The 106,302-nt window shown below is 41.3% G+C and overlaps 2 protein-coding genes, 1 long non-coding RNA gene and 3 pseudogenes across 4 annotated transcripts; 3 read left to right on the forward strand and 3 right to left on the reverse strand.

The window, feature by feature from the left end:
- The first annotated feature begins 661 nt into the window (after nucleotides 1-661).
- LOC118601763 lies at nucleotides 662-7,819 on the forward strand. Its single transcript, XR_004950582.1, has 3 exons — nucleotides 662-827; nucleotides 1,278-1,367; nucleotides 2,588-7,819. It is a non-coding gene; the product is annotated as an uncharacterized LOC118601763 (long non-coding RNA).
- Nucleotides 4,440-77,213, reverse strand: PRKAR2A (protein kinase cAMP-dependent type II regulatory subunit alpha). Its single transcript, XM_016149877.2, has 11 exons — nucleotides 76,680-77,213; nucleotides 47,516-47,551; nucleotides 38,881-38,933; nucleotides 36,581-36,664; nucleotides 30,506-30,612; nucleotides 26,954-27,107; nucleotides 20,839-20,940; nucleotides 20,640-20,714; nucleotides 10,866-10,931; nucleotides 8,750-8,891; nucleotides 4,440-8,279 (listed from the first exon to the last, which is right to left on the reverse strand). The coding sequence occupies exons 1-11, from the start codon at nucleotides 76,930-76,932 to the stop codon at nucleotides 8,146-8,148; spliced, it is 1,206 nt and encodes a 401-aa protein (XP_016005363.1). The 5' UTR covers nucleotides 76,933-77,213; the 3' UTR covers nucleotides 4,440-8,145.
- LOC118601919 lies at nucleotides 14,290-14,408 on the forward strand (annotated as a pseudogene).
- On the forward strand, nucleotides 43,942-44,060 carry LOC118602474 (annotated as a pseudogene).
- LOC118602024 lies at nucleotides 57,788-57,906 on the reverse strand (annotated as a pseudogene).
- Nucleotides 77,214-82,620: 5,407 nt separating the features above from the next.
- Nucleotides 82,621-102,002, reverse strand: SLC25A20 (solute carrier family 25 member 20). 2 transcript variants are annotated; one of them, XM_016149878.2, is made up of 9 exons: nucleotides 101,814-102,002; nucleotides 99,494-99,586; nucleotides 96,193-96,320; nucleotides 93,505-93,595; nucleotides 85,688-85,805; nucleotides 84,941-85,013; nucleotides 84,476-84,585; nucleotides 83,883-84,007; nucleotides 82,621-83,448 (listed from the first exon to the last, which is right to left on the reverse strand). In XM_016149878.2, the coding sequence occupies exons 1-9, from the start codon at nucleotides 101,916-101,918 to the stop codon at nucleotides 83,386-83,388; spliced, it is 906 nt and encodes a 301-aa protein (XP_016005364.1). In that variant the 5' UTR covers nucleotides 101,919-102,002; the 3' UTR covers nucleotides 82,621-83,385. The 2 variants fall into 2 exon arrangements, with proteins under 2 accessions (XP_016005364.1, XP_016005365.1); XM_016149879.2 differs by lacking the exon at nucleotides 101,814-102,002 and adding an exon at nucleotides 101,189-101,716.
- Nucleotides 102,003-106,302: the final 4,300 nt, after the last annotated feature.

Raw genomic sequence — 106,302 nt, forward strand, 5'->3', positions numbered from 1 at the left:
CAATAAAGGAGCTCCAGGATGACGTGGGGCCAGAGGTGGTGCTTGGCGCTTCCAACTCATCACTTGTTTTTGCCCTAAAAACAAGGCAAGGCCATTGCTGAGCGGGGCATGGGCCCAAGAGTGCCAGGCAGCAAGCCCTGGCCAGGGACCACAGAGGAAGGTTGGCAGGGAGGTCCTGAGCAGAGAGCTGGCCTCAGGGATATAAGTAAGTAGGTCACAGGCAGGAATGCCAGGGCAGAAAAAGTCGGACAAGGTGGAGGAAGGGGCAAAAATTGGACCAAGAGGTCAAAACGGCCCTTCTGCGCTGGAGATCACGGTGGCTGGGGTGTGGACAGCTGCTGCCCCGCTGCTGTGCTTCGTCCCTCCCACGCGGCCCTGGCCAGGCGGGGGCTGGGAGCGCATGGGTACAGTCGTCTGGGAACTGGCTCCTCTCTGCGTCCCTGTCCGTCTGTGCCTTAAACCATGGAGCTGAGCTGGCCTTTCTGGTTTAACCCCTCAGCGCCCCCTCAGGGGTGGGACACAGTTGGAGGTGCATTCCGCTCAGGGAACATGATGTTCCCACCCGGGCAAGGGCGTCTCCTTATGCCCCCCAGCAACTCCCGCCCTCTGCACCCACAGTCCTGGGATGCCGGCCACGCAAGGAGGGGCTGACTGCAAGTACTTCCTACGATTTTTTTTTTTTTTCCAGGACAAAAGACAGGAAAATTTACTAGCAGGATCCTGCAGGGCCAGGCGGGAGAGGCTAGCAGCACATCCTGGACACGCACACCGAGTCCCTGCGCGGGCGGGCAGTGAAGAACCCGGGGGTGCTCCAGGAACCCCCCAAGGTGCCGGAAAGCCCTTCTGTCCTCAGCAGTCCCCACTCTGCTCAGTGCACCTTTGCCTGCATGTTGTAAACTTGGCCTCCAGCGAGGCTAACCCTTGGGTTGTAAAACTAGCTTTACCCATTTATCAGGGATGAGGATAACCCAGCCCTGGTTTTCAGTTGTGAGGCCAGCTCTTTCGGGGAGTGGGGGCTGCTTTTGCTGTGAGCTAGCCATCCCGGCTTAAAGTGACCAGAAGGGGAGAGAGCACACAGCCACTGGACCCTCGACACCTATTGTATGTAGTTGGGTCTTGCTTGGCTCAGCCCAGGCAGGTGAGGGGCTAGGATTGAATCATGCTGGGATAATGCCTGTGGGCAAAGCCAAGGGCACAGGGTGCTGGGGGTGGTGGTGGTGGTGGTGGTGGTGTGTGTGCGCACGCGCCTTCCTATAAACCTGCTTCCTTCTTTACAGAGGCAGCCCTGGAAGAGGGCAAGCTCATCCTCGTCTGCCTAACCTTAGGCAAGGGGAGCACAGCCACTGGGAATGGTCTTAAACTCTGAGGTAGGGCAGACGTGGGTATTTTTGTATATTCATCCACAATGCCAGCCCTGAGTTCAGGGCCTGGAAGTCACGTGCTCTCCAGCCCCCCAACTCCATCCTGGTTGGGGAAGCGCTCTGGCTCCCAGAGCTGTTGGGGCAGCATCTGCTAGGTAGATACAACCCCTTCTCTGGTGTCCAGGCCGCTGAACCTGTGTGTGCCCTTGTACCTCACCTTGCACATGTGGCTGGTTGCACAGCTCTGGAATAGGACACCAGAGTCCAAGGTAGCTCAAGCTGTTCTGACATGCCCGGGACTGATACACATCTGCCCCAAAGGCCTCTTCCCTCCCACCCTGCCTGCCTAAGATTCAGCTTTAGGCCCCCTGCTCCTCCAGCTTCCTGGGATGGGCTTAGGACAGGCACGGAGTGTGCACTGCAGGTGACCCTTCATGCCCAGGCCTTTCCTTTCCAAAATGAAAATATCTGGTTTAACTAGGCTTGGATGTTACGTTGGAAAAGTGCTGGATTGCTCATCTGGTGGGTCTGGACTTTGGCTCTGTTTACAAAAAAAATAACATAAACCAACAACAAAAAAAACACCCAAAACTGCACACTCCTGCTTCCTCATTCTCGGTGCTGGAGGACCTGGCCAGAAAGGAGATTGTTGGATTCTGGCTTCCAGCAGAATACACAGGGACTTTTGACCCTTGGCTCAGCGCGATTCTGCAGAAGAGGAAGGAGTGGGGCCTGGCCAAGAAGGCCGCAGAGATTTTGGCTGGTTCTGTTTTGACGCCCATTCTTGTACCTGTTAGGATGGACTTATTGGGGAAGTCAGATCCTGCTGGCTTTCCTCGTGTCTGGGGAGCTCCCAATCCCCCTCTGGTTTCATACTCTAGCCTGGCCAACCTCCTTTAGCTCTGTAGTCTCCACATGGGCTGGGGACTCCCTTACTCCATGTAATTCAAGACCAACCAGATAACTGGTTTTATAGAATAGAAATGACCACAGGCTCAAGGATTCTGGCTGGGAAGAAGTCAGAGGAAGAGGTAGAAATGTCAAACAAAAGAAATTTTCAGAAAAATTTGATTCTTAGCACGTCATCACAACCTCGGCCAGAAAGTCATCTCTGGCCAACCTTCATCATGTCGAGAATGAATAACACGAAGATGACACTTTGAGGGGGTCTCTTCCTGGAAGGAGTCTTCCTTCAAATCTTAAATCTAGTCTTGTCTTTTTCACAGCTCCCTGGATGCTTCTATAACCAGAATTGTGTGTCGCCATCTAGAGCAGCGAGGGACATAGCACGCTTGTGTTCAAACCACTCACTTTAGGAGAGGCAATGGCAGCCCAGATGGAGTAAGTAGCAGCACGACCGAGGTCAATAACAAGTATTGGGAGCATGATCATCCCTGAAATACGAGACTAGGACTGCTGTGAGTCCAGAAATGAGGAGGAGAAGCTTCTTCGGCACCAGAGGAAAGGTCTGTGACTGCCCCGGCGACCTTGGTATCATTACTCTTGCTAATTCCTGGGGTTTAAAGACACTGTCAGGAATGTCCGCAGCAGGTCATCAAGATTTGCTCATTGAACAAATAAGCTGAGTTAGACCTAATTTCTGACTAATTCAGAACTTGGACAAGCACTCATCTGAACTCGCCATTGATCATTCGGTATGTTCCTGGCTGGCACTGCATTATATCTGCATATCCCGAAATCAGGTGACAGTATGTATCACTGGCCATCATTTGTGATGGGGCATTTGTCTGTGGGGAGGACGGGACAGGGAAGCACAATTCATACTTAACACGATGCCTTGTGAAACCACCCCAGTTTCCTTAACCACATTATAAGGAATACTGTTTTAACTCTGTTGTTATAAAGTTGATGTACTAAGGTCGTGGAAGGTATATTGAGGTAATTCCGATAGGACAAATGTCTAGCTTCCTCTTCGAAAATATACAGAAAGAGCAAAGTCCTTATGTGATATTCACTCTTCTAGACTGACTGTGGACAATATAATAATCTTGACATTGTCCTGGCATTTCTTAACTATTCATAGCAATACCACCACCCAAACCACAAAGGCCAAACCAAATTTAATTTTTGAAACAAGGCCAGTTTGGCTTTGAGGGTTCAACCATGTTTCTTGGGCCCACGTGGGATTCTGTATGTTCACCCACTACTTGGTCTTTTTGTAATGGCAAGTGAAGGCAAGGTCAAACTGGAACACCATTTTATTTAAAATTAGCTTTTTGGTCACTTGGAAAGAAACTGTAGATACGGTGGGTTGTCACGGAGTTATTGCTAGTTCTAGCAGCCATGTTACAAAGGAGATGATGTAAGTAATATTGTCATACAAGAGATGATTTCGGCTGGGCGGCGTTGGGAATGTATCTTCCCTGGCGAGCAATGTATTCGATGCCCTTGCACGCCACCCCCAACTACTCAAAGCTGTGATGGTTAATCTTGTGTTGACGTGACTGGGCCACGGGGTGCCCAAATATTGGGTCAAACATTGTTTTGGGAGTTTCCATAAGGGCGATTCTGGATTGTTATCAACATTTAAATCAATAGACTGAGTAAAGCAGGTTGCCCTCTTGATGTGGGCAAGCTTTATCCAATCAGTTGAAAGCCCGAAGAAAACAAAAACGTTGACTCTCTCCCAAGTAAGAGAATTTTCCTGCCTGACTACCTTCGAATCGGGACATTGGCTCTTCCTGGATCTTGAGCCTGTCAGCCTATGGACAGGAACTACATTATAGGCTCTTCTGGTTCTTAGGCCTTCGGACTCAGACTCGAATTAAATCATTAGTTCTCCTGGGTCTACAGCTTGCCAACTCACCCTGCAGATCTTGGCCTATATAATCAAGTGAGCCAATTTATAATAAATCCACACACACACACACACACACACACAGTATTGGGTCTGGGTCTGTTTCTTTGGAGAACCCTAATACACATGCCCAGGCCTCCTCTAATTTCCCAGACCTCACACCCCAATCCCAAGAACGTATCTGCCAGCTGAGTGCTACGATGGCCTGGAGCTCTGAAGTGAGAGGACGCACATGTGACACAGGCTGCATCAGAAAGTCAGACGTGGTTTGTCAGCCTTTATTAACCAGGAGTGAAGCCGAGCCCTAGAGCTTCCTTTTAAAAAACCCAGCCTTGTTTATGGCAAACAATGATTTAATTAGATGTTCAACAGTACAGAGCAAGAATTAATCATTTTCTAATCACTTATTCTTCTGAGATTAAAATACAAGTGTAAAACAGGTTAAAAGAAGGTTCTCCCCAATGATTTAAAAATAATTCCAACTGAAAGACATTTTAAACAATATGTGTAGAACTCGGGACCAAAAAAGACCTTAAAACATTTTTACCTTTGAGGTAGCACAATAATGCTTAATTAGATTTCTTTTATTACAACGAGCTTAAGAAAACAACGAGGAATCTATACCTTTTGCTCAAGGTGGGCTAAATGGTTTTCTGCAAATCCCCCATGAGGTTAGTGACAGTTTTCTCCTTTAAAAAAAAATTTTTTTTTTTAAAGTATAAAGATAGCCCTGCAGTGTGTAAAAGGAAACCCACGGGAAGGCTGCTTCCCGTAAAACAGACGCTGGAATCACTGAAGAACGTCAGCAGTCGAGACGGGAGGAACAAGAGGTAATTGTAGTGAGAAACCGAAACGACTTGTATCTTGGCAAGACTCGTTACAAATGCATGTCAAGAACAAAAACCCCGACATCCGCCAACTGAAAACAAAAGATAAAAGATGACATTCGCGGATCTTCTTTTTTCTCTGCGCAAAAAGGCTCTTTCGATTTTCCTAAACGAGAGAGAATTGTCTGTACACTGTGACACGACATGGAAATGCTGTGTGCCCAGGGTGCTGCTGGCTGCCAGCAGCACCGCTCACGACAAGTCTACCCACTGGGAGCAGAGAACCTGGGCGATAAGAGGAGGACATGCCCTCTCCTGGCTGGAGAACCATTTCTTGCCACTTGCTGCCAAATTCACTCATTGAACTGCTCAAAGAAAAGCTCCACCTGCTTTCTGAGAATCTACTGCAATTATATATAACACAAGTATATATAAGGACTGTTGACTAATGAGAGAGGCAAACACATGAACCCTTCCTTCAGAGAAAACAACCAAACACAGTGGGTGTGATCACCTGGGGCCAGAAGGAAGGATAATACTGCAGGTTGGACCTCGAGGCTCTCAGGAACGTTCGCCACTATCCAAGATCCACAGCAAAGCCAGAAAAGAGGGTGTGAAGCTCTTACCCATAGAAAAATATAAAACAATTACTGAAGGGATCTCTTCCCAGCATGCGCTCCCCATGAGGTTCGACCAGGGCACGATGTGGCACCAGAGCCCTGAGCCGAACGTGCCTACCGCCTTTGATTCCCTAAGCTGCAAAGAGAACGGGAACACTGTCAGGCTCCTGGCACCTGGTGATTAATGGCCGTGTCCTATTTCACTTACACTGGTCCCTTTAAAGTCTCCCTTCCTCAAGCCAGAACTCCCAAGGGCCCTTGGATGTCGTGAGGATTGACCATCCATATGTCAATCTGTAATGAGAGCAGGAGGTCTTAAACCTGATGAATTCTACTCTGTAAAACAGGAGCCATCAGTGAGTTGGGGGTATCAAAGAGGCTTCTGTGAAGGCGAAGACTGAACTGGGATGTGCAAGAAAGCAGGAAGAGGGTTGCCTTAGCAGCCTGCGGGAGTGACTGTGGCATGGAGTTCACAGCCAGCCCTAACTAATGCTGGCATGGGGGACGCAGAGGGGGCATCTGCTCAGTGTGTGTTAAACAGAGTCCTCACATCGTCTGAGGCTAGACCTCTGTGTCACTCCTGAAGCCCAATGTCACGTTACTTTTGCAAGAAACTGGTGTGGTTCTTGTCAGCTAAAGTGTTAAGATCTGCTTTCTTAACTTTTTTGATAATAAAGCAACACCACAGAAAAGAAGAACCTTGAAAAATCGTGGGAAAAACCACATGGGCTTTCCCAGTGCTAGCTGCCTATTTCGGGGTAGTAGTTACAACTTTCGCACTTCTGAGAGCTGCAATGCAGGCCACCTAGGGCAGTCTGAGAAGAATCCTTTTGCTTTCACTTTACAGAGCACAAGAAAAAGGGAGAACTGGCCAAGGTGGCAGTGAGATTTCACCACTCTGGAAGTCTCTCAAACACACCGCCTGTGGCAAAAACAGAGCCTGACTTATGTGGATGATGAAAGGTGACCAGGTGGGCGCCATCATTACCCACGATAGGAATGACTCAAGCCCCAGCATGTAATCGCTTACAGATTTATTGAGTTATACAAGTTTAAAAAATCATATTGGAAAGGGCCTCTCGGTTTAATAGAAACTTGGCTATGATGGTTAAATTTACCTTTATGAAATTTCACACTGCTCTTAGGATCTCTTGTTACATCTGATTCTAAGTCATTCTGAAGAAAAAATTTAAACCTGAAATATATCTAGTTAATAGGATAATCTATCAGAATTCGACCTGATATAATGAAAAGGTTAAAAAAGTTTTAAAATACAAGCTAAATTACTTTCCTCTGGGATTAACAATTGAAACCCCAAATATCCTAACATCTTAATTAGAAAGATCTTTGCAGTAATTCTATAAAATTGTAAATCATGCCATTTTTTGAAAACTAACGAAAGAGTTGATCTTTAGGATGAATGCCTTAATCAGCTGACAAACTGATATACATGAATATGTCCGAGGGAATTCCCTAAATAGAGAAATCTTTTTAATTTCAAAAAATTAGCAGCTGCTTCTTTAAAGAGTTTAAAAATGGATGGTTCAACAGCAAAGCTATGTAGTAACTCTGGAGCAGAAGAAAAAGGCTCTCTTTTTAGTACGACCTCTTGCTGGCACGCTGCCATTCGCCAGTGGAGACAACTGGAAACGAGAGGTGGCAGGAAATATCCAGGAAAGGATTTGGGTCAGATAAAGGGACGGCACCTCCCGACCCTGGCTCCCTAAAAATGGACAGCAATTCATTCATGCATACTGCACAGAGATTAAACAAGACAAAACAAAGTGTACAGAACAAAACAAAATCCCCCAACCCAGAAAACCTTCCCTGGCTCTCTGCTACGTGAAGAACGTGCCAAACCCAAATTTTCTGTTCTAACATGGGTCCCAATGACGCATCAGTGTGCTCTGGGGTGCTGACCTGCTGGGCCCTAAACATCGCGTGTGCAGCTTTCAGCAGACAGTACACTGCCTCAGGACCACAGACCTCCATCATATCTGCCACCATTTCCCACTGTAAAACCAAAGGCTACAATTGTGAACAAATGTGGGCTTTCTCAAAGGACAAATGAGGAGATGGTAGGCTAGATTTCCTCCCTTGAGAAAGGTTGGGGGAGGGTGTTTACAGTTATACAACAGGTTTGTGCTGACCTGTGGTAACTTCCAAAAGCAACAGTAGCAGCAAGAGAGGAAAGGAAGATGTCTACACTTTGGACTCTGTATCAGGCACTTAAATTGTTGGAGAGACATGCCATTTTGAACCAAAGATGTGAAACTGGGTTGGACTAATCATTACAATTGGTTTAATAATGGACTGTCAGAAGCAAAGTGGAGGAGCGGGTTGAGCCTCTACCCATCCTTTAGTGCTGACTTTCAAGTTTTCTAAATGCCCATGGCCATGGTAATGGCAGCAGAGGTGGCAACAGCAGGAACTGTTCTGTCGTGTCTGTTTTCTGGGTGTATTCTGTGGCTGACGGGAAGATTTTGGTGTCGCACGAGAAGGCTCTGGGTGTGGCCCACCTACTGCCCAGGATCGACTAGATCCATGTTGGAGCCGAACATCTTCACCAGCTGTTCCTCGTAGTGGGAGATGTTCCTCTTCATGATGTCCATGCAGGGCCCCAGAAGCCTCTCGAATGCCTGAACATCCATAACTGCATCGTTTAAAAGAGATGAGGGAGAGAATGAATTCTCTACACCTATAATCCAAAGTCATTTCCCTCGTGCAAACCTTTTCTTATATATACACACTCACATTATAGGAGATTAGACTTTGGGATACTGGGAATCCGAAGGACAGACGTTTCTATGTGAACACAGCAGGACTGTGTCACCTAAGTGTGACTCTTTGCCGAGTCCAACAGTTCTCTCTCTTCCCACACAGACCTGGATACCTGCCTTCATTACTCCTCTTTTCACATGCCTGGGGGGCCTGGATGCCTGTCTTACTCACAAGCTACAGTGAGAAATCTTTGTTAAAATATTCACCCATTTCTGGTTGGTCACAAAAACTGTCCAAGCCTAGAAGTCAGAACTGGTAGAATAAGTCAAGGCTTGCTGATAAGAAAAATATATTGCATGTTAGAAAACAAGTAAGTATTAATGCATAAAGAATTTTTCTTACCTAAGCATTTGACATCTCCCACTGCATAAGCTGAAGCAGCTCTGGGTTTGTTGGTGACCAGTGCAAGCTCTCCAAAGTACTGCCCCTTATGGCAGCGGGTGATCTCGACCTCCTGGTTCCCGCCATCCGTGTTCGCTTTAGTCTACAGCAGGTAGAGAACATGACCTGGGCTGACTTCAGAAGCATGGCTATACAAGCCCAGTTGCAAACACTTGCATTCCCTTCTCAGTACACTTCATGCAATTACTAAGAAACTCACTTTGCAGAGACTCTAACTGTACCATGTGAACTGCATGGGCTAATCCCAGTAGTCTGGTTTAATCAGAGGAGTTGGCTTTCACCTGGGGCTTCATCTGAGTCCTAAGATCTTTCAGGTAATAGCTAAATGTCAAGAGGTAAGGTGAAGGCCATTTTCTTTTGAAGATTTATATATAACCATACACATTATAAATATATAATTAACAATATACAATATATAACATATCATAATATTTATGATATATAATAATATATAATATTGATATATATGAACATATAATCATATATATTATAATCTCTGGTAGATGCTGACTTCTGAGGCACAGAGGAAAAGACAAGGTCTTTTGCTAATTCTTTCTAAATAATGTTAATGCTTTTATTGGGTAGAATCACAATTCTGGGCTACTGCGTTTGATGTGACACCATACATACCGTTCTCAGATAATACTTTACAACAGTGACAAATTTTCTTTTAGGGTACTGTCTACATCTTAAGTTAGTGGTCCCCTCCCACATTTTAAAAAAAGTTAAGTAACTAAATGTTTTTAAAAATAATGTTCAACCTTGAAATATGGTGGTTTAACTTTGTATTAAGATATCAAACAAGTTGTAATTTGTGCTTATCAAATTAATGAAAATAATGTACTATATTATATTTAATATCTGGAGTTTCCTGTAGTTTAAGTAAAAATTTATTAGAATTTATTAATAAGAATTAGTCTCAATTTCTAAGAGCCACTTTATGTTATAGGTAGGTAGATGATTTTTTAAATGTAATTAGAAAATGAACAAAAGTCCTACACTCGCTCACACGGTTTCACTTTTTCTTCTTCCACAGTTCTGCCCTGATCGGTTGACTCTTAAGTCACTCCGCCCCATTCAAGCCAATGTCCTCTTTCCTATTTCTGCGGCATTTACAGACATGTTCATGCCCACCTAGTCCCTTCTCTAAAGTAGCACTTACCACATTGTCACACCAATATCAGCCCCCTGGAGGTTTTGTTACAATGTAGATTCTGATTCAGTAGGTTTGGGGCAGAACCCAAGGCTGTGCATTTCTAACAAGCTCCCCCAACCGCCCCACCAGTGCCACAGTGCTGCTGGTCCTACACGCCCAATATTATGCTGGCTGTCAATGGATGTTTGACAAATGTACAAACATATACCAGTAGTCCAAAAACTCTAAGTAAAAGAACATAGATGTTTCAAACCATTGTTTCACAACAGATCTATTTTTAGTTAGGAATCAAACCATCTTATAAAAAGTAATCATATTTTTCTTTCTTCATACTTAACTTTTATTAAAGTTATTCTGTAAAAGGTTTCATACTAGGTTGATTTAATATTACATATAACTATTTTAACAAATTCTATATTCTTCAAAAAATCTGGTGATGATAGATTTATGGTAAGAATAACTCCTCACATCACTTATAGGTCATCAGTTTCTAGGTCTCCCTATCCATCAAATGGCCTAATTGTCCTAGAGACTTCTCCTCCCAATGCTCTAAAAAGGAAGCTATTTGCATATTCAACACCTACATGTATTTTTAAATTATATAATTCCCTCTATTTTGTATTAGGTTGTTTACCCTTTTCATCAATGGGTAAGCCAATAATTCTCATAGTAATTACATAACAGAGGCAAAGGCAATAGAAAAAAGAAGAAATATACTAAATCCCTATCAACGAATGGGCTTAGACGAAAGTCTTTGCCAGTTACATACCTCACCTAACAGTGATGGTTTTGGTACATTAAACACCTTCACATTATTTAAAGCAAACAATTACTTTCCGTGCATACACCTGGCATCTGGATCGTCCCTGGCATAACTTGCACTATCACACATGAACTCACCTTGCTTCTAATTAAGATGCTCACTTCGCCGGACTCTATAATGTAAAAGCTATCAGCTTTTTCACCCTGAAAAGGGAAAGGAGGTCAGGTAAGAGCCATACATATATATATTTTAAAAAAAGTGATGTGTGTGTATGTGAATAGATCATTTTGTTATTGCCTGAGCTCTGATTTGTATTTATTTTCCAACTATACAAATCCATCAACAGCTAACAAATTCAAAACAAAACGAGAGGCTCCTGATCAGTCCAATGTGACCGAAACATATCTCACTTCCTAGCATGGAATATTTATTTATGTTTTTTTCCATAAATATGCCCAGGCTGCCAAATGCACAGAGCACTGGTATTCTTACTGCTCATGTTGGTCCCATACTGAAAACTATACCTAGGGATCAGTAGCCAAGACTGTAACAGACAGTATCAAGGTGACTCCTCGCTACCATTGGGTCATGGAGTCCAGGGATAATCTTGACCACCAAAAGCAGCCCTTCAGAGGACAGGTGGATCTGGAGAAAGCCCTGCCTTTGTGAGGAAGGTGCTTGATGTGGGTTAATATCACCCTAATAGGCCTTAGGCTTTTCATTTGCTTGTTTTGATTTTAACCCACTTAGCTGAACCAGTCATTCAGGTAAGTCAACAAATAATAAAGTACTTACTATGCACCAGGAACTGTTCTAGGCATTTACCAGTGGACAAAACAAATATCCCCACCCTTTTGGAACTTACAGTCTGATAGGGTAAACATACTGTAAACAATCAACATAATAATTAAGTAAATTATGCTGTTGTGTTGGAAGGTGATAAGTGGTAAAGATGAAGAGTAGAGAGGGGAATGTGGGATCTGCAGAGCGGGGGGAGGAGATGGCTACGGTGTCCAACACGGCTTCATTGAGTAGGTGAGATCTGAGCAAAGGCTGGAAGGAAGTGAGAATCAGGCAAGCAGATCTGGGAGAAGAGGCTTTCAGGCTTACTTCAGGTCCTGAGCTCTCACTCTTAATCTCTGAAACAATGACCAGCTACACTAACTAATTCAATACTAGTTATGTGCTCTCATTCTATCTGGGTCTTATGTCTTCAGTGAGAATCTATACCTCGTATCTTTCAACTACCATAGACAGCACTCCAAGTGGGCACCATTCACAGCTAAGGCTGACATTCCTGAGTTAATCTAGCGCCAGATCGCCATATAACAATCACTGCTCCATGTGAATGAAAGCCATAGCTTTATAAAGGGGTGTCTGTGGGTTTCTGTGCTGCTATGTTGGGCAGCTGTCTTACACCCAACAGAGCCAAATCACCATGAAAAAAATTAACAAAATCAACACAAACAAAAATTTGTGTTGATGAACTTGAAAGGACATAATAAAAGAAACTCTGAAGGGACAGCTGACCAGCGACTACCCTGACAGCGTAACTATGGTCTAGGGCAGCAGCCCCAACCTTTCTGGCAGCAGGAGCCAGTGCTCCTGTGAGAATCTAATGCCTGATGATCTGAGGTAGAGCTGAAGTGGAGATGCTAGTTCTGAGCAGTGGCTGCAGATACAGATGAAGCTTCACTTGCCTGCCACTCACCTCCTGCTGTGTGGCCTGGTTCCTAACAGGCCACTCACCAGTACTGGTCTGTCACCCAGTGGTCTAGAGAACATCCGGAGACAGACTGAGATGCATGGTGGGATCCCACCGTCCCCTGCAATGGGCAGTGGCTTCTACTCTTTCTCCTGTATTGGGGCCCCACCTGGACATCTATGTTAAATAAGCAAGGCACCCCTCCTCAGGCACGACCCATGTGTACAGAATAATTGGGCTGCAGGAAGAAGCTAGTGGCATGTTGGCGCTAAAGAGTCACAGCAGTTAGAGCACAACTATCTGAGGGACTTATGGTAGGAACCTCTAAGTGCTGAAGATAGTCTTCGGTCTTCAGAGATGTAGGGATTTTTCTAGTTTTAAAATGCTCATAACATAAAGAGGAGAAGCTAAAAAGTAAAGAGCTAAGCATCCAACTCAGAAAATAGGAAAAAATAAATAAATAAAAGAAGGTAGAAGAAGGGAAATAAGATAAAGACAGAAAGTAATGAAATAGGAAACAACCATTCAATAGAATTACTAGAAGGCAAAGTTGGTTCTTCAAAAAGACTTAAAGAATTGACAAGTCCCTGGCAAGACTGAGAAAGAAAAAAGAGAAAGCACAAAACAACAATTTTGGAATATTAGGAACATCATTCTACATGCTGTAGATATTTAAAATATATTAATAAGAACACTATGGCCAACTTTATTCTAATAACACTGAATTTTAGAATAGATAAATCCCTAGAAAAATAGATCTTACCAAAACACATCAAAGATGAAATAGAAAACCAAATAGTTTAACAATTAAGATAATGTAATCTGTAGTCAAAATCTTCCCACAAAGAAAACACTGGTTTCATAAAATAGCCAAGAAATTCTAGTCTTACACAAACTCTTCAGATAATAGAAAGAAAACAGAATCCCAACTTACATTATTAGTCTAATATTATCTTTAAGTCTAAATCTGACAACGCTACTATTATAAGGAAAATTATAAGTAGGACTCATTTGGAAACCTAGCCATAAAATCATAAACAACATATTAGCAAATTGGATTCGTCAATACATAAAAAGGATACTACACAAGGATACTGCTAAGATAAGCCAAGTTGGTTTATCTTAGCAACACAAGGTTGCTTTAACATTTGAAAATAAAATTAATGTAATCATTGAAGCTTTGTTCGTAATAGTTAAAAACTAGAAACACCCCAAATTTCCCTCAGCAGTGGAAAGGCAAATAGTTTCTATTCATGTACTGGAATACTATATGGCAACGGAAGCCAACAAACTAGTTGCACACGACATGAATGAACGCTGAGCAAAAGCAGCAGGATGCAAATAAAATACATTACTAATTCCAATTATAGAAATAATAATAATAATAATAATAAAAACACAGAAAGACTTGGTCATACTGTTTAAGATGTGTACATAAGTGGTAAAAACCATAAAGAAAAGCAAATACACAATGACCATAAAGTCAGGACAGGGAGGTAGGAGGGGCTGACTGGGAAGGAATTCATGAGAGTGGAGGGCGGTTTCTGAGGTGTGAGAATATTTCTTTGAAAATATTGAGGAAAGAAACTTCTGGATTACAGAATAAATTCAACTTTACAGGATGAGGATAAATTTCTCTCCAAAGGGATCAGTTAAGTTATTCTCCTATAAACAATGAATTAAAGTTCTTGCTACATCACTAGAAATGATCAGATTCCTACTTTTTGTCAAGCTAATAGGTATAAAAATAATTCTTCACCACGGTTTTTCATTTGCATGTCCTTGATTACTCATTGAAGCTGAAGCCAATTTATTTTACACTGATGCCAAAACCATGCTTTAAAAATATAGTTCTTGTCTATAGCCATGCCACCCTGAACATGCTTGATCTTGTCTGATCTTGAAAGCTAAGGAGGGTCGGGCCTGGTTAGTACTTGGATGGGAGACCACCTAGGAAGACTAGGTGCTAGAAACATTAAAAAAATACAATTCTTATCATGTCATTCTTCCTCTCAAAATCCTTTGAAAGTGCTTCTCAAATGTCTCCACTAAGTATTTTTATCTATCTATCTATCTATCTATTTATTTATTTTTATGCCTACAGCACCTGGTCTTCCTTTCAAGTACTAATGAGGCCCGACCCTGCTTAGCTTCCGAGATTATACACTGGGCATGTTTAGGGTGGCATGGCCATAGACCATGGACTGTGGCTCCACTGGAGAGCGAACCCAGGACCTTCTAGTGTAAAGCAGACGTGCTCACCGCTACACTATGGAACCACGCCCTCCACTAAGTATTCTTAATGCAAGTGCATTATCAAGCCTTGGAACGGTCTAAAGCAGTGGTTCTCAAACTTCAACAAATATCAAAATCACAAGGAATGAAAACTACAAACCAGTATCCCTCATGAACAGACACAGAAATCCTTACCAAAACTTTAGCCAATTAAATCCAGTCATGATTATAAACGATAATATATTATGACCCAGTGGGGTTCATCCCAGGATGCAGGCTTGATTTGATACTCAAAATTTAACCAATGTAATTCAATATATAAGTTCATCAAAAAAGGAAACCCATATGAAAACTTCAACAAATAAGGCAAAAGCATTTGACAAATTCAATACCTTTTCAAGATAAACATTTTAAAAGCTAGGAACAGAAGGGACCATCCCAACGATTAAAGGCATTTGTAAAAAAACCAAAGTTAACATACTTAATAGTGAACAAATGAATACGTTTCTCCTAAGAGCAAGAACAACACGAGGATGTCTGCTCTCACCACTTCTATTCAGCGCTGCACTGGCAGTCCCAGCTAATACAATCAGGCAAAAAGAAAAAAAAAAAAAGGCATACAGACCAGAAAAGAAGTAAAACTGTCTTTGTTCACAACAAAAATAATCATCTATGTAAAAAACCCCAAAGAAACTACAAAAAAGCTTCTAGAACTAATAAGTGAGTTTAACAAGGTTGCAGATACCACAGGATCACTATACGAAATTTGGCTGTATTTTTATATACTAGCAATCAATAATTAGAAATGAAAAAAAATCCACTTACAATAGTGTCAAAAACATGAAATATATAGGGATTAATTTAACAAAGATGTGCAAGACCTGGACACTACACTTGAAAACTACCAAATATGACAGAAAAATTAAAGATGACCTAAATAAATGTAGACATACCATGCTCAAGAACCAACTCGCTGCAGTGTGCCTGTCAGTAAGCTTTTTTGATTGTAAAATGACGGACAGTGAGCTTTTGATTGCTGAGGCATACATTTCAAAGATACCCATCTCAAACATACAGTCAGCTACACAACTAGATAAAGAGCCAGGCAGGTCCCACCCATGAAGTTCCCCTTTTAGAAAGCCCTGAGTAACCTTGAAAACTGACCACTTAAGGGCCCACTTTTCCCTTCCTGTGCCCTAATTTCTGCTCTAATGTTTTAAATTTTCCAGCAGTGAACCCACAAAACCCTAGGTGCCCAAGGCTCATCCCCAATAATGGCAGAACCCCAGGTCTCCATGCTCACTCTCTCTACCTGCAACCTCTCTGTGTGGCCGAGTGTGCCATGTAACCTCCAGGACCTTTAAGTAATAAACCTTGCTTTTTCAAAGTTCCCTGATGGTTGCTGCTAAGCTGCATCTTGCAATCATAAGAACCACAAGGGGTGATCCAGCCACAACACTGGTTCCAGTGAGAGAAATGTCTGTGTAGGCACCCCATAGTATGGTATGGGACCAGGTGAAGTGCCCCAGGCACTCCTAGCCAACGACATTACTGTTGATATTGTTTTTAATATCACCTACTATTGTTAAGATGTCAATTTCTCCCGCCAAATGATCTATAGATTCGACAGAATCTCAAAAAAAAAAAAAAAAAAAAAAAAAATCTCACAGGCTTTTTGGGTAGAAATCGATAAGCTGGTTCTAAAATTTATAAAGAAATGCAAAGAGCAGAGAATACTCAAAATACTTTTAAAAAGGAACAAAAAATATGGAGGCTTAAACTATCTGATTTTAAGATTTATTCTATAAAGCTTTTATAATCAAGGCAGTGCATTACTGGCAGAGACAGAGCTCAGTGGAACAAAGAGAGAGATGAGAACATATATGGCCAACTGATTTGCAATACAAGTGCTAAGGTAATGCGACAGGATAATCTCTTCAATAAATGGTGCCGGACATCCATATGCAAAACCCTAACCTTACACCATATACTAAAGTCAACTCGAAATGGATCATAGATCTAAATCTAAGAGCTAAAACTATGAAACATCTAGAACTGTTCTGTTTAATACAGCAGCCACTAGTCACATGGGTATTAGGCACTTGAAATGTGGTTTGTATAGATTAAGATGTGCTGTAAGTGTAAAATATAGATCGAAATTTGAAGACTGAGTTACCCTCCCTTCAAATAAAGGAATGTAAAGTAGCACATATTAAACTTTTATATCAATTAGATGTTAAAATGATAATACTTTAGCAATATTAGGTTAAACAAACATATTATTAAGTTTATCTGTTTTTTTTTTTAATTTAGCTACTAAAACAATTTTAAATTATACATATGGCTCACAAATTTCTATTAAACAGTGTTAGCCTAAAAGCAAACACAGGAGAAAATCTTACTGACTTTGCAAGAGAAAAAAATGACAAACTGCACTTGTCAAAGTTAAAATCTCTTGCTTTTTAAAAGCTACTCTTAAGAAAATAAAGAGAAAAGCCACAGCCATAGATTGAGAGAAATATTTGCAAATCATTTGTCTGATAAAGGATTTGTACTCAGAATGTATAAAGAACTCTTACAACTCATTTATAAGAAGCCAAATAACCTAATTTTAAATAGGGCAAAAGATGTGCAAAGATACTTCAAAGAAAACATATGGCTAGCAAGCAATCATAGGAAGAGATGCTCAGCATTAGATATTAGGTAAATCCAAATTAAAACCATCACTTCATATTCACTAGAATGGCTAAAATTAAAAACTGTCATCACTAAGTGCTGATGAGGATGCAAAGCAACTGAACCTCTTGTATACTGCTATGTGGAATGCAAAATGTTACAGCCACTTAAAAAAAACAATCTGGCAGTTTGCTTAATGACATTTACCATGTGACTCAGCAATTCCAGAAACACATGTCCACACAAACACTTGTATGTGAATGTTCATTCCACCTGTATTCGTAATTACCCAAAATTAGAAAAGCCCAATGCCTCTCAACTGGTGAATGGAAAGACAAATTATGGTATGTTCATATAATGAAATATCACTCAGCATAAAAAGGAATGATCTGCTGATACATGCAACAACATAGATAAATCTCAAAAACATTATACTAAGAAGTCAGACACAAAAGACAACATGTTATATGATTTCATTTCTATGAAATCATTTTTATGAAATCATTCTCATCGCACTATAGAAAAGTAATTTCTATAGTGATAGGAGTCAGATCAATAGTTTTCAGAAGTAAGGGAGTTGAGGAAGGAATTGATTGAAAATGCAAATGAGGAAACCTTGAGGTGATGAAAATCCTGTATGTTGATTGTAGGGGGTGTTATAAAATTCTTGAATTGTACACATGAACTTGGTAATTTTATTCTATGTGAAATATACCGTGTAACAAAGCTGACCAAAATAAACAAACAAAACAACATAAAGCAGTTTCTGATTCAGCGGGTCTGGGGTGGTGCCCAAGAACTTGCATTCTTAACAATTCCTAACAATTTCTAACATTCCCAGATACAGCTGTTTGCTGCTGGTCTTGGGACCTCACTTAGAGAACCTTGATCTAGAGACACTGCCACAAAGGTTCTATAATAATTATCATATTAATTACTGTCCATTCTGTACCACCACCTGGCACTTCTATCTTCAAGAGCCTAGACATCCCAGAAAACACTGTGGCTTCTCATTGCTCTTAACATACCTCCTGAAGGCCTGGGGCTTTCAGGATGAAGTAGACATCCTTTGGGCATAAATGAAAACACCTCAGGATCAGGAGCAAACATGGCCAGTCGACATGTTCCACTTCTGCAACTCGGCACTGCATTCTCACCACACTAGGATAACTATCCTGGAACACAGCTCACACCCACAGGCCCTTGCTCATACTGTTCTCTTGACCCTGAAAGATCTTTCCCTGACCTCGACTGCTGAAGTTACACTTCTTCTATAAGCCCAACTAGAATGGCATTTCCTCCAAGAAACCATATGGAATACTTCCTTTTCTATATTCTCACTGTCATTCATGTGAACCTTTATTATAGAGCTTATATTTGGTTCTACTTGACTATCTTAATAAATGTTTATAGACCCAACCAATTGCTAATTAAAAGAATTATTACCGGTAGGGGTATCTGGAAAACAAAGGCTTTTAGAGATGTCAGAGTAGATGTGGATTGTTTTTGTTAGTCCTTTTTTCTCTCCTTCTATGCGAAACCTGATTAGTCCCTGCGGTGCTGGTTGGGCCAACTCCACCCACAGGGCCCCTGGGTGGGCTTGGGACTCAGGTTTGACCAATCAAAGTCTCTCCTCCTCCTAGCCCCAGCTCTGAGTTCAAGGATGTGCACAACACCCCACCTAGACCAACGCAGTTATCTTTCCAGTGCTTGTGCCAGAACCACGGCAGAAGTCCGTGACTGGCGAAGCCCGTAGCAGTCTACCTACACAGACCCGCCCTGCGCGACTGTGCTTCACTCTACTTCACTTTGCAGATATTGTGTGTTTCATAAACTGAAGTTCTGTGGCAAGCCCGCACCGAGCAACTCTACTGGCACCATTTTTCCAACAGCACTTGCTCACTTCATGTTTCTGTCACATTTTGCTAATTCTCACAATATTTCAAACATTTTCATCATTATTATAGCTCTTGTGTTGATCTGTGATCAGTGATCTTTGATTCACTGGGGCAAGATCCACCACCAGCAAAAAGATGCTGACTCGCTGAAGGCTCAGATGATGGTTAGCATTTTTTAGCAATAAAGTTATTTTTTAATTAAGGTATACACATTTTTAAAGACATAATGCCATTGCACATTTAACAGACTACAGTACAGTGCAAATACAATTTTTATATGCACTAGGAAACCAAAATTCGTTCGACTTGCTTTATTGCGATATTCACTTTATGGAGGTGATCTGGAACCAGACCTGCGGTACTGGCTATGTATGCCCGTAAGTAAAAATGTAAACACATACTACTCATACTACTCATCACAATGCTCCAGTGCAGTGTGTGGTGACCCTTATAGTACCCAAAAATAACATGAGAAAAAGGCACGAAGGAAACACTAAAGACACCTTATAAATCTGGTCAATCACTGGAGCCTGAAAACTGGTTTGTAACAGTCTCTGCAATTGGTGCATTTAGTCATCTACATTAACAGTGATTATTCATATGTTAGGGCTTAAGTCTACCATTTTATTGCATGTTTTCTGTTGTTCCCTGTTTTGTGGTCCTGTTTCACTTTTCCTAACTTTGAGATTTAGGAATGTGTTATTGAATTAGCTAAGAGGGTACCTTTGTGCCAAACATGCACAGAAGGCAAAGGGCACAACCCTTCAACCTTCTCCAGGTTTTAACAATGATGAATGAGCAACCGAAGTGTCCTACGATAGATGATTGGCTAAAGAAACTGTGGTACATACATACGATGGAATATTACTCCGCCATAAAAAGAGATGAAATACTGCCATTTGCAACAACGTGGATGGACCTTGAAATAATCATAGTAAGTGAAATAAGCCAGACAGAAAAGGTTGAAAATCACATGATATCACATTTGTGGGATATAAACCTAAAAGCAACAAACAAATAGGACAAACAGAGACTCATGGACATGGACAATAGACTGACTAGTGGTTACCAGAAGGGAGGGGAAACAGAGGAGGGGAAAAATAAAACTAAAATGTAAAAACAAAAAACAAACAAAAAACAAACAATGATGAATAAAGCTCACTAAGGGTCAAAAAGAAATGATACCCAAAGGACACACGGCGGAGGCCAGGGAAAGATGAATGAAGGCAGGAGATCTGCACATGCCGTAAGACGAGCATCGCGGGCTTCAGGAGACACCGTAGGAAGTGCGCCCTACTACCTCACAACAAGAGTTCCCAAAAGTGAGAGGACAAATGATGCCCTAGTCCTTCAGGAGGTGACTTCCACGGACGGTACTGCACAAGGCCCCCACTCACCTGAGAGATGATGCGCTCTCCATCCTTATAGGTCTTCTCTCCTATTACGTCCACAATCTTCATTCGTTCTGACACCTGAAACGATGGGCATACTCACAAATTATAAAGAAAAGACCTCAACTGAAAATGACAAATAACAGAATATTTTTAGTTGCTTTTCTTAAATCCCCATAAACGGTCTTATTCAAATAGACTTTACCTCTAGTGATTTAAGGAGGGGCACAGATTCAATGAATGATTCAAACATCTTCCGCTTTTTTGCATTATTTTTCACGATGATTCTTCTAAAAGTCACACGGTCCTACAAGAATATAAAAATTCTGGTAAATACCTGTGTAAGAGAACATCTATGGTCTAATTAACTCGGCCACAGCAAACATTAGAGGACAATGAAAGGTACTGGGTTAACGGAGTGTTTAATGATATTTAAATCTGAGTCATCATTGGAAGAAAAAGATCTGTAGCCTGAGCCAGACAGACGTCGCACATGTTGTTACTTGCTATCTAGTGCTCAACGGGTGCCATCTATGGGTCATAAATAGAATACAAAATGAAGAACTCCAAATCAGACATTTGTGAGCTCACTGTTACTTCTGTTCAATGTGAAGCGATGCAACGTGAAAAGGAGGTAAGAAAAAGATCACGCTTTTGTGCTCGAGAACTTTACAGTCTCAACAGGGAGACAATATAAAATGTACAGGAATAAAAAAGCCTACATAAGAAATGTACTAGGTGAACTAGAGAGACAAAATAAGTGCCATAAGAATTCCGAGGAGGGAGGGAGAGATCACAGTAGGTGGAGTGGTCAAGGATAATTTTGTTGCAAAAATATGTTTGTCTAGGACCTGAAGGGGAGAATTTAAATTAATGGAGAGAAAGGGGAGACACGTGAAAGGTACCCTGACCCCAGCAAGTCATGGATCCAGACTGAGGAGACAGTTAACCAGAGCTATATAGCCAAGCGCCTCTCAGATATGTCTACACATATGTGGGGAGGGACACACAGCCAAGAGAATACTGATTAGTTTCAAGATCCTAAATGGGTGAGCAGTCATTTGTACTTCAGTTAACTAGACCCTTCTTTCAACTCAGTCTGTTATAAACAAAGATTTTTTGGGGAGAGGGGGAAGGGGGAAGTACAGTAATGACGTCTTAAAGCCTGGCAGGATGAAAGGGGGTAAAGGCATGTTTAGCTGCAGGTTTGCTATTTTAGCAGCCTTGACCATGGCATGGAAGTGGGGTGGAGAAAACGCATAGAAGACGGCTGAGCTGAGATGTCTCAATGGGTCTCGGTGGCTCACATTCCATCAGCTACAGAATTCCCGGGCCTTATCCCAGGCCATGCTTCATCTGCCTCACAGGAGAAGTCATCTACTACACTCTACATTCCTAGTGCAAGCAGTGGCAGACCCCTACCCACTCCCCCTAAACTGCCATACAAATAATGTCTGCTCTCAAACGTTTCCCCAGATTCTGCCTCATTTTCTTCATCTGTCTACTTGGAAAGAACCATTCAATCTCTGACTGCTCTAATGGGCTGTATCACATGCCACTACTTTTTTGAAGTCCAAGGTTAGAAATGTAATATTTAATAAAATGTTACTGTTATACTTTGGAATATTATTCCATTATTTTTAGAATTCAGTTGCTACACGTTTTCTGGGCTAATGTAGGCCAGGATATGTGAAAAGAGGACAATCAATCAAGACTGAGAAAATGGGAAATATAGTTTTTCTCCTTATGTTTGAATAAGCATTGTCAAGAATGACATTTAAAAAATCCACCTCATGTGACCCAGATTATTATAATTGCAATAGCAAACTGTATTTCCAGCTGAAGAGAAAACTGCTTTCTCTTAAAGAAACTTGTCTCTTCATGTTCCAACACTTTCTATGCATGCTTTCACACCTCCCAGAACCCTCATGCTGCGCAGGGCCGGCTCCCGTGACTGTGGAGGGTATAAAAAGGCACCAGACCCACCAATCCAGCTTTCAGGGAGCTTCCAATGAAGTAGTGAAGAGGAAACTCCCACTGGGAAGTAGTAGCTCCTTCAGGCAGTAAGTGTTCAGAGTCAAGCAAATGACCCTGAAGTTTAAGAGAGAAAAGGAATGCTACACTTTCCTGACTTTAGGAGTTTCCCAAGAATGTTTCTATTGACTTTCACTCAAGCAAGAGAGCGTGGGAGCAGAGATGAAATGTAGTGAGCATGGTGGCAGCTGCTTCCAGTAAAAGGAGGAATGGAGAATCCAAATTAAGAAACTCAGTGACAGCACCAAGTCCTCCCTGCTTTGGCCTCAGAAGGCACTCACAAGGCCTTGGAAAGCACGAGAAGTCAGGCCGTAGAGGATGCTCTGGGAGTTACTTTCCTGGAGGAGGCACTGAAGCTTTAGGAGGGTTTGGTTTGTAAAGAAAGCGAATAAAGCAGGAAAAAAACAGAGACAAAAAGGGAATCATGATAGGTCACTTAAGATAGCAGAGAAAGGAAGAAAAGACTGCAAAGGACGAGGCTCAGGGGCAGAAAGGCAGTTCCGGGACCTTGGGAGAGGGAGCCTCAGGAGGATAGGGTGGTGAGCAAGCACCCTGATCGCAGGGAGCAGGTGCCACCACGCCGTGGCACTTATCTGGTGCCAGGAGCTGCTTCTCTTATGTTCATCTGTTTACTTCTCACACCCCGACCACAAGATAAGTGGTTTTACAGTTAAAATTTTTAAAAAAGTTGTAATGAGACTTTCTCTCTGACGGAAATTACTTAGGAATGTGTTACTTAATTTCCAAGTGTTTGGAGATTTTCCTGTTATATCTTATTATATGTATCTTGGTGAATATCCGTGGGCTTGAAAAGAATACGCATCCCATTGCTGTGTGGAGTGTTCTATAAACTTCTATTAGATCCTTTTGGTTGATGGTGTTATTAAGTTCTTCCGTGTTCTTCCTGATGTTGTCCAGCTGTTATGTGAATTACTGAGAGAGGGGTGTTGAAGTCTGCAACTGTAACTGTGGATCTGTCTGTTCTTTCAGTTCTACCACTTTCTGCTTCACGTATCTGGCAGCTCTGTTGTTTGCTGTATGCATATTTAAGATTGCTATGTTTTCTTGACAGATTAACCCTTTCATTATCATGTAATGCTCCTTGTCCCCCGTAATTTTCTGTTGTGAAGTCTACTTTATCTGATAGTAATATAATTACTCCCACTTTCCTGAGGTTAATGTTAACGTGGTTTATCTATTTCTATTTTTTTACTTTCAACCTACCTTTATCATGTTTCTTGTTGATAGCAAATAGTTGGGCCATTTAAAAAAATCCATTTTACCAGTGTCTGTCATTTAATTGGTATATTTAGATCATTTATATTTACAATAATAATTTATATATTAGGGCTTAAGTATACCATTATATTGTACATTTTCTGTTGTTTCCTCTGCTTTTTGTTCCTCTGTTTAACTTTTCCTGCCGTCCTGAACACTTTTTAGAATTCCACTTTGATTTAAAGGCTTGTGAGAGCATCTCTTTGTACTGATTATTTTAGTAGCTGCTCTAGATATTACATATGAACTTGTCACAGTCTAATGGTGTCAACACTTTAGCAGTTTGAGTAGAGTGTAGAAGCTTTCCTTCCATTTAGGCCTCTTTACCCTCCCCCCTCCCCTTTAGATTACAACTGTCTTAAATACTTCCTCTACATATACTGAATCACACAGACAATGTAAGTTTTGTTTCGACCATCTAAAATGATTTGGAAAACTCAAGAGTAAGATGCCTTTTATATCTCTCCATGTACTTGCTCTTTCTGTTGTTCTTCCTTCATTATTAATGTTCCAAATTTCTTTCCTTTCTGTATGAAGAACTTCTTTCAAAAGTAGGCCTGCTGGTAACAGTCTCTTGGTTTTCTTTTATCTGAGAATATCTTCATTCCTGAAGGACAGTCTCACGAGGTGTAGGGTTCTGAGCTGACAGTTCTCTTTCCAGCACTTGAAAAATGCTGTGCCACTTCCTTCTGGCTTCCATGGACAGGAAATCCAGCGTCATCCAAACTGTCGTTCTCCTACAAGTGTGCATTGTTTCTCTCTAGCTGCATTCAATTTTTTTTGTATGTGTCTTTAGTTCTTTTCTGAAATTTGAGTATGATGTGTCCTGGCAGATTTCTTTGGGTTTATCCATTTTGTAGTTCACTCGGCTTCTTGAACCGGTAGGTTTAGTATCTTTCACCAAATTTGGGAAGTTTACAATTATTTTTTTGAATAATTTTTTAGCTCTATACTCTTTCTCTTCCCCTTCTGGGACTCCGATGATACAAATACTGTATTCCTTGGTATTATCCCACGGGCTCTGTTCACTTCATTCCAGTCTGTTTTCTTTCAGATGTTCAGATTGGGTAATTTCTATTGTTCTATCTTTAAGTTCATTGATCTTTCCTCGCTCATATTTGTTCTGCAATTGAGCCCATCCAGTGAGTTTTTATTTTGGTTACTGTATTTCCTAGTTCTAAAATTTCCATTTGGATCTTCTTTCTGCCTTCGATTTCTCTACTGAGACCTGTTTGTTTGTTTGTTTTTTTCATTTGTTTTCAGTGTGTTCATAATTGCTTGTTGAATTTTTATGATGGCTGCTTTTAAAATCCTTGTCAGCTACTTCCAATATCTGTGCCACCTTCTTGTTGGCATCTGTTAATTGTATTTCTCATTCAAGTTGAGAACTTCCTTGTTCTTGGTCTCACAAGTGATGTTTTACTGTATCCTGAACATTTTGGGTACTAAGTTGTGAACCCGTTTCCTATTTCATCTTGTTTTTTTGTGTAGGCTGTTACCCTGTTTAGGTACAGTATGCAAGTATATGTTGGAGTGCACACTTACCTCCCTCCTAAACCCCGCTAACACTACCATGGCAGAGAAAGTGCAGTGCCAATTAGCAATGCCACACATCATCTCATTTTGCCTCTTTGCTGCTGGGTCAGGCTGGAGCTTTAGCTTTCTGCTAAGCCCTGGTGACACTGTGGGGAGACAGAAGCAGTTTTTCCTTTTGTATGTGGCTGGAAGAGGGTAGCGTTATTTTAAAAAATGGCTTTCTATTCTACTTGGCTGCCCTTTTCCTAAGGAAGCAGACTTTTCTTGGGGTTATTTTAATATGTAGCTGCTGTTGGATCTGGGTTGTAGGCTTTTCCAGCACCCCATCTGGGATATATGGAAAGCAATAAGAAAACCCAGGGATCTCGCTGTCATGTCCTTCCTTAAGTCCTGAGATCCTAGCCAGTCTGCCTTCTCCTTTCCATCTTTTAGGATTCCCTACGTTTGTTAGTTGCATGATACCTAGAGGTTTTTAGTTTTAGGGGAGAAGAGCAGAGAGGAATGGGGTTATTCTATCTTAGCCTGGACTAGTAGTTGGCATCAATGCATTTTAAACCTGAGTTTATTTTCGTCCATTATTTATTGATCCAACCTTGAGTTTTTCAATCATAGTCCCCAGAGCATGTGATCTATTCGTAAGCCACTGTATCACTCATTTCTCAGGAGCATTCTTAATTCTTCTTAAATCACGGTAAAGTGCTCCATTATATCTTTAAAACGTGATTTCATTTGAAGAAATATGTGGATAATTCCATGGTATACATGTAATTCTGTTTGTAAGGTAAACAGAAACAAATTATTATAGATGTCAACATTTTAAAAGTGAAATCTGGAATCTGTACAAGAGATGATTATTTTGTTTAAGAAGGAAGAAAGTTACATACTTTGAAGGCTTGATGCTGAAGGAAGCAAGGTGGGTCATGTATAGTAAAGAACAGGGAACACAGTTGTGCTATGCCTAAGACAGTCTAGGAACATTCTCTTTCCCAGAATATGGCTATCAGTCTTTCTAGTCATCTAAATCTGCTGGATTTGGCATGGACCAATGCACAAATGGATAGCTGAACATTAGTCCTGGACAGCTGGAGAGGAAAAACACTGTTGGCAGAGCGTTGGATGACACTTATTTTTCTAGGCTGTTTCTTACATAGAGAGTAGAGTTATCTGCCACCTCCCCACCCCTCCTCTCACCCCCCGCACCTGTTTGTGTCATAAAAACAAACAGAAAATGCAATAAGAGCTGACGTGACTGCAAGGTCATAAGACCCAGTTTTTTCCCCTATAATTTGGAGGAAACAGTTTACTGACAAATCATTTTAGAGAAATAAAAAAATACATTGGTATTTTTTTCACAATGTCTTTCAGATAACTGGCTATAAAATATAGTGTTAACCAACAGCCCAAGGATAGAGACCCAGAAGTAAGCGGAATTAACACTGTGCCATGCAAGGAGAACTGTTTCTCCAACTCACCAGTCCCCAAAGGGAGCCTTCTGAAGTGGCGACAATGGTAGCAGCTCTTGGGGTGTTGTACATCAGAGCTAGTTCTCCAAAACTGCCACGGTTGTCATACTGACCAACAGAGCGGGTTTGATTATCTTTTGACACTAAAATATCATAAGTTCCCCTGAAAGTATAACAAGAAACAATTTTATTTATTACTTCTAATAATAAATTTAAGAACCGGCACACAAATAGAAGGCACATATGATATAAAATGTTATAGGGGATTCTCAACAGATTTTTGCATTTTGACTTTGTATTCTATGACCTTGCTAAACTCAAATACCAGTTCTAGTAGCTTTTTTGTAGCACTCTTGGAATTTTCTAGAGGGTCATGTCATCTGCAAACAAAGACAGTTTTTACTTCTTCCTTTCCAATCTCTCCTTCCCTCTCTCCTTTCTGCACAGTTTTTCTTTTCCTTATTGCATTGGCTAGGATCTACATATGGTATTGAATAGAAGTGCTGAGAGCAGACATCCTCCTAAGGAGATAACATTAAATTTTCCACCATTAAGTATGATGTTAGCTGTAGGTTTTTTATAAATGCCTTTAATCAGGTTGGAAAAAAGTCCCTTCTGTTCCTATTTGCAGAGAATTTTTATCAAGCTAAGGTGCTGAATTTTGTCACATCCATTTTCTGCTGGTATTGAAATGACTGTATGGGTTTTCTTTTGTAGTCTGTTGAAAACTAGGATGTAGAACTGATTAAAATAAAGAAACCAAAAAATAAAATTTCTATCTGTTGACTGATAATGATTGCTAAATAATAATATTCAGAACCAACAAGCATTTGGAGACATAGGAACTCTCAATTAATACACCACTAAGACAAATGTAAATGTTCCCTAGTTTCTGCAAGATCATTAACAACATATAGCAAATTCCTTAAAGAGACCCTTTGACACAGCAATTCCATTTCTAGTAGGCATTCTGAAGGAGATAATCAAAGATACTGAAAAAGATTTAACTGGAGGGATGCTCGTCAAGTAATATTTATAACAACAAAAATTGTAATTTAATCTGCTAACAATAGGGGATAGGTCAAATATATGTCCGTATTCACATTGTATGGTCTGTACAGATGATGACATAGACTAATACTGCATCCGATGGCAAACTACTTAAAATAGATGGTAAATATCAGGCCACACAATAATGTATGACCTGACATAAAAAGTATATATATGCAAATGCGATAGAGTCAACTCCATTTTTGATGTTTGATTGTGTTAGCTTTCAAGCCCGACCATGACCACTTCGACCACTTCGACCACTTCGATCCTCCTTACTTTTCTGTCTCACACCTGGGAAAGCTGATAACAAAGCTTTGGTGCCGCCTTCTTTGGTACTGATGAGAAATTCAAACAAGTGCCAGGCCACACACAGAGAGAGTACCCCCACCCCACCCCACCTTTTCACCACCATGAAATTCCAGGCCGGTCACTCCTTCCCGCTGTCTCAAGTCATTTTTGGACCTTTTGGGTGCTACCCTGCTCTCCCTGAAAAGCCTCATTCTCTGTTTGTTTGGTATCATCGGTCTCAACATCTGAACCAAATTTGGGGTAATGGATCTGACCTCAACAGTAAAGCACAGGGAAGGTGGGGAGGGGGTGGGGTAAGGAAGGATATACTCTGGTAATGACATTATGACTAAATTACTTTTTCCTCAATTTTTATTTTTTTATTTTCTAAATTTCCTATAGAGTCTCTGCTTGTCTGATAAAATCAGCAGGTAGCAAATGTTACACAAGAAGCAGAGAATAAAGCCAATCACTCAACTGCCACTTACATGGCACCAACCCTCTCTTAAAGGAGCTCACCACTCAACAGGGCCACTAATGTGTACTAGACCTGCTGGACAACCCAGATGTTATGAGACCACGAATGGGAAGCAGGATTCAGAGTAAACCCACTTACGTGTTTTTCATCTCTCCTCCAGGAGACACTAGCTGCTTAATTTTGGGAATTAAAACAGACCATTTCAGGCAGCCACAAAGCAGTCTTTCCTAGCCTCTCTCACTCAGGTCCTCTTCTAAATAATGAGACATATTTTTATCACTGTTGTTACATTATGTAATAATTACCTGTTTAAGGGTCTGTCTCTCCAACTAGATAATGAGTTTTCTGAATAATATCTTTCTGACTGTTAATAAGCACTTTCACAGCATACAAAAGTTAGTCCCTCTCATTCGCACATGTAACAAACCATTCTGAAGCTTCAGGCTATGGATATGTGTGTGTGGGTGCTTGTTTCCCAGGAGGTAGGTGCCTTCTGGGATTTCTGAGTTGGTGTGGGAAACATGGCAGAGCAAGGGGAAAAGGTAGCTGCTGGACGTGGTGATATAACTTAAAAAATTGTTCTGTCACTACTTATCAAATTCTATGTAGAAAGCATGGGCATAACAGATAAAAGTGAAATGGTCTTTAAGAAGATATTTGTATTATCTTTACTTTTGAAATAAAACATTTCTTCTACTTACAATACTTTCACAGATATCAAGAACCCAAAGATCACCCAAGGAGTGAGAATGTTTTCTGTTCAACAATTTGAACGAGCAAAGGCTTTTGACAAGACAGGGAGCCAACTGAACCCAGTACAGCTACTCGATGGAGATTAAGAGACCCTCAAAAACCAGGAAACATTTGGGAAAATCTAAATAGGTCTGTATAGTAGACAGTACTCTATAAATGTTAATTTCCAATTTTCATAATTGTTCTATACCTAGATAAAAGAATGTCTTATTTTTAAGAAATACACACTGAAGTACTCAGAGATAAAAGGGCATTATACCTGCAACTGACTCTTAGACACCTAATAAGGCAAATGTTATTAACCTGGGGAATCTAGGTTTATGAGAATTTTTTATACCGTAACAGAGTTACAGTAACATTTCTGTAACTCTGAAATTACTTCAAAAGAAAATAATGGAAAATAACAGAAGTTATTGGGTGAGGCAACGTCTTACTGATCTTAAACTCTGGTGAAGGTGTTCTATCTAGGACTGCGAAGGGGGTCATGAGGAGCCCCCCAGATGACACTACCAGCTCAAGAAGTTAGGACACACTAAGACAAGCAGGTCAAAGCCACACAGTTCATATTTCCCAACATGACTTATATCTGGAACTGAGCCAGAAGGGGCCAGGGACATGGAGGTGGGCGCAGTGTACTCATGAGCAGAATTAGGCTGGGACTGAAAGATCCGGAGCATAGCAGTGTCACAGCTATTTTTCAGGAAACCAATTTACTTGAACACTGGGAAATAACATGTTCATAAAGCATATCACGCCTCATCGTAAAGGAGACGCTCTACTGTACATAGTGGCAACTCAAGTATGAGCTGTACTGACTCGATACAGCACTGGACAGAGAGGGGCAGGCTGTGGGCAGAGTGGGGTGAGCTCGGGGAAGCTTGTTCACTTGGCTAGGTCCTCTCGGGGCTGAACTAAGCACAGTGTAAAGCACTTGTCCTGAATCATAAATCCTAAGTGTGGCTGCACAACTGCAAAGCTCCACCTCCTACCGTTCTATGACATAAAAGTTGTCTCCGTCGTCTCCTTGGTCAATAACATGCTCATCGACTTTGACTGTCCTTTCAAACATGGCATCGAGGACTTGAGAAAGCTGTTCCTGCAAGGTACGCACAAGGAGAAAAGATGGCTTTGACATTTGCTGGAAAAAAAAATGACTATGCTCATCTCAGTTTGTAACTAGAAGAAAGTCTCCAAATCAGACTGTTCGAGCAGAAATCTACGGGGTGTCTGAAACAAATGCTTTCCTGTAACCACTCAGCTTTGTACCTCCATGTACACAGCAGAGTTGCCAAGTTTTTTGAGTTAGTATTGCTTTGAAAAAAATGTTGCATAATTTAAGCAAAAATAGGTATCTAAATCACAGTGCACATTCTCCCAGCCATACCCACATGACTGTCACTGGCTCTGATTGCTCCGCTATGTCATGTGTAAAACTGTATGATGCCACCTTCCTACAAATGTTAATCTTAACAGGATCATCAGCTCTACGGAGCTGTAATGGCTTCAGAGGTCATCCTTTGGAGCTATACAACTGTTCTGACTAGCCAAGCACATCACTTCACCCCTCTGAGCCTCAATTTTTTCATATGTAAAAAGGGGGTTAATAAAAAATTACTCATGCACAAATTTTTGTGACTAAAGGAGGAAAGTCTAAGGAAAGTATTTATTACACAAAAGGTACTCAATAAATTAGATCTATCGTCAGACAACTAATACTGCTCAGTCATTTATATACAACATGTAAACTACTTACTTACCAATATTACCTCCCATTACCAGAAGATAATTGTACCAGTAAGTATACTGGGGACAAAATGAAGCTAATAAATTCTAACAAAACAGCAGTCTCAGTCTAGGGCTAGGGTCTCACTGTCAGGCAGGGAGATCACAGATTGTCAGGGGGCACTAGAGAACACCAACTCAGAGAAAGAATTTCTCTTTGGAGGAACGTGGATCGAACACCTGGCAAGGGAATAATTTTATTGCTGCACAATTCTATGTGATTTGGTGTTCTGTCGGTGTTACCATGCTACCTAAAAACTTGAGTACCGCCAAGAGCATCTCTTTAGTTCCACAGTTCCATGTGTGTTGTATAATGTACAAACTGACAATTACTGAAAAGATAGGCTTGCTACTGATGTCCCATCCACATTCATGTGGAATGTGACCCTAGTGCTGCCAGAAATCTCATGTTTAAATACAGCCACATGCCACACAACAACGTTTTGGTCAACGAAGGGCTGCATATACAATGGTAGTCCCACATGATTATAATGGAGCTGAAAAATTCCTATTACTTAGCAAGGCTGTAGCTTTCTCAACGTTGTGGCGCAACACATTACTCATGTGTTTGTGGTGATGCTGGTGTAAACAAACCAATTGTGCTGCCAGTTGTATAGCACATACAATTATGTGCAGTAGATAATACCCGGTAATAAACAACTATGTCACTGGTTTATCTATTTACTATACTATATTTTTTATTGTTAAGAGTGTCCTCTTTCTACTTATAAGAAGAAAGTTTGTTGTAACACAGTACGCTGTGTGATGCTGGCAGCAGCCTCATACATCTCGTGTTTACTGTGTCTCTTCATTGCATCATTTTCTCTTGTGCATGATTTAGTCGCCTGTTGTTTAGACAGGCTTAGATACACAAATACCACTGTGTTACAAGTGCTTACAATATTCAGTACAGTAATATGCTGCACAGGTTTGTAGGAGCAATAGGCTATACCACATAGCTTAGGTGTGTAGTGGGCTACATCTTCTAGGTTTGTGCAAGCATACCATGTTTCCATGACGACAAAATCACCTAATGATGCACTTTCTCAGAATGTTTCCCTGTCATTACGTAACACATGACTGTACAGGTAACAAATTCAAATTTTCATAGACAATACAGATCAAACATACACATGTACACCTGGCTGTACATGGCCTGTGGGCTGTCCATTGGCAGCCTCATGTTCTGAATAATTCTTCTTCTTTTAGCCTGGACTTTTTAAAAAAAATCATGAGATAGAGAATAAGGTACCAGGGGAGCATTGTAGGTTAGAGGGAACTAAAATGACTCCATGACAACCAAAAACATGTGATTCAGGATTAAAAAATAAAAAACAAAAAAGCTATAGAGAACTTTACTGGGAAAATCTGAATATGACTGTATGTTACATAATATTATTACACCAATGTTAAATTTCTTGGGTTTAATAATAGCATTGTGTTAATGTAGGAAAATATCCTTGTTCTTAAGGTAGTTAGTGGCAAAGAGTCATAATGTTATAAACATATTCATAAATGGCTCGGAACACGAGGAAAAAAGCTGTTTATATGCACTTACATGTGTGTGTACAGACACACACAAGAGGAGGAGTAAATGTGGCAAAACGCTAACAACTGGTCAGCCTCGGTCAAGGGTACGTGAGTGTTCAAATACTATTCTTTTGACTTTTTTTGTAAATTTGAAAATTAGAAACAGAAACTTGGGAAATAAATTTTTAAAAATTGAAACAAGTACACTCATCGGAATGGCTAAAATTTAAAAAGATAGGCAACATCAAATGTTGGTAAGAATATGGAGCAACTGGGAATCTCATATACTGTTGAAGGAATGCAAAATGGGACAACCATTTTGAAAAAGATGTGGCAGATTTTTAGAAAATCAAACACATTCCTATCCTATGACTCAGCAATTTTGCCCTCAGGTATTTTACTGAAGAGAAATGGTAAAAAAAAAGTTCACAAAAAGACTTGTGTAAAATGTTCATAGCATTATTCAAAAGAGCTAAAAATGAAAAACAGACCAGGTGCCCATCAAAAGAAAAACGATTAAGCAAACTGGTATTTTTATGTAATAGAACACTAGTCAGCAATAAAAAGGAATGAACTAACATCACCAGCAATAAAGCATAAAGACATCACGGATCCCGTGATATGACGCTCTAAGAACACTATAATTTTTGTGTTGTTAGTCTGGCTAAAAATGTATAACCATATTCCAATCATGAAGAAACATCAGGCAAATTTTAACCAAGGTACATTCTATAAGATAAATAACCAGTACTTTTCCAAGTGCCGATATCATGAAAGGCTAGAAAGAACTGAAAACTGTCACAAATTGGAGGAGATTAAGGAGAGATAACAATTAATAGTAACATTAATTGGATTAGATCCTTAACCAGAAAAAAAACATTAGTGAAAAAGTGGTAAAATCTGCATAAGGTTTGTAGTTTAACAGTATTGTAACAACACTAATTTCCTGGATTTGATAACTGTACTAAAGTTATGCAACAAGTTAATATTGGGGAAGCTGATTAAGGAATATATGGAATCTCTATTTTTTGAATTTTTTTTTCTGAGTTTAAAACTAGTTCAAAATAAAAAGTAAAAAAAGAAAAAGGAACGAACTAAAATATGCAACATGGATGAACATCAAAAACACTGTGCTGAGTGAAAGAAGTCTCACACAAAAGAGTACATACTGTATGGTTCCACTTATATGAAATCCTGGAACAGACAAGGGATTTTACTGTAGAATAAATCAAAATAGTAGTTGCCTCTGGGCGGGGAGGGAGGTAAGAATTAATCGTGAAGGGGCATGAAGGAACTTTCTGGAGTGGTGGCCATGTTTTATATCTTGACAGGAGTTTGGATTACTAAGTGTATGCATTTGTCGAACCTCAGCAAATGCATACTTCACATTAAAAAATTACAAACAAATATTGAACTCCAGTTCATGAAAAGCATGCTAAAGTATATAAGAAAATATAGATATCTGCAATTTACTCTAAAATACACCTTCCATATTTCACTTATATGCAGAATCTAAGGAATAAAAAGAACTAATCAAAACAGACTCACGTATAGTGGACAATTTGGTGACAGAGGGGAGGGGGCTTGGAGAGCTGGGAGAATGGGATGAAGGGTTAAAGAAGTACAAATTAGTTGCTGACAGATGGTCACGGGGATGGGGAGTACGGCATAGGAAAGGTAGTTAGTATTAATATATTGGCTAGGTGGAAAACCACAGGAGAGAAGGAGTAATTAGAGGGATCGTTTTATAAACTATGTAAATGTCTAACCAATGTGCTCTATGCTTGAAACTAATTAAAATAAAAAATAAATAAAATAAAATACACCCCCCCCCCCAAATAAGATGGGTTATTGCAGGAGCCAGCAAGCAGCCACCTGATATTGTAACTAATGTTTTATTGGAACATAACCACACCTTTCAATTATGGATTATCTATGGCTGCTCTCCTGCTACAATAACAGAGTAGAGTAATTCTGACAGAAATATTTACTATCTGGTTCTTTAAGAAAAGGTTTGTCAACCCCTTTGCTGAGGGATGGGTAGATGGTAATATAATGTAGCAAGCATAGTAAAATGTTTATCAAGGCAGTGAATAAATGCATAGTCCATAAAATGCTTTCAACTTCGTTGTATTTGAATATTTCCATGACAAAATATTTTTAAAAAATAATAAAATCTGAAAATTCAGTTATTTTCAACACTAAAATGATAAAATGGCATTTTCCGACATTAAGAAAATTCTGAAAAATTTACATAGCAACTTCCCTTAGAACATCTGATGGTATTAAATTTACAAGGGATTTTATTCACACTAGATAAAGAAGTCCCCTTTCCATTGATACGGATGGGCCTTCCAGAGAAAAGAGCTGACACAGACCATTATTTCTCATAACCAGCCTTTCCTTGAGCTCATCATCTTTGTTTTGCTTTATTCAGCCTGAGACTAATAAAGCTCATTAAAATTCTAGATATTCCTGTAACCACACAGCTACCAAAAAGACTGGTTTATAGACACCAGGGATGGTTGCTTCCTTTGACTGAATAATCACAAACTTGTGTTTGACCAGCCAGCTTCCCAGGATAGGCTGTAGAGGTGTCTTCAGAAGACTTACTTGCAGGAGCTGGGTAGCAAGAGAAATCTAATCCCATCCTTCCTATCTCTGCAGATCCAGTAGGCCCAGCACCTCAGCCATTCATGTGGCTTCAGAGTGTGGCCCTCAAAGTAAAGAAGAAACAGGAAATTTGAAGATTCTGACTTCGGGAGGTAGCCCCTGCTCGCTTTCTATCTCCACTGAGGGAGGGAAGACAAGTCCAGGCAGAGGTCTCTATGCCAGGGCCCTGCAGTTAAATACCACTCTGTGTGCGCCCCACATCTGAGGTCTTCACGGAGAAGTAATCACAAGAGCTGCCCCACACCTCAGGTCTGAGAAGCAGTCACACACTTCCAGTGGGTTAAGTGATACTGATGAAGAGAATTTCACACTGGCATCTCTGGAGAACTTATTCTGCAGCATGAATTCGAACTCTTCAAACTAAGCCAGGGTCATGTAAACCTGAGCATTTCCTTTTTATATGACCAAACTGTATAGTCCTCAAATGGTACGGCTTTGGAGGAAGTGCCAAAGTAATTCTGAGAAATACTAAAGTCATCTGAAAAGCTCATCATGGGTTATGATGGTCAACAGAATGCAAACATTCATAAGTAAGATGACTCTAAAGTTTTATGCCTTATAATAGCTGTGGCTAAGACACTAAAAACTTTAAATGACAAACAGGAAAAAAGTTAAAGAAAAAAATATTTTAAAAACTAATGTTACTTGTAACAACATGGATGAACCTAGAGGGTATTATGCTAGTGAAATAAATCAGACAGAGAAAGACAAATAACCTATGATTTCACTCATTTGTGGAATCTAAAAATCAAAAAACAGAACAGAAACAGACTCACAGATAAAGAGAAGAAATTGATAGTTGCCAGACAGGAGGGAGATTAGGGAGCTGGGTAAAAAAGGTGAAAGAATTAATACAAATTGGCATTTAACAAAATAGCCACAGGGATGTAAAGTACAGCATAGGGAATAAAGTCAATAATATTGTAATAACTATGTATGGTGCCAGGTGTGTCCTAGACTTATGGGGGCGATCATGTCATAAGTTATATAAATGTCTAACCACAATGCTGTACACCTGAAACTAATATAATACTGAATGTCAAATGTAAGTGAAAAAAACCTTTTTAAATCAACGTTACCTGATCGAGATTTTTGAAAAGGAGAATATCTTTGCAAGCATCCTGAAGTCTGCATCTCTGTTGATCAGTTTTAGGATGGATCACCTGCCAAATCAAATAAAACCAAGAAAATTTTAAATTTCATTTTAAAATCCTATTTACAAATTGGTATATATCTTTTTCCTTAAAAGTGGGAAATATTAAGAGAATGCTTACTGTAATTTTGATTCTATACAAATACTAAGGAGTGCCCTTATCATGGAGGGAAATATGACAGAGTAAGAGCACCCACCCGGGAGCCACCCACTGGCTATGCAGCTGCCAGTAAGTCAGCCACCCCCTGGGAGCCTCAGAGTCCTCATCTGTAAAGCAGAGGGTTATAGATTTGTTCATTCAAATCTACGAGGTGCCAGGCACTGTCCTATCTCTGGGGACACAGCAGTGAAAACAAACAAAAATACCTGTGCTCACAGTCTATACATAAAATATGTTGAAGAATGACAAGGCTAAGAAGAAAAGTAAAGCTGGGAAAGGTGATAAAAAGTGTGTGGGGGGTGTCCAGATGCGACGGTGCGCGATGGTGCTGAGAAGACGACGTTGGTGTAAAGAACTCAAGGAAGTGAGGACGACCTGAGGGAGCGAGTCATGTGGGTCGTCTGCGGGAAAAGCACCTCAAGCAGATGGAACAAGAAGTCAAAACAAGGCCTTATGGGAGGTGAATAGCGTATTTGAGAAATAACCGGGAGACAGGTGTGACTGATGCAGAGCAAAGGGGAAAGATCAGGATAAGAGCAGGCTGAAGGGTTGGGGGGAGGTAATGCCCAAATCACAGAGGGCATTGTAGGTCACGGAATTGGAACTTTTTTCTAGTGACATGGGGGCAATTTGAGAGTTGTGGCTGAGGAGAGAGACCTGACTAATGTTTTTAAAGGCCCACACCAGCTGCTGAGTAAAGAACTGCCTTGACGGAAGAAAGAGTGAAAGCCAGAAACAACTATCATCACCCAGTGCCAGACTGTGGTGGTTAGGACCAGGGTGGCAGCGATGAAGGTGCTGAGAAGTAATGGAATTTCACATATGTTCTGAAGACTGAGCCCAATGGATCTGTTGAAAAATTGAACATGGGCATAGAAAACTCAAAGGGGCTGAGGGTAACACTAAAGTTTTGGTCCTGAGCAACTGGAAAGAGGAAGTTGCCATGAATTGAGCTGGAGAAGACCGTGGGTGGAGAAGAATGTTTAAAGGGAAATAATCAGGAGTTCATGCTAAGTGTGAGTTGTCTATTGAAATCTAAGCATCAATGGAAAGTAAATAATAGTCATATAAGCTAGAGTTCACATATCAACAACTCATTATTACTGGTGGTGGTAGTAGTGATATCTATAAAATTGTGCTAAGGAAGAGATGAGTTAATACATGCAGTATTTAAAACAGTACCTGACATTCAGTAGGTGCTCAAAAACTACTACTATTATTAGATATTCAATAAATGTTTATGGAATTAAAGAAAACAATTATTGTCTAATATTGTTATAATTGAGAGACCTATTGAGCTCCTAAGTATTGTCTTTATCCTAAAAAAGTCCTCACTTAATCTACCCAGAAAAAACATCTCAAGTGTTAAATATTTTGAATTTATGATATTAAAAAGTTAGTAAAAAGCCATTTTAACTTTTAAAAGTCATCAAGAATTCTGTGATATTCAGAATAAAAAAATTTTAATCTACATGTCTATTATATTCACACAATGGTAGCATTTTATTATTAGAATACTCCAGAAATCTTTCGTAGGCTCCTCATTTTAAGGCATACTGAAAGATCATTAAAGTTTCTTCTGTAACATCAATCTTTTAAAAATGATGCTTCACAGTTGCTTTTATAAAAGCAATTTGTTAACTGTACAAGAGTTTAAAAACCTGAGTTTTAAAAAAAAAGCACCCAAAAGTCAACCACAGCCCTGCCATAATCACTGTTAACATCTGGGATATATCCTTCCAGATATAATTGTTTGTACAAATAAATAAACAAACAAACAGAGAGAGCACTACTACAACACTGTAAGGACTCCACTTTCACAACCTTAGGAAGGATCCAACCATTTCTGTAAAATGAACTCGTCGGGCAAATGTCGAGTCAGTTGGCTTGACTATGTTGAAGGCTTTAACTGCACCCCTTCTTACCAATCCTTCAAAAGGCATCCTGTTGAGATTTTAATTTATATTCATTTTAATTATCAGTATAATTAATTTGGTGTGTAGAGGAGTAGGGGACAGAGTGGAGAATAAAACAATTCTACCTAATACCTTTGCCACAGTTCTTACCCTTGGATCAGTATCTTCCTCTTCCTCATCAGGATTATAGGTCTCAGCACAGACTACATTTGGAGAGAAAAAAATAAAGAGCAAAATGAATAAAACAGATATGTGCTTTTACTAGAAAAAGAGAAAGTGAACATAATTTCCTTTTAGTCAGTGTTTGCTAAATCTATAATTGTAATGATTTTTTTAATCCCTTCTTTCAACTAACAAATATATTAAGTACTTACTGATGCCAGGCATTCTATTCTGTTAAGTGCTGAAAAGCCAGCCCTTTAAGGACTGGTGGTCCCAAATAGGAGAGAGATGATAAAATACATCTACTAAATCCTAGGGTAATGGCAAGGACAAACAAGGAGGACCCTCTCTGCTGAGTTATGAAGCAGGGGTAGAAAACCACAAAGCATAAGATATACAGTATATACATATGGGTATGGAATAATTATGAAAATAATCAATTAAAATAGCTCAACATCATTATGCACATGAATGATCTAAAAATAAGAATGAATTTTAAACAAAATAAATACTATGTGTCAGACTCTGTTCTAGGTACAGTATTATATAAATTTAAAACCAACTTGAAAAAAAAACAACTTGATTTTCTTTGTAGGTGACCTACGTTTGTACTAGCTGCCTACAGGACTTGTCTTTGTCATAACTCAAGGATTTAAAAAATATTCACTGAACAATTGTTTATGATAGCAAAATATCAAAAATGATGTAAGTATCCACTTAAATAACACAGTTTTAAGAAAGAATGAAGAAGATCTTTATGGGTTAATAAATAGTGAGGTCTAAATAAAAAAGGTAAAAAACCAAGGTGAAGAGTATACCCAGCCTGCCATTCCTTCCATAAGAAAGGACTTCCATGAGAAAGAAGAGCTAAGAATGAGGGAGAAATAAACATACAAATATATTATATACACCTCTTTTTTTAACCTATTTGTTTTTCCAAAAGGAAACGAGAAAAAGATAAACCAGGAATAAAAATTTTTCCTAGAAGGTAGGCAGAAACAAACAAAAAAAGAAGGTATTTGGAAAGGAATAAAACTTCTGTGAGGAAACTATTTTTTACAGTTTTGACATTTAATTCATGTTCAATGTTTTATGTATTTAAGAAACTAGATTGATAAGGATGGATGGACCCTACAACTGAATACAAAAAGAAACAAATGCACCTAATTATACATCAGGCTGATGACATAACCACAAAGAAGGAAAAGGGAGTTATTTTAAGTAGCTTCTGAACTTAGTACTCTGACCGTCCACCCTCAGTGGGATATAGTCCAGTGACAAAAAACTGTGGTTGGTAGTGGTACAGCAATTCCAAAACTCTTCTGTGTGTATTACAGTAGTGAGTAAATAAGGACACACACAGATGTTTTCACTGGAGGGGAGGAGGGTACAAGTATGGATTCAAAGGATTAGGATTGGCAAGGTCAGTACAACACACACATTTAAAATCTTACTTTTAGGTGTTAGTAGCAAAGAGAGAATGTATTTTCTAGTGAATAAAAATTTAATTGACTCACTAACAAAACTATTTTGCCAGGAACAATCTAGATGTGATCAATGATGTTGCCCAGAATGCAGCAAACCTGTTCCTTCTTTACAATGCAGGGGAAATTTCTCTTTTAATAAATTCTCAATTATCTGCAATAGCTGTGTGACCTGGAGACTTCACAGCAGAGCTCTACCTCCTCCGCTGCATAACGGAGCTAACGGGAATGAATCTCCACTGAGGACTGTCATAAGGATTCAAGTAGGGAAGCGGCTGGCACACAGTAAGGGGACAGTAAGCGCCGACTCTGTGAACGACAACTATTATTATTTTGTTCCGTTTGTTCTGGTTTTCAGGAATATTATTATTATCTTGGTTCTATTCTCTATCTCAGCTCTTTCAACAACAGTCCTTTCTTCAAGGCTGCCCTTCATCACAGATTTTCCCCTTAACAATTCTGCTTTCCTGGCCTTCTCTATGTATTTAATTCCTGTTTACTGTGCTTAGTTTCTTTATGGTCTTTTTGCCCATCATGACCACTTCCTCTTTCATCTTGGCCTATTCTTTTTTTTTATATATTCAGAATTCATAAAGGCAATGACACTCTATGAGTATTCGGTAGTGGACCTTTCTAATTTCATTCCTCTTCCATCCTAAATCTGCCAAGTTCACCCACAGGCCCTGTATTGTTTACTAGGGTTTATTTCTCATTTGTGAGCAGGCAAGGGACATAAATGGTTTTTGACCTTACACTCAGTTCATTTGTGTGATGGATTAAAAAATCTGATATATCTACAACTAGGGGACAACCTGATACATACAACTTTCGGTTTAACTCCCGGTTTCTCAGAAACACTCACTGAACCCCTGGTCTACCTGTGTCCCAGCTTCCCCTTCCTCATTGATTCTGACTTATGGAACACCCAAGAAATGAAGACTCCAGCCATGTCTTGTAAACAAGGCTCCCTCTCCTGCCCAGCCTATTCTACCTGTATGAACTAAACCTCCTGTGTTGTAATGCCACCAATACTCTGTTTATCCAACAGGGACCTGGCTTCCTTAGAGAAAAATGAGGGAGAAGGGACTAAAAAGACAGACACCATTCAAGTGATACTCTGCAGAGAGGGCTGTCCAGCCCCGGGCTGGTATGGGCTTTGGGTAGTTGAGCCAGTGACAGTGGGGAGTAGATAATGACTCACTATCCTTCTCCAAGCCAGGGTGTATTTATGCCAGATCTGTCTGTCCTAAAGATGAAGGCAGCCACATTCCTGAGTTCCTGGGTGTTAATGCTGCCACGCTTTTCATCTTCAAATATTCCGGTAGGGGGCTGAGGCGGCTGCATGGAGGGCAACTAACTGAACACTATTAAATGCAAACTTCTTGGTTCTCTGTGTTCGTGGTTAATGTTGTCATTATTGGTCCAGTTTTCTAAATTAAAAATTTGGAGTTCACCATGACTTCCTTCTTTCTCCTCTAATCCACTGAATATATCAAATTCTACTTCAGAAATATTCTTGTTTTTTTACCTTTGTTCAGTCTATTCCAACTGCTACTCTATAGTTCACGCCTTCAAAATGTCTTCTTAGAAAAACGCACTTAAAAAAACTTTCATTTTGGAAATAGATGGGTACATGAGCATTATACTTTCTCTAGTTTTGCCCTTGTATGAAAATTCTCACTTAAAAAGTTTAAAATAATAAGTCTTCAGTAATGAGATTGACAGGATTTTACTGACAATGACATTTTGTCTTGGGCTAACCTATCTCCATGCTTTTTGTTCCTGATTTTAGAAGAAAGTACTTCAGCAATTTAGCTCACTTTTATATTTTTAGACATTAATGTAACTGAGGCAGCAAATGTTAAAAGTCTTCAAGTCTTAAGGTACAGAACTATGATTTAAACAAAAGTAGTTATTTTCATCAAAATTATTAATGTTTCTACTTATGGAAAAACATTTTGTCTTTATTTTTCAAAACTGGTTTTGATTTTTTTCCCTTTTCTTATCAACTGTGGACTCACCACCCTTTGCCCTCTTCCTGTTTATACCCGACCTTTCTACTTCTTCCTGGTCGTGATCTCAAATGATTTTTCTCATTTTCTGTATAAAAATCCACTTCTAGATGTCTATGTGATTGTTTTCTTTATAGTTCTACACATTGAGGGGCTTGTTTCAGTACACTAATTACCTGGAGGCTTTATGATCCCCTCATGTAGCCTCAAGAACTACACGGAGGGTCATGAGACGCTCGAGACCTACTGAAAACGAAGACCGAGAGCAGCACAGCCGGTCGTTTTGCTGCAGGTCTCCAGCAGATGTCACTAGCCAGTACTATGAAACTACAAAGTGACAATAGATTAGCCAGCACAATTTCTTCCAAATTTTATCTGGTGCTTCCTTTGTCCAGAAATGTGAATCATTAAAATGTGCTTGTGAGAGAAAACCCTTTCATTTCTACCAAGAAATGAGCACAGACCCTGGTCACAGGCCTGAGGCCCTATGGTATCCTGCTGGCCCCATGGAGAGTTGACACAGGCTGAGTGTATTAGTATGCTAAGGCTGCCATAACAAAATATCACAGACCGGTGGCTAAAACAACAGAATTTATTCTCTCACAGTTCTAGAGGCTGGAAGTCCAAGGTCAAGGTACTGGAAGGTTTTGTGTCTCCTGGGGCCTCCTTCCTTGGCCTGCAGATGGATGGATGCCTTCTTGCTGTGTCCTCACATGGCCTGTCCTCTGAGCTTGCACTCCTGGTGTCTCTTCCTCTTCTTAAAAGGACTCCAATCTTACTGGCTTAGAGCTCCACCTTTAGGATCTCGTTTACCCTTAATTAAACTCTTTAAAAACCCTGTCTCTACATATAATCACATTGGGGTTAGGCCTCAACATATAAATTTGAAAGGGATACAATTCAACCCATAACACTGGGCTCCTAAGTTATTTTAAGTAATATTTAGTAATATTTCAGCTGAAGACAGCTATGGATAGAAAAATACTGAACACCATGAAAAGAGTATAAAGACAAAAATCAGTATTCTTCTATTTAAGCATGTAAATTCTGCAAGGTAGGAATGTCTGGTGAAGGGCGCCTATGAGTGCCTGAGCTGGCACCCGATTCTCAGCAGACTGTCCTGTTAATTGTATTACAGTCATCACCAGAGTCAGATACTCCCTGCCTAAATGTAGTATGATACCAACACGAATTTCCAATTAATGTGTTTGGAAGCTTTAATATATATTTACTAAAGGAAAGGGTGTTTTTAAAGCAAGTTTTATAATTAACAGAATCAGACTAACATTTCAAAATCCAAGATAGTTAACACTAATTCAAGACCACTTCAAGAAAGCTGCCTTTAAAGAACTTATAAACTCTCTTCTTTCGATGTATTTCTCACTTGATATGGAGAGACTTTCTGCTAGAACTTAGAACCTGGAAGGCACAGCTTTTCAATTCCAGTGCTTGCAAGGGAGAGGTAGCATCAAGAGGGGAAGGGTTCATCTCTGAAGCTACACACGCTAGGGCTGAGCCTGGATCTGTTCACCTCTCACATGTTCTTTCTCCATATCTATGGCCACGCCACCCTGAATGTGCCTGATCTCATCTGATCTTGAAAGCTAAGCAGGGTCGGGCCTGGTTACTACTTGAATGGGAGACCACCTAGGAAGACCAGGTGCTGTAGGCATTAAAAAAAAAAAAAAAGATAAAGCAGTAAGGAGAAAATAAAGAGAGAGATGTGTGTGTGTGTGTGTGTGTGTGTGTGTGTGTGTGTGTGTATTTTAGACAAGTTTACTGAAGGTCTGAGAAGGTGTCTTTCAATGAAGGGCTAAAAAATGTGGGTGAGCAATCCACAAAGACAATTTTGGTGAGATATGGGAGTAAAAGCCTGATGAGAATGGGCTCAGAAGAGAATGGAAAATAAACTAAAAACAACAAATTTGGAAAACTCCTTCAAGGAGGTTTTTTGTAAAGATATGGAGAGAAAAAGGGCAGTGGTTGGATAAGAAATAATGGTTTAAAAGGTTTTATTTTCTTTTTTAAGAAGGGAGAGCCAACCATTTGTTTCTTTGCTGAGAATAACCCAGTTGAAGGATTATGATTATGCAGGATAAAGAGGAAGTAACTGCTAGAAGGATGACGGGATGAGATCTGGTGTGCCCGTGGACACTGGATTCACAGGCAGGTGAGGAAGGACAGAAACAGTGGTGGAAGTCTATGGAAATTCTCTTCTGCTGCTTCTATTTCCTTACTTAACAGAGAAAAAGGTCATCTGCTAGAATGGGGATGAGGAGAAGGAGATGTCAGTTTGGGGAGAGAGAAGGTATGAAAGACTTATCTAGGATAACAGTCTGATTGCTGATACCAAGAGCCTACTAGAAGTTAATGATCACGAACTGAAAGTAAAATCAATCGACAAGGCTGTACACTTTCTTTCAATCAAGTACAGCTGTGGGGAAGATCCAGTATAAGTGCAGAATTGGGCTTACCCAGAATGTGGTTTAGCAGAGCGAGTTAAAAGGGAAAAGTAAATTGTAAGGATATGTGCCAGGGCGTGGTTATATTCACTGATCAAGGAATTAAAGGTTAGTAAAGAAGTGAGGAATAGTGAAAAGGAGGCAGGATCACTGAGCTGCCAGGACTGGAGTAGGAGCTGAAAAAAGAGCAGGGAGAGGAACAAGACTGTGATCTCTGATGAAGAGTCTGAAGAGTACGACCGCGGGAGTGAATGGTGCAAGACGAGATCCTTGGAAGAGAGGAGGTTGAGAAACAAAAGGGCCAGACGTTACAAATGTGGAAATCTGTGTGGAAATAAGAAGGAACACCCTGGGGATTATTAGATGACTCAAACAAGGATGGGGAATGGTCGGTAGCATTTGATAATGTGAGGTTTAAAGCCAAGTATTTTAGGGAAGAGGGAAAGAGATGGTTTGGAAGCAGCAATGAGGAGCAAGGGAAACATTTACCCATCTCTGGTCAGTTACAGGGAAGGTAGAAAAAAGCCACCATTCAAGAAGCCTGCAGGGTAAGCTAAGCTTCATCCAGAGCAGGAAGACGGACGAAGGCTGAGCTCAGAGAACAGGCTAAGAATGTAAAAGATTTACCTGAAGACTAAGAGCTCCAGAGGAAATGAGACAGGGTCCTTAGAGAAGAGAAGTGTAGTACTCAGCACCCATGCTACCTTTGGGCACATTATCACCTTGACTGTTCCAAGTTACTTAACCTTTGCTTTGCCCCCAGTTGCCTCATCTATACAATGGAGATAATCATCATGGTGTTAACGTAAGAATTATATTCAACAATATAAGGAAGACTTTAAAACTGCACCTAGCACACAGACTGTATGCTAGCTATTGCTACAGGCTATTTTCTCTCCTGCATAATCATTTTGGATTCTTTTAACAACCTTTTATTTTCACTTAACACCTGAATGATATTTAAAAGTTTTAAATCTTCAGTAAGATTATAAAATCTAAGGGGGAGGAATAATAACATGTACTTGCCTGAGTCCTCCACAGTTCAAGGACTGAACCACAGTGACAGAGAGCCCAAGCAGCAATTCATGAACTAACGTCATCTGTGACTTCTAGAGATCTCACTGTACTCTCCATATCCCAGATCTGTCCTCCAGATGTCAAGGGGTATTACTAATCTTTTCTTTGGGGGACAAAAGGAGGCAGAGATGAACAGAAATGGGAGATAATCGTTCATGGGTCTCATGCCAACCAACCTTAATCCCTACTCTAGTTCCTTTCTGTAAATGACTCTCTATATGTAAGAACAAACTCTTCAATCTCCTTTCAACAGACTTTGGTGTACAACCTTACCAAAGACTTTCTGAAAACATAAGCAGAATTTCTCAAAGAAGAAGAATGAATGATAGAAAAGGTAAATGGACAAATAAGAAACCTTCCCAGAACAAGGTGATATAAAAGAATAATTTAACACATACAGCTTACATAGCAATTTTGAAACACACTAACATCCCAACTGTAAAACTAAACTCCAGATTTATCCAAAAGTCAAGCACTTTAATTATATGAATTTTTTTTATAAAGTATATTTATAAGCTCTATGAAAATAAGGGGACTTTCTCAGTTTAGGAGCAATTATGGGGGAAAAAAGGGAGGTAGATAAGGCAAAAAGGGTCAAATATGTGGTGACAGAAAGAAATCTAACTAAGGGATGTGTACACCTGAAACTTACTGGATTTTGTTAACCAATGCCAGCACAATAAAAAAAAAATTTTTTTTAAAGAAAAAGAAGATATATATACTCAATAAATATTTGCTGACTGCCTGCTATGTGTCAAGCAGTATTCAAGGTACTAGTTACATTAACAAAAGTTTTGAGTCATTAAAAAACAGCAAAATTAAAATATATAGCACAACTGATGTGAAAAACTTAGCATTAAAATTTTCGAAGGGTTAAAAATCATGATAGAAATTTACTCAAACTTATAAAAAATAATCTAGACCGTAACAGATAAAAGGGGAAAATATTACCAAACAAGTTCCATACAAAAAAAATAAAAATAGATGTCTCACGTTTGGAAAACATTCATTTTTCTTAATAATCAAAAGAATGCCAAATAAAACAATCTGAGGTACTACTTTCCACCTAACCTAAAGGATCAGGCACTACTTATTAATGAGATGGTTTTGGAAAAGAGGCCTTTGCAAGGTACCTCTCCCTGTAGCCTATTCTGCAGCCTCCCTCTAGAAAGCAATACACAGAAAAAGGCAATGTAATGCTCAGTCTCCGACTAAGGAATGCCTTTCTTGATACTACAACCAAGGAAATAATTTAAGTGACTCAAAAATGTATGCAAGAAGTTAATGGCAGCTTAATCTAGAAAATCAGAAATAATAATATGAAAAGTAGTTTTTAGAAGCCATAATTATGAACATGGAAAATATTAATGACATAAATGAGACAAACTAATTACAGTCATATAAAAAGATATATATAGATACTCAGAACTTAAAATGAAACAGAATGAAGAAAACGCAGGTAATTTTTTTATAATGCTCTGAATGCTGTTAACTTATCTTTTTATTAAAAAGATCAGTTTGTTTTTATTTAAGATAATACTATCTTAAAATAGCATTTTGGCAGTATGTTATGGAAGAGAACACATACCTGATACTCGCCGATCAAATCTACCAGGAACTGGAACTGCAAAACAAAGAAGCAACATTTAGTCATCATTATGTCACATGACGCCATTTTAATACTCCCTTTTTGCAAAGATCTTTGACAACACAACTAACCACCTCAATACCAAGTGGTGGGGCAATTCGTACTCTTCCATAATCAACCACAGAGAGCAGTTCGACATGATTGTTTAAAGACAATATGGAGAATAGTGTATCTCTTTGAAAACGAGCTCTTTGTAACTTCAATGCTCACATCCATGTTCCACCTAATTTATGCCATACCAAATGAATAAGAAGTCTGCTATTTATTTTCAATGTATTACTGGAAAGTCAAGCCGGAACAATCAGGCAAGAAATTAAAGGCATCCAAATTGGAAAGAAAAAAAAAACTAAAATTACCTCTGCAGAATGACATGATCTTATATGTAGAGCCTTACAAAATTTACACAAATGATAAAATTTCGTTTTTATTGTAGTTATATTTTCATATAATTATTCAAAGTAAATTAAATTCATGCAGTCTTTAAAATAAACAATTTGTTGAAATTCAGTAAATTTGTTCCACAATATACTGACCTAAAATTTTTAAATGAAAACTTAGTCATTATTTTCATATATCATGCAAAAAAGACAATGATTTTTAAATTCCCAAAGCATGCCCTGTTACCGTGTAAGAGTCCAAAAGTGTAAAAAAAAAAAAAAAACAAAAAAAGGTGACTCACAATGGTATAATTAAAAATTAAGAGACTCGCGGCATTTAGCATGAAGGAATGACTGAGTAGATAAAAAGGTAAACAAAATGGGTAAAAACATGCTGGCTGGTAAACCTATGTGTTATTTAATCTTCGATCAGTACATGTCTTATAAGCTTTTATGAAGCCAGGATAAAACAGCTGTAATTAGGGCAAGATACACTAAGTCACACAAAGAATGCAATCAATGACTACAGCTAAGAGACCATATTATTCTAATTTTGCCACTGCTTAGAGAGCTCAAAACAGAGCACAGCAGACTTTATGTGGATCAGACAAAATAGCCAACTAATATAACAAGTCCGAGAAATTCTTCCAGCAAAAAAGGATGCCTAAAATGCTCTCTTTTTTCTATTACAAATACTGACAGGGAATAGGAAGACTTAAAATTTAGGTTACCTGATCTAAAATCATGTGCCTTAAAAACATTAACAAATGTGATCTCAGAGGAAACTAAGATCCATCATTCCTGATTAAATGAACACCTAAATACTGACATGCCCTGAAAATAAAAACACGGTTCTTTGAGCAGGGAGAATACTGTATGTGGTGAAAACATTAAACACATGCTGGAGAAATTAAAAACATTTCCAAAAGTCTCTTCTATTTTAAATTTGAACACGTGCTAAACAAGATGATAGAACCTTCCCTATGAATGTCTCAGGGAATGGCATAAAAACCTGGAGCATATAATCCAACCGCAACTGAGTCAAGCAAAGCTCAGGAGGATACAAAATTCCATGACTGCTAGAAAAGCAAACAGCAGGCAAACTCAGCTTAAAGCAGGGCTGGCAGGATTTTAGCAGCACCAACAGCATACAGAGGCAGATAACAGGGCAGGGCATTAATGGGGGCCTTGTGTTTGGGGAACCAGTATAACATAGCACAAAACAGTAAATCTCAAAAGTGGAATAGAAAGCAACTGTTAGAGCAGGCCCATAAGAGTGGTTAATCATGATGAGGGAATTGCCAGGATGGGCTGCCACCAATGGGTAGGGTGTGCCACATCCCACAGGCCAGGGGATGAAAGTGCACCTGCCAGCAAGAAGACATAGCCTGAGGAATGCCCCAAAGGCAAGGAAGTTTTTAGGGAGTGTAAATGTCCCAAGGTTCCTGGAAACACAGATAAGGGAGAAGTCAGGTGTCAGAGAAGGACCACTCAGTGAGGCAAGAAAGCCCAAGAAAAGTTCTGGGCAGCCTATTTAGGGTTCTGAGACCTAATCAATAAACAAGAGAAGGGAAGGAAAAGGGGAAAAAAGGCAAAAACCATCCACCATAATTTCACACACACAGATTCATTCTGCTTTTATTGTGGGTTAGAAGATGGAAAGAATGCTGCTATTCATCCTTTACTTTTTCTCTCTTTCTGTAGAATCTTGTTTTGGTTAAACTAGGTACATGGTCATTAAAGTTTAAAGCAAAAGCCCCAGTGGTGTGTTTGCCTTGGTATGGTAGTTTCTGCTAGTACATGTAAATGTGTACTAACAATGAGGCCCACCTCATTGAGGCTTGTCTCTTGTCTGCCCAACATTTGAAATCCATCTTCCTACTACCTACCTACAAAAAAACACTCTTAACTTGACCCTGCTAGGGCCTCTATATAATTCACACAACTACTTCCCTCAAACACCAAGCTTCCTGAAATGAGCTGTTGTGTGGGCTCACCATTCTTTTGAAGCTCTTGCAAACTGGCTTCCAACTATTATTAAAATAGCTTTCTCTGGAATCACAATTTTCCTTTACATTGTTCTTCTACATTGATTAATTCTTCTATTCTTGAACTAAATAAAAATCACTAAATGTTAGTTGTTGCCAAATCACATGCATTCACTCAACAATTACTGAGCCCTTTGGTGACAGGCACTGTGCTATCCAGCGGGGAAATAAGTGATTCAGATACAGCCCCTGCCCACAAAGATCTTAAGAGCTGCTCGAGGCGTGAACTAAAATATCATATCGTAATCATAACAGTGTGATAAATACTACATGCATGCTCTGTGAGCACACAGGAAGAGCACCTAGAGAGAGGAAAGGAAGGTCCCTGGTCTACAGAAAGTAAAGTCTAAGCATGGCTGGGCGGGAAGGCGAGCAAGCTTATGATTTCGGGAAATGAAAGGAGTATGAAATGAGCATGAGCGATGTGGGAAAAGAGCACGGAGATGACGGAACAGAAGTGAGCAAGGGCATTCTGGATGCCGTCCAGTGGAAGAAAAATATTCAGGAGTAATAAACTGCTTATTTTTATGTACCTGCTTTCTCCTCCATCTGTGGGAGGAGAGCAGGGACAAAGATTAAAGTACTTAATAAAGATTTCCTTGGCTGCAACTGTAAAATCAAAAGAGGAAGTCTGGAGAATAGTGACCAAGGCTTAAAGAGAAAGTATTAATTGGGAGAAAGAATAAAGAATTCTCCATCCCAGTAGTAGAGTGGCAGGTAAGTCCTCCAGGATAGAATACCTGTCCTCATGCTCCACTGATTCTCCCCCTGCAGGCCATCTGCTTCCCCATGCTCTGGACAGCTAGCTATAAGACCACTGGAAAGAGTGCAGGGGGCTTGGATACCCCACACAAGGTGGGACTGAACAGAAACCACATTAAAATGTTCGCTGTGAGTGGATTAGCTGTGGACACAGTACTTGTTACAACATGAAGGAACTGGAGCAAAGGGAGTCAGTGCAGACTGGATTTTATAAAGGTCATTCTGATTGCAGCTGGTGGAAGAAGGCTTAGATTAGACATGTGGCTGTGGACAAGTAGGAAACGAATGAATTCCAGAGATGTACAGAAAGAAAATCTATATAGTTTAGTGACAGACTCAACGTTTACTCCACAAATGCCAATCAAATAAAATTATATCCCTACAATTATAAAGACAAAGTATTCAATATGGATATCATTCAATCTATAAAGAGTGCTGTCATGGATTCTAAAATTATTTAAAATGTCAGAATTGCAAAGTGTAAAGTAATTTGATTTAGTGATGGCAAGTAGGTCTCATCTCACATGGAACTCTAATTGATGTCACTGGTTCCCCTGAATCATGCTTGACTCCTTCCTTTCTTTCATTACTCATATCTACTTCATTAACAACTCCATCTGTTCTCCCTCCCACTTTATTTCATGAATCAGTCTACCTTTCTCTGTCTCCACTGTCATCCTAGTTTGAAGTACATCATTTTGTGCCTGGATGACTGCAACAGCCTCCAAATTTGTCTTCCCACTCACAATCTTGCTCCATGTTAATCTATTCTGCACACAGTTATCACAGTGATCCTAAACTTTTGGAAGACAATTTGGCAGTTTCTGTCTAAATTTTAAGTGTGAATTGCCTTTGACCTGGCAACAATTCCAATTCTAGGAATATGTTTTAATCACTATAGTACTGTGTTTTATAGCAAAAAAAAAAAAAAAAAAAAAAAAATCTAAGAAAATAAATTAGGAAATATTGGTATAGCTAGAGTATGAACCTCTAATACAGTCATTAAAATAGATGCAACAGACATATATGAACTGATGGGGAGAACTTCAAGATATGTTATTATGTAAAAAAAAAAGTTACATAAGCATAGTAAATATAATCCTAACTTTCTAAAAATTTTGTCTTTAATCAAACTATTACATGTCACAAATTTAAAAAGCCAAATAGTACTAGAAGGCTCTAATTAAGAAAAAACATCAACAAAACACAGTGGTCTTCTAATCCAGGGGTCCTGACCCCGGACCAGTTAGGAACTGGGCCGTACAGCGGGAGGGAAGCCCCGGGTGAGCGAGCAAAGCTTCATTTGTACTTCAGCTGCTCCTCGGCGCTCGCGGCACCGCCTCAGCTCCACCGCAGATCACCAGGCATTAGATTCTCATAAGAGCGCTGGTGCCCGGTGCCAAAAAGGCTGGGGACTGCTATTTTCACTCACCTTTCCTTACTCCTAATTCTTATTATTTCGGGTTTTCTGTTACTCACAGACACACCTAATCCTAATCAATTCAGAAGCCAAAAGCAAATTCTGACTATACAGATGACAGAGAATGATAGAAATTGTGCAGGTGGAATAACAACGACTAGCATTTACATACCAGGATCAGGCCTAAACACAGCACAGGTATTAAGTCGCTTAATTCTCAAACAAACATTATGAGGTGCTACTTAATTAAAAATCTAAGGCAAGGTCTACGGCCATGCCAACCTGAACATGCCCGATCTGGTCTGATCTCAGAAGCTAAGTAGGGTTGGGCCTGGTTAGTACTTGGGTAGGAGGCCTAGAAATACCAAGCACTCTAGGTGCTAAAAAAAAAAAAAAAAGAAAAGAAAAGAAAAAAAAGAATCTAAGGCAAGAAAAGTTAAATCGCTCACTCTACTAACCAAAGTGGAACCTGGGTGGCAGGTAGTCACAGCTTCATAGCCCACGCTCTCAGCCACACAGGTAGCTGTAGGATAATACCCAGAACAACCTAACGGATGCTAGAGGTACCTGGGTAACATGTCCGCTCAACTTTATGAAAGCACCTTCTTTCTTGAAATGCCTTTTAAAATGAAGTTAAAAGCCACCATTAGAAATTTGTTTCTTGAGTTCTGATTGACTAATTCCTGAGACTAGCTCAGATTATCAAATATTAATACTTTCAAACTATAGTAGTAGCTCCTCTTATCTGCAGTTTTGCTTTCCATAGTTTCAGTTACCTGCAGATCCCAGCACAAAAAATGTTAAATGCAAAATTCCAGAAATAAATAATTCATAAGATCTGAATTGCACGCAGTTGAGTAGCATGATGAAATCTGAACCCATCCCAATCCCTCTTGTGCAGAACCTGAATCATCCCTTTGTCCAGTGTATCCACGCTGTATATGCTACCTGCCAATTAGTCACTTAGTTGCCATCTTGGCTATCAGATCAACTACAGAGGCATGCAGTGCTTGTGTTCAAGTAACCTTTACATGAAGTAGCCTAACACTACACAGTGCCTATGTCATTCACCTCACCTCATCTCATCATCTCACATCACAAGAAGGGTGAGTACAGTATAACAGGTAGTTCGAGGAGGCCATATTCACATAACATCTATTACAGAATACTGTTACAATTTTTCTATTTTATTAGTTATTGTTGTTAATATCTTACTGTCCCAAATTTACAAATTAAACTTTATTTTAGGTATATATGTATAGGAAAGAACATAGTTTATGTAGGATTCAGTGCTATCTGGAGTTTCAGGCATCCACTGGAGGTTTTGGATAAGGGAGGACTACTGTACTCAAAATTTACTGATGAACCAGGTCCAAAAGAGCATTAATCTAAGACCAGCAATAGCTGGGGACAGGAGGACATGTATCAGTACTTTGTGACATGTATCAGTACTTCATTTCTTTTTGTTGCCAAATAATATTCCATTATATGGATAAAGCATATTCTGTTTATCCATTTATCAGTTGGTGGACATCTGGGTTGTTTCCACTTTTTGGCTATTAAGAAAAATGCTACTATGAACATTTGTGTGTACATGTTTAAGTGGATATCTTTTCATTTATCTTGGGTATATACCTAAGAGTGGATTGCTTGCGCATACTCTATGTTTAACCTTTTGAGAAACTGCAAGACTGTTTTTCAGTAGTATGAGGGTTCCAATTTTTCTGAATCCTGGCCAATATTGTTGCTGTCTTTTTTATTATAGTAACAAGTGGGTATCTCATCATGATTTTGATCTGCATTCCTACTGGCTGATGTAAACTATTTTATTTATTACTGCTAAAAATCCTTATTTTTGAAGAGCTAATAGAATTTATTCATTATCGTCTTAAAAAATCATCTCTGCCCCTCTGTGACCTGATGTTGAAAGACAATTCTCAAGTCCACAATCCGTAAGCCAGTCTGAACTTCACAATCACTGTTCTCTTGCTGGCTTTGAAACTTTATTCTTCAAAGGATTATCTGTTACAATAACTGATAACAAGCAGGAAGTTTCTTTAACCATAAATAAAGTTAATCATGGGCATATTCATTATCACTGGTTAAATAAAGGCTTATCCTGAACACATTCATTTGCCTTGAAAAATGTATGACATATCTAGTAGAACAAAATGTGATAAAAACCACCACCTCATAAGTAAATATAACTCACTACCTTAAAAATCAGGAGTTGTTCAATAGGTTCATAGCTTATCTTTCTGCTACCATTATCTTTCCATTCCTTGGTGGACAGAATTAGTGTGCTAATACTATTTAGAATTCCAGAGCAAAATCCCAGATACAGGTCATTTTTAAGACCCATCTTATGAACCTGAAGTCCAACTGAGTCAGATTTGATTCTAAATGCCATTCTTAGTATAATGGTGATCTACCTGTCTGCATCTCTCACCCTTTCTCTTACCATCCCAAAACACTCTAGAATTTCTGGCTACCACACTGGCCTTCCCGCCAAGTTCGTTCTCACCAAGTTACCTCTCGCTTCAAGGTCTTCTCTTAGAATGCCTTCCCCCTCATTTTGCTCTGTTAATTCTTATTTCAAACTTTGGAATTAAGATGGTGTCTACCTCTCTCAGGGTCACCTCTTCAGGAAGGCCTCACTTGACCTGACCAATGAGGTCAAATTCTAATTATAGGCTCTGAGAAAACCGAGAACCTTCCTTCAAAGCAATGATGCCGCAGGTGCAATGCTAGAATAATCTAAGTGGTTATTTGGTTGATGTTGGTCCCCTCTAAAGGACTATGAATTCTTCCCAAGGAAAAGAATTAGGTGTTTTTGCTTACCAGTGTATTCCCAATGCTTGGCGCATGACAGATCTTCAGTATATACGTGCTGAATGTATTTATAAGATGCCTTCTGTGTGCCAGAAGTACATAAAAACATTCACCCTCCAAAAAAACCTAAGGAATTAATAATCACAGGCCTAAAGAGTTCAGTGAATGCACAACCAGGAATCCAAAGATATAGGTACTCAAACAGATACTTGTTCAAAAATGTTCACAGCAGCACTATTCACAATAGCCAAAAGGTGAAAACAGCCCAAATGTCCATTAACAGGTGAACGGACAAACAAATTGCAAAATATTCATGCAAGAAAATATTATTTAGCCATAAAAAGGAATGAACTACTGACATATGATACAACATGGATGAACCATGAAAAAATGTTAAATGAAAGTCAGACAGAAATGCTCAAATACTGTATAATTCATATTCTGAATATGAATTATTCAGAATAGTTAAATTCATAAATCCAGAGACAGAAAGCAGATTGATGGTTGCCAAGGGATATGAGGAGGGGAGAATGATTATTTATGGGGAACAGGGTGTTCTTCTGGAATGATGAAAAAAGTTTTGAAACCAAAGGCATGGGTGGTTGCACAACAACGTACTAAACGCCAAATGCCACTGAGTTGTACACTTTAAAATGATTAATTTTATGTTACGTGAATTTTGTCTCAATTTTTAAAATTATGCTAAGTGAAAGAAGTGAGGCTCAAAAGACAACATATCATCTGACTCTACTTATGTGACATTGCTCCAAAAAAGCAAACCTAGAGAGACAGGCAGCAGATTAGAGATTGCCTGGGACTGGGGTGGAAACAGGGAGTGATTGCGGAAGGGCACGAGGGATCTTTCTGGGATAACGAAATGTTCTAAAACTGTGGTGATGGCTACACAACTCTAAATTTACTAAAAATAACTAAATTGCACACTTAAAATGGATGAATTTTATGACATATAAATTGTACCTCAATAAAGCTCTTTTAAAAAACAATGGAAGCCTTTAGCCATGATTCATGCCAGTATCAAATACAAGGAAAACGGGGAGGAAATAAAACAGAGTAAAGAGCAGAAAAAAGATAACTCTTTTTCATTCAATAAATGGTATTAGCACATACTATATGCTAGACACTAGGATTAGAGTGGAGAGCAAAACCAACCATCTGTCCTCAGAGTTTATAATATAACTGTGGTGACAAAAAAAAAAATTAACACATCCTATAATATAATAAGGCAAAGACTCTGCAGGTCCTGAGATATAGTAATAGGGAAAAAAATTCCCCGCATCCTTTAGTCATTTGGGGTTACAGGCAACTGTAAGCAAAAAAAAAGTGTTTACTACTTTATTTGAAGCTTTATGTGCCATTTAAACAAACAAAAAAAATTAGCTCTGCAATATACTCGGATATTTAAAACTCAGAACTTGTAAATACAACTGTTCTCTAGAGAAAGCAAAAATTTGTCTAATCTTGTTTTATTCACAGTAATCAAACTGGACATAACATTTTATACATATTTAAGCACAGAGAACTAAAGATAAGAGACAATGACAGGGATATAGTTAGTTCTGGCTGGGAAAGAATAGGAGGTACCTTTCCTGACTTTTGAATATAGAAGGCAAAGTCTGTTTCAGTAGAGATTTGGGCAAGAGAGCCTCGTGTCTTCCTTGGGATGACAAAACTGTAGTCTCCACAAAGTTTTATGCGATTTAGGCAGCTGCTAAGAGCCATGTTAAAGGTTCTAAGTAAAGCCAGATAAGATAAAGGCTGGAAGTTATCAAGAATGTTAATAGTGGAGGGTCACTGAATAGGGTATTCAACTGCCTTTACAATCCTTTCTACCCACCCAAAAGGTGAACAGGTTTTTGGTTTCCAGTTTATAAAGTTTATGAAATGATCCCCCTGATTACTCTATCTTCCCTGTGCCTCTACACATAGCCATTCTCAATCCTCCAGGTGCATTAACGTTGCAATTTAGAAGAGGGAGGGAGTCATTTTCCATTCTAATTCATCCATAAACATTAATACACACTGCAGCCAAGAGGTACCACTTAACACAGACTCTGCTATCTCAGTTGCTCTCTTCCATGACGCAAAGGTATGTAGAAGCAGGTCAGGCTTCTTTATATTCCCTCCCATGCCAGTCACATAGGTGGGGCACTTCCACTTTTACCCATGCCCAAGGCATCCTTTCCAACAGAAACCAGTCTAAGAAAAGGGAAACTCAAAGATTTAAGATGATAAAATTCTTTGCACAAGGACTATCTGTCACATTTTCAAATGACGAAAGCTGTATCATCAACCTTTGCTCTGCCATTCTACAATATAAATCATTCATTCGTAATATTTGACAAGACTTTGGAGAAAAGAGCAAGTATGAGTCAGAAAATTTGAAGTCAAAAGACAGGTTTAGCTTCAGAACTTAACCTTCAGAATTTAAGGGCATCCTCACAAATTCCCTGAGGGTAGTACCATTCACCACAAATGACCCAAGGAGGGACGCAATGACTCTAATGTATGACGATGCTGTGATTATAAAGTGTGAGGGATATCATAGTTTTGTTTTGTACTTTTTGAAAATTACATATCTTTAAAAAATTGGAGTTCAGTTTCACATATTTCACAGCTAGTATTTCATCCTATGTACTCTGTTCAAACATTTTTTGTTAACGATTTTTCTTTTCTAGGCGAGGTAACCCTTGGTTGACCTCACAGATCACAAGGGCATTGTCAGCTTACAATCCCCTTATTTTTTAAATTTTTATGCCTACAGCACCTGGTCTTCCTAGGTGGTCTCCCATCCAAGTACTAACCAGGCCTGACCCTGCTTAGCTTCCAAGATCAGAAGTGATTGGGCTTGTTCAGGGTGGCATGGCCGCAGACTATTAACAATTTTTTGAGTCTCACTATGTGCAAGTATTATGCCCAGCATTTTAAATGCATCATCGAATGTAATCATCACAACAACCCCAATACCATCCTATTTTGTAGCTGAAGAAACTGAGACTCAGAGAACTGCCCGCAAACAGAATCTCCCCAAGGTCACACAGCTAGGACATGGTCGAGCCAGGATTTGACTTATCTAAATTTGACAACTCAGGAAAAGCAAAGCTGTGATTAAATATAATTATCTATTTCATACTTCCTGAAAAAAATACTCCACCATTATTTAATTATGGAACCATACCAATATACTGTATATTAGAATTCCTCAGCTTTCTCCTGGGAGGAAATCATCACACCATGTTTCCTGTTGGCTTGCTGCTGCCCCCGCCAGATGATCCGCTCCCCACTCTTATCCTCCTCCGAATCCCAGTGCCCAAGGGCGTGAACACCCACCCAACTAAAGCAAGAACACAGCGGGAGGCTGAAGCCCACAACAGTGTTTAGCCACCTTAGTGAGCCCGCCCCCCATGGCATCACTCAGTACCCTTCCTCCCTCTCCCTAGCTGACTAGGCTTACCTTAGGAGTGGCCTCTTCTAAACCCAAAGTCTCTGTTGGGCTTCACTCCAAACCCTACCCGCCACTTCCAACTTGGCCATAGCATCAGGCACATGTTCCAAGATGGGCAAATCACAGTGTTCCCGCTGTCCCAGCACCATTATGTGCTCCAGAATGGGAACATGACCCCAGCAGCCGAGCCACACAAGGTCCTGCACTGGACTATTCCAAACAGAGGACAGAAGGAGAGCTCGTTCTTTTTATTGGATTAGGATTTTCTATAGGCACTGGGGAGCCAATGGAGGATCTCCTACGGGGAGTAACAAGGTCACACGCATCTCAGAAAGATGATTCCAGTAACAGAGCTACCAAGGAAATAAGACACACAGTGGGAAGCCCAGTACTGGGCCTACTCTAATAGTTCTGACAAGAGATGAGGATGTCTTGAACCAATACGATGTTAGCAGGAACACAGAAAAGAGAACATTCTGGAATTGGTTTTTATCTCATTGGAAATATTGTCCTAAAAGGGAAAACTTGTCTCCTTGAATTCCTGTGTAGAGATGACCACCATAAACACTTCGTTCACACACTAAGCACTTACTAAGTGCCTGGAGAGCAATAAGAGTGAACTGGTTATGCGTATGGAGTGTGAGCCATGCTGGTTGGGTTCAAATCCCAGTGTCATCTCAATTACCAGCAACGTGACCTTGAATAAGTTAGTTAACCTCTGTGCCTCAGTGTCCTCATTTATAAAACCTGGATAATAGTACCTACCTTTTAGGATGGCTGCTGTGCAAAACAGAAAACCTTTGAACTGGTTGATAAAAGACTAGTTGTTCAGCAGACAAACAAGTGGGGGGACTATACTCCAGGTAGCAGCAGGGAAGGCATATGCAAAGGAGAAGAAACGTGAAAAACGAGCTTGACTTGTGACCTTTACTCTCTAGACCCACACACACTCTTACTGCTCGCTAAATGCCAGCTAGAATTCCAGTCCCAAAGGTCGGACCTGAAACTCAACTGGTTCAGAATAAAACTAATCGTATTAAACACAACTCCTGCTCCTCCAGGCTCCCTATCTCAAAGATAGTGTCACCATCCTCTCGCATCAGACAATTTTAATTACTCCCCATGATCTCCTCAATACAGGGGCTGTTATAGTGGGTTAAAGGTGGACTGGTTAGTTGATGTAATCGAAGCCTCGCAGGAAGAGAGAGAACACTTTCCAGGGCCCTGTGTGCAGCACTTGACTGTGGCAAGGTCAGAAGCAGGGAGCGATGGGAACCAGGGGTCACATCATAGGTGGCACAGAGCACTGCCTCCCCAGGGCAGAAGCTCAAACTCTGGGAACACAGGCCATCCAGGCCCTGAAGAATCACTGCTTTAGGGTAAAGACCGACTTTGTATCCAGCTTTTCCCCCAGAGTGAGGGCAACCACTTCTCCTAACCATCTCCAACCCCCTCCGGTTTTTGATCCACTATTTTGCTGGATCTAATTCTGTGCTTTCCAATCAAGAGTTCTAATTGATAATCCAACTTCCTAAATATTTTAATACAGGCAGGTTCCCTGTATTTCAGGGATATGAGTTCTAAGATCAATAGAAAAAATATCCCAATCAATTAAAGTTATCACACCAGACACTATTTAATTTTTAATTAAATCGTCCTTTTTCATTTTTACCACCCTTGAAAATTATCAAGAATTCCCCTTTTAAGAATGAAAATACTGAAGGTTGGTGCTGTGACAGAGCAAGGATATAAACCCAGGTCCACCTGATTCCTGCATTAGATAGTTTCAGTGAATTTAATTAACATGAGTCAGTCATCAAGAGAATGATCATATATGGGTGTATTTAAGGTATCTACTTTCTGGACCTGAAAAAAAATATATAGAAAAACAAACATTAGAAGTAGTGACTCAATTCAAGGAAAACATTCCTTTTATGTAACATTCCTGCTGGCCCCTAACACTAACTTTTTCACTTGGGTCAATTCAGACCCTAATCACCACTCGCTTGTACTGTTACAATGGATTACAATTGGGTCTCACAGCATCCACTCTGGCCCTGCTTTGGCCCAGTTCTCCACACTGCTTGCCAAAGGTACAAACATGATGATGGCCCTCCCCTTCGCAAAGCTTCTCAATGAGTCTCCAACCTACAGCAGCATTTCCTGAACTTGTGTGGCCACAGAACCATTTTTAAATTGATAGAACACAATTTGGCACTCATATCTATTGAGTTACTTGGATTAGAACAGAGAAAGAGATGGCCTCAGTAATTAATTGGTGCCCCAAAATTAAACCTTAAAATCAAATTTTTAAAAAGATTAAAAAAATTAAGCCATTTTCATTTCCTTACAAACAAAATTTCATGTTATAATTAGAACACAAGACACGCAACACAGACTAGTAATTACATGGAAATCATACATCATGCTAGTTAATAAAATCTGGGTCATGCAATGAGATGTAGAACCCAAGTCACATGTGTGTTCATGATACCCCGAAATTATTAACTTTTAGAATTACATGTGTTTAGAATTTCTTTCGTATTTCAAAAACGTATTTGGAAGAAAAATTACTTGATTATAGCTTTTCTTTTTTGAAGTCCTATCACACCTATCACAACGACATTCTCCAGCTGCAGTAGGTGGCAAGATAACCTGAGGGCGTGCTAAACGCACCATGTGTCACAGCTGCTCCCCAGGTCATGTTCAGTGAAGAGTGCTATGGCACACGGCCCGTGTTTAAGAATGAGAGGAAGAAACTGAAAGACATGTGTCCCATCTGTGTGCATATGTGTGTTTTAAACAAAATGACTTATCATTTAAAAAAAAAAAAGTTAAACATCAGTTCTTAACTTTGGCTATCCACGAGAATCGCCTAGAAACTTGTAAAAAAAAAAATAGTGATTTCACTTGGATTTCACTCTCCTCCATTAGTCTCGCAAATGTGAATTGCTCGGATGCAGGGTCTAAGCAGAATTTCCTATTAAAAGCTTCCAAGGCTGAAAATCGTTGCTATAGGGAAGGGAGGGAGGAAATCAAGTGGAGGCTACAAGGGTAGAAATTCAGACTTCTCTGAATAGATCTTATTTTGTAGATCTGACTTCGAAACTATGTAAATATTTTACATAATTAGTAAATTTGAAAAAGCAATCCCCAAAATATAAACCTAATTACCTCTATATTGAATTGAGAAGAGAAGCACACAGAGAACTATTTCAAGGGACTTGACTGAACAACCTAGTGTGGCATATACTAAAGATAACAAGAACTCAAGAAAAACTTAGTTTTCAGAAATCATACTGTTCAGGGGCATTTGAGATCTTGCTTCCCAGCATATGTCTTCAGTTTTGGCTCAAACACTTACAAAAAAAATTTTTTAAAGAAAGAAAGAAATACTGTTAGTCTCATGATTCTGAGACTATTATGTGTGCATTATGGGATAAATAATGGTGTTAAAGAATACTGAGACTTTCTGGCATTAGAGAAAGAATATACATTGAGTAAAAACACTATAGTGGTGAACTTAAATTGTAAATATGACTAACCCCAGGAGCTATGAGCACCCCTACTTTCCAGATTGTGGTCTCTACTATATTTGCCTAAAGGGAAACAGGGCTTTTTGAAGAAATTGCTGATTCCTGGTCTGAAGCCAAAAATGTAACAAAATTGGAAAATCTTTTACCAGAAATCAAGGATGCATAAAAGACTCCAAGGATCATGTCACAATGAATTAGGTGGAAACCTGAAGAGGTTCCTACTACACAGAGATGGGATAACATGAGAATAAAATGGCAAAGGACTAAAACAATCAAATACAGTTAAATCCTTGAATGTATACTGATTTTTTAAAGACTTAACTGGTCATCTTTGGAGGATGCTAGTGAACCAAATTATTATTCTGGAAACAGGTATATAAAAGACTAAAGCATTTAACCTGTCTTTCCTGAATAAACTATTTTACAGAGTAACCTAAGGGTTAATGAAGGGAAGATTTTCTTTACAAAAGTATTCCAGCTTATGCATGAAGAAGAAATGATAAAATTAGAACAATGCCATTTGTGACCCCAGTGAATTAATGGATATAGTGTAGGCAAAATCAGCATGATCACCAGCATCATAAATGGGACATCAGTCAGCTTTACATGGATTCTAATGGAAAACACATCAACGGCTATGAAATAGCTGGTGGAAACAGTGGGGACAAATCTGAAGCTGACCAGGCTCACGCTGCAGTGCTTCTCAAAGTGAGGGCGTAGCGGACTCCTCTGGAGGACTAGTTACAACACAGACTGCAGTGACCCTTCCTCAGAGTTTCTGATTCGACAGGCCTTGAGTGAATCTGTATTTCTAACAAATTTCTCATGTTGATGCTGATGTTTCTGATCTTAGAACCTCGCTTTGAGAATCATGAATTTAAGGAAAAACAGAGGACAGAGGAACTGTGATACAAACATCATGAGAGGCAATCAGCAAACCCAGTGTGTGAAAAAAATCTACAAAAAATTTCTTCTACAAATAGTCTCAAAGGAACGGGGGGGGGGGGGGGTGGACAGAGAAGGAGGGACGGAGGGAGGAGAAAGAGGGAAGGAGAAGGGTGGAGGGAGGGAGGGAAGGGAAGGGGGAGGGGGAGGGGAGGAGGGTGGAGAGAGAGATTGTAACTTAAGAGATAAAGTAACCGAATGTAACCTATGGACCTTATCTGGAGGTGAATGGAGAAGTTTGAATATAGATTGAACACTTGATACTATGGAATTACAGTTAATTATCTCGATGTAATAAAAGGTTTGTGGGTATATTTTTAAAACTAGTCCTAAGATATATAAATTAAATACTTATGAGTAAAATTATTTCTGGAATTTTTTTTTTTAACAGTCTCAAAGGAGGGTAGTTTGAGTGAAATTGATTCAAGAGCTGGGACCAACTCACACCAGGTCAGGAGAACTGATTTTGAGAAACTTTTCTTAATTTCTTGTTCAGTGAAATTGTGTTGGTAGGTTGAAATGGCGTGGTAAATGAATGGGCAAATACTCCCTAAGGGAAATGGGGAAACACTATAAATCAGAGCCTGTTGCCATCTATCACTGGCCGGAAGTTAATGAAGCTGGGTGCAGGGTAGATGGGGGTTTACCGTGCTATTCTTTTACTATTGTCAATAACTGACATTTTCCAACATAAAAAGGTAGAAAAGAAAACCAGCATTTCTGAGATGGCAGGGTGAAAACAGAGGACAGGGTGACTCTGATACTGGTAGTTTATCTATCCACCCTTTGCAAAGCACTGACCCAACACATACATCCAGGCAGTATACACACTTATTCTGAAACAACCATTGCTATCCACAACCCTTGGCCACCATGACAGTAGTATGTATGACATTTCTCTGCTCCTAAAGTAATCACCGCCTAAAAGATCCATTTCCAATCCACCTCCAACACCCGAGACTCAAAGAAAGCGCCATTCGAAGAGCTGAGCACTCCTTCTCTATCATAGCACACAAAAATCCCAGGTGTCTACTACATCACACTAAAAGCTAAGGAATAGAGATGGGGACTTTCCTGCCACTTTTGTCTAGTACAGACCTTGGACCAGACAGGCACTAAACATAAATGGACTGAATGAATGATTTCCTATTACCCAGTCTGGAAAAGACTAAAAGCCATCTCAGGTCTCCTTTTTGGTGACCTCAATAGTGCTCCTCTCATCAACTCACACTTGGCCATCAATTTAAGCACAATTATAAGAATATAAAACTATTCTGACACCAACCAGTGTACTTCAATATAATTCTGATGCTAATCACCCAGAGTAGCGTCCAACTCCGCAGTTAAAAGACATGGTCCCCAACAAGGCTGACCTTACTTCAGATGCCAGCTGCACTTTGGGGGTCCCCAGGACACCAACATTTCTAATCAACTGGCTACAAATTCAGAGGTTCCTAAAACTCCTTAGCTTTGATTTGCTAGAACAACTCACAGAACTCTGTAAAGCACTATACTGACAATTACTGTTTTATTATAAAGGATACAAATTAGTACTAGTCAAATGAATATACACATAGAGCAAGGTCTGGAAGAGTCCTAAGGAGAGTTTTTATGCTCTCTCCTTGTGGAATCAGGGCACATCACTCTCCTGGTACATAAAAGTGTTCACCAACCAGGAAGCTCAAGCTCCACCAACCGTCGGTGCTCAGTTTTTATTGAGGTTTCATTCTATAGGCATGATTGATTGAATCATGGACCACATGGACCAACCTCCCTCCTTTCCCTAAAGGTCAGACTGGCTCAAAGCTCCACCCTCTAATCACATGGTTGGTCTTTCTGGAGACCAAGCCCCATCCAGAATCATCTCATTAACATAGGAGTGATCCAAGGGGTTTATGAATAACGAAAACACTCCTATCACTTGGGAAATTCTAACAGTTTTAGAAGCTCTGTGCCAGAAATCTGGGACAAAGGCCAGACGCATTCTTTATTATGCAACAAAAACAAACTGTTAAAACTCCCTAGCCAATTTACAAAAATAAAGAGAAACAAAAAAAGATATCCAAGACCACTGATGGCCACTCATTTTAGGGGCACTAAATCCTATTCTTATTTATTAGCATTTCAGATACTACTTATCTACTAGATTACACACATTTTAAAACTTTGGTATACATTAAAATTAACTGTAATCTGAAAATTATTTAATGATCTCTAGGAAAAAACCCTGGGGCATCACCAACCAGATGTGGCTTCTTTCTTAAGAAATCAACCCATTAGCTGAGCACTGGACACTTGGTCTGGCAATGGCAAAACAAATCACCTGCCCTGCTAATGATCATGGAATCATCATACAAGAAAGCCTCAATAATCTTTCCCAAAAGAATCTTCAAGAACATCACAAAAGGGAATAACATGTCTGTATACAACATGAAGCAAACCCTTAATTTTACTTTTCTTTAAAAATATTGGCTGCCTCAAAAAATAAAAGTGCTTAATTATAACATTGCAAACTGTACAATAATTCTCCAGCCAATGGTCTATCTAAAAATTCTTTATTTTCAACTCAAACTCAAATTTCTACATTATTAGTCACCGTCTTCATATATATCTTCTGAGTATCACATCTCAAAACTGTTGCTGACAAATTCCCAGATATCATGGCTTGGACTGAGAAAAACTCAAGCCATCTATTTTTAGATTCACTTAAATGGAACCTCAAATGCAAAAGAAATAATATAAACTAAAAGTTTTAGTTACCAGTCTATGTACACTCCTACCCTTTTTTTCATTCCAAAGAGTCATACACTAAATTTTACACTAAACAGGAAAAATTACAAGAGAAAAATGCATTGTGAAAACACAATATACAAGAACAGATCTAGCAGACCATATGTTTTTAGAGACAAAAGAATAAATAAACTGCTGTGCCAACACCTATTTTCATTCCTGGAGACATATAATCTAAAATTATTACAAAAGGACTCTTAATGAACAAAATAATTCCCATATTATTTTTTTATTTGAATAGGAAGTCTTGATCCATTTTTACTAAGCAAACATTTAATCTTGAAATAAGCTCTCAACCTTCAACAAAGCTATAAGCTAAGGCTATTCTGTGTCACAGACAATGAAAACAAGCTCCTCACACAGTCTCCGGAATGGTCAAACATGTCCAGCCTGTCCCTGCCCACATATTGTGCTGATGGCCCCAAATGCATTTGGTTCTTCAAATGAGAAGATTTCAAATGCTGCCTGTACGTTACCGACAATACATTAGTAAAGCTTGGTTTTTGTATTACCACTAGAGTGAATCTTTTGTGTTCTGTGAATAAGTGTCCTCTAATTTCTTGTAATAATCGTATTTCCTTAAGTAAGGCCACCATACAGAGCCCACCTTTCTCTCTTGTGTTTGGAAAATTATTTCTTCAATACAATGCATTCTTATAACCAAAAAAGGCAGGAGGGTTTTAAGTTGTACTGCCATCCAGCAGTAAAATCTTGGAAGAAGGCTGCATACGTTTTAGCTGCACAAGTGGAAAACAGGATCCCTAAGGAGCAGCAACTCCACATTCTTGACCCAGGAAAGCTGAGGAGTGCCCCCTGGGGTAGTCAGGCCCCAGGAGCCTCACCAAAGTCACAGACCTGATAATCATGATGTGATGAAAATAGGACTTAAAACAGTCTTTCCCAAAGAGGAGAGAAGCAGTGTGTGATTCACAGTACTGTATTAACTCACTTTTCTAACTAGACACTATCTTGCTCTTTTCTATAAATAAAAACAGTTTGTGAGCAGATCACTGAAGGACATCATTCTTTTTCACTATATCAAAAATATTTTAACAGTATCAGAAGTGAGCTAAAGAAAAAGAAGGAAGTCTTCTACATTCACGATTAAGTATCTCCATCATAAAACCAATCCAAGGATAACTAGCTCACTTAACTGTTGATTTTAAAAATCTGGCTATCTCTACAAACCATAACATAAAATCAGTGATTATTACAATTGTTTCTGATATTTTTTCATCACAACAGTGGTCTTTTAATTATTTTCATTTTTTTCAAGAAAGTAACTAAGACATTTATAAGAGCACCAAATGAAAAATTCCAATAAAATCATCCAGAAATAGCTCATCATTTCTCATCAGATACTGACGAGTGTTAAGATTCAAAAGAGGTTCCAATTGGCTTCCTTTTCCTCCATTTCTAGATAAAAGATTCTGTATGGAGTAGTTGATATATTTCAAAAAGAAACCCCTCTAAAAGGTCTAAATTATACAAACCTTTAAAAAAAATGCATTTGCTTCTCTTTCATACATCCATGGCATTCAAAACAGCCAACAGTCAGATAGCCAGAAAAATCAATAACCTGTTTTAAAGAGAGAATTTTCCCTGAACTTAAACATTCACATTTATCAGATTCAAGTAAGTAAAAGACAAAGCCTTGAATCAAGGGCATAAAAAAGTAAAACCTTAAATTACCCTTTAAATCAAATAACTGCTAAGACAAACAACATTTCTTTCCAGTTTCTGAACATGCAACGTCCCCACTTTTTCCCTCTGTTTGAACCCACTCACCTTGATCCATCAGCAGCTACCTCTCCACTGGCTCCTCTTCCTTGCCACATGAACATGACTCCATCTTAGCAAGCAAAACGAAAAATATCCCCTCACACCTACCACCTCTTTAAGCTACCACCGGGTACATTCTTCACGTCTTCAAAATGTACTCCCCATTCCTTGCTTGAATCTTCTACAGCTACCTACACACACACACACACACACACACTCACACACACTCACTCCCTGACCCACTGACTACAATCCTCTTCCACAACACCACTGGTGCCTCTATCTCTGAATCAACACTGGGTCCAACCACTTCAACACTGTTCTACCTGCCCTGCCCTCTCCATTGCTTCCAACACCACTGACCAACCTCATTCCTTAGCTCTCATTTCTGTGCTCCCACAGCATACCCCGTGATATAGCAATCTCCAAAATCAGCTCCTCGATCATTCATTCGCTCATTTACTCAACAGGAGATTTTGAAGTATCCACTATGGGTCAGGCTGAGTGCGAAGCACTGGAGACAAAACAGAGAAGACAGAAATCTCCTCCCATCCTCACAGAGCTTCTGTTCTATTGAGAGAAAAATAACAAAAAACAAATGAGAATTCTAGGTCATTACTAGAGCTCTAAAGTAACCACTTGGGATGCTACTGAGCCCCAACAAAGGGACCCACTCTGGGCAAGGCAATCTGAAAAACTCTCTCTAAAGCTGAGATCTAAAGGAGAAAAGCCAGCTGGTCAGAGCCAGGGAAGATAGATTCAGGAAGGGTCAACGGCAATCAGACTATTTGGGGAGAGAGCCTGACAAGTGTAGTAGAAACAAGCTCAGTAGGAAAGGAGGGGTAGGGCTAGAAAGAGAAGGTAAAGAGAAAAACAGGAACCAAGTCTTGTAGGACTGTGTGGACTGGAGAGAGCAAAGCATCTAAGATAAGAAACTTCTGTGGCTGTCCAAGCAAAAGAGGAGAGCTAGGGTAGAGATGAAGAAAAAGCAGACCTGGTATTATACCCAAAGCACAGTAGCAACAACAACAAAAAACATCTAAAACTTGGGTGCTTTAAGAATGTAAAAAGGCAAAAAGACAACTAACGAAATGGGAGAAAATATTTGCAAATCACATATCAGTAAGGGACGGTATCCAAAATACATAAAAAACTCCTACAACTCAACAAGAAGACAGATAACCCAATTAAAAAATGGACAAAAGACCTGGATAACACTTCTTCAAAGATATATGAATGGACAACAAGTACACGAAAAGATGTTTATTATCATTCATTAGAGACATGCAAGTGAAGACCATAATAAGATACCAAACCACACCCAATATGATAGCTATAATAAAAAAGACAAGTGTGGGCAAGGATGCGGAAACTGAAATCCAAGTACTTTGACAAGGTAAAATGGTTAAGCCACTGTGGAAAACAGTTTGGTATCTCTTCAAAAAGCTAAACATAGAAATGCGATATGACCCCACAATCCCACTCACAGGCATGTAACCCAAAAGAATTAAAAACAAGTACTCAAACAAGTAAATGCACAGGTATGTTAATAGCAGCACTATTCACAATAGCCAATGGTGGAAATGGCCCAAATGTCTATCAACTAATTAATGGATAAACAAATTGTGGTATACACAAACAATGGAATATTACTCAGCAATAAAAAAGAATGAAGTTCTGGTAATGCTACATTAGAGATACACCTTGAACACATTATGCTAAGTGAAAGAAGCTAGAATCAAAAGATCACATATTGTATGACTCCATTTGCCAGAAAAGGTAAATTCAGAGGCACAGAATGCAGACTGGTGGCTGCCAGAGATGGGGAGAGGGGAAAGAAGATAGGGGGAGAAACTCCTTGATGGGTGAGGAGCTTTACTCTGGAATGATAGAAATGTTTTATAGATAGATAGAACTGATTGCTGTACAACACTGTGAATGTACTAAATGCCACTGAACTATTCACTTGAAAATTAGGAATTTTATATTATGTAAATTTCATTCAAAAAGAATTTTTTTTTTTCCTTCTTTAATTCCCTCCTCCCCGTCACAACTTCCACCCCTGACCTATGGATGTGGCCATTTCCCCCTAAGAATTGGATCTCTGAAGGCAGGGCATCTCCTTCCATACGCTCACTCCTGGTGTGCACCCGGGGCCTGGAGCACCTGATGTACTCGGGGGGCCTGGCACGTGGCTCCACCTGGGGTGCAAATGAACCCAGGACCATCTGCATGTAAGGCGGGCGTGCTAACCACTACACTATGGAGCCAAACTCCCCTCCCCCCCAAAAATATAATTTTTTTAAAGACAATAATGAGGGTTAGAGAGGATGTGGAGAAATTGGAACACTCACAATTCTTGGTGGGAATGTAAAATTGTGTAGCCATTTTGGAAAAACAGTCTTGCAGTTTCCCAAAAACTTAAACACAGAATTACCATATGACCCAGCAATTCCATTCCGAGGTATATAGCCAAGAGAAATGAAGAGTATACTTTAAAATGGAAAAGTGAATTTTATGTATATTCTACAATAAAAAATTCTTTATAATTGCTATAATTTTTAAATGCTTGTAAATGCAGAACTAGCTCTGGTTCTATCCTGTTTCTAACAAGACCCAGAATCGAATTTTACCCCACTTACGAGTAACACTCATGAACGCCACTCACAAGTAACACTTGTGAACCATTAACTGCTCCTGCCACGGAAACAAATGACTGGGACACGACTGGGACCTGACCAAAACCCTTTCAGAAGCAAAGGGTCCATTAGTCATTAGAGAAATGCAAATGGTCCAGTGCTGAAACGCCTTACAATCCTGTCACAAACCCTGGATGGGGGAGGCAGATTTGAGCCTTGCCTTTTGTCTCCTTGCCAGCCAAACTCGCAAATAAATGCTCTTTTTTCTCAAAAGCTGGTGCAAAAGTATTGGCTTCTATGTGCATCTGGCAGCCATCCCTTGCTCCGTAACATGCTTACAGTTTGGTTTTTGTTTTGTTTTTGTAAAAAATAAAGAATAACGCAAGGGGCATGAAAAAAAGGCAATTCGGGCATGAAATAATATGAACAACATGATGGCAGTAACTCCACCCTAGAGTCAAATCCTGCCTATTATATGATGTTGGGTACTCTCTAAGCCTCAATATCTTCATCTGTAAAATGGAGATAATTATAATTCTTATCTTAGAGGATCAGAAAGATTCGATAAATACATATAAACCACTAAATACTAGTACAAAATAAAGGGTTAATACATGCTAGCTATCCTTAGTGTAGAACTGTATTTATGGTTACAATATGTAAAATGCATGCCCATGATGTGAAGAAACTGGTCTCCTCCAGCTGATATATCTCCTGTGTATCCTAGTTGATAGGACTGTTTCGTAAACAATCAAGCTGCACATTTAGGATTTGTTTACTTAACTAAAAAGGTGATTGTCAGCACTGTGAATGTATTTAATGCCACTGAATCGTACACTTCAAAATAGTTAAAATGCAAATTTTACATTATGTATATTTTACCACAATTTTTAAAAGGAGAGAAAAAAAAAGAAAGGCATAGAGAATGGATGGGGTGAAGGAATGATGAGTGAGTGACCCACAGACGCTCAGCTGGGTCCAACTGAGAAGCAATAAAAGCCAAACCCAAGGCAGAGACTGTGGGAAAGGAAAAGATGGGAGAGGCAAGAGACACATATACAGAGAGACAGACAGACAGAGACAGAAAGAGAAAGTGACTGACTCCTGGGTTTCCTGCTTAAGGAGTTAGTGGAAACAGAGCAGTGCAACAGGCAAGCTAATGACACTGATTTTAAGCATGATGAGTTTGAGAGACAAATGAGAGATGACCAGTCGGCAAGATGAGCATAAATAGGTGTGCCTCAGCAGAGAAAGTTTTGACTCACAGTTTTGATTCTGAAGGTTCATGTTCAAAGCTGTAAAAAATGCTCCAGAAGAGAGTTGCTCACTGAGGGAGAAAAGGTAAACTAAATTCTGGGGATCATTAACCGGCATTTAAAGGGCAGAGAGGGGGCCAAGTAGTCGATGGAGAGCCAGAGGAATGAAGACACAGATACCAAGGCGGGAGTTTCAACAGGGGTTGTTCAACAGTGTCAAAAATCTTGCTGAGATATCCAGATATGTGAACTGCAGGAATATTATTAAACGATTCCCAAATAACTTCTACTAATGCAGTATGGACCAACTCCTATGTTTTATATATATGCGACCTGCAGGAATATTATTATTAAGCAATTCCTAAATACGTTCTGCTAATGCAGTGTGAACCAAATCCTACATGCAGTAAAAAATGCTGGGGAAAAATCCTAAGGAATCCATTAAAGAACTATTAGAACTGATAAACAAGTTCAGTAAGGTTGTAAGATACAAGATCAATATTAAAAAACTAATGAAATTCTTATACACTTTGTAATAAGCAATCTGAAAATGAAATTAAGTAAACGATTCCCTTTACAATAGCAACAAAAGGAATAAATTACTAAAGAATAAATTTACAAAAAAAGTTCAAAACCTACACTCTAAAACTACAAAACATAATTGTTCTTTAATTTAGAAATTTAAAAAGGTCTAAATAAATGGAAAGGAATCACATATTCCTAGAGCAGAAGATTTATTAACACTGTTAAAATGGCAATACTCTCCAGAGTAATCTACAAATTCAATGTAACCCCAGGAAAATCCCAGTTGGCTTCTATGCAAAATTTGACAAGCTAATCCTAAAATTCTTATGGAAATTTATATGGAAATTCTAGGGACCCAAAATAGCCAAAATAATTTTGAAAAACAACAAAGTTGGAGAACTCAAGCTTCCTGATTCCAAAACTGCTATAATCTAAAGTAATCAAGACAATATAGTAGTGGCATATGGACAGATATTTATAGATCAATGAAATAGAATTGAGAGTTAGAAATAAAAGCTCAAATTTACAGTCAATCGATTTTTAACTAGAGTACCAAGCCAATTAAATGAGGAAAGAGCAGTCTTTTCAATAAATGGTGCTGTAACAACTGGGTATCCACATCCAAAATATAAAGTACCTCACACCTTACACAATAAATAATTTAAAGTTTACCAATAGCCTAAAACTAAGAGCTAAAACTATAAAACTCTAAGAAGAAAACAGAGAAGTCAATCTTCAGGACCTTGGATTTGGCAATGGTTTCTTAAGTATGACACCTAAGGCACAGACCAAAATAAAAACATAATATATTGGATGTCACGAAAATTAAAAACTTTTCTGCTTAAAAGACAGTATCAAAAAATGAAAAGACAACCCACTGGATGAGAAAATGTTTGTAAATCATATATCTGATAAAGAACTTGTTTATAGTATATAAAGTACGCTTACAACTCAATAATGAAAAGATAGCCCAATTAAAAAACAAAGAACTTGAATAGACAGTTCTCCAAAGAAGATACACAATGACCAACAAACACATGAAAAGATGCTCAACATCATTAGGGAACTCCAAAGCAAAACTATAATGAGGTACTATTTCCCATCCGCCGGTTGGCTATAATAAAAAAGGTAAGTGTTGACGAGGACGTGGAGGAATCAGAACCCTCAAAACACTGCTGGTTGGAGTATAAAATGGTACAGCCACTTTTGGAAAACAGTCTGGCAGTTCCTCAAAAGGTTAAATATGGAGTTACCACATGGCCCAACAATTTTACTCCTAGGTATATACCAAAGAGAAATGAAAATATATGTCCACACAAAAACTTGCACAGATGAATGTTCACAGCATCATTATTCATAATATCAAAAAGTGGAAACAACCTAAATGTCCATCAACTGAAGAATGGATAAACAAAATGTGATACACACATAAATGGAATAGTATCATCAATTAAAAGGAAATGAAATACTAACATATGCTACAACACTGACAAACTTTGAAAACCTCAGGAGCAAAAGACCATATATTGTCTGATTCCATTTTTATGAAATGGCCAGGTTAGGCAAATCTATACACGGAAAGTACGTTAGTGGTTGCCTTTGACTGAAGGGAATGAGGCTGTTGGCAGGTGATGATCAAAGTGTTTTCTATGGGGTGATGAAAATGTTCTAAAATTGATTGTGATGGTGGTTGCACATATCCATGAGTATACGAAAACCACCAAATTACATAGTTTAAACAGGTGAATTATACGGCACATGAATTACATCTCCATAAAGCTGTTAAAATGCTGGAAGATCCACAAGTATAAATGTTTTATGATGATTACATAAGTGAATTAAGTCTGAATGTTAACTTATTGTTCTTATGAGGATAGTTATTTATTAATAAATCTGAACTCTTCAGGCTTTCCCCAGAGTTAAATGCCCACTATAACACTTCATAATTGGTGTGCTGTTTGATTTCAAAACTATTGATAAAACAAACGAACAAGAGCTACTTTTTCAGGTGTTTCCAATAACATACAATTTTATAAAATGAATTGACGGTTAGCCAAACAGGACCTTACTAAAGCAAAGTCTCCTTGCTATTTACAGTTCTAACACGACATATCCCGTTTCTAATTTCTAATTAGAAATTAGATAATAAGCATTATTTAATGTTCCTATTCATGACATGACATTCAGTGTTGTGCAACAATCACCTCTATCCAATTTCAGAACTTTTTCATCAGCCCAAACAGAAATTCTGCACTCATTAAACAATAACTCCCTATTATTGCTTTCCCAGCCCCTAGTAACCTCTTTCTACTTTCTGTCTCTATGAATTTGCCTATTCTAGGTATCCCTAGACTATATAAGCAGAATCCTACAATGTTTGTCCTTTCGTATCTAACATATTGCACAAGCATAATGTTTTCAAGGTTCATCCACACTGTAGCATGTATCAGAATTTCATTCCTTTTTAAGGATGAATAGTATTCCACTGTATGTATATACCACACTTAGTTTATCCATTCATCAGTTGACAGAACACTTGGGTTGTTTCTACCTTTTGGTTATAGTTAATAATGCTGCAATAAACGTTGGCAAATAAGTATCTGCTGGACTCTGCGTTTTTCTATTCCTGCGGGATATATATACATAGCAGTGGAACTGCTTGAACATATGGTAATTCTGTTTAACTTACTGAGGATACACCAAACTCTTTTACACAGCAGTCAGACCATTTTACATTCCCACCAGCCATGAGCAAGGGTTCCAACTTCTCTATATCCTCACCCAACACTTGCTATTTTCTGGTTTTTCATAATAGCCATCCTTATGAGTGTGAAACATTATCTCACTGTGTGCAACGTTTTAGTCTATTATCTGTAAACAGAAGTTGGCTTTGTGTTGATTTCTATAATTATACATAGCACAGCCGCTTAAGAGATATAAACAAAAAGCATGTAAACGCCAGTAAAATAAAGCACAGGGTTACAAAGATTTAAGTCAACTCAATTTTGAAAAAAATATCAGAAATAACGAGTGAAGACATAACACAAAATTCATAAACTTCATTTTTACTCATCTGGGATTAATTTCTACAACACTGTTTTTTTATAAATAAAAACTGCCACAATTGGTTGTCGCCAGATGAGACAGAGTTTGGGGAAATGGGTGAAAAAAGTGAAAGGGATTAAGAAGTACAGATTGCCAGTTATAAAAATAGTCACGGGATATAAAGTATAGCATAGAGAATATAGTCAATAATATTGTAATAACTATGCGTGCTGTCAGATGGGTACTAGACTTATTGGGGTGGACTTCGTAGGTATATAAATATATACTCACTATATATTGTACACTTGAAATTAACATAATATTGTATTGTCAACTATAATTAAAAAATAAATTTTAAAAAAAGAAACAGACTAATAAAAAATTGTTGCCAAGCAAATTACAGCTTTGTGATTTATAGATATGACAGGGAAAATAAACATAGGAGTCTCTCCTAAAATAAAGCTTTTAAAAACAGTTATCTCTGGGAGAGTGTTGTCACAGTCCCCATTTAAAGATAAGTAAATCTGAAATCAAACAGGTACGACAACTTGTCTTAGACCACAAAACAAATCTGTGGCAGAGATTTTGGGAAATAATTTCTGATTTCCAGGTTGAAGCTGAAAAACCATAATTTAATGTGCAATAAGTAAGGGGAAACACAGAAGAGCAATTTCCACTCGTTAGCATGCTTGCCACCATGACTTAATGTGGATTCAACTCAGAACTAGTTGGTTTTCTTCAGTATGATCTAATAACATTGTCTCTAATTTTGTCTCTCAAATGTTTTCACTGTTTTGTTAAATTCGGGCTGTACGAAAGTAGCATAATTCTATTGTTAAGTTGACAAAGACTAGGTTGAAGCAACCAATATGAAATTGCTTTTTGACAACCTTGCTTAAATCAGATGTAGCAAGCGATACTTGTCTTCTTTCCTACACCCCATATGCTAAACAAGGCAGTTAATGTTTACACTCACCAAATCTGATTCAACCGTTTAGTCAAATTAAAAACTATGTATATTCCCAGGGTCTATATTTTAAGAAATGCATACGCAAGCATGCAGGAGTGAAATGACCTAACAGGGATTTCTTTTTTTAAAAAAAAAAAAAAAAAAAAAACTTCAGCTAAAGGGAAAAAGGTATAGATGGAACATATGTGACAGATATTTGAACTGCTCAACGTGGGTGATGACATCTCTGGGTTCATTTCATCTTTTCTCTCTGCTTAAAGTTCTTCCCCAATAACTTTTCACAAAATGAATTATTTCCAAACGTAGTTACCGTCCTGGTTATTAAACACGAGTTGGTGCACGTTCTTGTCTTCAGCACAAAACCCGACGAAGGGGCTCGGGCAGAGGCGGGGTTCTGCTCGGGCCGGGCGGTCCGCGCCACCACGCGGGCCGAAAGCGCGCACGTTTCCTTGGAGGCTGAATCTGACAACTCACTCGGTGCGCTCCCGGGCTCGGGGCCCCGCGGAGCTCAAACTGGAAGTGGCGCACGCTGGGATCACCCGGCGGCTCCGGGAGCCCCGACACGCTCCGCTGGGGAACTCCAAGGTCCCGGCCCGCGGTTTGGGGCTTGCACCCCCCCGCACGCACCCGCAGCCCCACCTAGCTCTCTAAAGACCCCCTGCCCCGCTCCCTCCATCCCCCCCACCGCGAGCCTCGGCCCAGCCCGCCGCCTACCGTCCAAGTCCTCGTCCTCCTCGGTCTCGCTGTCCGCGCTCGCGTCGGCGACAAGGCCAGGGCCGGGCTCTGGGCGCTGGGCGCCGGAAGGAGGGGTGGCGGGCGAGCCGGAGGCTTGGGCGCGGGCCTCGCGCAGGCGGGTGAAGTAGTCCACCGCGAACTCGACAAGGTCGGGAGGCTGCCTCCGCAGCACCTCCACGGTGTAGCCCTGCAGCAGCTCCGTGAGCCCCCGTGGGATCTGGATGTGGCTCATGCCGGCGGCGGACGCGAGGACAGGCGGGTCCCGGCAGCCGGCGGCCCCTGCCTCCGCGCCCCCTCACGCCGGCCTCTCGCCCGGCGCCCGCGAGGTCTCCTCACGCGCGACCCTGCTCGGGCCTTCCTTGCGCCGCGCCGCGCCGCCCTTTGGCCGGCTCTGAGTTTCTGGCCCGCACGACCCTACGCAAGTTCGGCCGGCCTGGTGCTGCCGCCGCGGTCACAGGGCAGCCGCCGCCGCCGCCGCCGCCGCCGCCGCGGGGACCGACGAGCGGGCAGGCGGGACGGGCGGGGCAGGGGCCCGGGTTGTGACGCACGCGGCCGCGGGCGTGCGCGCCCCCGCCGAGCGCCGGCCCTCAGTGCGCGTGCGCCTCTCAGCTGCCCGCCTGCTCGGGCCGGTCCACGATGCGGGAGCCGGAGTGTGAATGGTGCACCCGTTAAGCGGAGTCGTGCCTCTTACCTAGTCACGACGGCCTTTCATTTCTTCTTTCAACACACGCTAAGAGCCTCCTGTTTGCCAGCACTCAGTAGACGTCAGGGACACAGTCCAGAGCCAGACGCAGAAACACACATTACCTCCTCAGTGTGTTTCTGGCTGTGGTGGCGAGCAAGAGGACCCACTGTAGGGGGTGACATCAAGTTGACTTTGAGGCCTGGGTAGGATCCTACCACAGGAAGATCTGGAGGAAAGCCTTCCGAGCATAATGGACAGTGAGAGTCAGGATCACCCTGGCCACTGAGTGGAATGGTGGAATGACTGTAAGACCCTCAGAAGTCTGGCAGGAGGTCTGTAAGATGTCAGATGGTGAATGCCTTGTAGGTAGGTAGGAGTTCCAATGCTATAGGAATTTGAGAGCCACAGACAGAGAAAGAAGCCTGGGAGAGCTCACGAAGCCAAGCATGCACCCTGGGAAAAGGGCATAAGGCCCACAGCAGGAATGACCTCTGGGCCCGTTCTTCCTCCTGAGCACTCCCACCAGATTCTCAGGACTGGATCTGCACACGCTTTCTCTCCCCACACTCCACCCTGGGTCCTGGGCCAGCACTGCTTGATGATATTGAGCAGAATACAAGGCATTGCTGTTTTTGCCCCTCCGCAGGGGACATAGGCAAACTGAAGGGGCCCGTCTATTTCCCAAATTGTCCCCTTCACCCACACCAGACTGGAAGGGAATAGAAAAAGGTGGAGACCTTCCTAGGATGTCCATGCCACAACCTAGGCACTGACCAAAGGCCCAGTGGACATAAGACAGAGTCCTCCTCTTTGCCGGGCCCCATCAGAAAGCAACTCACTGTAGGCTTGGGAACTGAAAGGCACTTGGGATGGTTAAGCTCCGCCTGGTAATTAACCAGTATTAATTAAAATCCTCACTAGGACCTTTCATATTGGCTTGGCACACACCCAGGAGCTCAGTGCTTCTGGGAACTGAGTTTCTGGAAGCAGGAGCACCTGATCCCCTCTGGTGCAAAAGCCATCCAAGCTCTAGGCCAGGCAGGCCTGTGAGTGAATAGCAATGTCCCCCTGGTCAAGATCCTTGAACCCCAGAAGGAGTTTTGGATCACCAGCCTTGTGAGAGGAGGGATAGTGTTCACTTTTTCCGTGCTGGGTCTTTATTGTACCCTCTTGGAGGGTTACTGAATGGATGAATGATAAATTTTCACACAGCAAGCAGAGCCAATTCAACTGCTCTCCTGGCCTCAAAGTCTCAGAATTAGGATCCTTTACTTCAAAGCTATGCTTCTCATCTCAGAATACAAAGACTTCACTAAGGATAGGCAGGGAGGGGCGGGAGGGGCTGGAGGGCCATGGTTCCTAAGCTCTTCTCTACTTTCAGGTAGACTGACCTTTGTAAGGATTCCAGGAGTCAGCCTGCACCCAGGAAACCTGGGTGTGACCCCCACTGCACCACCACACCTGGGGATCCGCTCCATTTTAAACAATCCTGTAACCAACCCTTTGGAAAGGCAAATTCACAACTCCAGCCCCAAGTGTGCCCATTTGTCAGTTTTTTTGTGTTTTAAAAGGGAACAGGCATCTGTATAGTTAGGGCTCTGACCTCAATTATAAAACAGGGTAGAGGGAGGTTACTCCAGGGCTGACGGCAGAGCTAAGTGTGGGTGAGTTCTCTCAATTGCTCCAAACAACCTCCATCAACCTCTGCCAAAAGCAGGCTGGTCTGCCTGGCTTGTTCTCAGATGCTCCACAGCTTGGTCATCCAGCTAGCCAGGAAACGTGGCATTCAAAGGCATCTTTTGACTAAAGGGAATGGGGCTCCTTACCTGTCTCCACAGACTAGCCTCAGAGTAAGAGTGGACAGGCAGCCTCCAGGCCAAACTTTGCTTCCCTCTCCTAACACCTGGTTCCCAGAGCAGGGATCTGGGGGAACCCTTCTGGGAAACCCTTCAGTGGGAAGTAGAGTCCCAAAAGCCTTCATGAATGCCCAGTTGAGCTGGTCATAGAAGAGGGCCCTGGAGTAAAAGAGAATTCCAGGGGCCCGAGCCCCATATCATCTATGTTTACCCTCCTAGGAGTGCCCTCATTCAAGCCTGTCCAGCTGCACCACTGGGGGGTTACCATGGCAACCAAACCTACAGGCAGCCAGGAACTGAGAAATTGCTGTAAGTGATGGTGGGAGTAGAGACCCCCAAAAGCAGGAGAAATATAGGGACCATAGTAGAGAGGAGGAGGCCCCATAGCCCTGACAGGAGCTCCGCTCCAACCCAGTCCTACTCACTACCTAGCAAGAACTCAACATCTTGTTCAGACTGCCACACCACCAACTACAGGCAGACGTGGACAAAATGGGGCCAAGTCTCAGAGATGTTTACAACTATGGATGCAGAGTAACACAGGTGGACACATGTTCAGCCTGACAGCAGTGGATCTGGTGAAAATGATCATGGGTAGGGTATCAAACTGCTATTTCCAATGGAACTGTGGATTTTATGTGCTCTTGATTCGGGTTTTTTTTAAAAGGGTTTTTTTCTCCTCTCTTTTCAAAAGAAGAGATGCCCAAACTCTCCCAGACTCCTCTGGAAGCCTGCTCTTGGCCCAAACCCCCCAGTTTACATACCTTCCACCCTCTGGTGCCCCCTTCTCTGCCCAAAGGGGTCATTTCTCTAAGCCACTCCAGTCTTGCACTTGTCTCATGAGACCTATTGGTCACCTGACCACCTCTGCATGCCAGACCACCCGGCCCAGTCCTCCCAGATAATTTAGAATCCAGCACCATCAGTTTCTATTTTGTCTTAGAGGTGTTCACAAGCCTCTGGTGTGCAGAAGGGATTGGAAAAGTGGGCTATATTTCCTCTGCCTTCTTCAATGTCCATGATGCCTCTACCACAAGGCCAGGAAGTCCGGTCTGTTTTAACAATGTCCTTGCTCCAGGGAGCAATCAATTCCTGGGCCAACTATTTCTCTACCTGTGAGCCATGCCCCCTCCCCGGGACACATGTTTAACCTGACAGCAGTGGGTCTGGTTACACTTTCTGTGTCCCAGGAAAGTGTCAGTCTCTGCGATGGACCTAGAATCTGCCTCTGAGACATCTCAGGGCAAGGACAGAACGTGGGAAGCACAGGAGAGCCTAGCTGGAGAGCCACAGGACTGCATGCTGACCAGAGCAGAGAAAGCAGAAAGGGAGCCCTCTGGGAGCGCCTGGCCCTGGGGCCTTGCCAATGCCTGTTGGGACTCTATGTGCCACCCCTGGCCTGACTCACAGGCCAGTTGCCTGGGCTTTGACCCCGTGGCACACACAGGCCTCTTGGAGCTTGGGTCAAACAGTCCCAGGACAGCCTCTGATAGCATCACAAGTCTTTCTTCATCAGGCCTGTGGACACCCAGACACCACTGTTATTCCCATGCTATTATCAACTTGCCAATGATCTTGGCATATCAGTTTACCCTGTCTGAGCCTTGGCTTCCACATCTGAATGTGGGGGTAAAAATCCCTACCCATTAAACAATGAGTCACATGGGGATAAAGAGATAAGAATGAACCCCTAAAAAGGCTAGAAAGAATATAGTGGATTCCAGCCTAAAAACAAACAAACAAAAAAACAAAACAAAACAAAAAAACAGGGGAAAGAACTGTGGGTAGAGGTGGTAAGTAAGGACAGCGGATATGGTGCTAATAGGCTGCTGTTCCAACCTGCCCTCTGTCCTTCACCTTTGACCCATTTATACTCTGCTTTGTGCCTGGGTGAGGCTGTCATCACCTGCTGGTTGTTTTAACGATTGCTCTCTAGATTCTACTTACGCTGTATGTGACAGTCAGAGAAATAGCTGGGGAGGGCCCCAATCTCTCCCCAACATTTACCCCTAACAGGGAGAGAAGAGATATATCAGAACAGGTGGCATTTCAAAGTGCATCATGAAAAGGAAGTGCCAGCCAGGAGGGAGTTACTCACCATCTGCTCTGCTGCCTTCACAAATATGTCTCCAGGGGCTTTCCTATTGGACTGAGAGTCTATTGAACACCCAAAGGAGTAAAAGAATCTACCACCACTAACATCAAGGAACCAAAACATCGTGTTTTAAAATAGAAGTTGTTTCAAAGGGCAAATTACCCAGAAGCACAGACTGTAAAAGTGATCCTGAGCCAAGGGAATGACTGGCATTTCACTGGAATGCAAATGAACTCCCAGGGGCTGCAAGCAAAGGCTGAGGTTTCGGGACTGTCTCAAAAACTGGGTGGTGCTGATAAAAAGCTTCAGGAGACACAGATGCAGCTGTCTCCAAAGCAAAGAGATTAAACAGAGACATCCTGCAGCATGAGAGGGGCGGCGTTAACAGTGAATTTAATCTTCCCAGGCACAGGACACACAATTTTCATCTCTAAAAAATATTATTTTTTGACTTGACCATAATTCCTATCTGGTTATTCAGAAATATATTCTCAGGAATAAAGCCTCCTTCCTTAAACCCCCCAATCTTCAGCTTTCTGCTAGGTTGGCCACACCCACTCCCGGATGTGTGTGGGTCCCTGCCCCACTCTTCCATTTACTTACAGTGGTGGCTCTAAAGCAAAGTCCAAGGGTCTCTAAGTAAGTAGCTGCAGGCAATGAAGGAAGTGCCAGTGCAATAGTAACTGTGACTGCCAGATGGGACATTGCCAGACAAGCCCAGCTCTAGCAGCCTCACCCTCCACCAGACAAGGACTAGCTTGCGACCCTCCAACTCTCTCACCCCCTTGGGCAGCTGCCCGAGCATCACGACCTGGGCATCATCCTCAGCCTGGTAAGTAAAGCAGGCTGGTGTCATCATCATATCACACGGCAACCCAAAGCCCATATGAAAACTCAGAACTGCTTTTGACCTTTTAGGATAACCAACTCTCCATCTGTTAGCTCAGATACCTGTGTGACTCAGAGCAAAGAGGTTGAGGAATGACTGACCGGGTACGCTGCAGGCTAGGCTGTGGGGCCTGCATGCCAGGTTTGCACTGGGGGCTGTGGGAACAGTTACCAATCAAGTTGCCCCCATGCCGTCCAACCTGACTTCTCCTCAAGCAGCTGGGGTTGGGGCAGTGGGTAAGGTTGGGTTGGCTAAAACTTTCCCCTTTTTCCCCTGCTGGAGACCCTGCCTGAAGCAATTGAGTAAGAATGTTGGATCCCTGACAGCTTCTACCAAGGCCACGGGCTGCCTGCGAAAATGACCCAGAATCAAAAGAAAGAAATCTCACACAATGCAAAAATTAAAAACAGTATTTATTGTTTCCTGTTAAAACAGGGGGCTCCCATGAGAAACGAGTATGTGAAAAGAGCCATCCTATACCCTGGACTTTTGCACTTCTCCCAGCAGGCTGGGACTCTTGATTTAAAACTCTCCTCACTGTGTGGGAGGACAAGCTTTCTACCTTCTCCTGGGAAATGAGGCTACTTTAGTTTCAATTTTGATTATTTGCATGCCTAAGAAATAAAATCAAGTCAACTATTATCAGGCTCCCTGCCCCTACACATTTGCTCAGTCTACCTGACAGACAGACGTGGGCCTCAAGTCCCCATGTGCAGGCCAGGATAGGATGGTACCCTGGAAATTCGGTGCATTTTTCTAGCTAGGGATCAAAGATGACCCCAGCTCCTGGCAGCTGGCTGAAACTATGCATAGTACCTTCAGTGGCAGGCTGAGATTTTCTCTTTCGAGGTAAGTATTTTGGGTATGATAGGGCCAGTAGTCAACCAATAGATAGTAGTCTGGCCACAGGTGGTATCTGGTCTAGCAGCTACATAATCCATCTCTAAATCCTCTTGAGATCCCTTAAATTGACGAAAGTGAATTCAAGTTTCCCAATGGCACACCGAGTTAAACCAGGTAGAGGATGTCATTAAGGCAAATGGTCTCCACAAGTCCATGCACAGAGCTCAGATTCACATCCCCCTCCCCTCACCCTTCATGACATCTGCCTACTGTTCCTCTTCAGTGACAGCATCCAGAGCCTTGAGCAGCCTTCAGTCTCACAAGTTGGGGGTGGCCCAATTAAGGAACTTCATGGCAACTTCAAAGCCAAGGAAACAGGCCTGAGAAGGGGTTGGAAGAAGAGAAAAGCCAGCAGGAGCTGTGACTATTTACAAAGACCCCGGCATGTGCTTGGCTGGTCATGTCAGGACCAGAACCAGGACCAGAACTCCTCCCTAACCTCACTCCCATTCCAGGTCCAGGAATCAAACTGTGCTCTCTCATTCCCAAAAGAGAAAGAAGATGCATGTCCCACAACTGCCCGCTTCTAACAACCAGGTCAGGAAATCAAAGCCCCTCGCCTCAGAGAATGGCAAAGGCAAAGCTTCTTGAAAGTTTCAGGAAAGGGAGCAAATTAGGAGGCTCTGGCTGAGGGTGGGGTTCTGGGAAAACCGAGCCCCCAATCCAATCCAATCCCAGGAGCAAGCAAAAGTCAGCCCATGGGCACCCTGTTCTGAACTCTGCAGGGAAAGCACAGCCCCGGCCAGCCACTCACCGCATTGGCCGGGAAGGCTCGGATCATCACCGCGTTGAACCCCTTGTACAAGGATGTGATCCCTTCGTCCCGGATCAGCTCCCTCAGCACGTCCCTGAAACCGTTAGGATATTTCCCAGGAGGTGCTGTGGGCAGAACTCAATCGTTAAGGCTTCAGGAAGCTTCCTGACCTGACCATATGAGGACACGTATGAGGACAATCTTATAGTCAAGTCTTCCTGCAGAGTCACAGCACCATTGGGGACCTGTCCACAGACAACACAGTTCACTTGGGGACAAACAGACACAAATGTCTGGATTACAGGTGCCACGGGAGTATAAAAGAGAAACGAACAATGAAAGGGTCCTTCTGCTCACGTGGGGGAAGGAGAGTTGATTTGACTTCTTATCTCACTTATTTTGTGTTCAGGGCGACATGAAAATGCCTCTAGGGTTCCTAGAACACAAACGACTGCCCTGGAAATGCTGGGCACACAGATGCTGGGTGTGTTCTGGAGAGCGAGTATCCCTCAGGCCTTAAGAGCTCTGCACCCCGGGGGCAGCCAGTTCCGGGACCTACTCCACCCCCACCCGCTCCAGTACCCTCCACTAACCAGTCTGGAAGCGGGACTTCAGCACATCTGGGGGGATCGCCACAGCCCAGTTGAAGATCCCTGCGACGCCCCCAGCCACCAGGATCCGAGGCACGCTGAGCTCACTGACACTGCAGAACACCAACCACAGTCACACAAAGGCTGCGAGAGCTGTGATCAGACCATCCCTCCTGTGGCAGGCAGGACAGTTAAAGGGAGAGAAAGTGACTGAAGAGAGGTCCGAGGCCAGGGCTCCTGTGACAGGGCAGCCACCATGCCTTGGAGGAGGTTTCATGCCCTTGTCTCACATGCTTGCTCCGGTGGAGGAGGCACAGAGCAAGAGGCGGCAGCTGGACCTCAGCAGCAATAAAAGGAAAGGGGACGTGGAGGCAGAAGCAAGTCCCACTCCTGCCTCCAACCCATGTACAGGAAAGGGCGACCTCCCCGTGACTGAGCAAAGTGACTTCCAAGTTCTGTTCTCCTCACCTCTTTCCCTCTGGAGTTAAGATATTTTTCAGCCACTCATATGTCATGAAATACATCCCACTGGCTGGAACATCTGTTAGGGGCAAGAAAGAGGTAAATTAAATGATATAAAATCCGGACAGGTTTTTTCAAGTTAGCACAGCCAAGCCTGGTGCCGGGTCCTTCGGGGTGTCCTGAGAAGTCCCTCAGCAGCATCTCCCATTTTCAACAACTACTTTGCAGTGACCGGGTGTGACGTCCTTCCCTCTTCCAAGTCCTCTCTGAGTTGTCCCCCCTAACACACCCGCTCCAAGCAGTTATAACCACACTAGCACCTGGCCTTCCTCCAGGCTGCCATGTCAGGACAAGGGCGGGACTACCTTTGCCTCGCCTACTGCCACACAGAAGGACATGCCTCTCGAACTAGGGAGAGCCCCAGTGTTCCTAAGTCACCCTTTCTTCCCACTTATCCCTCCGGCCAGAGTTTCTACCTACTTGGCACTTTCTTCCAACTACCACTGTCATGACTTCCACCTTTGAGAGCCAGCCTGCTGGAAGGATGGAAGGTCCCTCCATCTTCATTTATTTATATTCATGCTGGCCAGAGGAGAGACTGCCTAAAATCAGGAAACACAGTGCCAGCCTCATCAGAGCTGTGGTCTGCGTGGTACCAAGGCTAATCTGGCAATCTAGGCAAGGATGTCTGTGGCAAATCCACGTCAGGTGACCCCCCCAAGGTGATGTCGGGTAGAGAGTCTCAAAGTTTACCTCGCATAAGGGTTAGCACAGTCCCCTTGTAGATGCCTCGGATCCCAGACTCCTGGTACAGCTTCTTTGCACAGTCCAAGGCACCAGTGTACTTGGTTTCTCCTGAAGAAGCCTGAATCTGAGAGGGGAAGAAGAGTCATCAAGTCAGCAAGGGCGTCAAAGTCAACAGACACAGCAGGTTACAGAAGATTACGAAGTGAGCATGGAAGTGTTCGTTACACATTAGACAAATGAAATCCTTGACTCAAATAGATAGTTGTCTGGAATGTTCAATGTTGGTGGAAGTCACTATGAAATAAGGCTGGGTGAAAATATCACAACATATATACAAATTGACTAGAAAAAAAATCAACAGACGAGTTGGATAAAAAGTTGAGAAACTCTTGCAAATGCAAAAGCATTCCCAATAAAGCAAGTTGGGAGGTCTAGAACGAAGGAGACAAATACTTCAGTCCTTCACTACTCTACTTCGATAAATACCTAGGGAGCACCAACTCCATTCCAAGCCCTAACTGATCATGAAGCTTGGTTAAGAAAAGGTGAACTGGCGACTGCACTCAGAGCTTCTAAGTGCCTGGAGAGAGGTCCTGTGCAGAGCCAGGGGGGCGCCAAGGGGAGGCCCTCGTCCCAGCCTCAGCACTTCAGGGCCTAAGAGTCAAGAGCCGAAGGGGCAGGCAGGGATAATCTGAATGATCTGAGAGAAAAACAGCCCTGTGCAGGATCCACAGCAAGTACGGAACCAAGAGGAATCAGATTGCATGGGGCATCAACAAAAGAGTAATTAAAGCTGGAAAGACAGTTCAGCTTTCATAGTTCCAAGGAGAAACACTTATATAATAAATATATAAGCCAAATAATTTCTTATATAGCAGCACTAACCAGTTGAAAAATTATAGACAAGAATCCCATTCAAAATAGCAATAAAATATATGTGCATCAAGCAACAGGATTTACATAAATAAAACTCAAAAACATCTCCAAGGGACATCAAAGAAGAGGTGAATAAAGAGACTCACATGCTGGTTAGGAAAAACATAATCAGAAAGATATCAATTTTTCTAAAAATAATAAATTTAAGATAGTGTCAATTGCGTATCAATGGCTTTTTTTTTTTTTTTGGTATAACTTCCCCAAATGATCCAGGCTCACGTGAACCTGGTACGTCTGAGGAATGGCAGGGAGGCCCGTGTGACCAGGGGATGCTGAAGCTGACTCATGGTCACCTGGGCAACCAAAGAGGATTGGCATAGAATTGACGTATTAACACTATTCTCACTTTTAATGACGGTGTAGGCTATAAGCAAGGAAATAAGCGAGAAGGACCTCACCATGGTCCTGGCCAGTGATGACCTGGAGCAATGTGGCTACAACTGAGGTGATGAGAAGGGATGGACAGAGGATACGTTGAAAACCAACTTAACTGTTCAACAGATGGGATATATATAGTGAGAAGGAGAGGAATCTAGGACTCCTGGGTTTTAGGGCTGACCAAGTAGAAGAATGGTGTTGCCACCAACTGAGCTGCTACAGGTTGTAGGTCAAGCAGGTATTGGGGGAAACCAGCTCAGTTTTGCACACGGTGACTTGGAGGTGCCTATAAGCATCTACATGGAAATGCTGGATAAATGAGTCTGGCATTCAGGAAAGGTCTGAGTTGGGGATAAAATTGGAGAATCATCAGCATAAAGATGGTGTCTAAGTCATGTGACAAGAAGAAATCCTCAAGGAAATGAATGTTACAGGACTGAGTCCTGTACACATGAACATTGAAAGATCAAGATGAAGATGAATCCAAAAGAGAGACAGAGAAGCAGCCAAGTGGGTAGGAGGACAATCAGGATAGAAGCCATACGACAGCTCCTCAAAGAAGAAGAGAGGATCAGCTGAGTCAGATTCTATTGATGGATCAAAAAGGAGAGGACCAAGAAATGAACACCGGACTTAGCATAAAGGTCACTGGTGACCTTCACGAAAGTACTTCTGTTGGAGCTGTGAGGCAAAAGCCAGGCCGAAGGGTTTAACAATTAGAAAAGAGGAACTAGAAACAACAACTAGAGGAAAAAAAAAACTTTTCACGAGTTTTGTTGTAAGGGGGTACAAAGGCATGAAGCACAGAAACTGATGTGGGAAGGAGAACAGAGACATTTATATTTTAAGGTGGCAATACAAGCATTTTTATGCTTTTGTTGCTGATGAAGAGAACAATCCAGCGCAGAGCAAAAACTAATGTTGAAGGAGAAAGAATTGTTGAAGCGAGTCTGTGGATGGGCAAGACTGGATGGGAAGGGGTCCAGTACACAAACAGAAGGTGGGGTCGAGCAGAAGCGTGGGCCACTCTTGCTGTGAACAAGCTGGGCAGCCACATGTGTGGCAGCAGGTGCCAGTGGTGGGTTGAGGTGGTGGAAGGCATCTGGAAAGTTCTCTTCTAGTGGTTTCAGTTTGCTCAGTGAAGAAGGAAGCTGGGTCATTCACTGAGGATGGGGGTTTGAGAAGAGAGGAGAGATACAAAGCAGCCATCTAGCAGATTGGAGGAGTTTAGGATAAGAGTATGGGTAGGGATTGTCTCATCTAGGAGCAGATAAGGACTTTAAGTATAAAGGAGAAGGAAGAATCCATGAGAGAAGAGACTACTGGACGAGGCTACTGAAAACAAACTTTCCTTAGTCAAAATCAATATACAGACTTCCTCTAGGAAGTATTTTTCCCTATTGCTCCTGCTAAGTACAACAAAAACCCTAGAAGTTATTTTTTAAGCAAACGTAAGAAGACTCTGAAAGTTTGGAAAGCAGGCAGATTGGTGAGCGACCTTGGGACTTGAGAAATGACATGGTGGTGATTTTCCAGGATTTTCTTTTTGATCTATCTCAGACTTGGAACTGAAGAAACTAGCAATCCAGGAATGCCAAAGGCACAGACGGAAAGGAAGAACCAAAACAGCCTGCAATCTCTCGACAAAAGACCAGGAAAGGGACAGCCGAGAAAGACAGAAAACCTTTAGAAATTAAACACTCTACGAAGCCACACACTGTGAGAAAAACTGTGGCCTCGCCACCTCCACTTCAGCAAAGACCAACGGGGAGCCTCGACTCCCACCCTGGCAGGGCCGCCACAGGCACCGAACATGTGCCAGGGCGGAGTCAGAGAAGGCCGAGTAGGGAAGTAGGACTTCCGTCCCTAACGGCAAGGAACCAGCGCCCTTTCATCCTGTGGTGTCATTGGAGACGCTGAACTCCCATACCCACCCAGCAGTAAAAAGAAGCGCCCCGCCCTCAGGTAGCAACGGTGGCCAAATGGGGAACCCAGACTTCTACCTCCAGCTGGCAGTAATGAGACAGCATCTTTCCCTTTCCTGCTGGAATGGTGTCAGAGAAAACCAGCTAAGACAGAAAGTTAAATAAGAGCTAGAGTCTTAACATAATATGCGACTATCCAGGTTCAATTGAAAATCACTCGTCATACCCCAAACGAGGAAGTTCTCAAACTGAGAGAAAGAAGACAAGCAGCGGATGCCAGCGCCAGGATGACAAGAGACGTTAGAGTTAGCTGACGAAGATTTTAAAGTGGCCATGGTAAAAATCCTTCAAAACACATCTATAAATATGCCTGGAACAGAAAAAAATAAAAAGCTGCAGCAAAGAAACAAAGTCTTAGTACAGAAATAGAAGATATGAGACAAATGAAAATCTTAGAATTGAAAAATACAACCAAAATTAGGATAGTTCCTTCAACAGCAGAATAGAAGAAAGAGAGAGAAAAAAATCAGTGATCTAGAATACAGAGCAATGGAAAACACCTCATCTGAACAACAGAAAGAAAATGAACTGAAGTAAATTGAACAGAACTTCAAAGACCTGTGAGACTATAACAAAATAACAAATATTTGTGTCTTTAGAGTCCCAGAAAGAGATTGGAAAAGAAGGAGGGACTGAAAAAGTACTCAAAGAATTGTTGAAAACTTCCCAAATTTGGCAAAAATAAACATAAAAATTCAAGAAGCTGAGTGAACACTAAACAGAATAAACCCAAATAAATCCATGCCAAGACATCATAAATAAGCTTCTGATAAAACATATAATGTTAGATATAGGGTTGAATATGTTAGATGTAGGGCAGGGAAGTTATATTTATTATCTGTAATTTCATATACCAGCCGAAAGCCAAATAGCTTTTAACAACATTCCTAGAATGCTCTTATTCTTATAACTTTCTTCTCCTCTTCTTCCTCCTCCTCCTCCTCCTTCTCCCTCTCTCTTTTACTTTTTGAAAAATAATTTAAATAACAGATTTGGAATCTAGTGAAAGCCTCCTCTCTAATAGGTGGTAGTATTTAAGATTCAAATGAGTTAGGGCACCAGCTGGTGCTGTGTAAAAGTCTCAAGTAACCGAAGGCATGAATTGTGCCCTCAAAGCTGGAACCAGATTAGGATAAAGACTGTAGAGCCATAGGCCAAACACTGTTTCCTCCAAGCCAGGGGCTGGTGGTATGGCTTGTGGCAATTGCTGATGGGGATTCATTGTTTTGGTCTAATGGCAGGAAGTTCCCTCAGTTGGCGGGGGAAGAAATGGGTCGTCCAAATTAAAGCATATTGGAAAATAAATCTCAATTATCCCTTTCAGCCAGTGACATTTTTTCTTATTTGTAAAATAAATTATAATTACACTTATAATACCTTTATTTAAATCCAGTGTCTACTCAGCAGCCTTTATCTGTACTCATATTAAACATGATTACTATTGGGCATTTGAACTTTGTTTTTCTTTAATAGAAATTATTGCTGTTATTAAACCTCTTTGGAAATGGAAATGAAATTTAAGTTCTAAATAAATGGAAATACATACCATATCCATGAATTGGAAGACTCAAAATAATGTGTCAATTCTGTCCAAATTGACCTCTAGGTTTAACATAAGTCTTATCAAAATCTCAGCAAGATTTTTCTCAATTTTCTAAATTATCCTAAAATTAACATGGAAATACTAAGGAATTAAGTAGCTAGAACACTTTTTAAAAAAATAATAAAGTAGGAGAGATCAGTCTACTCAATTTCAACTTATTTTATGGCTATACTAATCAGACTATGTGGTATTAGTGAAAGGATAAACATATATATATCAACAGAAGAACATAGTGAACCCAGAAATAGACCCATACAAATATGCTCAATTGATTTTTAACAAAGGTGTAAACACAATTCAGAGGAAGAAAGGTAAGTCTTTTCAACAAACAATACTAGTGCAATTAGACATCCATAAGCAAAAAAAAAAAAAAGGACTCTGACTTAATCCTTATACATTATGCAAAAACTAACCCATAATGAGATCGCATACTTAAATGTAAAACATAAAACTATAAATAGAATTTTTAGAAAAAAATAGGAGAAAATCTTTAGTATCTAAGAGTTCTTAGACCCAATACCCTAAGTACCCAAAGCCTGATCCATAACAGAAAAATTAATAAACTGAACTTCGTCAAAATTAAAAATGTTTGCTCCAAAGACTCTATTAAGGGAATGAAAAGACAAACTACAGACTGGAAGAAAAATATTTGCAAATCACATATCTAACAAAGCACTAGTACCTAGAATAAAGGATTCTCAAAACTCAATAGGAGAAAAAATAAATAATCCAATTAGAAAATGAGCAAAAGAAAAAAACAGACATTTCACCAAACAGCATATACAGATAGCAAATAAGCACATGAAAATAACTTCAATATCTTCAGCGATTTGGGAAATACAAATTAAAAGGAGCTATCTCTATATACCTATCAGAATAGCTAAAATGAAAAACAGAAAAAACACCAAATGTTGGTGAGGATGCAGAGAAACTGGATCCATCACACATTGCTGTGGGAATGTGAAATGATACAGCTACTCTGGAAAACAGTTTGGTAGTTTCTTTAAAAGCTAAATATGTAATTACCATATGACTCAGCAATCGTACTCCTGGGCATTTATCCCAGAGAAATGAAGATTTATTTTTTTTAAGGAAAATCTCTGTACATGAATGTTTATAGCATCTTTATTCGTAACAGCCCCAAACTGGAAACAACCCAGATGTCCTTCAATAAATTTAAGTTAAACATATTGTGGTGTATCCACACCATGAACTACTTAAAAGGAATGAACTATTCATGCAACAATATGAATGAATCTCCAGAAAATTATGTTGAGTTTAAAAAGCCCATCTGAAAAGTTTACACACTGTACGAATTTACTTAGATGACGGTCTTGAAACATCAAAATTCTAGAAATGGAGTGCAGATTGATGGTTGCTAGGGTCGTTAAGGACCAGAGGGGGAAGAGGGAAGTGGATGTGGTATGAAAGGGCATCCTTGGCGTCCTGGAAATAGTCTGTATTTTCACTTTACCAATGTCAATAGCCTGGCTGTGATACTGCGCCATAGTTTGATAAGACGTTACCATTTTAGGAAAACTGGGTAAACATGGGATCTCTCTGTATTCTTTCTTTCTTTCTTTTTTCCTTTATATTACTTCTGACAACTGCATGTGAATCTATAATTCTCTCAAAATTAAAAGTTTAATTTCAAAAAATACACAAAAGTTGAGTAACAGATGTAAACCGGGAAAAAGACTTGCTGCATGTACGTAATTAATTAATATGTCCAAAGTTTGTATAAATCAATTTAGAAAAAAAAAATGAGCAAAGAATACAAATAGGTACTTCACAAAGAAAAAATACAAGCAACTAATGTTCATCAAAATAACCTTGCCAACAATTAAAAGCATGAAAAATTAAAACGATGCAAATTTTCACCTCTCAGACCGGTAGAAGTTGTAAATTAGATGCCGTGGAGTCTGGTGAAGTGGGTGCTCTTATGTACTAATGACAGGATTAGACGATGACAGGCTTTTATAAGAGGGCTATTTGGTAACTAACATACAATAATGACCTTAAAAAGTATATCCCTTTAAACATACTAATTCCAACTCTAGACATTTATCCCAAGAAAATAATCAGGTATATGTACAAATCTTATTCACAAAGACCTTCGCTATGGCATATAATTTGTCATACCCCTAGGCAAGGGATGATTGTCTATGTAATAAGATGCAGAAAATTATGCTTAAGAAAAAGTCACAGAGAAAAATATTTTATCGAGTGAAAAAAAATTAGTTATAAAACTATTGCAGTAGGTGATCCCAATTTTATTCCAAAACTTAACATTTCTTAACATACATGTTTACCAAAAAGACTAGAAGAATTCATACACACGCATGACAGTGTTTACCTCAGTGGGGTGGTGTCATGGGTAATAAATACATCTTTTTCTTTGTGCTTCTCTCCTTTCTCTAAATTTTCTAGCAAGAATTACGTGTTAAATTACTTCAGCCATTCAAAGTAAAAAGCAGCAACGTTTATTTTTTAAAAGGAGCCCATGCACTAAGGTAGGCAGCCAGCTCACTCGGCCTGGAACAGGCCAGGCTCCCTAAGATCACTGCGCCTTAGGGCAACTGGTGGAGATGGACCGTGTTGGCTAGAGCAGCCTGCCTTCCACCTCCGAGGAGACATGACTTACCTCTCAGAGGTCCTGAAGGAGATGCTAACAAGGGCGGATATGTCTGGATTGACACATCGCAGGTGTAACATTTGGGTTGGTCTGTTATACTGTCCTGGTTCTTGACTCTACTACGATTGCTTCCATATTCCTGAAAACCTTGAAATTGCTTTGCACACCTGACCTGAAGCCTTTATAAAGGGCGAAAGGACATAAACATCCATGCGACATTGTATACTGAATGAAAAGAGCTAGCCCCCTGCCACATCACATCCCCCACCCCAAATCATACCCCTACCTGTAACAAGCACTTGATCCGTTCCCCGGGGGTCATGATTCCTGTGGTGAATACGCCAGACAACATCCCAGCTGCAAACAGCTGGGGGTAGCTGTATTGAACACAAAAAACAGAGGTAAGCACGCATGACTACCCACGCAGGACGGAGGCAACCCCAGCTGAGGGGATGACTTTGTGAAAAAAAAAAAAAAAAACATTTTGGGCAGAAGTCCGGCACAAATAAATCAGATTTTGCGCAAAAGCCAAGTGCCAGGTATATTCTGATGTCAAACTTCTCAGGGCAGGGGTCTCAGTGCCAAGAGCTGCACGAGGCTCACCTGCACACCCAGGTGCTATCGCCCACGGGAGAGGCTTTATAGTGAGATATGGCCCCCTCCCCTGGGCCTGCCATGAAGTTATGGATAAGTTTCCAGGCCTCTCTGAGCCTTTATTCCCCACCTGTAAAATTCAGAGTTGTTATAGAAAAAAGCTACTAAGCCAGGATCTGGATCTCTCTCAACCCCAGGTCCCCTCTAATCTCACCTCCTCTGGATCATCAAGGGCCACAGAACATCTGTGGCCACCTCCATTGGCCGAGGGCAGCCAGGCCAGTTGTAAGGAATGTGCTATAAGATGCTGAGAAAGGGCCAAATAGGAAGGGTACTCAGACAGGCATGATGGTCCTGTGGGTCTCTGTGCAGGGAATGATCTCCTAGGGGCCAGAGATATGGGTCCTTGCCCCGGCCCCCACAGACCGAGCCACACTGAGTATCTGGCGGAGTCTGAGGCTCCTAGCATCTATAGCCCGCAGCTGTCTGCGCCACCGTTGGCATTGCCTTTTCTTTCTGGGATTAGCAATACCAGGATGGTCTAGAGGCAATGGAGCACAAAGCTATAATCGGCATTTACCAGAGTCCCCACAATTAAGCAAATGTTGCTGAAAACCTTCACCTAGAAGCCTCTCCTGACCCCAAGCCTCTGACAGCTGAGCTTTGAGGTTGGTCCCACCCAACACGGAGCCCAAGACATGGAAAACAGATATCAAATCGGGGTAGGGAGACATCCGCTGAGGGTCCTTCCCTCTAGGGGGGGCGGTGCCAGCCTCAATGGTCCAGTGTTGTCCATGCACTCGTCCCAGACAGGGCTCATATATCTACCTCAGGCATGCAAGCCCAGCACACAGGCTGACTGGTGGACAGTCAAGAGACTTGCTTTCATTCATGGTCTCCTTCACAGTCCCAGTACACACTGCTGTCGCAAGGAAGAGACTCTCTCAGTAAATAACTTCCCCCAATATGAGACCAACACACTCCATTCTTCTCAGGATGCCCGGACCCCAGGCTGGGCACATCTCCATCTCCTGGGACTGGGGACTTTCCTCTGAATGGGGTCTCTGTGTGTACACGGGATACCATGTAGATATACTCTGTGACTGCCTGGCCCATTCTGCCACCTCCCACCCCACCCCAGGGAGGCATCTGTGAGTGCTGATCCTTCCTTGGCTTCCACCCCAAAGATTTGGTACTACTCCTTTCCATGCTATCCCCAAACACCCCTGCAGGGATGGGAAACACGGCAGAGCTGACATTCAGGATTCTGAACGTGGCAGGATTATGGTGGTGGGGTCCTGAGCATCTCAACCTTTGCTCAAGCAGGAAGAGTGTTTTATGAGTGCTGATGTGATCGTACGGGCAACACAACCCGCAGGCCAAAGTGCTAGCAGCGACCCCACTGGGGGTTCTAGTGCACAGCCTTGGTATACCTGTGAGCTGGCACATAAGCTAAAGGACCAGATGCTCAGAGAGGACACATGTCCATGGGTCATTTAAATCGCCAACTGTCAAGCACAGCTTCAAAGGACCTTACACACCTTTGGGGCCACCTGTGGCTGTTCATAGAAGCTGGGCACATTCAGAGGGTCACAGGACTCCAGAAACAGAGTGTCACATTACAAGCATCTCTGTGTATATCCTAGACCCTTGCTCAGCCTGCTGTAGCCTGAAGCAGTGACAGAAAACAACTGCATGGCATCCTGGGCTTCCTCCCGAGTTCCTGGATCTCCAGCCTGACCAGCCCGTGTGTGTCCTGTGGTGCCTGCAGCCCCTCTCAGGAGCTGTCACCGCACATAGCTCAGAGTACCCTGTCATCACATGTTTCTACTCAGAGTTCCCCCGCATCCCAAGAAGTCTGTTTTCATTAACTACTGACTCATCTGCCTCTTCATACCCAAATCCAACTTCTTAAAGTTTATAAAACTTGAAGGAAATACACTAATTTATTTAAGTTTGACAGAGAAATAATTATAAAATAAAATAATTATAATCACGTTATAAAGTAAAACGAAGTGAGACCCTCCCTTTTCCCAACCGGGTAATGGGAAACAGGGCAGCTGCTGTCACCACTGCAGCACCAGGTACTGCTCTCAGCACGTGACACACATTTTTTCGTTCTGACCTCCCGACCCCCTGCAGGGCGGGTATTACTGATGTCCCCATAAGCGAAACCACCTCACGGATAAAGTTACAAAAGCCTGGTAAGGGGAGGGGGGAGAAGGGAGCTTTTTCCCTTTTGGTTCCCAAGGCAAAGGAAACTCAAGTAGCTCCCCCACACGGAGCTCCCAGGTGCCAGCCTCCGGGCCCAGGAGGACAGCCAGTGTGTCCTACCGCCCAGCAGGGCAGCATCAAGTGCTCCAGGCCTGTAAGTACTCACCTGAGCACATCCTCTGGGTGTTTCTGTTGCAGTTTCTTCCCCAAACCAAACCCAAAGAAGCACACAGCGAACATGGGGGTGACCCCAATGATGGGGGCAGCCATGCCCCGATACAGCCCCGTGATGCCCTGTAAGGAATCACAGAAGCAGAAGCTTTACACCACCGACCTTTACACAGCTGAAACAGAGAAGCGGTGTGTCCGCTCCCCTGAGGCTTCCTTCCTCCCACTCTGCCGAGCAAGGAGGGCTGTGAAAAGGAAGAAACCCCCTCCTCAACATTTCTCAGAAATTGTCCTCTTATATACTGCTGAAGAAAATGGTAAACAGCTTCCATTCTGGAAGAAAATCTGGAAGAGAATTGTGCAGCACAGTTCTCTGTCTCGAAATTTATTCTAAGAAAATACTCAGAGATATTTTGTAAAATGACATCACGCATTTATCAGGTACACGATTTTGGAATTCAAATACAAGATAAATGAAACAAATTATGGTCACTCAGTAAATGGACTGTCGCACAGCCATAAAATCCCACTGCAACATGAAAAGACACTGCTAAGTGAAAACAAAAAAGCAGGCTACGAAACAGGATATACAGTGTGATTTGGCTCCCTTGGGGCGAGATTACAGGTGATTAAGAAATTTATGTATTTTCCGAGTATTAAGACATGGGATTTTCATTGTTAAAAACAATCGTAAGACTGCATATCAATTTTCACTAGTACAGTTGGGGAATGAAAGCAACTATGTACTAGCAGTAAGTAGACAGTAAGACAAATAGCTATCCCAACCAAAAAGGTTAGTAAACCAAGGGAGAGGAAGGTCTGGGACCCAAGTGAGCAACAGTTCATCCCAAGAAAGATAAAGGGGATTTCCAGGACGGTATAGGGTGCCATGGGCCTGAGAAGAAGCCAGTCTACATGGGAGTATGAGGAGGGAGTGTCGCAGGAGGCAGATAGACAGATATGAGCAGGAGGATGAGAAACCCACAAGGGCACAGATGTGGTCGCCATGAGCCCTGATAAGCCCTCAGAGGAGCTCAAAGCCCACAACATCCTGGCCCAGAGACCCAGGTAGTCTTTCCACAAAGACACAAGCACGGGTCAGGCCCTGTTTACCTTTGGCCTAATTCTTCTCGCATTATACAGCTATTATAACAAATTAGCATTACAGTTAACGCTGTACCCATCATGCATCTGATGCCATGACAGTTCCGAAAAACCCAAATATGGCAAGAAAAGGGGTGTTTTCCATACTGCTTTCTTTCTACAAAGAGACCGCCCCAGATCATGAATAGTCCACCCCTTAATTCGATCAATAGATAAAACCCCAAAACCCACAATAAGGCGGGGCAGCTCCATCTGAGCTTGCCCGCTCTCCAGTCTGAGAGTATGCTTTTGCTTTTAAGAGTGTATTTTTGCTTCCAATAAATTTGAGCTATTGCTTTATTGCTTTTACTGTCCATCTGTGAATTCTTTCTCGTGACATTGATACAAACCTGGTCACCCGTCCCGTGACAGGAGGACTCTAGGGGGCATGTTTCCAAGAAAAACAAAGCAAAATAACATGCATTAGAACAGATCACTACTGTTTAGGGAGTGTGGGAAACCAAACAGAAAGGTATTCCACAGAGCATTTAGAGCACAGGGTGACAGAGACAATGATTCAAAGAAACATAAGCAATGGAAATTGGCATAATTATTAACCCAACCTCAAGAAAAACAAAAAGTTGCCCAAGAAATGAATGCACATCACAGTACATTAGTTATCAGGAAGAAACATATATGAAATGGTAATCATAAAAACAGTGATAAAATTATATGGGCAGAGCAGAAAGAGGGGATAGGTTATGTAAGAGTTAAAATCCTTTACCAGGAATAGAGAGCTAAAACATATAAAGATGTATAAAATATAGTAGTAAATGTATACTGTGTAGCTCCTTAGAAACAACATGAAAAACTGAAAGCCAGAAGTAGTTGTTCCTGGAGAATGGGGGCAGTCGCTTTGTTACCTTGTTACAAGCCTTTCCGTAACAAGCTTATATCGCTTTAATACAAAATAAGGAATAATTTAAAAAAACAAACACAAAAAAGGTGAAAGTCGCTCCTTACAGAGTGGGGCAGCACACCGGGATGGTCCAGACCCCACCCAAAGAACCGGCCTCGCACATGCCCCGGGCATTCACAACCAAGCCACTTTCCAGAGCTGTACCTGTCAGCTCTCCTCCTGGACGGTGCAAAAGTCAAACATTGCTACTGGCTATAAGCAGACTCCTTAAAGACAAAGTGCAGGACAAGGTGATGGGGCAGAGAAGGTTCTGAGGATCTACAAGGGACAAAGTCCTTCCAAAGCTCCCCCAACGGCTGGCCACCTGGCTGAGGAAGGAGGCTCATGTCCTAAGGGGCCAAGCCCACACCTCCTGACAACTCTTCTAGCCCTCCTTCCAGGGTGCTGGCCCACCCAGGTCCACGCGGCACAACCAAGATCTCTGTGTGGCAGCTCCAGAGAGCAGACAGCTAAGACTGGCACAGTAAAAACCAGGGACACCCACAAATATGGACTAAGGAAGCCTAGTCGACTCCGCAGGGAGTTGGTTTACACAAGTCATTCTCACCAGGCCCCCAGCACCCAGCACACTGCCCAGCTGCTAAATAGGTGCTCCATGTATTTCCGAAAGACTATTTAATAGACTGTTTATTCACGAGACCCATATTTTAGGAAGCAAAGGAAGAAAAAAGTTTTCAATAGAGTTTTTTACACATGTGCTAATGAAGTGAGTAATGTCATTAGTAATTAAAACTTTTTAAAAATTCCATGTTTTCACTCTAAGAAATATCTGAAAATTATTCTGTAACCCAGTAACTTCGACTCAATGTAGTGTCCTTGTCTAGGAGTCTGAAGACTTTGCTGGCCTCTCTCACTGTTTCTCAGATGGCTGTCTTTTCCTTCAGACTTTAGTGAACTTCTGCACCAATTCCTATCAAATGGATTAATCCGGATTTGCATTTTCTTCCATTTTGAGCCTCCAGTTATTCATTAATCCCCCGTGGTTTAAATTCTTGCCTTCCGAAAGAGAGAATCATTTTACTAGCTTCAGTCATCTGCAGAAAACAGTTACTTTGGAACTAGCAAAGACTCCAGGGTAATGACAGTAGGAGGGCATAGGACGGCACAGCGAGTGAGCCACCGCTGTGGGCCAGACCTCCAACAGAACTACACGCAGTCACCCTACCCCCCTCAGGGAGCAACAAGCCAACTTGTGAACGTGTTCCTCAGAGGAATGCCCAGCACCGGGATACCATACCTCTCTAAAAAGAGTCTTTCGGAAACAGTCAAAGGTCCCAGAGTACATGGGAGGCTGGCCAGGCAAACTCGGAGGCTGTGTCTGCAATCGGACCTGAAATCAGAAGTTAAGATACAGTCATGTCCTAGAATCTGAACCGACTGTCAGTAGCAGTGGCACGATTGTCTGCCAAACTCTGAACAGAGAAAGCTGCACTGTATACATGTCTTCAGCATTCGCTTAACCTGTTGGATTCGGACTTCTCTTTCCTCCAATTGATTCAAACCCTGTACTCAATAGTCATTAGTAACATACTTTTAGAGACACTGCCTCAGATTTCCTCATCCACTTACTTTCACTGTTTTTTATCTAATGGATCTCACATGACCCAGTGGGAGAGGTAGTCCCAGTTCACAGATAAGACTAGGTTTAGTGAGTCCAAATGCCATGCCAGTAACCAGCCAATGCAAAGCTTAGCTCCAGCCACTACTGGACTCCCATCTGTGGTGGCATGTTGATGATTAGGTAAGGTTCAACAAAGGCATTTTGCAGTGAGGCAGATTTAATCTACTTTTCCTGGTCCTCATCCTTCTTGCCCTTTTGGTGTATCCAATGTTTCAAACTGCCTCTCTTTAAATCTTCCTTCTTAGTATTTCCTCCTTTGTCTTCTTTGCTACTCCAGGCATTCTCCAAGGCTTGGCACCCTACTCATCTGGTCCACTATGCCTTTCAGAAAACTCAGAGTCTAGCTCAATAAACTTAAAATAAATAAACAAAATAAAACAAAAAAGAAAAAGAAAACTCAGAGTCTAGGGCTTCAGCTGCTGCTCAGTTATGACTACCATTGGACCATCTCTAGACTTTCTCTTCCCACCTTCATGGCTACATTTCCAACATCCTGGAGAAGCTCTCCCTGCGCAAATCACTTCCAGAATCTCATCCTGCTAATCAATATCCCATTTATGCCAGAGCCACATAACCACCCTCTTTCTCAGGATTTGAAACCTTAGTGTCACTTCTGACCTCTCCTGTTGCTCGTCTTTTATCACACGAGTACCAAGTCTGTTGGAGTAGTCCTTCGAGATGCCTCCAGAATCCTAGTTTCTTCCTCTCTGTGTCTGAGTTTTCTCCTAGGCCAAATCCTCACCCATCCTTACCCCGTGTGATGATTTTCAATTATGTCCATTGATTCTTCGACAACCTTCCCCTTCAAAAGGTAAATGCTAATCCTCCTTCCCTTGAATGCGGGCCAGACTCAGCAACTCACTTCTATTGAACAGAATGTGGTGGTATTGATCCTATGTGACTTTCTCAAGGCGATGAAAAGGTCAGCTTCTGCCTGCCTCCATCTCAGGTTATTCGTTTTGGGGGAAGGCAGCCACCACATTATAAGGACACTCGAGTAGCCTGGAGAGGCCATGTGCCAAAGTCTATATTCTGATAAACCCCTAAACAGACTTCCCACTCTGTGACATGCCTGCTCCCCAAAGGCCCATCCTGGCCATGATCTGTCAATTTCCTCCCAGTGTGTGTCCAGAAATTAGGTTAGAAAACTGGGATGAAGATTTGAATGCTCAATCACAGGGCATGGACTTTAGCCTCCAGCAAAGCCTGGCTGAAAGTGCTGCATAGGGAAGAGTTGAGAGAAATCCCAGGGGACAAGCCCCGAGGAGTCTCCTTCTTCCAGTTGTCTCAGTTTGACCACAGTTTCCTCACCTGGGAGCTGTGAGGACAGGCCTGGTCCTGGGCAAAGTAGGTCACTGGCTTTCCTTGGCAGGGCCTGAGTCACCACGGACATCATCACTTCTCACAGGGGGCCACTCAGTCTAACACAGGGTGACAGGCTGAAGATGGCCAAGACCCTCGTGGACAGTGAAAGGTGCAAAGGAGATGGTAATGGGGCACTCTGGCCCCAGAGGAATGCGTCAAAAGATCTCTCTAGAATAACCACGCTTCTGTCTTTTGCTGTCTTCCTGAGGCGGGCTTTACAGGTGACCTCTTTCAATCTTGCTTATAATGTTAGGGTTTGCTGAAATCAGAGCTTTGGGGAGGCGCTTCTTCTTTCTCATTCCTAAAGAAGTGGCGCAAGGTCAGGAGAGGCTACGGGACAGAGAACTTTAAATCAGAGCCCTTGATGAGCGGTTAGATTCGGCTGGCTCTGCGAGATCCGGCTCTCTGCAGGAGAGGAACAGCTTCCCGCGAACTCCAAAAGGGGAGAAAGGGATATTCCCTAAGCTTCTCACGGAAGCTCCCACGGGCCCCCTTTATATCCCCGGCCGCACCTCGCTGGAGACTGCTTTCCATGCCCCGCCCGGGCCTCCTCCCTCCACCTTCCTCGCACCTTGACGGTGTCCAGCGGGTGCCCCACGAACACAAGGCACATGCCGCCAAAGCCGCCGGCCAGTAGGTTCTTGATCGGGCTGATGGGCTTCGCCTCGTCTGCCATGGTCCGCCTGCTTGTCAGTGTGTCGGTACGTTCCCCGCCGCCTAGCTTCACTGCCCCAGTAGCAGAGCCGGCACTGCCAACCTTTCACCCACATTCAGGTAGGCGGGGCAGGAGCCCGGGGCAAGTCGGAAGGAGGACCTAGACTGCCCGGCCTAGCTTCCGCCCGCGGGGAGAGTGGCAGGGAATCTGCTTCCGGCCTCGGCCCCGCCCCCGGTGGGCGTGGCTTGAGGGAGTGGGGCGGGCCGTGACGGCGTCTGCGGGTATTTGGTCGTGCCCGCGGAGGGCTTAACTCAAGGAAGTCTTTTCTTCTCTAGGCTACCTTTCCTCCACTCAGCAGAAGTCGATTGCGCTCTGCTATGTGTCAGGCGCCCTTCCAGACGGTGGAAGCACGGCTGGTAGCACAGCACATGGGTCCCTGTCCTTATGGAGTTTACAGACCACGACAAAAATAAATAAGTGGAAAAAAAAAGTACTAGTGTGTCACGTGATGACAACTACTATAGAGAAAAACAAACCCAGAAAGAGGATTAGAGAGCGAGGGGGCAGAGTACTTTGCAGTTTTAATTAGGTGAGTAAGGGAGAGTTTCACTGAGGTGTTTGCATTCAAGAGCTGAGAAGGTGAGAGAATGAGTCCTGATCCCGCAGATACGGGGTGGAAGTTGAGGAACCTTAGGGGCAGAGAAAAAGAAAATGCAAAAGCCCTGTGATTGTCTATGCCTGGCCTGTTGAGAAACCGCGGGGAGTTCTTTGTGGCTAGACCCGAGCGAGGGAGAGAAGGTGAGGCAGGCAACAGACATGTAGGAGGAGATGGCAGTATACAAAGCGGACTGTGTCACTGTGAGAACATTAGCTTCTCCGAAGCAGGTGGGAGCCCTTCTGGAGTTTGGAGCAGGGGAGTGACTTATGAGTTAACAGGAGCCCTCTGCTGGGTGAGAATAGGCAGTAGGGAGCAAGGAGGAAGCAGGGAGCCTTGAGAAGGCTAAAGGTCATGGTCATGGATGCTGGCTCGGATCAGGGTATAGCAGAGGAGGTGGTGAGGGGCATTTGGATTCTGGATATATTCTGAAGGAAGAACCTAAAGGAATTGTTAATGAATCAGATAAAAGGTATGCAAGAGAGAAGTTAAGGATGATGCTAATGTTTTTGTCTTGTTGATTCTAGGTGCACAGTATCCAGGTATTCATTGAGAAACCACGGGTAGTTCTTTGTGGCTAGACCCGAATAAGTTACTCTTACATCATTTCTGTATGTTTGAAATTTTTTAAATTAAAAAGCTGTGAATAACAGACATACCCCCTACTCTGTAGTAGGTACCTCACTGCCAAGGTGACCTGTTAAGTCTTCTGTAGGTGCTCCCAGGCTAAAGAGAAGCCTGGAATGGGGAAGATGGACCCCATATATGCTTGAGGTGGGAAGATGAATAACAGGATCAGGATTGGGAGCAGGAAGTGACTGGGCCTGGCTGGTCCAGAGGGCCTGTAGGGGAGTGGAGGGCAAAGAGGCTGGGGCAAAGTCCAAAAGCCTATCTATTCTGTACTCTAACCTTTTCTAGGAGGTGATAGGGAACCATGGAAGAATTTCTTAAGAACAGTGGTGACCTGATCAGATTTGTTTTAGAAAATCTATGTTGGATGAGTGAATTCATTTTGGGAGGAACTGAAAGCAGAGACACCAGTTAAGAGGGAATTACAATGGTTCAGGCAAGAGTCAGTGAAGGCATGAACTGGGAAGGGGATCATAGAAGGATAGAAAAGGAACTAGAACCCCGGAGGCATTTCCAGAAAAATCCGCAGCAGCTCTGGTTTTCAGATACACTGCAATTGCAGTGCCCATGGCATATCTGGGGATATAACTGGTTAGTGTCAGGTACACAGCTTGGGAACTAGGAGAGAAGTAAAGACCAGAGACAGAACCTAGGAAGCCTTCAGCAAATAGATGTATATGGAACCCCTGGAAGACTGACTGCACTATGGGAAATGGGCCAGCATGAAAGTAGGAGCCCCCAAAGCAGAGGTCGAATGGATTAAAGAGCACAACCTAAGAAACAAGAGTATAAAAAACGAGAATGTAAAATATTAGCATTTTGTACCTCTCCTTCCAGGACCCTTTCTGTGCATCTACATACACATTTATATCTAACAGGTATATACACAAATACATATTTACACAAACCTTTTTTTTATTAATAAAAAGCTATCATAACTATAATTCTGCTTTTTCACTTAATAGAAGGTGCTATTATCCCCATTTCACAAATTAGAATTAAGTCATAAAGAAGTAGTTTCCTTGAGCAAGGTCACACAGCTAGGAAGTTGCCAAACTGGAATTCTGACCCTAAGTATTTGGCTCCAGCCTCTACCCTCTGTAAGCCTCTTAAGGCCAAAGCCTTTGAGAGAAAGCTTCGGAGGGTTTTGAACAAGGAAATGACATTTTATGCTTTAAAAAGATCTTCCTAAATAATGTTGAGAACAAATGTAGGGGAGCAAGGGTAGAAGCAAAGAGACTACCTAGTTAAGGGACCTGCTCACATTCAGGGACACATGACGGTGGCTTGCACTAGAGCACAGGTGGTGAGAAGTGCCAAATCAGGACATACTGTGGAGGTGTGGCACATAAGTATTGTTTATGGATTGAATGTGGAATATGAAAGGGAAAGAAGACATATGGGAGACTTGTGAATTTTTGACCTGAGAGAGTGTGACATTACTGAGCTGGGAAACACTGGGGGGAATGGCAAGTTTGGAGATAAAATTGAGTTTTGTTTGGGACATGTTAAATCTGAATGCCAATATGACATCCATGTGGAGGTGTTAAATGGACAATTGAATATATTGAGTATGGAGTTCAGGAAATTGGATAGGGCTAGAAATAGAAACCTGGAAGTCCTTAGTGTGTTGGGGTAGTAGAGGTACTTAGTAGAGATACTTAGACAAAGAGATTGGATAAGATCACTAGGAAATGAGTGTAGATGGAGCAGAGCCTGAAGATGGAGCCCACTGACTCTCCTGTGCAGTACTCCTCACAGCAATTTCACTCTTATTTAATTATTCCTCAAATATATGCATCCCCTAGTAGACCAAAGCTCCTTGACTGCAGGAGCTGTGGTCGCCTTTCCTCACCATCACATCTAATAACATGATGCCTGGCCTTTGGCTGGACTCAAAGAACCAAAGGCAGTTTTTGAAGGTGATTTAGCTGTATCTATAATAATGTAAAATGAACGTAGAAGTTGACCTGCCAATTCCATTTCTAGGAATATAACCCAGACCATTTTCACATCTAGGCAAAAAGTAGTATATCTCAGAGGGTTCACAGAAGCACTATCAGTAATTTTACATGAGTGAAAAATTAGAAAAACATGACTTGCAAAAGGAGCATGGTCAGATGACAGTACAATCATACTAAGAAATGCTGAGAAGGGTTCAACTCTGGAGCCAGATGGCCAGGGCTAAAATCTCAGCTTGGCCACTTCCTAACTTTATGACTTTGAACAAGTCCCACAACTTCCTGTACCTGAGTTTGCTCATTTGTGAAATGGGGATAATGATAGCACCGTCTACTAAATGAAAAAAGAAACAGAGTATTTATAATAACCTGTTATTTTTTAAAAGTTTACATAAATATGTGTTTAGTTGTAAATGTAGATATGTATGTAGATGCATAGAAAGGGTCTTGGAAAGATAGGCACCAAACTCTGGAGAGTGGCAGTAATCCTGAATAGGATTGAGTTGGAGTTAATAGGAATATTGCCATCAACTTTTGCATTAATTTTTTACTACTTTAATATATGAATGTACTAGTAATCTAATTAAAATCAATAAAAGCCAAGATGAAGGACATATGTGTAAGATACATGCTATATTTTCCAAAGATGGCCACACATATATCCCATTCCATATGCTTTTCTTACAATGTGATATCATATTGGTATTCTTCCATCAAGAGTTGGGTTTCGTTTCCTCTCTTTGAACTTGAGAGGACCTTTGTTACTGCTTGGACCAATAAAATATGGTAAAAATAATGCTAGGTGACTTCAAAGCCTAGGCCATAACAGGAGATACAGCGTCCCCCTGGCTCTCTCTCTCTTAAGACACTTGTTCTTGGAACCTAGCCACGTTTCCAGGAAAAACAGGTCACATGGAGAGGTCATGTGTGTGTGTGTGTTCTGGCTGACAGCCCCAGCAAGGCCTCCAGCTAACAGACGCCATCAACCATCAGACGTATGAGTCAATAATTCTTCCTATAATTCTAGCTCCCAGCCTTCGAATCTTCTAGCCCTGGACATTGAGAATCTGAGATAAACCATTCCTACTGTGGCGTGTCCAGATTCTCCCCCACAGAAACCATGACTTTATATATTTTATATACATATATATTTTGAAAA

Source organism: Rousettus aegyptiacus, unplaced genomic scaffold (assembly GCF_014176215.1).
Source record: "Rousettus aegyptiacus isolate mRouAeg1 unplaced genomic scaffold, mRouAeg1.p scaffold_m13_p_4, whole genome shotgun sequence".
NCBI lineage: Eukaryota > Metazoa > Chordata > Mammalia > Chiroptera > Pteropodidae > Rousettus > Rousettus aegyptiacus.

What these genes read in the sequence shown, in the direction of transcription:
- PRKAR2A (XM_016149877.2), bottom strand. Translation starts at nt 76,932, where the DNA reads ATGAGCCACATCCAGATCCCACGGGGGCTCACGGAGCTGCTGCAGGGC. An exon ending in AAGGCTCCCTTTGGGGACTG is followed by an intron (nt 20,941 to 26,953) that starts GTGAGTTGGAGA and finishes ATATTCTTGTAG; the next exon opens with GACCGTGTGACTTTTAGAAG. An exon ending in GGGAGATGTCAAATGCTTAG is followed by an intron (nt 8,280 to 8,749) that starts GTAAGAAAAATT and finishes TAAACGATGCAG; the next exon opens with TTATGGATGTTCAGGCATTC.
- SLC25A20 (XM_016149878.2), bottom strand. Translation starts at nt 101,918, where the DNA reads ATGGCAGACGAGGCGAAGCCCATCAGCCCGATCAAGAACCTACTGGCC. An exon ending in ACCCGCTGGACACCGTCAAG is followed by an intron (nt 99,587 to 101,813) that starts GTGCGAGGAAGG and finishes TTCTGATTTCAG; the next exon opens with GTCCGATTGCAGACACAGCC. An exon ending in GAAGTCCCGCTTCCAGACTG is followed by an intron (nt 84,008 to 84,475) that starts GTTAGTGGAGGG and finishes TTCTGCCCACAG; the next exon opens with CACCTCCTGGGAAATATCCT.